Source organism: Eschrichtius robustus, chromosome 2, assembly GCF_028021215.1.
Source record: "Eschrichtius robustus isolate mEscRob2 chromosome 2, mEscRob2.pri, whole genome shotgun sequence".
In the NCBI taxonomy this organism is placed as follows: domain Eukaryota; kingdom Metazoa; phylum Chordata; class Mammalia; order Artiodactyla; family Eschrichtiidae; genus Eschrichtius; species Eschrichtius robustus.
This window is the reverse complement of record NC_090825.1, coordinates 161,506,664-161,635,847: the sequence shown is the minus strand read 5'-3', so window position 1 is coordinate 161,635,847 and position 129,184 is coordinate 161,506,664. Positions and strand designations below refer to the sequence as shown.

General features: G+C 40.6%; 2 protein-coding genes and 1 pseudogene across 2 annotated transcripts; 2 read left to right on the top strand and 1 right to left on the bottom strand.

Annotated features, from left to right (window-relative positions):
- Positions 1–19,843: 19,843 nt before the first annotated feature.
- Positions 19,844–68,413, bottom strand: GRM6 (glutamate metabotropic receptor 6). The gene is made up of 14 exons (XM_068534929.1): positions 68,311–68,413; positions 62,164–62,319; positions 43,937–44,294; positions 31,295–31,432; positions 30,521–31,097; positions 29,365–29,581; positions 29,005–29,140; positions 28,198–28,352; positions 26,537–26,677; positions 26,234–26,434; positions 24,297–24,442; positions 23,581–24,204; positions 20,795–21,106; positions 19,844–20,041 (listed from the first exon to the last, which is right to left on the bottom strand). The coding sequence occupies exons 1-14, from the start codon at positions 68,411–68,413 to the stop codon at positions 19,844–19,846; spliced, it is 3,462 nt and encodes a 1,153-aa protein (XP_068391030.1).
- LOC137758673 (transmembrane emp24 domain-containing protein 2 pseudogene) lies at positions 68,412–68,981 on the top strand (annotated as a pseudogene).
- An 8,503-nt stretch (positions 68,982–77,484) lies between these two features.
- ZNF879 (zinc finger protein 879) lies at positions 77,485–128,695 on the top strand. Its single transcript, XM_068536543.1, is given in 8 exon segments — positions 77,485–77,566; positions 78,645–78,711; positions 81,547–81,673; positions 82,128–82,223; positions 86,336–87,874; positions 88,217–88,224; positions 117,739–117,745; positions 127,507–128,695. Coding segments are annotated over 7 exon segments (2,856 nt in total). The 5' UTR covers positions 77,485–77,566; positions 78,645–78,678; the 3' UTR covers positions 128,553–128,695.
- Positions 128,696–129,184: the final 489 nt, after the last annotated feature.

Here is a 129,184-nt window from a genome sequence, read left to right as displayed (position 1 = left end):
TGGTGAATCTAGGACTTGACCCAGGCCTATGTAGCTCCAGGGCACACATGCTTGCTTACTGCACTGGGCCACCTCCTTGATGGCACGTTCTAGGCCACCCTAGAGAGCCACTTGGCTTGAGGTGTCAGGGTGGGACTGATGTGGCCGTAGGTGGGAGGCAGTGTGGCATAACAACGTGGCCTTGGGACACCTCATGAGGGCAGCCTGCGAAAACCATAGGAGGTCCTCCGCCCAGGCCAAATGAGAGTTATTACTAGGAATGCCCGTTCTAGAGGTGTTCCAAAAGGGGAATGCTGAGGTGGCCAAAAAAACAGAAGGGGGGCAATAATCATTCATTTAATAATTTCTGCCAAGCATAGTATACAATGTCTATACATGCATATTACCACTTTCATGAACCTTAAATGGTGAAGATGGGTATTATAAAAATAAATATAAGTATTTAGCAAGTAATTATAATATGTGGAATGAGTAAATAGCTTGGGATACTATGAAAAATAGTGTCAGGGGCCCAGCTTTAGATTGTGTGGTTGCAGCAGACCTCAGTGAAGAATTAATTTATGACAAGAGCCGCAAAGGATAGATGAGTAAGACAGGCAAAGGGGTTTGGGTGTTCTAGATAGAGTGAATGTATGAGCAAATGGGAAAGCTCAGAGGCAGAAACTATCATGGGCTGGTTAGGAGCCTTTAAAAGGGTGTGGGTAGGGACTTACCTGGTGGCGCAGTGGTTAAGAATCCACCTGCCAATGCAAGGGACACGGATTCGAGCCCTAGTCCAGGAAGATCCCACATGCCGTGGAGCAACTAAGCTCGTGTGCCACAACTACTGAGCCTGTGCTCTAGAGCCTGCGAGCCACAACTACTGAGCCCACGTGCCACAACTACTGAGTCCGCACGCCTAGAGCCCCTGCTCTGCAACAAGAGAAGCCACCGCAATGAGAAGCCCATGCACTGCAAGGAAGAGTAGACCCCGCTTGCCGCAACTAGAGAAAGCCCGCGCAGCAACGAAGACCCAACGCAGCCAAAAATAAATAAATTTTTTTTAAAAAGGGGTGGTGTGGGTAGAGAGAGTTGGGAACCATGTGAGCAAGATGAGGTTGGATGGGAAGAGGTGAGACCACACAGCGGGACCAGCCTGTGCAATGAGCTTTGGTAGTTTAACACAAAGGAAGCTACTGCTAGGTTTTAGCTTTTGCATTTCAAACTTCTAAGCTACAGAGAGTTGCCACTGATATATAAATTTTACTAGAGCATAAAAGATTGTAAATTTTTCTGATTTTTTTCTTTCCCAATTATTTTTCCTTGTAATGAATAAGAAATTCCAAAGTTGGAAAAACTATTTAACCACCTAAAGTTCAATTGCGAATTTATTTCAGCAATATACCTTAACCAACGTACAGGGTTGCTCTCTGACACAACCCTGATTATTACCTGATGTTATTTTATAACTTCTAGCTCTTGGATACAACAAAATAAAGGAATTATAAATATATTTTCAGGCAGGCATATGCCAGATTCCCCCTGATAAGTTGCCCCAGGCTCCTGACCAATCTTTCTGGTGCGCTCCAGTCCATCTTCCACTCCAGCAACCAGTGACGTGTCCACCCTACAGATGGTGAGGTCTCACCTGCTCAAAAGCAAGGCCTTCAAGACCCTTCACAACCAGATCCATGTAGGCTCTCCAGCCTCATCTCCCCAACTTACCCTGCAAAAATGGAACTGCCAGTAGCTCCTGGCATGCCAGATTGGGTTATCATCATCTCTTTGTCTAGTTCCCCAAGAAGGCTGTGAGCTAATGTTAAGAACTTGGCCCAGCACCCAACTCAAGTTGAGCACATAGTGGTGTCAACAGATGTGTATTAAATTAGTAAACAGGTGATCCTATTTCCAACAAATAATTTGCTGAGGTCTGTAGGGTTTATGACACATCTCTTTAAAGTAAAATGCCTTTAGTTGGCTTATGGGTTATAAAATGCACTTCTATTCCCAGGGCTACATTATAAGGGAAAATTCTGTACTCAGCCAGTTACCCTGTGTATAAATGTTGGGGAGGAGAAAGGAAGTGGGAGGAGTGGCTGCGTTATCCTCTGAATGTTATTCAGTAGATACATCACTGTTTTTTAAGTGATTTAATGTGGTTTCTTTTTTCCTTTTTGATAGCACGTGGTACAAATTCAGAACTTGTACAGTGAAAAGCAACTGCCTCTCTCCCATTCCTCTACTTCCCAGTTTCCTTCCCCAGAGGCAACAGCAGTTACCAGATTCTACGTGTCCTTCCAGAGATAGTCTATACATATACAACCCCCAACTTTTTTATAACACAGATACTAGATATGTTGTCCTGCGTTTTGCTTTTATTTAACAACATATCTCAAAGATCTTTTCGTTGCAGTACATATAGAACTTCCTCACTCTTTCCGGTGGCTGCAAAATATTCCATTTCTTGTGATAAAGGAAATATTCACATATTGAAGTATGGGGAAGTCATTCTGGCTTATACATGTGTTAACTTGAATTTGATGCTAACTAAAACAGCCTGTTTGTGGCCTATCAAACATACATTGTACACCTGCTTTAATTATTAAAGAAAAGGACACATTGGCCAACAGTAATGTCCATATTAAAAATAAAGATTAGGGGCTTCCCTGGTGGCGCAGTTGTTGAGAGTCTGCCTGCCAATGCAGGGGACACGGGTTCGAGCCCTGGTCTGGGAGGATCCCACATGCCGCGGAGCAACTAAGCCCGTGAGCCACAGCTACTGAGCCTGCGCGTCTAGAGCCCGTGCTCCACAACGGGAGAGGCCGCGACAGTGAGAGGCCCGCGCACGGCGATGAAGAGTGGCCCCCGCTCGCCGCAACTGGAGAAAGCCCTAGCACAGAAACGAAGACCCAAACGCAGCCAAAAATAAATAAATAAATAAATTTTAAAAAATAAATAAAAAATAAAGATTAAATGCCTCCCTTCCTGGGACAGCAATGCTGGTACTCCTTCTATCATAAGCCTGCTTCCCAGGTGCCAAGGCCATACTGACTTACTGCGTATGTGCTGATATGTTTTTTGAAAACTTGAAGGAATGTATCCCTGACTTGTTTAATGTTCTTTGTTCTAACAAGATATAAAACTGTGCTGAAATCCATGCTTCTCCGGAGCATTTCCTCAGAGTTATCTGAGAGGCTGTCTTCTAGGCTATGGTCCTCAGTTTGGCTCAAATAAAACTGTTTTCTATTCCTATTATAGATTATTTATTGGTTGACCTCATCGACACATGGATGCACCATAATACACTTAAATCAGTGCTCAGAACTGAGGTGCAGTGAGGTTGTTTTCAATCTTTCATTATTGCAAACAATGCTGCAATTAATGTTCTTAGATATGTGCCATTTCATGCCTAGGCAAATATTTCTGGTGGAAAAACTCCCTGAAGTGGGCTGCTAGGTTCAAAGGGTGTGTGCATTTTTAAATTTAGCAAAACAGTGCCATCTAGCCCCCCTTAGAGGCTGTACTGTGTGTATTCCACTGGCCATGGGAGGTGGGGGTCATGCCCCACAACTTGCCAGCACAGAACATTAGCTAACTCTTTGATCTTTGCCAATCTGATAAAAAGGTGTCTCAAGGTGGGTTTTTGTTCCAGCTTGATTGAGATATAATCAATATACAGCATTGTGTAAGTTTATGATGTACAATGTGATGATTTTTTTGTTGGTGGTGTATAATTGCTTTACAATGTTGTGTTAGTTTCTGCTGTACAGTGAAGTGAATCAGCTATGCGTATACCTATATCTCCTCCCTCTTGGACCTCCCTCCTACCCCGCCCCCAATCCCACCCATATAGGTCATCACAGAGCACTGAGCTGAGCTTCCTGTGCTTTATAGCATGTTCCCACTAGCTATTTTATGCATGGTAGTGTATATATGTCAGTCTTAATCTCCCAATTCACCCCACCCTCCCCTTCCCCCCCTGTGTCCACATGTCCATTCTCTACGTCTACATCTTTATTCCTGCCCTGCAAATAGGTTCATCTGTACCATTTTTCTAGATTCCACATATATATGCATTAACATGCAATATTTTTTTTCTCTTTCTGGCTTACTTCACTCTGTATGACAGACACTAGGTCCATCCACATCTCTACAAATGACCCAATTTCCTTCCTTTATATGGCTGAGTAATATTCCATTGTATATATGTACCACATCTTCTTTATCCATTCATCTGTCGTTGGACATTTAGGTTGTTTCCATGTCATGGCTATTGTAAATAGTGCTGCAATGAACATTGGGGTACATATGTCCTTTTGAATTATGGTTTTCTCAGGGTATATGCCCAGTAGTGGGATTGCTGAGTCATATGGTAGCTCTATTTTTAGTTTTTTAAGGAACCTCCATACTGTTCTCCATAGTGGCTGTATCAATTTACATTCCCATCAACAGTGCAAAAGGGTTCCTTTTTCTCCACACCCTCTCCAACATTTATTGTTTGTAGATTTTTTGATGATGGTCATTCTTACCGGTGTGAGGTGATACCTCATTGTAGTTTTGATTTGCATTTCTCTAATAATTAGTGATGTTGAGCATCTTTTTATGTGCCTCTTGGCCATCTGTACCAATGGCATTCTTCAGAGAATTAGAACAAAAATTTTTGTTCTAATTTTCTAATTCCATACAATTTGTATGGAAACACAAAAGATCCTGAGTAGCCAAAGCAATCTTGAGAAAGAAAAACGAAGCTGGAGGAATCAGGCTCCCTGACTTCAAACTATATTACAAAGCTACAGTAATCAAGACAGTATGGTACTGGCACAAAAACAGAAATATAGATCAATGGAACAGGACAGAAAGCCCAGAGATATACCCACACACATATGGTCACCTAATTTATGACAAAGGAAGCAAGAATATACAATAGCGAAAAGACAGCCTCTTCAATAAGTGGTGCTGGGAAAACTGGACAGCTACATGTTAAAGAATGAAATTAGAACACTCCCTAACACCATACACAAAAATAAGCTCAGAATGGATTAAAGATCTAATGTGCTTTTGGCACATTTAAGTGTGTCCATGTGTCTTTGTTTCTATGTGGTTTTAGCCCTTTATCTTTTCTTGCTTTATTTTTAACTTGAGTCATTGGACAAAAAGTCAGTATGATACAAAAAATCATGGTTAACAAACTTGACCTTATGGGACTATATACAGAATGCATCATTGATCCCTGCAGAAAACTGATGGTAATGAAATGTTACATATCAAAATTAATGTAGATATTTTATTCTACTCAAAATGCTAGATTGTGTGTGATCCCCTTCATGGATGATATTTTCAAGCTTGTCTTCATAGTAAGCAGGTTATTTTATTATTTTTTCTTGAAAATGCAGTCTTTTTTTTTCATGTGAATACTTCAAGGGAAGTCATCACTAGCTTTTGTTTAGTATAAAAAAGGAAAAAAGAAAGCTACAAAAAATAACCTTGGACTTAAAGGAAACCTAAGTCTGTCACTAGGAGCCTGGTTGAAGAATTCATATTTTTATAAAGGAAATAGAGTTCAGATTTCTCTACATAGCAGTTTTGAAAGAAGCAATGCTAGTGGAGGGGTTGAGGGGCTTATTTCCCAGGCTCAAAGTGATTTTGGGAAGGTGTAGCAGGTTATTTTTTAATTTGTGTCTGATAATTTCAATATCTGGAGTCTTTGCTCCAGATAGTTTTCTGCTCATTGCTTATCATGGTGCTTTATTTCCCTCTTTGATTGATTACTTTTTGAAGCTATGCTATTCCTTGTCTTTGAATAACTATATTGGAGGAATTCTGAAGCCTAGCTGAAGGTGCATTCTTCCAGAGAAGATTTGCATTTGCCTATGTGAAGCACCTCATGATATGGGATATTTTAGAACACTCAAGGGAGGTAATGGCTCTCTTCACTAATTTCTTGGATTGGATCCATTGTTTCTTGGATCCCATGTATCCTTCTCTCTTGGTTTACCCCGTAGGTTTTGTTTGTTTGTTTGTTTTTTATACATTTATTTATTTATTTTTGGCCACGTTGGGTCTTTGTTGCCATGTGCGGACTTTCTCTAGTTGGGGTGAGCCCAACTCTACTCTTTGTTGCAGTGCACAGGCTTCTCATTGCAGTGGCTTCTCTTGTTGCAGAGCATGGGCTCTAGGTGCTAAGGCTTCAGTAGTTGTGGCATGTGGTCTCAGTAGTTGTGTCTCACGGGCTCTAGAGTGCAGGCTCAGTAGTTGTGGCGCACGGGCTTAGTTGATCTGTGGCATGTAGGATCTTCCCGGACCAGGGCTCGAACCCGTGTCCCCTGCATTGGCAGGTGGATTCTTAACCACTGCGCCACCAGGGAAGTCCCTACTGTGTAGTTTTTGTTGGAGGATATCCTCCAAAAGCATTATAAGGAAGCATGAGAGATGAACTTCATGTCCTTGCATGTCTGAATATGTCTTCATTCTGCCTTTGTTTCAGATTGGTAGTTGATTGATTATCAAATTCTAAGGGTGGGTGAGGGGCAGATGAATTTTTCTGTAATTAGGTTTGTAAATAATACCCTTGTTTCTAGTCCCATGCCTCACCCCTGTACCCTGCCCTGCCCTGCCCCTGTATCTAAGACCTCAGTCTTTCCCAGTCAATGTGTCTAAGAAAAAAACTATCTTCTCCTCTCATCCCTGGTGGGTAGGTGTCTGTTGATGGCTCTCTGCATCTGGTGTGAGTGTAGAGGTGTATTGTGTCATAGATGGACTTTCAAAATAACTTCCTGTTTTCTCTGCCCCTGCCCAGGCACACCCCCCCTCTTTTCTTTACCTACTACTTCTAAGCATTCAGTCTTTATGGGAGACTCTTGTGCAAATTAGCCCTCTCTGCTTTCCATTTTCCATAGTACTGTTGCCTACTTTGTCCCTTTTTATACTCTCTTTGTTCATCTGAATTTATATGATTTTTATATTTGTCATTTGAGTGGGGCCTTAAGTAGGTGAGAAGATAGGTGTGTGTTTAATTGGCCACTTAAACCAAAAGGCTATATATCAGTTTATTGAGGTGAAGACAAAGGAAAAGTAGGCCTTCGGCATAGCTTGGTGTTATGCTATTTAGAACTGAAATTTGTTCTGTATGCACATGTCCACCCTCATTCTTTTCATGACATTATATTAAAAGTTGAAATGGGCATTAATATCCAGGGATCAACATTGAAACCTAACAGTATAGCAAATCAGAAGCTTTCCATAGGTCAATTCATTACATGGAAATTATCTTTTGGCAAAGAATGTCTAAAGTTGGAGTAGAATAGTTGTAAGTAGAGTCTGGCTTTCATGTAAACAAGGATATTCAATAACCTGTTTCTGGAAAATATGTGTTTCCAGAAAACTAAGGTACATCATTTGGGAGAAATTGTGTAATAAGTTTTGAACATAAGGTGAAGTTAAATTTCGATCAATTCTAACGGGGCCAACCTTGATTAGTTAATCATATTGCCTCTGATGTTACTGTATTATTATGAAGCGTTTGTATGAAAAAAATTCTGAGACGAATAAATACTGAATGAAAATTACTGGGCCTTAGTGTCAACAGAAGTAAGTCCTCCACCTTAATGTTATTGTTCACACAGTTCTGTTATTTGTCCTAATACTAAGTTTTACACACTTTGTTTTTTAGAGATGAGAATTGTTAAAAAAATTAAGGGTTTAAATTTAATATATTTGCAAGTATTTTTCCCCTGAGATTTGATTATGAATGTTCAGAATCACGGGAGTTAAAAAAGATGAATGAGCCATGAACTATTAGAAGTCATTTGGTTTGATGGTCACAAGCAGCCACAATGCATGAGGTGCCATGAGGAGATAAGAACAAATTGTAGTTGGAATTCACAGAAATGACAGAAGTCTTGGCAAAGCCTTCATGAAACTTGGTTACATATAGTAAGATCTTTAAAACTGAAATCAAGTGGTAAGCAATGTGGAAGAAGCTATGCGTGGGTACTTTTGAAAGAGTCATGCTGTTTTTGTAGGGGTGATGCACTCAGAGACACAGACTTGCCTTTCATTTCTGGCATTTCCTAGGTGTGTTACTTGGGGCAAATCTTATATCTTCTAGTATTTAGTTTCTTTACTGATTAAAAAAAAGGAGCAGACCAGAGAATTTTAAATATCCTATCCACTTATATTATTTCTGCCATTCTTTGTCAATGAGGATGTAGTCTGAGAATGGATCTTAAAGGGTTTTTGTTACCAACGTTATGTGTTTGATCTTATTAAGTAGGCAGTGGGGATGGACTGGGATGATAAGAAAAGAGAAGGTCATGATTACACATTTTCATTAGGAAAGTGATTTGTTAGCAAGGATGGTTATCAGGATTACCTGTGGAGGTGTTAAAAAATGCAGCTATTTATATCTTTGGCCCTACTCCAACAGATTCTGTGGTAGGAAAATATTGTGGATACCTGAAGTTAGGGGGAGACTGGATCTTGAGAGTCCAGTTATGCAGCTGTTACAATAATTTGTGTGAGTTAAATGATAATATCAGTAAAGAAAGTGTCTATGGCTATTCTTTGAGAAGTAAGTTGTGATCCTCATCTTCATCCTCATCTTTTAGGTTTTCTTTAAGCATCAACTTTTCTTACCCTTTCTAGTTGATTTTATTCATACCATCATAGAGTCATAGATATGTTCACATCATAGGTAATATTCACTAAGCACGTACTATCAGTCAGGCTCTGTACACTTTACCTACATTATGCCAAGAAATTTATACAAAACCCCCAGGTTTGTGGGGGCAGATGATTATCTATCAGCTAGATATGATTATCGTACTCACTTTATAGATGAGGCATCTGTGAGTTGTCCAAAGTCACAGTGTTAGAGTAACAGAAGTGTTTAAACGTGAAGTCTTTTTGAGTCTAGAAACCAAACCCTTAAACACTAAGCTGAACTGCCATGAATTGGAGACTTTGTCACTCTTGCTGCCAGAGTCCTCCACTCACCTCTTCTCTCTCTTCCTTTTTATACCCTTCCCAAAATATAAGGCGACATCAAAAGGTGTTTCTAAGAATGCTAGTGCGTACATGATTGAGAACAGTGTTATTTCAATGAAGGAATGTGTCCACCACACTAGTCTGCATGTAATATACTCTGAAAAGACACATGCACAGAAGATGTTTCTCTCTCTCTTTTTTTAAAAAATATCTTTATTGGAGTATAATTGCTTTACAATTGTGTGTTAGTTTCTGTTTTATAACAAAGTGAATCAGCTGTACATATACATATATCCCCATATCTCTTCCCTCTTGCATCTCCCTCCCTCTCATCCTCCCTATCCCGCCCCTCTAGGTGGTCAAAAAGCACCGAGATGATCTCCCTGTGCTTTGCGGCTGCTTCCCACTGGCTATCGGTTTTACCTTTGGTAGTGTATACATGTCCATGCCACTCTCTCACTTTGTCCCAGCTTACCATCTCCCTCCCCGTGTCTTCAAGTCCATTCTCTAGTAGGTCTGGGTCTTTATTCCCTTCCTGCCCCTACATCTTCATGACCTTTTTTTTTTTTTTTTTTGAGATTCCATATATATGTGTTAGCATACAGTGTTTGTTTTTCTCTTTCTGACTTACTTCACTCTGTATGACAGTCTCTAGGTCCATCCACGTCTCAACAAACGACCCAATTTCGTTCCTTTTTATGGCTGAGTAATATTCCATTGTATATATGTACCACATCTTCTTTATCCATTCATCTGTCGATGGGCATTTAGGTTGCTTCCATGACCTGGCTATTGTAAATAGTGCTCAAATGACATTGGGGTGCATGTGTCTTTTTTATTATGGTTTTCTCTGGGTATATGCCCAGTAGTGGGATTGCTGGATCAAATGGTAATTCTATTTTTCGTTTTTTAAGGAACCTCCATACTGTTCTCCATAGTGGCTGTATCAGTTTACATTCCCACCAACAGTGCAAGAGGGTTCCCTTTTCTCCACACCCTCCCCAGCATTTATTGTTTGTAGATTTTTTGATGATGGCCATTCTGATTGGTGTGAGATGATATCTCATTGTAGTTTTGATTTGCATTTCTCTAATGTTTAATGATGTTGAGCATTCTTTCATGTGTTTGTTGGCAATCTGTATATCTTCTTTGGAGAAATGTCTCTTTAGGTCTTCTGCCCATTTTTGGATTGGGTTGTTTGTTTTTTTGATATTGAGCTGCATGAGCTGCATGACCTGCCTGTAAATTTTGGAGATTAGTCCTTTGTCAGTTGCTTCATTGGCAAATATTTTCTCCCATTCTTAGGGTTGTGTTTTCATCTTGTTTATGGTTTCCTTTGCTGTGCAAAAGCTTTGAAGTTTCATTAGGTCCCATTTGTTTATTTTTGATATTATTTCCATTTCTCTAGGAGGTGGGTCAAAAAGGATCTTGCTGTGATTTATGTCATAGAACGTTCTGCCTATGTTTACCTCTAAGAGTCTTATAGTGCCTTGCCTTACATTTAGGTCTTTAATCCATTTTGCGTTTATTTTTGTGTATGGTGTTAGGGAGTGTTCTAATTTCATTCTTTTACATGTAGCTGTCCAGTTTTCCCAGCACCACTTATTGAACAGGCTGTCTTTTCTCCATTGTATATTCCTGCCTCCTTTATCAAAAATAAGGTGACCATATGTGCATGGGTTTATCTCTGGACTTTCTACCCTGTTCCATTGATCTATATTTCTGCTTTTCTGCCAGTACCATACTGTCTTGATTTCCGTAGCTTTGTAGTATAGTCTGAAGTCAGGGAGTCTGATTCCCCCAGCTCCGGTTTTTTCCCTCAAGACTGCTTTGGTTATTCGGGGTCTTTTGTGTCTCCATACAAATTTTAAGAATTTTTTTGTTCTAGTTGCATAAAAAATGCCATTGGTAATTTGATAGGGATTGCATTGAATCTGTAGATTGCTTTGGGTAATATAGTCATTTTCACAATATTGTTTCTTCCAATCCAAGAACGTGGTATATCTCTCCATCTGTTGGTAATCTTTAATTTCTTTCATCAGTGTCTTATAGTTTTCTGCATACAGGTCTTTTATCTCCCTAGGTAGGTTTATTCCTAGTTATTTTATTCTTTTTGTTGCAATGGTAAATGAGAGTGTTTCCATAATTTCTCTTTCAGATTTTTCATCATTAGTGTGTAGGAATGCAAGAGATTTCTGTGCATTAATTATATATCCTGAAACTTTACCAAATTCATTGATTAGCTCTAGTAGTTTTCTGGTGGCATCTTTAGGATTCTCTAGGTATAGTATCATGTCATCTGCAAACAGTGACAGCTTTACTTCTTCTCTTCCAATTTGTATTCCTTTTATTTCTTTTTCTTCTCTGATTGCCGTGGCTAGGACTTCCAGAACTATGTTGAATAATAGTGGTGAGAGTGGACATCCTTGTCTTGTTCCTGATCTTAGAGGAAATGTTTTCAGTTTTTCACCATTGAGAACAATATTTGCTGCGCATTTGTTGTATATGACCTTCATTATGTTGAGGTAGGTTCCCTCTATGCCCACTTTCTGGAGAGTTTTTATCATAAATGGGTGTTGAATTTTGTCAAAAGCTTTTCCTGCATCTATTAAGATGATCATATGGTTTTCTTCTTCAATTTGTTAATATGGTGTATCACACTGATTGATTTGCGTATATTGGAGGATCCATGCATCCCTGGGATAAATCTCACTTGACTATGGTGTATGATCCTTTTAATGTGTTGTTGGATTCTGTTTGCTAGTATTTCGTTGAGGATTTTTGCATCTATATTCATCAGTGATATTGGTCTGTAATTTTCTTTTTTTGTAGTATCTTAGTCTGGTTTTGGTATCAGGGTGATGGTGGCTTCATAGAATGAGTTTGGGAGTGTTCCTTCCTCTGCAATTTTTTGGAAGAGTTTGAGAAGGATGGGTGTTAGCTCTTCTCTAAATGTTTGATAGAATTCACCTGTGAAGCCATCTGGTCCTGGACTTTTGTTTGTTGGAAGATTTTTAATCACAGTTTCAATTTCATTACTTGTGATTGGTCTGTTCATATTTTCTGTTTCTTCCTTGTTCAGTCTGGGAAGGTTATACCTTTCTAAGAATTTGTCCATTTCTTCCAGGTTGTCCATTTTATTGGCATAGGGTTGCTTGTAGTAGTCTCTTAGGATGCTTTGTATTTCTGCGGTGTCTGTTGTAACTTCTCCTTTTTCATTTCTAATTTTATTGATTTGAGTCCTCTCCCTCTTTTTCTTGATGAGTCTGGCTAATGGTTTATCAATTTTGTTTATCTTCTCAACGAACCAGCTTTTAGTTTTATTGATCCTTGCTATTGTTTTCTTTGTTTCTATTTCATTTGTTTCTGTTCTGATCTTTATGATTTCTTTCCTTCTGCTATCTTTGGGTTTTGTTTGTTCTTCTTTCTCTAGTTGCTTTAGGTGTAAGATTAGATTGTTTATTTGAGATTTTTCTTGTTTCCTGAGGTAGGCTTGTATAGCTATAAACTTCCCTCTTAGAACTGCTTTTGCTGCATCCCATAGGTTATGGATCATGGTGTTTTCATTGTCATGTGTCTCTAGGTGTTTTTTGATTTCCTCTTTGATTGCATCAGTGATCTCTTGGTTATTTAGTAATGTATTGTTTAGCCTCCATATGTTTGTGTTTTTTACGGTTTATTCCCTGTAATTGATTTCTAATCTCATAGTGTTGTGGTCAGAAAAGATGCTTGATATGATTTCAATTTTCTTAAATTTACTGAAGCTTGATTTGTGACCCAAGATGTGATCAATCCTGGAGAATGTTCCATGTGCACTTGAGAAGAAAGTGTAATCTGCTGTTTTTGGACGGAATGTCCTATAAATATCAATTAAATCTATCTGGTCTATTGTGTAATTTAAAGCTTGTGTTTCCTTATTAATTTTCTGTTTGGATGATATGTCCATTGGTGTAAGTGAGGTGTTAATGTCCCCAACTATATTTGTGTTACTGTTGATTTCCTCTTTTATAGCTGTTAGCAGTTGCCTTATGTATTGAGGTGCTCCTATGTTGGGTGCATATATATTTGTAATTGTTATTATCTTTCTTGGATTGATCCCTTGATCATTATGTAGTGTCCTCCTTTGTCTCTTGTAACATTCTTTATTTTAAAGTCTATTTTTTCTGATATGAGTATAGCTACTCCAGCTTTCTTTTGATTTCCATTTGCATGGAATATCTTTTTCCATCCCCTCATTTTCAGTCTGTATGTGTCCCTAGGTCTGAAGTGGGTCTCTTATAGACAGCCTATATATGGGTCTTGTGTTTGTATCCATTCTGCAAGCCTGTGTCTTTTGGTTGGAGCATTTAATCCATTCACGTTTAAGGTAATTATCAATATGTATGTTCCTATTACCATTTTCTTAATTGTTATGGGTTTGTTTTTGTAGGTCCTTTTCTTCTCTTGTGTTTCCTGCTTAGAGAAGTTCCTTTAGCATTTGTTGTAGAGCTGGTTTGGTGGTGCTAAATTCTCTTAGCTTTTGCTTGTCTGTAAAGCTTTTGATTTCTCTGTCAAATCTGAATGAGATCCTTGCCAGGTAGAGTAATCTTGGTTGTAGGTTCTTCCCTTTCATCACTTTAAATATATCATACCACTCCCTTATGGCTTGCAGGGTTTCTGCTGAGAAATCAGCTGTTAACCTTATGGGAGTTCCCTTGTATGTTATTTGTCATTTTTCCCTTGTTGCTTTCAATAATTTTTCTTTGTGTTTATTTTTTGCCAGTTTGATTACTATGTGTCTCGGTGTGGTTCTACTTGGGTTTATCCTGACTGGAACTCTCTGTGCTTCCTGGATTTGGGTGGCTATTTTCTTTCCCATGTTAGGGACGTTTTTGACTATATTCTCTTCAAATATTTCCTCTGGTCCCATCTCTCTCTCTTCTCCTTCTGGGACCCCTATAATGTGAATGTTGTTGCGTTTAATGTTGTCCCAGAGGTCTCTTAGGCGGTCTTCATTTCTTTTCATTCTTTCTTCTTTATTCTGTTCCACAACAGTGAATTCCAGCATTCTGTCTTCCAGGTCACTTATCCGTTCTTCTGCCTCAGTTATTCTGCTATTGATTCCTTCTAGTGTAGTTTTCACTTCAGTTATTGTATTGCTCATCTCTGTTTGTTTGTTCTTTAATTCTTCTAGGTCTTTGTTAAACATTCCTTGCAGCTTCTCGATCTTTGCCTCCATTCTTTTTCTGAGGTCCTGGATCATCTTCACTATCATTATTTTGAATTCTTTTTCTGGAAGTTTGCCTATCTCCACTTCATTTAGTTGTTTTTCTGGGGTTTTATCTTGTTCCTTCATCTGGTACATAGCCCTCTGCCTTTTCATCTTGTCTATCTTTCTGTGAATGTGGTTTTTGTTCCACAGGCTGCAGGATTGTAGTTCTTCTTGATTCTGCTGTCTGCCCTCTGGTGGATGAGGTTATCTAAGAGGCTTGTGAAAGTTTCCTGATGGGAGGGACTGGTGGTGGGTAGAGCTGGGTGTTGCTTTGATGAGCAGAGCTCAGTAAAACTTTAATCTGCTTGTCTGCTGATGTGTGGGGCTGGGTTCCCTCCCTGTTAGTTGTTTGGCCTGAGGTGACCCAACATTGGAGCCTACCCAGCTCTTTGGTGGGGCTGATGGCGGACTCTGGGAGGGCTCATGCCAAGGAGCACTTCCCAGAACTTCTGCCAGTCTCCTTGTCCTCATGATGAGCCACAGCGCACCCCCCCCCCCGCCTCTGCAGGAGACCCTACAACAGTAGCAGTTAGGTCTGCTTCAGTCTCCTATGGGGTCACTGCTTCTTCCCCCTGGGTCCCAATGTGCACACTACTTTGTGTGTGCCCTCCACGTGTGGAGTCTCTGTTTCCCCCAGTCCTGTCAAAATCCTGCAATCAAATCCTGCTAGCCTTCAAAGTCTGATTCTCTAGGAATTCCTCCTCCCGTTGCTGGACCCCCAGGTTGGGAAGCCTGTCGTGGGGCTCAGAACCTTCACTCCAGTGGGTGGACTTCTGTGGTATAAGTGTTCTCCAGTCTGTGGGTCACCCACCCAGCAGTTATGGGAATTGATTTTATTGTGATTGTGCCCCTCCTACCATCTCATTGTGGATTCTCCTTTGTCTTTGGATGTGGGGTATCTTTTTTGGTGAGTTCCAGTGTTTTTCTGTCGATGATTGTTCTGCAGTCATTTGTGATTCCAGTGCTCTCACAAGAGGGAGTAAGCACACATCCTTCTACTCCGCCATCTTGAACCAATTTGGGAGCCATTTCTTAAAATATATGTCTTGACATTATGCATACACACACACACACACACACACACACACACACACCCATCCTATTGGGTATAAGTTAGACAGATAGATAGAAAGATGATAAGATAGATAGATAGATAGATCTATCCATCTATTTGTTAGCCTTTCTATATCTATACATACTATATATTCTCTATATCTCTATCTCTTTATCTAATCTACCTATGAGCGTTCTCCAGAGAAACAAATATGTTCTATTGGTTCTGCTTCTCTGGAGAACTCTGACTGATATACCTCACCTACCTTTCTCACATTGTTTCCTCCACTCGCCCTGCTGCAATCACACCAGCCTCTTGACTGGGTCTTCAGACACACATGCATGCCCTTGCCCTAGGGCTTCTGCACTGGCCGCTCCATCCACTAGACCCTTCTTACCCCAGATAATTCCATGGCTCACTCCCCACTTCCTTCAAGTTCCACCTTCTCAAGGAAGCTTACACTAACCACTTTATTTAAATTGCAGCCCATCCCCTCTAGTCTTTCCCTTTCTCCCTACCCTTCTATATTTCCTTTTTTCCACAGCACTTTACCACCTCCTAACATATTTCATAATTTATTTGTCTTATATATTGTTTATTGTTTGTCTCCACAACTAGGATGTAAGTTCCATGAAGGAGACAATCCTTGTCTATTTTATAGACTGATGTATCCCAGGTGCTTAGCACAGAGGAAACATCCAATGTTAATTGTTGGAGCAACAACGAATGAGCAGTCTGTCGAGATCAGTGAATCAGAGAGCCAGTGGGTCTGAGATGGGGTGTTGGGACTTGTCAGCTGAGGACTTCGCTTAATGAATGGGGTCTGCATGGACAGTGATTGGTAGGACTAGGAGGGTCAGTAGTAGGTAAATGGGGTCAATGATTTGGGCATCTCTGTGGAGATCATTAAGGAGACTGGCTTTGGGAGAGGCTAATTATCTTGCCCAAAGTCACCCATCTAGTAAGTGGCAGAGCTGGAATTGATCGCAAGATGTCTTAACTTCAGTGCTGTACAAGTCAAGATGTGAAAGCTGACTGAAGGAAGTATACAGTGGCAGGGGCAAGACAAGGTCTGTGGATTCTGGAAATTTTCCCTGTGTAGCAAATCAGAATGGGGAAAAAACTAGAAAGTTGATACTACAGGTAAATTCAGTACTCAAGAGCTCTGGTAGAATAACCTAATGATGCTTAATCTGTCAGATTATATCAGTGAACAGTGCATGAGGCCATGATTCTCTAGACTAATGCACCCTTCCTGCGATTTCTGCCTCTGAGTCTGCAGGTAAATATGAGAATGAATCACAGCCTGATGCAGGTGTTGGGAGAGGGAAGAACCCACAGCAATTGTTCCTATAAATGTGGGGAGCTGGTGCCCTGGCATGATGATTTTGATACTGGTGTGTAGGATGAAAAGGGGGAAAAAACAGAAAGCAGAAAGACTAGTTAAAGTCTTGCGATAGTAATCCATGAATGAAGTGATGAGGCTAAAAACGTCCAAACCCAGTCCCATCACCATTAGTGCCTCTCTACACCTTTCTTTGCCTTTTCCATCCAATCCTCCCACTCAGTCTTCCCCTTTCAGACCTGCAGCCCATCTTGATTCCAACTTTTTGCTCCACAGATTAAAATGCCATCTCTGAAACTCCCAACCTACTTGTCATAGCTTTCAGTACTCTGCTCTTTCCACACTTGAGCAGATTTCCCCCCTCAAAGCCCAAGAGGTGGGAAATGTTTACGCTTAGGAATTTTTCATATTTAGTGGCAAAGACGTCAATATAACAGAGTATTCCTGAAGAGGTTTCCTTCTATAAAATGATGGTGAAAAGATTCACTTGGAATTATCATTTTATTCCATTTTAGAGGGAGTCCTGCAAATCAATAACTATATACAAAAGGAACAGAAAACCCAAGTCAAACGTTTGGGAAAAGTTACATTTATTTACGGAGAGATTACTGAATAAAGTGAGAGACAATGAATGTAATGAATTTGGGAGAAATTTCCAAAGATCACAAAATGTAATAAATGTGACAAAGTTGTAATAAATGTTATAAATGTGTCCAAAAAAAACACACTAGTGAAAATGCATAAGAATATAAGTAATATAAAAAAATCCTTCCTGCACAAGTCTCAACACATTGAACATGGTGAATAAAAGCTTATAACAAAATGTAATCTTACTCTGCTTTAGAGAACTCATACTGGAGAGAAATACTGTGATTGTAATGTGGAAAAGCCTCCAACCAGAACCCGGTTTTCACTGGAATATATAATCCATACTGATGAGAAATCATTCAAGGACAATGAATGTGAGAAAGCCTATAGGTATAGCCTGGCTCTTATTCAACAGAAAATGAAACACACAGGCAGAATGCCTTATAAATTCCACAAATTTGGGGGAAAAACTTTTTTCAGGGGTTCAAATTGATTGATTGGACATTGGAGAAGGCAAACTATGCATGCAAAGAGCATGGAAAAACCTTCAAGGATTTGTCAACCCCCACTGAACATCAAAGAAATGATCCAAGGTAGAGATCTTATGTACACACTGAATGTGGAAAAGCCCTCTTCCAGGAGTCAGAACTTTGTACACATTAGAGAATTCAGAAAGGAGAGAAATCTCACAAATGTACTAAATATGACAATGCCTTTAGCAATAGAGGATGCCCCCACTGCACACAAAATGGTGCATGCATTTTCTACAAGTGACCTGAATGTGAGAAGACCCAGAAGAAGACGACAGAACTCACTGTGCATCAAAGAATCCACATCAGAGAGACCAGTCTGAATGAATGTGTGGGTGTATGAAAGTCTTCAGCAGGAAGCCAGGGCTCTAAGTCTGAAACTTCACATGGGGAGAAAACCTCTAAATGTGGAAAAGCTTTTACTAAGAAATCATCCAAAATCTAAGTCACAGAGTTCAGAGTGGGGAAAACCACAAAATGTAAAAACTGTGGAAAAGTTTTCAACTAGAAGTCAAGACTCACCGTACATCAGAGAATTCATACTGAGAGAAACACCAAGAAAATAATAAATACAGGAAAACCTTCATTTGGAGATCAGAGCTCATTGCTCTCTAAGAGTTAATATAGGAGAAAAACCCTATCAAAGCACTAATGTGGAAAAGCCATCAGCAAGAAAACATACCTCATTGTACATCAGGAAACCCACACAGGAGAGAAGCTGTATGAAATAATGAATTTTGGTAAGCATCCAGCAATATATGAAATGTCATAATTCACACTGTGGAGATTTCCTAGGAATGCAACAAATGTGAGGAAGGAGAATCTGTACACCAAAAATGTTATTCTGAGGAGAAGCCCTATTAAAGAATGCAGAAACACCTAGTCCCAAGGTCAAAATTCTTATGCAGAGACTCTGTCTAGGGAAGAGTCTCCATGTTGTATGAAGTGTGGTTGATCTTCAAAATCAGTTCCAGACATTAGATACTGCAGAATTCATACTGATAAATAAAAAGAGTCAATTTAACAAATTTAAATTCTACCTTAGGGAAATAAAATTCCATTAACTTAAACTGAACTTTTTGTTAAAAAAAGATTATTGAAAAATGCATTTGAAGTCCAAGCATCTTCCTTCCCATGCCTCATGCTTGACTTTCAAAGGGGACCTCCCCAGGAAATATTGGAAGAGAACAGTTTTGATGTTCATCCTAAGTTATCCACTTGGAATTAATCTTTGCCATGGACACAACTCTCTCTGTCACTGGTCCCAACCTACAACTTGTGAACACCATCCCTTACAGGCATCAGAGGAGGGCAAACGCCACCCTTGCTAGTTTATTCTCACACCCCTACCACCACACAAGTTTATCTGATTTTCTTAAAGTTCAGGGTTCATTTAAGGGAATACACATGGGAAAGGAAAAAAAAAGCAGTTCTCTAAGAGTGACATCCCCCAGATCCCAGGAGAAAAGATCTCGAGGAAAAGACCCTGCCACAAATAATCTCACGGGAGCATCCCAGTTCCCTCTGCTCATCCCCCTGTCCTGTGCAGGCCCATCTTCTCTCACAGGGCTCTCACCCAAGGCTCAATCCCTCTGTACCAGCAAAATATTTACCCAAGCCCAAGTGCTCAGTCCAAAATACAGACCCACAGAGCTCTTGTGGAAACTGCTCCTCCCTGACTCCAACCCTGAATTTCATTCTGGGGTCTACATATTCTCACATGCTGCCCAATCTCCAAATTCTGGTGGTTGATCAAGGGGTGGAAATCCACTCACACTGGACCAAGCCCAGGGCTTCATCATGATCTCTGAACTTCAAACCAGTGAGTGTAAGTTTAGTCCCTCTCCAGAGTAGGATTCTCTCGGTGGCTGTTCCCACCAGGAGTAGAAATTCTGGTCTGCAGCGAGGAAGTATGAAGCCATCATGCACAGAAAAACAGAAAAATGTGTCATGTGGGTCCAGGCCAGCTCCATCCTGCTGGGCGTAGCCTTTGTGGACTCCCCACCCTGATTGCTCACTGCAGATCTGGACTCTTCACAGCTTCCACCATGAAGCGAGGGAAAGAAAAGAACAGAGGACGGGGAGCAATTGTCCCATTCATCCCCTATTTGCTACTTGGGGGCCTCTGTGTCCTCGCCCTTGGGTGGGGCTGCCACTGTGGAGGTTGTCTTGAGGCTCCGTTTCCGCTTCTGCACGTTCTGCTCCGGGTGGAAAAGGATGACGTAGGTTTTGGGTACATAGAGCATGCCGAGGGACACCGATGCACTCAGGCTTAAGGACACAGTCAGTGTGGTGGTTTGGATGTAGATCTAAGCCACGGAGGAAGGGACCAGGTGGGACTCAGCCCAGGTCTCTCCCGCCCTCCACCCCCACACAGCCTGGAGGTGAGTCTATTTCAGTCAAGTGACTGGGAATGAGCACTTAATAAAGGAGACCAGTGTAAGCAAAGGCCTCGTGGCATGAAGAATTGGTAGTCACAGTGTGGCTCTGGTATAGGCAGGAAGAAGGGTATACGACACAGCACTGAGTGGACAAGTGACCAAGGGAAGTGAGAGGTTCATTCACAGAGAGCGACACCTGGGGAAATGGTCCATATGCCTAAAAAGTGCTAGAGCATGTTAATGAATGAATGAATGAACATGTTTTCAAATGTACAAATGAATGCATGAACCAAACCTGAATAAAGGAGCAAGTAGGCAAACAAAGGGAGGACAGAGGTGAATAAACAAATGCTCCACTGTACACATGAATAAATGACTGTCAAACAAATACACCGACAGATGAATGGATTGGCAGATATAAAGTATATGAAAAGATAATTGAATAAAAGAAAGTTAATTGATGGTTGGAAGAAGCATGGATGAAAAAATGAATGAATGAACAATGGAAAGGGGACTGAGAGAACAACCGGAGGGAGACTGGAAAGACAAATGAGTACACGAATGAATCAGCCAACCAAGCAATCATTCATATGGGTGGCCCAGCTCTTGGAATAATCGAGCCCTTCAGTGGACAGGCAGGAAACAAACGAGGTCATGAAACCGACGGGGGACCCGGATTACCTTTTCAGCTGACTGGGCAGTGCCAAAGAAGATAGGCACAAAAGCCAGCCAGATGATGCAGGTGGTGTACATGGTGAAGCCAATGGGCTTGGCCTCATTGAAGGTCTCAGGCACGCCACGGGCCTTGATGGCGTACACCGTGCATGTGACCATGAGCAAGAGGCTGTAGCCCAGGCAGCCGACGAGGGACAGATCCGACATGTCGCACTTGAGCACCCCTTTGGCCTGCTCTGGTTCTACCGTCCGCTGCTCTTCGTAGTCAATCACACTGTGTGGGGGCTGGGCCCCCAGCCAGGCCATCACTCCCACCACCTGCAGGAGCCAACATGGTATCAAGGACACACCCAGCCTCACCCTAGACTGAGATCTCTGGCAGGTGAGGGTCGCTTTTAGGCTCCTGGCCTATTGAGTGGGATGCTCAGGCCTGAGAGCCACTGTGGAGAGGGGAGGGTTGTCCAGGAGGGGACTGCCTGGGCAAACGCCTGTGACACAGGCAGGTGGAGAGAAGGGGCTGCAGTGGAAGTATGTGCTGGGGACATCTGGGCTGATTGGGGAAGGGGCCCTGGATGTCCTCTTCCTGTATTTCAGCCATTACCAGCACCATTCACTGAGGCCAGCAAGGTGCAGTGACTGCAGGCAGAGGCTCTGGAACGGTGACCCTAATCACATCTCCTCTATCTACTGAATGGGAACCCTCATAATCTGTTGTGAGGACATGATGCCAGCTTGGGGGGAAGAGTCAGTGCATGTCCCACTGATTAGGAACCAGGCCCAGTAGAGATGTTCCTCTTCACAACCCTCCAGGGAGGCAGTATCATGTATTCTGTAGGTGGGAAAACACTAGCTTGATCCAATCTAGCAATATGGCAAACCACGTTCCTGAGGACCCCCTTCCTTCTCCAGATCCAGAGAACTGTTGAACAAGATATAATGAAATTGCGTGTGAATGCATAGTGTGGCTCAAAATATAGAGGCACTGGATGGAGAGCAGTAAGAATGTGAACTGATGCCGGGTGGCCAGGGAGGCCAGAGTCAGACACAGGCCCTAACAAGGAGAAGATGGAGTATGAATTCCATCACACTGAGGGGAGACATGACCTCCAGCCAAGGGAAGCTGGGGAGTAGGAACTAAGACACCTGCATAAAGGTGGGACCCTGGAAGGGCCGTCCCCTACATTTGTGCAGGTCGTTCACTGCACAAGATGCTTGACTTGGGAGGAGCGGGGCTGAAACCTAGCCAACACTTCAGTGCCATACTGTGCACCTGGAGTAGGGCTATGTGATCCTAGAGGAAAGGATGCTTTTTAAATAATTCGTACACCCAGAAGGAGCACCTTTATGTGATTCTCCCAAAGGCAGCAGCTCCATGAACAAGGGACTAATAAAATAAAACTCCACCCACTGTCCAGGAAGGAAGCATGGAGGATCTTCTTAGAACTCCTCTAGATGGGGGGAAAAGTTGCCCAAGAGAAACTAAAACCCAAGGCCTATGATACACGGGAGTAGCAACCAAAATGTGCCCCACTGAATTTGCAACCCACGTACTTGGTAAAAGAACTAGCATCCAGTACAGGTAATAAACGCCTACAAAATAATAGAAAGTGAGCAAAGCACAGGAACAGGCACAGGCACATCACAGAAGAGGAAAGTACAAAGGCTAGCTGCACAAGTAAGTAGAGACAAATTAAAACAATGAGATACCATTTCACATCCATCATATTGCTGAATAACCTTGTAAAGTTGAAGGTGTGCATCTTTGAAAAGATTTGGGATTTCTAGAAAGGGAGGTATAATGTGGGGAGTCCATAGGTGAGCCGGAGGGGGGCACTGAATGCAGTCTAAACATCTCTATCCTGAGGCAAGAGGTGCCACGGGGGTTTCAGGCAGGAAGCAGTGAGGTGTTTTCTGAGGATGGGCTGCGCACTGAGATTCCGGCCCTGACAGAGGACGCTCAGACCCTGCTATGTACCAGAAAATGGCAGCACCTTCCAGTTGTGAAGAATTGGATGGACTGAGGCCTGTGGGTGGGAATGACCATGTTATATGCAGAGCTGGATAGGAAGAAGCGCTCTCCTGGGGTGGAGAGTGAGCCGTGTCCAAATGAGCTGAGCATGGGCCATCCACCTGGCCCTGAGAACTGGGCTGGCTCTGCAATGTCATACGATGTCACACACACTTGTCTCTTAGCACCCTTTACATAGAAAACATCCAGTGCTTTCCAGACCACAGGAGCCATTTCCAATGTTGTAATATTACCATCTCAGAGAAAACCCTAAAGGAACTCTGCTTTTGCTGCACATACAGCATGAAATTCTGGCCATCTATGGAATTGGATGCTTCACTCCACATAATATCATTAGACCCTGTGCCTCTTATCCAAGTTACCCAGTGACTGGGCAGTAGGAACTCCCTTTATGGAAACAGATTCTCTGCTTGGGGGAAATTCATCAGATTCTCTTTGCTCTGGGAGCCAAACTATGGAAGAGCATGTTCACTTTCTGAAAATAATTTCACTGTTTCACAGAAAAATAACTGGATGCTTGCACTCCCCACCTTACTGATCCATTTTCCTCCAAGGATGAAGCAGGAGGAAACAGCTGCTCCTAAATGAGTTCTTCTAGTTACAGAAACAGTAGCGCCCTAACTCCTGGGACTTTTTTTTTTTTTTTAACATAGAGGCCAAAATAGAAGAGGGACTCTGATTTTTAAGGTGGAGGTCAGTGCCCGTACCCCCAGCCCCGACCCCGTCTGCCCACCCCGTCACCCTGGGGGCCCCGAGGACCCACCTGCACTGAGGTGAAGCTGAAGGTGATGACGAGCTGCGAAGTGGGGCTGATGAAGGGCGGGGGCGTGACCGAGCGCTTCCCTTGCTCAAAGATGCGGTAGATGCGGTTGGTCTTGGTGAGCAAGGCAGAGTAGCTGAGGGTGGTTCCCAGGCCGAGGAAGAGCCTGCGGGCAGCGCAGACAGCCGCCCCGGGCTCAGCCACCATGAGGAAGGTGACCGTGTAGATGAGGAAGATGCCGGTGAGCAGGACGTAACTGAGCTCGCGGCCGGAGGCCCGGACGATGGGCGTGTTGTTGTGCCGCACGAAGGTGGCCACAACTGTGGTGGTGGCCATGATACCCAGCACGGCCAAGAGGAGGGGCGGGGCCGCCCAGGGCGAGGACCAGGACAGGCGGACCACTGGCGTGGGGCGGCAGCCCGTGTGGTTGCGCGTGGGCCTCATGTCCCGGGGGCAGGCCTCGCAAGTGAACTCGTCCACCTGGAAGCGGTACCCGTCGCAGGCCTCACAGTGCCAACAGCAGGGGACGCCCTTCACCATCTTTTTCCGCTCCCCCGGCCCACAGGGGAGGCTGCACTGAGACTCGGGCACCTCTCGGGGGTCTCCCGACCACTGCAGGGCTTCCACCTGGGACACAGGGAACACCGGGACCTGCGACTCCCGCCTCCAGGAAGGTGAGTCCGCCTCCCTGTGCCCAGAGCTCATCCTGTGCCACTCACATCCAGCCTGAGGGTCTCTGCCCACTGGCCCACAGCCTGGTAGCTGCCACTGCCCGCACTGCCATTGGTCACCTGGTACTGGAAGATGTCGTATCGCCCGGGTGCATCCCCGTTCTCATTGAACATCACAGGGGTTCCTGCGCTGCCTGGAAGGAGAGCCTGTCATCCTCAGCTGGTTCTCGAGCCCATCAGAGGCCCAGCCGGGACAAAGGAAGAGCTTAGCAAGCACGTGAAAAGGTGCTCAGCATCGCCTATCATCAGGGAAATTTGGATCAAAACCTCAGTGAGATACCACCTCACACCCATTTAGGATAGCCACTGTCAAAACAACAGAAAGTAAGTGTTGGCAAGTGTACGGAGACATTGAAACCCTATACTTCACTGGTGGGAATGCGAAATGATGCATTCACTGCGGAAAACAATATGGTGGTTCCTCAAGAAATTAAACATAGAATTACCACACAATCCAGCAATTCCTTTTCTAGCTATATACCCAAAATAATGGAAAGCAGGGACTCAAAGAGATATTTGTACACTTATGTTCACAGCAGCATTATTCACAGTAGCTAAAACGTGGAATAAACGCAAGTGTCCATCAACGGATGAACGGGTAAGCAAATTGTGGTCTATACATACAATGGAATGTTATTCAGCCTTAGAAAGGTTGGAAATTCTGACACATTCTACAACATGGATGAACCTTGAGAACATTATGATAAGTGAAATAAGCCAGTCACAAAAGGACAAATACTGTGTGATTCCACTCATATGAGGTACTTAGAGCAGTCAAATTCACAGACAAAATGTAGAATGCTGGGGGAGGGGGAAATGGGGAGTTAGTGTTTAATGGGTACAGAGTTTCAGTTCTGTACGATAAAAAGAGTTCTAGAGATTGACTGCACAACAATGTACACCACTAAACTGTACACTTAAAAATGGTTAAGATAGTAAATATTATGCTATGTGCATGTTACCACAATTTAAAAAGAATAAGAAAGACCTTAACTGTGCAGGCGAGAGGATGAGTTCAGACTTACAAAGGTACTGATTTGAACAATCAGCTTTATTTCTTTTAGAAGCTTGTTCTACCAGCTTGCAGAGCTGTTCTGGAGTGCTATTAAGTCATGCTCTTTATTTATTTATTTATAACTTTTTGGCCACTCGGCACGAGGGATCTTAGTTCCCTGACCAGGGATTGAACCTGTGTCCCCTGCGGTGGAAGCACAGAGTCTTAACCACTGGACCGCCAGGGAAATCCCTAAGTCATGCTCTTTAACAGAGAGCTTGGCAGAGAAAAGGTGCTCAACATTTGGTGGAAGAAGAGAGTTCTTAATTTACTAAAGGATTGTAATTGAACACAATGTGAAGCCCCCCCAGCAAACCATAAGCACGGCTGAGTCCATCTGGGCCTTTTCAGAAACCCTTATTCTGAGCCCTGACCATGTGCCAGGCCCTCCACTCGTATTGGGGGGACACAGACTCATGCCTTGTGCTCAGGCAGCACAGGGCCTGGCTGGGGAGGCATTCGGAGGCCTGAGACTCGGAGTGGGCTGCCTGTCCACTGTGCAAGCAGTGCCTTTGCACAGTCTGCACTGTGCCCCATGCGTGCCCTCAGAGACCAGATGACTCCAAACTCTGTGCAATGGAGAGGAGAGTTGTGTGTGACCCTCTGAGGGATCCAGGCAGAAGGGGTCACAGAGAAGTTCCCCAACACCTGGAATTTGCAGCCTGGGGCAGGAGGTACTGAAGGCTGGAGAAGGAGGAGTGTTAAAAACTGTTCCCCAGAACTTGGCTTGAGCCTCCAGCTCTCAGGCCCAGATGCTCCCACTATACCCTTCTGCTCTCCCATTCCTTCCATCCTGAGTCGTCCCAGGTCCTGAGAACTCCATCCCAGCAGGTTTCCCCTCATTCACGTAGGGGCTCTGGCTCCCACTCACCGTTGAAACGTACAGCTCGAATATACTGCAGCAGCGTCCGCCCGTCGGTGGGCTCCATTGCTGGGCACAGGCCTGTGTGCCCGGGGCAGAGAGCCTGGTGCATGCTGTGGAGGGCGTGGGCAATGGCGTACACAGCATCGATCACAAACTGCACCTTCCCTTCCTGCTCGTAGGCAGAGTCCCGGCCGATGCGTTCCTCACCTGTCCTAGGGATGCCCAGAGGAAGTGTGCCTGGCTCCCAGATGCCCAGCCGGGCCTCCCACCTTCTCCCTCACCACCCTCGCCACCCTGGGCAGCTCTCACCTGTGCATTTGCGGGTGGAATCGTCTGACTGGGTACCTGAGCTGGTCAGTTTGCAGTTAAAATTCTCTTCCCAGAACTCAGCAAACCAGATGTTCCGGCGGTTGTTCTCCAGGGAGCGAGTCATGAAGTACTGGTCAAATCCTGAGAGACAGGGAAGGAGGGAGGGGGCTGGCAACAGTCTGAGCCAGCCACAGCTCACTACTTGTGTCCCTTCACTGCTTGCTTACTTTGCAGCTGGGGATACCCATGTGACCAATTTCTGGCCTGGCCAATGAGTTCAAAGCCATCTAGGGACTCCATGGTAAATTTGCAACCTGATACAAGCTCAGAGCCTCACCACATGAGAGAATTTTTTGCTGCCTTTTCTTTCCTGGTTAGGATGCTGCTATGAAGATGTAATGGGTGGAGCTTCAGCAGCCACTTTGTGAATAAAACACCACAATCAAGAAGGCACATGGGACTTCCCTGGTGGTGCAGTGGTTAAGAATCTGCCTGCCAGTGCAGGGAACACGAGTTCGAGCCCTGGTCCAGGAAGATCCCACATGCCACGGGGCAACTAAGCCCGTGTGCCACAAATACTGAGCCTGAGCTCTACAGCCTGCAAGCCACAACTACTGAGCCCACGTGCCACAGCTACTGAAGCCCACACACCTAGAGCCTGTGCTCCGCAACAAGAGAAGCCACCGCAATGGGAGGCCCGTGCACCGCAACGAAGAGTAGCCCCCGCTCACCACAACTAGAGAAAGCCCGCACGCAGTAACAAAGACCAACCGCAGCCAAAAATAAATAAATAAATAAATTCATTAAAAAAAACAAAAACAAAAACAGGTTGACTTTAAAAAAAAAAGAAGGCATATGGCAACTACAGAGGATGGTGGAACAGAAGGGGAGACAGAGCTCAGGGCTCTGAGAACATCATTGACTCACTGCCCCAAACATGAAGTTGCCCCTACTTTGAAACCTCTTGTCTTGTAATGAAACGCCTTTATTGCTAAAACCACTCTCAGTCTAGTCTGTTGCTTGCAGCTGAATGCATTCTATGGGAAAGAAAGAGTGTAAGGGTGGGTGTACCCCTCGAAAAGGCTGGGAGCCCCTGGGAGTCAGGGCTCAGCATTTACAAGGGTCTGTGCTTCACAAAATAGCCCCGAAGTGCCTCATCAAAGCATCTTCAGTTTAGCCTTTGGGGAAATGAGCAATCCTAGTGTAAAATGGCCATCTTTCCTGCATTCTTCCAGATATTCACAGGCGGGATGGTGGAGGAGGGGTGGAGAGGAAGGCCTCATTAATTGATCAACGGGACAGTATGACCCACATCCTTGGTTTCTATCCCTCCCACAGTCACCCTCAAATTAGAGTGCCTTTGGCAGAACCAGGAATACAGGCATTGAATTAACACAAAACTAAACAAACAAACAAAACCTAACAATTCTTCACCCTGTAGAGTGGGATGTGCATTTCCTCATTTGCCAATTCATTCAAACACTGCTTGGAGGGATGTATTCACAGAATCTCAGAATTCTAGAATCTGGGAATCCTAGAAGGGACCCTGGATCACGGTACAATTTTATAGAAGGGGAAAATGAGCACCCCCCAAGAGGGGATCGTGGGGAAGGACAAATATGGGTGGGAGATGCAGTGGGGAAGGGCGTGCCCCCACTCACCATCAATAGAGGCCCTTTTGGGCAGGATGGTGATGGCTCCCACGGCCACGTCCTCCAGGTTCAGGATGGGTGAGATCTTGGCTCCCCAGCTGTCTGAGCCGACCCACAGGAAGTAGCTGGTCAGGTTGGCCTGGCGTGCAGCCTCCAGGACCCTCCTGGTAAGGATAGGGTAGGGGTGAGTGAGGGCCGGAGAGCCTCCCCCAACTTAACTCTGGTCACTTTCCATTCTTCTCTCTCCATCTATCCCATTCTGCATCACTCATCAGACCCTTTGTTTATCAGGAAAAGTAGGATGTAGGGAGTTTAGGACACTTGCCCTGGGTTTCTCAGGTAGTAAAGGGTCCAGCCAGGCTCTGACCCCAGGCCTGCCCTCTTGTTCTACGCACCATAGTCCACTGCATGCTGCCTTTAAGAAGGGCCTACCTTCTCTTGCTGGGGCTCAGGCCGGGGTCCATGGCCTTCTGCTGATACCCTCCTACCCCTGGGAGTCCTTCCCTGACAGCTCATTTTCTGCACTTACATGTGCCCACCAGTCTCTCCCCCACTGTTAATTATAGAAACAGACATATATTCTTGTGTTTCCCTGGCAAGGTTTCGAGCATGTTCACCCAGACCAGGCCTGGTTCATTTCTGGGGGCACCAGACAGAGAGGCGGCAGTAGAAAAGGTATGTGGGGGCAGGAAGGTAAGGGAAGGCGAGAAAGAGGGAAAGGAGGATGTACGTGGCTGGGATATGTGAGAAGAGGTGGCAGCGTCTTCAAGGAGAGCCTTTGAAGAACACAGTGATTGAACATGCCATCTGTCCCACCTGATGTCATCCTCGTTGGCAAAGATAATGATGCCCCGGGCATTTGGTGTCTCCATGAGTCTCCTGATCACCTTATTGAATTCTCCTGGCTTTGGTTCCCTGGGAATCTTGATGGACTGGGCAATACAGACGCCCCCTGGGTGTCGGAGATGCCAAAGTCAGCTGCGGTCCCACCCATTCACCCACCAGGGCCACCACCACTCATGACTGTGGCAGGGGCTGTCTTTCAAAGGACCCCCACAGGGGGCACCATCCAGGCTCCCCATCATGAACCCAGTGCCCTACCTCACTGCTTATGGCCTGTCCAACGTACCCTCTATAGGCTCCTTCATGCCTCAGACGCCCCTGCCCCAAGCTCACCAGCCTCTCGGGAGATCTGCACAAAGGCGTCAACCCCACTCTCGCCATAGTTGCCCTCGGAGGCCAGCGTGGACACGTAGTTCCATCCCAATGCCCGCACGATGTCCACCATGGCCTGGGCCTGGTAGGAGTCAGGTGGCACCACGCGGGAGAAGAAGTCATAGCGTGTGGAGTCGCTGAGCTCAGGGGCTGTGGAAGCGTAGCTTATCTGGGGGATCTGGAGTGGGGAAGGACACCTGGGCTGTGGATGGAGGGTCAGTGACCCTAGGGAGGGAGGGCAATGAGGACCCAGGACATGGACATTTGGGGTTAGAGTGCTGGGGGCAAGCTGGAACAGCCACATAGAGAGGCCAGGAGGGGCATAGCAGGCAGGAGAGCTGGGGAGGGGTTATTTGATTGAAGGCTGCGTCTGGCCTAATGGAGGGACCTGTTTGGAACTGGGTTTATCTGTGTGCATTAGAGTGATTAATAGCGGGGATTACAGCTGAGCTGATCCAGGAGAAGGAGTGGGGGCAGTAAGTGTGAAAGCAGAGTGGAGAATGGTGGCTGGGGAGGCTGGGAAGAGGGCGGCTAGCACAGAAGAGGGTGTATCCCTCATGTTAAAGAAAGACTCATGAGCAAAAAAAAAAAAAAGAAAGGAAAAGAAAACAAAAACACACATAAAAGGGAGCAGGTGGGAGCTGGTATGAAGGTCAGCAGAGAGGGGGAGGTTCTGGAAGAAGCGGGCTGGAGCTGGTCTAGGGAAGACAGAGATGTTTGAAGCTAAAACAGAAAGAAAGGGTGGAGTGTGAAGACGTTATGGAAAGGAGAGGAGAAGAGAGAGAAGGAAAGATGGAAGGAGGAAGGGGGAAGAGAGAGACAGGGAGATGGAAAGAGAAAATCAAGAAGAAAGACAAAGAAAGAGGGAAAATGAGAGAAAACGAGGCAGAGAAACACTCATGGGCTACGGTGCAATTAATGGACTCCGTAGTTACCTCGGGCACTCTAGACGCTTTAATGTTCCGAACAACCTTCCCAGACAGGCTTGCGTCTGGCCCAGGGGACAAGGTTTCTTTGCGAACTAGAGTGATTCTCGCAAGGAGACCAGACCTCAGCCACGCCCAGGGAAAGGACGAGGGAGAGACGCTGCAACCCGGGAGCTCCCCCGGGCCCTCACCGCAAACAGGCGCAGCACGTTGGCGACCATGATGGAGACGGAGCTGGCCGAGGCGCCCACGACAGCCACCACGCGCTCAGGGGGCGCGGCGCGCATCGGGGGGACGCCGCCTGGGCAGCGCACGGCCGCCTCGTCGCCGGCGCTGCGGCCGCGGATCAGCGCCTGCACGAAGCTCAGCGCCTGTTCCAGCGCGTACGTGTCCCGCGAGCAGGTGTCGAGCAGCCGCGCGCCCAGGCGCACCCCAGGCAGCAGCTCGGGGTCGGCGTTCACGCGGTCCAGCGCGTACAGCATGGCCTCGAGCCGGTGCACGCCCTGCTCCTTCTTCAGCGGCCCGCACGCTCTGCCCGCCGCGCCCCGCGCGTGCACCGGGAACAGGCCGCCCAGCGTGAGGCCGCCCGCCAGGCGCACCGAGCCCGCGGCGCCCGCCACGCCCGCCTGCGCCAGCGCCAGCGCCAGCAGCAGCGGCAGCAGCGCCAGGACCCCGGCCATCGGCTCGGGGGCTGCGGAAGGAAGACGGGGTGGGGACGGGAACAGAACGGGAGAACGCTCTGAGCGCCGGGCAGAGGAAGGACCCGGACTGGCGGAAGGGCGAGGGAGCCCCAAGCCTTGGGGAGAGGGGAGGCGCGCAATACATAAATATTGGCCGAGCCAGCTGGAGAAGATATGAAGCATCAACTCGGCCAGCTTTCCCGGGCCACCTGGCTCTCACACCCTCTGAACCTCATCACCTGGGTCCCCCCTGCCCGACCACTGTCTCCACCGCTCCAGTCCTACCCCTGCCCTCCCCGACAGCCCTGGGCCGCTCTTTCTGGGAGTCCATCCCCAGCGCACACCCAGGCCCCCTCTGTAGCCACACTCACCTGCGCCAGCCGCTGTCGGTTCAGGACGGGACAGTGACAGATGCCGAGGGCCCTGAGGAAGAGAGGATTTAAGGATTCTGGGGAAGGGATGAGAGGCCGCCCTGAGGGCGGAGACCCGTCCTGAGCAAGGCGTGTGCGCAGGACTGGCTCTCTCCACATCTCCTTTCCCTCCCTCTCCTACTCCCTGGGTCTGTTTCTTTCCGTCTTTGGATATGTGTCTGACACACACACTCTGTCCTTTTCTGTCTTCTGGTCTCTCTATTTCTCATCTCTGTCTCCGGCTTTCTCTACCCACCCCTCTCCCTTCTCTCTTTCTTCTCTTTCTGCCTCAGTCTCATTCTATCTCTCTCTGTCAGTGTCCCTTTCTCTCATTGTCTCTCTCTGTCTCTTACCCGTTTTCTGTTACTCTTCCTCTCTCTTCTGGCCACCAGTGTCTTGGCTCAGGCTGCTTAAGGCACTTCCCAGCTTTCTCCTTGCAAATCCCTGCAATAAACCCGTGAGTGGAGTGAGAAAGGAACACGGGCTGAGCAAACAGGCTTGCACCTGAACAGGAGGAGGGAGAACAGGGCTGAGTTGGAAGAAGGCAGGAGCAAGCAGACCTTTAATGGTAGCAAGGTCTCTGCTTATCACACACACACAACCCTACAAAGAAGAGACTTCTACCATCAGACCCATTTTGCAGTTGGGGAAGTAGAGACCTCAAGGAGTTAAGTGACTCGCCCAAGGTCACACAGTGGACATGTGTCAGCATCAGGATTTGTACTCAGGTTGGTGTGAAACGAGCAGCCCTCACTGCATTTGATGGAGGGAGGGGACAGGGCAGGCTTGCCCTGCAGTTCCCACCCCTGCCTCTTGCATCTGATGATGGAACCCTAAGGAGTTGCTCTTCTGGTGGTTCATAAAGCCTTCCTGGCTCTGGGGTCTGAAGCAGTGACACACTGTGTGAGGCTCTTGGTACCTGAGTTTCCTTATCTCAGGTTTTGGGCCAAGGTGATGGACACTTTTACCACCATCCCCATCTGAGGCCCTGGATTTGCCTTTCTGACACTGAGAGCAAAGTGCATCCTGGAGACAGGTGGTGAGCTCTGAGCCCCAGGGATTAGCAAGTTCGTGCTAAGGGGGGCTGAGCTGGCTTGGGCTCCATTAGAGAGGGTGGATTAGGGTGGTCACAGGGATTTGGGCAAAGCTGGCAGAGGGAGCAAGCAAAAGCTGTGTCACCCTTCTCCCTTCCCTCACCACATCCAAGGGCCCTGATTGTCTCTGTTTTCAGAGCTGTCCAGACACCTGTCCTTGGCAGAGTTGGGAGGTCCAGCTTGGCCTTCACCCATTTTACAGGTTGGGAAGGATGGGGCACTTAGCTGGTGCTAGGCCCCAAGCTTGACGTTGCAGAAGTCTGTACAAACTGGGCATTTGAGGTAGTAGGTTCCTGCCGCTGGGCTCACACAGCCCCCCGCAGCCCTCCCCTGCTCAGGACAGGTTAGACAGGGCCACAGCTGACTTCACAAAACAGGTTCCTGACTCACAGGATGAGAGCATCTCACTGGTTCCCTGAGTATAGGATGGACCACCAGGGAGCTGGGGCAATAGCCCTCACTGTGGTGCAGGAGGGAGGTGAGTGTCTGACCAGAGTGCGGAGGTGGAAGGGGAGAGAAGTAGGTGAGTTCCAGGCAAGGGGAAGAACCAGCTCTGAGGATGAAGAGGGAGGCATCATGGCTGGGGCACCTGGAGGAGGAAGTAGCCACCCGTGAGCATGTGAGGACCAGGACCAGGGCAGAGCAGGTCAGAGGAGGGCAGAAACCAAGACTTTGGTTTTGGACACAGGAAAGCCAAGAATTTCATTTGAGATTTGAGAGGATAGGTCAAGCTCCTGGTTAGATTCAGTAAAGGGGGAAATTTAATACAGCAGATTCCACAGTTTAAAAATTTCAGTTCAATGTTTTGAGTACCAATGTCTAGACTCCATAATGTTCTCTTCTGGGGCTTATAGGAAGTGTTGAGAGTAGTAATTAAATAATTACAATGGGTGTTAAAAGCTTACACTTACTGTGTGAAATATATATATATAAATCTCCTTCATTCTCACAACACTCTCTGTGAAGTCGGTGTCAGTATCATCCCCATATTACAGATGAGAAAACTGAGGTACTGAGGAGCACAGAGAGGTTAGGAACTAATTTACCCAGGATTGCACAAACATTAAGTAACAGAGTTGGGATAGTGAAGCCAAGTCAGGCTGACTCTGAACTAGGCTATTACTCACTGGGCTATACAGATGACATCAGTGCATATACATCTTTCTAACTATACATTTCTCTTTGCACCTCCCACCACGCCCCTGCCTGTTGTAGATGTAATCTTGACAGAAAGGGAAGAGAGTGTTACAGAAATTACAATTTGTTTATTTTGAACGTGTGGTTTTTTGATTCCTGGGGAATTCCAACTCTGGAATTCCTTTGGAAGCAAGAGTCTCTCACCACATATATTAAGTTGATAGAGCTGCCATAACAGAGTACCACACACACAACAGATGTTTATTGTCTTATGGTTCTGGAACCTGGAAATCTGAAGTCAAGGTGTCAGCAGGGTTGGTTCCTTCTGGAGGCTGTGAGGGAAGAATCTGTTCCAGGCCTCTCTTCTTGGCTTGTCTTCTCCCTGTGTCTCCACATTGTTTCCCTCTGTACATCCAAATCCACTTCTTATAAAGACACCAATCATATGGGAACAAGGCCCACCCTAAAGACCTCATTTCACCTTGGTTACCTCTGTAACAACTCTATCTCCAAATAAGGTCACATTCTGAGGTACCGGAGGTTAGGACTTCAACATACGAATTTGGGTGCGGAGGGGCAGGGGGTGACACACACAGATCAGCCCATAACACCTCGAAAAACTTTGCAAATGAGCTTTCTTCGTAGTCTGCCAGTCCTTTGCTTTGGGACAATAATAACTGATAACATGAGTTGTGAGGTGAGTAGGGGCAGCTTGAGTCAAGGATTTGACACTGTGGACTCAGTGATATTACTCAGGTGTGAAATATACTTGAGAAACTGTTCATTTTAAGGGAACTATTTGCTAAATAGCAGGGTATTCATTGGGAGATACTGCCTAATTGTTGTTGTTGTTGTTTATGATGGCAAACCTTTAACCAGAGTATACATTTTCTTCAAAATTAGAGAAATCAAAGTGAGGAAAGCCATAGAATGAATCTCAGAGAAGTTATCCCTGATATAGTGTAGAACAGCAGTCAGAAAAAAATTTTTTTAATTAATGGAACTTAGATTTAATGGAATTTTCTCCATAATACACAGTGTCAAGGTATGATGATCACAGCAAAACACTTTTTTTAAAAGAGCCATATGGTAGGCCGAATAATGCATCCCCCCCACCTCAATCTGTCCAAGTCCTAATCCCCAGGACCTGTGAATGTTACCTTATATGGCAAAGGGGATTTTGCAGATGTGATTTAATTAAGGATTTGTGATGGAGAGATGATCCTCGATTATCCTGGTGGGCCCCATGTATTCGTAAGGGTCCTTATAAGAGAGAAGGTGATGTGAAGATAGAAGCAGAGGGAGATTTGAAGATGCTAAATGCTGGCTTTGAAGATGCAGAAAGGAGCCACAAGCTGAGGAATACAGCCCTAAAACCTGGAACAGACGAAGAAATGGTTTGTCCCCTAGAATCTCCTGAGGGAGCACAGTTCTGCTGGCACCTTGATTTTGACCCAGTGATATTGATTTTACAGCTTTGTAGGAGGATAAATTTGTGTTGTTTTAAATAACTAAGTTTGTGGCAATTTGTTACAGCAGCAATAGAAAACTAGTGCAGGCCAGGTAGTAAATATTTTAGGCTTTGCAGACCATACAGTTTCTGTTATAAGTATTCAACTCTGCTGATGTGGTGTGAAAACAGTCACAGACAGTTCCCAGAGTCAGCCTCAGGGTCATGGCCAGGAATGCAAACAAGGCACTTGCTGGTTGTGTGAATGGGATTCCCCTTCTCTGTATCAACTTGGGTCAGGAACCCCAACTAGTAGGCCCGATTTGGGTTCTGGAGGGCCAGCTGGAGGCTGAGAGAAAGAGGGAGAAAGAGAGACAGAGAGTGAGGAAAGTGGCACTGCAGAGATTTGGATAAAAGACAATCTTTTCAGTAAATAATGTGGAAAAATCATGTGTCCATATGAAAATAAATGGAACCTGAACCGTACCTCATTCCAGATGCCAAAATCAATTCCAGATGCATTATTGACCTAAATAGGAAATGGAAACTGATAAAGCAGGTAAAAGATTATATATGAGCGTGTTTCATGACCTTAGGGAAAGATATCATAAAATGAACATGAAAAGTACTAACCATAATAACTATAACTATAACTCGACAACTTTAAAATTAAGAACTCTATCAAAAGATATAAGGATAAAATGTTGATAATTATAGAAGATAAGTGATAGGTTTATGAGAGTTTATTACACTATTTTCTCTATAAAACAAAACAAGAGAAAAAGACAACAAAACAAGAGTGAAAAGGAAAGCCACAGAGTGGGAGAATATATTTAAAACTCATATAACCAACAAATAACTGTATCCAGAAGGTAATAAAAAGACAAATTACACATGAGAAAGATGGGCAAAAGATTTGAGCAGTCACTTCACAAAAGAAGATATCAAAATATGAAAAACCAAATGAAAAGATATTCAACCTCATTAAAAATTAGGAAAATTTAACTTAAAATTACAATAAGCAGGGCAGGCCAACTAGCAACTGAAAACTCCATGTGTTAATGCAGATGGGGAGTAATAGGAATTCTTAGACACTGCTAGTAGGAGGATAAATTGATATAATCCTAAGGAACACAGTTTTGCATTATAACTAAAGTTGAAGATATACATGCCCTATTTCTTAGCAATTTTACTGCTAGGTACATTCCCTGGAGAAATGAATACATAGATGCATACAAAAGAATATTCAAAGTATTATTAGCCATTAGAGAAAAAAATAAAAATAAATCAAAATTGCATTAACAGTAAAGTGAATAAATATCTTGTGGTATATTCGTGCAATGGACTGGAATATTACATAGAAAAATGAGTGAGCCAAAACTATGCATAACAACACATCTTACATATTGTTGAATACATACACTGTGATTCCATTTTACATAGTATACATAAGTAGACAAAGTAAATCATAGTGTTTAGAGATACATACTTCAGTGGTAAAACCACAAATAAATGCAAGGAAGGATTGTAATAGGGAATGCAACTTTAAAATTGCATTTTAAAAATTTATGTGTTATTTTTCACAATTAAAAGATATTAAAACATGGAAAATGTAGGACAATTAGATAAGAAAAGTAAGATGTGAGAACTAAATTGAAATATATCAGTAATTAGAATAAGTGTAATTGGACTAAGTGCTTCCTTTAAAAGAAAAAATTTTGAGGTTGGGTAAAACAAAATCCAGTTTGGGTTGCTTTTAAGGGACATACCTAAAACATAAGAGTACAAAGTTGTGTTCCCAAAGTTGTGTACCTGTCTGACCTATCTGATGGTTCCCTGGAAGACCCTACTTGAAAGACTTGTCTTTATTTTACCTGATTTGGTGCTCAACCAGTGCTAAAAGTCTTTCCCTAGGGAACACTTGTGGAAAAAATTTGCAAGCAAATGTCATAATATTGTGGCTAAGGTGATGGATAGCAGTTGGAGCAAAAATAGACAAGCCAAATAAGGATTTTTCTAAAAACTGACAAATGAGATGACTACTGGAGCTTTGAAAGGCTCTGACATATTCCTGGGTATCTAGAAGTCCACACACATGTGTAGCCTGTGCACATAACTGAGGAAAGACATGAGAAAGCCCTAAGCCCTCAACTCTGGCTGACCTTGAGGCTCTGCAGAAGCAGGAAGCAAAGGTAAGGCAGAGTAGTCAACTGCCTGAGTGATGAAGGCGTGTGCCAACATGTACCCAGAGCCTCTTGGCAAGGACTGGGAGATTATTTGTTCCAGGTGTTTGAAGAAATCTCCATCCAGTCATTAACTGATCACTAAGCTCGCCAACAGGCAACAAAGAATACAGACTTTACAGAACTAGTTCAAAATAGTCACTAAACAAGAACAACAAACAAATGAAAACAACAAATCCTGGGGAAGGGGAAACTCTGATTCTAAGAGCTATCACATTTTAATATTTTAATATCCAGTTTTCAACAAAAAAAAAAAATAGGCATGCAAAGACAAGAAAGTATGGCCCATTCATGGGGGAAAGAAAAATAAATCAACTGAAACTGTTTCTGAGGAAGAACAGATATTGAAATTTCTAGACAAAGCCTTTAAATCATCTATTTTAAAAATGTTCAAAGAGCTAAAACAAACCACATCTAAAGAACTAAAAGAAAGCATGAGAACAATGCCTCACCAAATAGAAGATATCAATATTGAGATAGAAATTATAAAAAGGAAACAAATAGAAAATCTAAAGCTGAAAAGTATAATACCTAAAATGAAAAAGTCACTAGAAAAGCTCAGTAACAGATTTGAGAGAGCAGAAGAAAGAATCAGTGAACTTGCAGATAGGACAATTGAGATTATCCAGTGTAAGGAAGAAGGGGCAGAAAAGGAATGAAGAATAATGAACAGAGCCCCAGAGGTCTGTGGGATACCACCAAGGATACCAACATGAGAGAGAAATGAAAATGAAAACACAACATAACCAAACTTATGGAATGCAGCATAAACAGAGCTCAGGGGGAGATTTATCATTGTAAATGCCTACATTAAAAAAGAAGACAATCTCAAATTAATAACCTAATTTTACACACTAAAGAACTAGAAAAAGAATAGCAAACTAAATTGAAAGAAGAAAGAAAATAATAAAGATTAGAGCAGGCATCATTGAAATGGAAAATAGGGGAAAAATGATAAAAATCAGTAAAACCACAAGTTGGTTCTTGGAAAAGATCAATAAAATTCAAAAACCTTTAGCTAGACTAAGAAAAAAAGGGAGAAGATGCAAACAATTAAGATGAAATAGGTGTGTGCACACATGCATGCACGTGTCCTGTTTGTTCCGTTTCTCTGGAAAACCTTGATTAATACAAGCGGTATTGGAGGAAGTTTTTGGGGAAATGCAACATCTGAAAAATTTATGAGACATGAGCAGGATTTATATGCAAGGGGAAATATTAGGTTAAAAACTGTTCCCCCGAAGTATGGGGAGATTCAAGATGGTGGAGGAGTAGGTGGACGTGGAGTTCATCTCTCTCCATGGATGCATAAGGAATACATCTATAGATGCAACAATTCTCACAGAACACTGGCTGAAAACTAGCAGAAGACCTTGGACACTGGAAAGGACTATAAAGATCCCTGCATAACTGGGTAGGATGGAAAAAAAGAAGGGAGAAAGAGGAGGAGAGGAAGCGGGATGGGACCTGCACCCCCGGACAGGGTTGCTGAAGCAGAGGAGAGATTCTCGAATTCGCGGAAACCCCCTCTCTGACAGGGAAACCTCCTCTCCGATGGGGAAATGGATTGGGACAGAAGGGAAGCATTTGAGGCTGTCGTAAGTGGGTGAATCGGCTGATCTGTAGCAGACGGGACAGATTGAGAAATACACAGACGGTCCGTACCTCAGCCCTATGTGCCACGGACTGGGACATGTGTTCACAAGTGTTCAAGGGGGCTGGGAGCTGATGTGTGGGGATTGGAGAACAGGCGCCGAGCGAGAACTGCTGTTGGCTGTGGCGAGACGGACTGATGGGATGGGAGGGAGGAAATCTGCAGCAGGGAATGCCTATGGAGGAAGACTGGACTGCCATGGAAGCAGGGCACTACTGCTGAGTCACACGCAGGGGTAGGAACCACTATTGTAACCTCTCTCTCCCCACATGTCGTTGCCTGCCGATGATAATAAAAGAAGCCTGCTCAGGGCTGGCTCTTGTGCGCCGGCTGCTGAGCAATAAAAATAGCCCCCTCAGAGCTGGCCCTCACGTGCCAGCTGCAGGGCAATTAAAAAAAAAAAAAAAAAAGAGCCCTCTCAGGACTGGCCTTTGCATGTCTGCTGCTGGGTGCCAGAAAAACCCCGGCTTGGGTTGGCCCTCATGTGCCTTACGCTGGGCACCAGAAAAGTCTCTCACTAGGGCCATATCTCTTGTGCCTGTGGCTGCTGGCTTCCCTGTGCATTTGGTGCCACTGGGGCTCCTGCGATCCAAGCAGTCATACCACCTCTGTGTCTGGTCCTCACAGGGGCAGACCCAAGAGCTACAAGGCAGCCTCAGGACCAGACTCCTGTGGGTGGACCACATGCAAAGGTGGGGATAAAACCAAAGCTGAACCCCAGGGACAGGGTGACTAAGGAAGGAGATTGAAAATCTTTCCATCAGCTGTACAAGCTGCAGATTAACCTGCTGTGATCAGCTAGGTAGACCCTGTGTCTATGGAATATCTGAGTAGACAATGAGTGTTCCCACAAGTGAAAACGGTCTAGCTCTGGCAGCTGTGGACTTTGGGGTCAAGCACACACAGGAATTGGGCCCGATCAGAGTCTGAATGGTGCCCACAGGGCCCACAGCAGGTCCAGAGACCAGCCCAGAGGCAGAGGAGAGCCTCTAGGGGAGATGGAGGTGGGCTGTGGCTCGTGGTGTGTGCAAGGACACTTACAGCAGAGACCCCAGGGAAGCATAATTATTACTATTAATTTTTGTATGTTTTGATTCATTCTCTTGTTTGTTCTAGCTTTTTTTGTTTGTTTGTTTCTTTTTCTTTCTTTTTTTGTTTGTTGTTGTTTAGTGGTTTTTTTTTTTTTTTTTTACTCTTTTCGGATCTCTGTGTTTTATAACATATTTTAATTTTTTTCAAACATTTCTATTTTTACTTTCCTCTTCTGTTGTTCTGTGTTTTTTCCTTTATTGTTTTCTTCCTCTTTTTCTTTCATATATATATATATATATATATATATATATATATATGTTTATATTTCTACTTTGCTTTTCTGTTGTCCTGTGTTTTTCCCTTTTTATTTTATTATTATTTTTTTAAATCATTTTTATCTGTTTGTTCTGTTTCCTTGCTTTATTCTTCAGTTGGCACACTGCTTTGGTTTTGTTCTTAAGTTATGTGTTTTTGTTAGTTTTAGTTCAGTAAATTCAGTAAAGTTTCAGGATACAAAATTAATACACAGAAATCTGTTGTATTTCTATACACTAACAACAAAAGAACAGAAAGAGAAATTAAGGAAACAATCTCATTTACCATCACATCAAAAAGAATAAAATACCTAGGAATAAACCTACCTAAGGAGGCAAAAGACCTATACTCCAAGAACTACAAGACACTGATGAAAGAAACCAGATAACACAAACAGATGGAAAGATATACCATGTTCTTGGACTGGAAGAATCAATATTGTCAAAATGATTATACTACCCAAGGTAATCTACAGATTCAATGCAATCCCTATCAAATTACCATGGCATTTTTCACAGAACTAGTACAAAAAAATTTTAAATTTGTATGGAAACACAAAAGACCCCAAATAGCCAAAGCAATCCTAAGAAAGAAAAACGGAGCTGGAAGAATCTGTCATCTGGTGACTTTGAGTTGAAGCCAGAGCTTATTTACTATTCCCAAAATCCTAGGGCCCTTAAAAATTACACTAAATCTACTCTTCTTATGCTCTATAAATGGGACAACAAAGCCTGGATGGCAACACATCTATTTACCCCACGGTTTACTGAATATTTTAAGCCCATGTTTGAAACCTACCACTCAGAAAGAAAAGATTCTTCTCAAAATATTATTGCTCATTGACAATGCATCTGGTCACCCCTGAGCTCTGATGGAGATGTACAATGAGATTAATGTTGTTTTCATCCCTTTAACACAACATCCATTCTGCAGCCCATGGAACAAGGAGTAATTTCAACTTTCAAGTCTTATTATTTAATAAGTACGCCTTGCAAGTCTATAGTTGCCATAAATAGTGATTCCTCTGATGGATTTGGGCAAAGTAAGTTGAAAACCTTCTGAAAAGTATTCACCATTCTAGATGCTATTAAGAATATTTGTGATTCATGGGAAGATGTCAAAATATCAACATTAACAATAGTTTGGAAGAAGTTGATTCCAACCCTATGGATGACTTGGAGAGGTTCAAGACTTTAGTGGAGGAAGTCACTGCAGATGTGGCAGAAATAGGAAGAGAACTAAAATTAGAAGTGGAGGCTGAATATGTGATTGAATCGCTGCAATCTCATGGTAAAACTTTAATGGAGGAAGAGTTGTTTCATATAGATGAGCAAGGAAAGTGGTTTCTTGAGATGGAATCTATTCCTGGTAAAGATGCTGTGAAGATTGTTGAAATGACAACAGAGGATTAAGAATATTACATATTACATAAACTTAGTTGATAAGGCAGTGTCAGGGTTTGAGAGGATTGACTCCAATTTTTAAAGAATTTCTACTCCAAGTAAAATGCTATCATTGCATTATCATTGCATGTTACAGATAAATCATTTATGAAAGGAAGTCAATGAATATGGCAAACTTCATCATTGCCTTATTTTAAGAAATTACCACAGCCATCCCCAACCTTCGGCAAACACCACCCTGATTGGTCAGCAGCCATCAACATCAAGACAAGAGCCTCCACCAGCAAAACGATTATGACTTGCTGAAGGCTGATGATGTTTAGCATTTTTTAGCAATAAGGTCTTTTTTAATGAAGGTATGTACATTGTCTTGACATAATGCTATTGCACACAATAGATTACAGTATGGTGTGAACAAAATTTTATATGTACTGGGAAACCAAAAAACTTGTGTGACTTGCTTTCCTGCAATATTCACTTTACTGAAGTGGTCTGGAACCAAACCTGTGATATCTCTGAGGTATGCCTCAGAGGTGTGGCAGAGGTCCAACTTCAGTTTTTTGCAAGTGGATATCCAGTTTGATATGTAGATGTCTATGGCAGGTGATACTTGGGCAGAGACTGAATGAAAAGTGTGAGAAAGCAATGTTGATATCTACCAGGCAGAGGAGACAGCAATTGGAGACTCCAGGTACAGACAGGTGGCACAAATTAATCAAGGAATGACTATAGGTGCTTCTGCTGGAGTACAGTATATATATCTCTGAAAAATCTTCTGTTGAGTAAAAATGCAGACAAAAAAATAACTGGAGTTATGGGAAGAATAGGATTTGAACAGAACACTCAAACCTTAGCAGGTTTGGAACAATCCTAATAAAAAATAACAGCATAATTTAAAAGACATGATTAGTTATTAGATACCTATATATGCACACGCATGAGAAAGAGAGAGAAAGTGAGAGAGAGAGAGAGAGAGAGAACTTCTCCTATTAAGAAAGGTGAAAGTGGGAGTTCCCTGGTGGTCTAGTGGTTAGGATTCAGCACTTTCACTGCTGTGGCTGGGGTTCAATTCCTGGTCAGGGAACTGAGATCCTGCAAGCCACGTGGTGCGACCAAAAAAAAAAAAAAAAAAAAGGGTGAAAGTACGTTGGATAAAGAGAAATTGATGAAGGGTTGATGCCACTGAGTCATGAAGACTCAGAAGTGTTTCTGAGAGAGAAAGCAGGTGGCCACACTGAGTTAGGAGAGAGATTGTGAGAGTTAAAGGCGTATCAGGAACAGTCCTATTTTCTCCAGTTGTACTGCTCTCTGCTGTGCTGGTTTACCTGCACTCAGAATCCTCTTAGTTGAATACTAACATATTAATGTGCTAGAGGAAAAAATCTCCTATGAACCAAGAAACCTTCCACATCACACTAAACTGATCCATAATACAGAAGCACCTGTTGCAGCAGAACATATTCTTCACAAAAAATTCATAATAGACAAAAGAAAACATCTTACAATATATTTTATGTGACTAATACTTAACTAGGACAAGAAATAAAATTTACAGCCAAACCAAGGAGCACAAATACAAAAATCCTTGTCAAACATTTACAAGCTGAAGAACATAAAAACATCATAATCAAGTCTGGTTTGTCCCAGAAATGCACTTTAGCAGATTAACGACTTAGGAAATTATTAATGTAATTCACGGCATCAACAGATTAAAGGAAAAAACATTATCTAAATGGATGTGAAAAAACATTTGAGATCATCCAATATTCACTCATAATTTTAAAAACTTAGTAATCTAGGGATCTTCTTTAACCTGATAAAATTATCTACCAACATCCTCCAGAAAATATTGTATTCAGTGATGAGTCATTTCAAGTATTTATTTCCTTTAAAACCAGAAGAAGACAATACAGTTGATCCTTAACAATACAGGGTTTAGGGATGCTGACCCCCTTCACATGTATAAGTTTATATTTAACCACTGATCTGCATCCACAGATAGAACCAACCACAGACTGTGTAGTTCTGTAGTATGAATTCACTGAAAAAAAAAAATCTGTGTATAAGTGGACCCATGATTTCAAACCTGTGTTGTTCAAGGGTCAACTGTAATTCCAATTATCACCCCCTCTAGAGGGCACTAGTCAGTGCAAGAAAAATAAGCATAATAATCGGATTAAAAAATATACAACTCTTGGGGAGCATCCGGGCACTTCCGCAGCCGAGTGGTGATCCTGGTGGTGGCAGCAGTTGTGGCGGCAGCAGTCAAGGAGCTCCCATGTCTGGGACCAGGCCGGGGGAAGGCAAAACGGGGGCGAGGCCTTAAGCCCGAGCCACAGCGGGGTGGGTCCTGAGGGAGGCAGAGCGGGAAGCACCCTTGTGGGCAGAACCCACAAGCGGGGCTCGCTGAGTCTCTAGTGCATTCGCCTGGCCGGCCGGGACTCCAGAGATGCATCTGCATCAGGTCCTCACTGGAGGTGTCATCCCTGGAGACAACTGCTATTCCATGGGCAGTGTCGAGGATGTCCCCTTCACGGAGAGAGGAGCCTGAACCAAGATGGTGGAGTAGAAGCACGTGCTCTCACTCCCTCTTGTGAGAACACCAGAATCACAAATAGCTGCTGGACAATCATAGACAAGAAGACACTGGAACTCACCAAAAAAGATACCCCACATTCAAAGACAAAGGAGAAGCCACAATGAGACGGTAGGAGGGGCGCAATCACAGTAAAATCAAATCCCATAACTGCTGGGTGGGTGACTCACAGACTGGAGAACACTTATACCACAGAAGTCCACCCACTGGAGTGAAGGTTCTGAGCCCCACGTCAGGCTGCCCAACCTGGGGGTCCGGCAACGGGAGGAGGAATTCCTAGAGAATCAGACATTGAAGGCTACTGGGATTTGATTGCAGGACTCTGACAGGACTGGGGGAAACAGAGACTCCACTCTTGCCGGGCACACACAAAGCAGTGTGTGCATCGGGACCCAGGAGAAGGAGCAGTGACCCCAGGGGAGACTGAACCAGACCTACCTGCTAGTGTTGGAGGGTCTCCTGCAGAGGCGGGGAGTGGCTGTGGCTCACCGTGGGGACAAGGACACTGGCAGCAGAAGTTCTGGGAAGTACTGCTTGGCATGAGCCCTCCCAGAGTCTACCATTAGCCCCACCAAAGAGCCCAGGTAGTCTCCAGTGTTGGGTTGCCTCAGGCCAGACAACCAACAGGGAGGGAATCCAGCCCCATCCATCAGCAGTCAAGCAGATTAAACTTTTACTGAGCTCTGCCCACCAGAGCAACAGTCAGCTCTGCCCACCAGAGCAACAGTCAGCTCTACCCACCGCCAGTCCCTCCAATCAGGAAACTTGCACAAGCCTCTTAGATAGCCTCATCCACCAGAGGGCAGACAGCAGGATCAAGAAGAACTACAATCCTGCAGCCTGTGGAACAAAAACCACATTCACAGAAAGATAGACAAGATGAAAAGGCAGAGGGCTATGTACCAGATGAAGGAACAAGATGAAACCCCAGAAAAACAACTAAATGAAGTGGAGATAGGCAACCTTCCAGAAAAAGAAGTCAGAATAATGATAGTGAAGATGATCCAGGATTTTGGAAAAAGAATGGAGGCAAAGATGGAGAAGCTGCAAGAAATGGTTAACAAAGACCTAGAAGCATTAAAGAACAAACAAACAGAGATGACCAATACAATAACTGAAATGAAAACTACACTAGAAGGAATCAATAGCAGAATAACTGAGGCAGAAGAATGGATAAGTGACCTGGAAGACAGAATGCTGGAATTCACTGTTGTGGAATAGAATAAAGAAAAAAGAATGAAAAGAAAGGAAGACCGCCTAAGAGACCTCTGGGACAATATTAAATGCAACAACATTCACATTATAGGGGTCCCAGACGGAGAAGAGAGAGAGAAAGGACCAGAGAAAATACTTGAAGAGAATATAGTCGAAAACTTCCCTAAATGGGAAAGGAAATAGCCACCCAAGTCCAGGAAATGCAGCAAGTCCCATACAAGATAAACCCAAGGAGAAACACGCCGAGACACATAGTAATCAAATTGGCAAAAATTAAAGACAAAGAAAAATTATTGAAAGCAACAAGGGAAAAATGACAAATAACATACAAGGGAACTCCCATAAGGTTAACAGCTGATTTCTCAGCAGAAACTCTACAAGCCATAAGGGAGTGGCATGATATACTTAAAGTGATGAAGGGGAAGAACCTACAACCAAGATTACTCTACCCAGCAAGAGTCTCATTCAGGTTCGATGGAGAAATCAAAAGCTTTACAGACAAGCAAAAGCTAAGATAATTCAGTACCACCAAACCAGCTCTACAACAAATGCTAAAGGAACTTCTCTAAGCAGGAAACACAAGAGAAGACAAGGACCTACAAAAACAAACCCAAAACAATTAAGAAAATGGTCATAGGAACATACATGTCGATAATTACCTTAAACGTGAGTGGATTAAATGCTCCAACCAAAAGACACAGGCTTGCTGAATGGATACAAAAACAAGACCCATATATATGCTGTCTACAAGAGACCCACTTTAGACCTAGGGACACATACAGACTGAAAGTGAGGGGATGGAAAAAGATATTCCATGCAAATGGAAATCAAAAGAAAGCTGGAGTAGCTATACTCATATCAGATAAAATAGACTTTAAAATAAAGAATGTTACAAGAGACAAGGAAGGACACTACATAATGATCAAGGGATCCATGCAAGAAGAAGATATAACAATTATAAATATATATGCACCCAACATAGGAGCACCTCAATACATAAGACAACTGCTAACAGCTATAAAAGAGGAAATCAACAGTAACACAATAATAGTGGGGGACATTAACACCTCACTTACACCAATGGACAGATCATCCAAAGTGAAAATAAATAAGGAAACAGAAGCTTTAAATGACACAATAGACCAGACAGATTTAATTGATATTTATAGGACATTCCATCAAAAAACACCAGATTACACTTTCTTCTGAAGTGCACACAGAACATTCTCCAGGATAGATCATATCGTGGGTCACAAATCAAGCCTCAGTAAATTTGAGAAAATTGAAATCATAGCAAGCATCTTTTCTGACCACAACGCTATGAGATTAGAAATGAATTACAGGGAAAAAAATGTAAAAAACACAAACGCATGGAGGCTAAACAATACGTTACAAAATGACCAAGAGATCACTGAAGAAATCAAAGAGGAAATCCAAAAATACCTAGAGACACATGACAATGAAAACACCATGATCCATAACCTAAGGGATGCAGCAAAAGCAGTTCTAAGAGGGAAGTTTATAGCTATACAAGCCTACCTCAAGAAACAAGAAAAATCGCAAATACACAATCTAACCTCACACCTAAAGGAAGTAGAGAAAGAGGAACAAACAAAACCCAAAGTTAGTAGAAGGAAAGAAATCATAAAGATCAGGGCAAAAATAAATGAAATAGAAGCAAAGAAAACAATAGCAAAGACCAATAAAACTAAAAGCTGCTTCGTTGAGAAGATAAGCAAAATTGAGAAACCATTAGACAGACTCATCAACAAAAAGAGGGAGAGGACTCAAATCAATAAAATTAGAAATGAAAAAGGAGAAGTTCCAACAGACACCGCAGAAATACAAAGCATCCTAAGAGACTACTACAAGCAACCCTATGCCAATAAAATGGACAACCTGGAAGAAATGGACAAATTCTTAGAAAGGTATAACCTTCCCAGACTGAACAAGGAAGAAACAGAAAATATGAACAGACCAATCACAAGTAATGAAATTGAAACTGTGATTAAAAATCTCCCAACAAACAAAAGTCCAGGACCAGATGGCCTCACAGGTGAATTCTATCAAACATTTAGAGAAGAGCTAACACCCATCCTTCTCAAACTCTTCCAAAAAATTACAGAGGAAAGAACACTCCCAAACTCATTCTATGAGGCCACCATCACCCTGATACCAAAACCAGACAAAGATACTACAAGAAAAGAAACTTACAGACCAATATCACTGATGAATATAGATGCAAAAATCCTCAACAAAATACTAGCAAACAGAATCCAACAACACATTGAAAGGATCATACACCATGATCAAGTGGGATTTATCCCAGGGATGCAAGGATTCTTCAATATATGCAAATCAATCAGTGTGATACACCATATTAATAAACAGAAGAAGAAAAACCCATATGATCATCTCAATAGATTCAGGAAAAGCTTTTGATCAAAGTCAACACCCATTTATGATAAAAACTCTCCAGAAGGTGGGCAGAGAGGGAACCTACCTCAACATAATAAAGGCCATATACGACAAACCCACAGCAAACATCATTCTCAATGGTGAAAAACTGAAAGCATTTCCTCTAAGATCAGGAATAAGACAAGGATGTCCACTCTCACCACTATTATTCCACACAGTTTTGGAAGTCCTAGCCACGGCAGTCAGAGAAGAAAAAGAAATAAAAGGAATACAAATTGGAAAAGAAGAACTAAAACTGTCACTGTTTGCAGATGACATGATACTATACCTAGAGAATCCTAAAGATGCCACCAGAAAACTACTAGAGCTAATCAATGAATTTGGTAAAGTTGCAGGATACAAAATTAATGCACAGAAATCTCTTGCATTCCTATACACTAATGATGAACAATCTGAAAGAGAAATTAAGGAAACACTCCCATTTACCATTGCAACAAAAAGAATAAAATACCTAGGAATAAACCTACCTAGGGAGACAAAAGACCTGTATGCAGAAAACTATAAGACACTGATGAAAGAAATTAAAGATGATACCAACAGATGGAGAGACATACCATGTTCTTGGATTGGAAGAATCAATACTGTGAAAATGACTATACTACCCAAAGCAATCTACAGATTCAATGCAATCCCTATCAAATTACCAATGGCATTTTTTACAGAACTAGAACAAAAAATCTTAAAATTTGTATGGAGACACAAAAGACCCTGAATAGCCAAAGCAGTCTTGAGGAAAAAAAACATAGCTGGAGGAATCAGACTCCCTGACTTAAGACTATACTGCAAAGCTACAGTAATCAAGAGAATATGGTACTGGCACAAAAACAGAAACATAGATCAATGGAACAAGATAGAAAGCCCAGAGATAAACCCACGCACCTATGGTCAACTAATCTATGACAAAGGAGGCAAGGATAGACAATGGAGAAAAGATAGTCTCTTCAATAAGTAGTGCTGGGAAAACTGGACAGCTACATGCAAAAGAATGAAATTAGAACACTCCCTAACACCATACACAAAAATAAACTCAAAATGGATTCGAGACCTAAATGTAAGACTGGACACTATGAAACTCTTAGAGGAAAACATAGGAAGAACACTCTTTGACATAAATCACAGCAAGATCTTTTTTGATCCACCTCCTAGAGTAATGGAAATAAACACAAAAATAAACAAATGGGACCTAATGAAACTTCAAAGCTTTTGCACAGCAAAGGAAACCACAAACAAGACGAAAAGACAACCCTCAGAATGGGAGAAAATATTTGCAAACGAATCAACGGACAAAGGATTAATCTCCAAAATATATAAACAGCTCATGCAGCTCAATATTAAGAAAACAAACAACCCAATCCAAAAATGGGCAGAAGACCTACATAGTCATTTCTCCAAAGACATACAGATGGCCAAGAAACACATGAAAACCTGCTCAACATCACTAATTATTAGAGAAATGCAAATCAAAACTACAATGAGGTATCACCTCACACCAGTTAGAATGGGCATCATCAGATACCCTAGAAACAACAAATGTTGGGGAGGGTGTGGAGAAAAGGGAACACTCTTCTTGCACTGTTGGTGGGAATGTAAATTGATACAGCCACTATGGAGAACAGTATGGTGGTTCCTTAAAAAACTAAAAATAGAATTACCATATGATCCAGCAATCCCACTACTGGGCATATACCCAGAGAAAACCATAATTCAAAAAGACACATGAAAAAAAAAAAAAAGTCACATGCACTCCAATGTTCATTGCAGCACTATTTACAATAGCCAGGTCATGGAAGCAACCTATATGCCCATCGACAGATGAATGGATAAAGAAGATGTGGTACATATATACAATGGAATATTACTCAGCCATAAAAAGGAACAAAATTGGGTCAATTGTTGAGACGTGGATGGATCTAGAGACTGTCATACAGTGTGAAGTAAGTCAGAAAGAGAAAAACAAATATCGTATATTAATGCATGTATGTGGAACCTAGAAAAATGGTAAGGTGAACCGGTTTGCAGGGCAGAAATTGAGACACAGATGTAGAGAACAAACGTATGGACACCAAGGGGGGAAAGCCATGGTGGGGTGGGGGTGGGGGGGTGCTGAATTGGGCGATTGGGATTGACATGTATACACTGATGTTTATAAAACTGATGACTAATAAGAACCTGCTATACAAAAAAATTAATTAAATAAAACTTAAAAATTAAAAAAAAATACAACTCTCATCATTTATAGATATGATTGTCTACTGTATTATTCGGGGTACTCCAGAGAAACAGAACATGACTATATTAGGAGGAATTGGCTCATGTGATTATGGAGGCTGAGAAGTCTCAAGCTCTACAATTGACAAGCTGGAGGACCGGGAGAGATGATGGTGTAGTTTCAGTTCGATTCCAAAGGTTTGAGAACTAGGAGAGCCCATGGTAAAAATTCCAGAACAAAAACCAGGGGCCTCGAGATCCAAAAAGAGCCAATGTTTCAGTCTGAATCTGACGGCAGGGAAAGACCAATGTTCCATCTTAAGATAGTCAGGCAGAAGTTCCTTGTTCATCATGGGAGAATCAGCCTTTTTCTTCTATTCTGGCCTTCAATTGATTGGATGAGGCCCACTTACATAATGCAGGGTAATCTGCTTTGCTCAGTCTACCAATTCAAATGTTCATCTCATCTAGAAACACCTTCACAGACACACCCAGAATAATGTTTGACCAAATATCAGGGCGCTCTATGGCCTATTCAAACTGAAACAATAAATTAACCACACTTTGTCAACTGGGCCTCCATATGCATCTCTTTAAACCATACTCAATCTCTAAATAAAGATAGTAACAAGGTCATACTTCTACCCAAAATGATACAAGTATCCTGTCTACAGTCAAAAACTCACTAAGCCCTTCCACAAAAGAGTAGGTAATGTCCTTGAGGAATGTTTACTCTTCCTGATATCTTGTAACTTAAATACTATGATATAAAATCAATACATCTTATGTTACATGATAAGAGCATAAGATAAGGAAGAAAACATATTCAAAACCAAAAAATGAACTCATAATATTACAGTCCTCATTTCTGTAACTCTTCACTTGGTCATAGTTGGTATTTATAACAATCTTCTACTACCCATTTTGTATTCCCTTTGCTTTCAACAAGCACCTCAGCTGGTATCAGTTTCTGACGTGGTTGGGTGACCTAAACCTTCATTCCTAAAGGGCCTGGGCCATTAGTAATCCCGCCCGGATTTGCTTGTTGTAGTTTTCCACCGACCTTAATTGCAGGACATGGTAATACTAAAGACATCCTAAGGGATCTCCTGTATTCCAGACATACTCTTCTTTATGTCTATTGGGAGTAACTGTTTAAATTCCCCTTGGTAGTCAGGATCAATCACCCAGCCAACATCATAACTCTTCTTTGCCTGATGATACAGAGGCATGAGGAGCTCAAAGTGGCCATCTTAACTTCCAGTTCAATGGAATCATTGTTGTGTCTCCCGGTGGAAGTTTTCCCCCTCTGGAACAAAGACCTCTAGTCCAGTAGAATGTAAGTTTGCAGGAACAGGAAGCAAAAATTTTGCTAGTGGGTTACTAGGGGTAATAGTGGGGGGGTGTCACTATTTCCCATTTCCTCCCCTTGATTCCTGGACCTGTGAATTTTGGCTATGGGAAAAACTGAACTGTATATTGGATGCTGATTCAGAGCATATACAGCCTTAGGGAGAAACTTGCCTCAGCCCTGCTAGGTATTCACCTAGTTGGCAATGTAAGTAGATCTTCAAAAGGCCATTCTATCAATCTGGCTACTTCAGGATTGTGAGAAATATGGTAAGACCAACAAATTCCATGAGCATGGGCCCATAGCCACACTTCATTTGCTGTGAAGTGAGTTCTTTGATCACTAACAATGCTGTGTGGAATACTATAATGGTGGATAAGGCATCAAACTGCCTGATCACCATGGGAATGGTGCTATATCAAGGACTCAGTGTTGGCCTATACTGCTGACAGATTGGGCGTTCAACAATGGCCATAGCCAGGTCGGCCTTGGTGAGTGGAAGTCCATGCTGCTGAGCCCACATGTAACCCCCATCTTTGCTACCATGACAACTTTGTTCATGAGCCCATTGGTTGATGACAGAGGTGGCTAGAGAAAGATACTGACTGGTTTCCACAGAACAGGTTATCTTATCCACTTGATTAGTGAAATTCTCCTCTGCTGAGGTCACCCTTTGGTGAGCATTCACATGGACACAAATGTGAACTCCCTATGAAGCCATGGGTGCAGGCTGTGAGAGAAAAGGCAGTGTAGTAGGAGTGGGGACCATAGGACAACTGACAGAATAATGGATAAATAAATTGTAGTAAAGTCACACAATGGCATCCCAAAGAACAATGAAAATTAAGAACTTCAGTCACATGTATTAAGATAGATGAAGCTTCCAAACAAGGTGATGAGTAAAACATCTAACTATGGGAGACTAGGCAGATATTTTAGGGATATGTATTTGTAATATTTGTTTTTAAAAAGCAATGGAATAATAAAAATGAATCCAGGAGAATGGTATCACTGGTGTGGGGGAAGGGGAGGAGGAGTGTTGAGGGTTGGATTGAGAATGGAGATAAAAAAAATAATGACAATAAGAGTATAATAATGTCTAATACTTGTATACTGTTTACAGTTTGCCAGTGTTCTAAGTGCTTTTTATTCTTTAGCTCTTTTAATCCTCACAAGTCCATAGGTAGTTACTAGTTCTTTCTGCATTCTTCAAAGAAGGAGACCAAGTTATGCCTCCTAACCATTGTACCAAATATTTCCTAAATTAAAAACAAATAAACAAATGAAACCTTGGATGAAACATTGTCAATATCTAATATCTTAAAGTAGAAAAATAGCAGCATAAATTTGCTTTTGCTTTTGTTTCATTTAATTTGGAAATGTAAAGGTAAATTCCAGGAGAAACAAGGGAACTTGAAAGAGGGTTCCTCTAGATGTGGTACTCCATTTTAGGGAGGAGTTGTATAGGGCCCTGCCTTTTGATGATAAAACTTGCCCCTCCCATTTGGCATATATACTATATGCATGCATTTTTTTTATAGAAAGAATTTACTGAAAAATATAATTAGAATAAAAATATGTGAGATCTAGCTGGTCTCTGAATGGTAAAGGTTTTTTAATGTTTTCCGCAATGGCATAAATGACACAGAAAATATTGTGATACTTGAGTTACAAAAGTATTTTAAATTTCTGAATATCATGAAAAATTATAAGAAAAATTAAAAGCCTAATAAAATATTTGAATGATTCAAAAAATGAAAGAAACACAAAGGCCTTGTTAAGGAATAAAGAAAACAGGTAAGACCATGGCTCTCATAGAAATATAAAATGAATGCATGCCAAGGATTTTATTTAACTTATTAACTAATGAGGGAACAAGTAAGATTTTAAAATCAACTCACAGGAAAATTCAAAGAACCACACATATATAAGCAAATCCAGAATGCGGAAATCTGGATCTACAAATAGATGCACAAAGTTTCTATTCATAGGAATGCAGAATCAATTGCATTCCCCAGATGCAATTTATTTGCATTTCTGTAAATAAGAACAGCTTGCATTATTAACAATTTTTTACAACTTTCAGAACTGTGAAATGGCTGAAAGACAATGAAAGGCTTAAATAACCCAGAAGGACGTTCAGTAAACTTTTTGGTCCATTTCAAAGTCTGTCTCATTTTTTTCCTATAGCTTACAGAGATAAGCAGGAAAAGAAAGGAGTAATTTTTTTTTTTTTTTTTTACAAAAAGGAAATATAAATGAAAATAAGAATATGAGAAAATGTTTTATAAATCAAAGAAATCCTAATTGTTCTATGAAAATATTTAAACACATATAATGCTCTTCTGCCTAAAATTAAAGCTAACTCCTTATATTGGGCCAAGCCTCATTTTTAAAATAAACTTTTATTTTAGCATAGTTTAGATTTATAGAAAAGTTGCAAAAATAGTACAGTTGCCATACAACTCAACTCAATAGTATGAACATCTTGCATTTCACACAATTAATGAACCAATATTGATAAATTATTTTTAACTAAAGTTCATACTTTATTCAGAATAATTTCTTAAGTTTTTGCTTTTTTCCATTCCAGGATCCCATCGATGACACATTACACTTAGTTGTCATGTCCTCCTTAGGCTCCTTTTGGCTGTGACACTCTCAGACTTTCCATATTTTTGATGACCTTGATAGTTTTGAGGAATACTGGTCAGGCATTTTGTAGAATCTCCCTTTATTGTAAATTTTTTGATGTTTTTCTCATTACTAGGCTGGGGTTATGGGGTTTTGGGAGGAAGACCACAGAGGTAAAGTGCTGTTTTCATCACATTGTTTCAAGGGTACATACTATCAACATAATTTACAACTATTGATGTTGACCTGAATCACCTGGCTGACGTGTGTTGCCATGTTTCTCCACTGTCAAGTTATTCTTTTTTTTTTTCAAACCTTCCTGTACTGTCCTCTTTGGAAGGAAGTTATGTTCCACTTCCTTGAAGACAGAGTTTCTATATTAACTGCATGAGTGATTTATCTATTCTCACCCATTTACTTATTTATTCAAACATTTTTTTTGTGTCTCTGGGGGTGAGGCCAAGAAATGTGTTTCAATTAGTCCTCCAGATGATTCCTATGTGAGCTAAAGTTTGAGAACAACTGAGACATTGGGGTTGTTAACTATAGCATAACTTTATCTAAACAGACTGATGCAGGATCCAGTTTCATTTTTTTCTTTTCCATATGGTATCCAACTATCCAAATTCCATTCATTGACTAGTTCATGCTTTCCTCAGTGATCTGCCATGCTAAAAGTGTCATATATTAAGTGGCCAATTACACATAGGTGTGTGTTTGGGCTCTTCAATTCATTTCACTCATCTGTTTATCTAATCTTGCAACAACACATGTCATAACTATTCTATCTTTATCATAAGGCTTGGTATCTTAGAGAGCAATTCCTCTCATATACTTCTATTTCATTATTGTCCTCGCTATTCTTGACCCTGCGCACGCTGATACAAATTTTAGTTATCAACCTGTTAACTTCAGCAAACAACCTGTTGGGATTGCACTGAATTGGTAAATCTTTTGGGGGTAATTGAACATACTTACAATTTTTAGGTTTCTAATTTGTGAACATGGTCTCTCTCTCCATTTGTTTAAATTTTTTGAACATCTGCCGATAAAGTTTTATAATTTTCTTCATCGAGGCCTTGAACATCTTTGTTAGATTTATTCTTAAGGACTGCATATTTCTGATGCTATTGTAAATGGTGTCTCTTTAATTTCACTTTTTGATAGTTTGTGGCTGATATATAGGAAAACAAATTATTTTATATCAGTTTTATAGCTATCAATTTCACTAACTCATTAATTCTAATAATTATCAGTAGAATATGCTGGATTGTGTATCTACAGAAGCATATCACCTACAAATAATGTGATTCCTTTCATTAAATCCTTATGCCTTTAAATTATTTTTTAACCACTCTTGATTGTTTATGATCTCTTAAAAAACTCAAATAGAAGGGATGATACCAGAACCATTGTCCTATTCATGATCTCAAAAGGAAAATTTTTTTCACTATTTCATCATTTGGAATGGTGGTAAGTTGGAGGTATTTGATAGAACTCCAGTATCAGATTGAGTTCCCTTCTATCCTAATTTGCTGCAAATTTTTATTATGAATGGATGTTGAATTTCATGAAACTTCTGCATCTGTTTAGATGACCATGTGATTTTTCTCCTTTCATTTTTTTAAAAGTGTGGGGCCCCTTAGGTAAGACTGGGCCCCCCTTAATTTTTTAAAAAAATACTTATTAATTTATTTGGCTGCACTGGGTCCTAGTCGTGGCACGTGGGATCCCCGTTGCAGCATGCAGGATCTTTTAGTTGTGGCATGTGAGATCTAGTTCCCTGACCAGGGATCAAACCCGGGCCCCCTGCACTGGGAGCGCAGAGTTTTAACCACTGGACCACCAGGGAAGTCCCTTTCTCCTTTCATTTTTTAATATGAGTGATTATATTAATTGCTTTTTTTCAAGGATGTACTCATTTTTAAAATTCAGGTTTATTGAAGCATAATTTACTTACAGTAGAATACACCCATTTTCAATGTAGTTTGTTGAATCTTGGCCTACAGTCATGTAACTGCCAGAAAAATCGAGATGGAGAACATATACATCACCACAAAAAGTTCCTTTGTGCCCCTTGGCAGTCAATCCCTTCTTCCTCCTTCTACTCCCTGCACCAGGGAACCACTGATTTGATTTCTGTCCATATAGTTTTGCATTTTCTTGTTTGTTGTATAAAGGGAATTATATACTATGTATCCTTTTTCTGTCTTGCTTATTTCACTTAGCATAATGCTTTTGAGATTCATCTACATTATTGCATGTAACGGTAGTGGTTTTTTTTAAGAAAAATGTGTACCAAAGTTTGTTTATTCATTTATCAGTGGCTGGACATTTGTGTTTCCAATTACGGGTTATTATGAATAAAGCTGCTGTAAAATTTTCATACAGATTTTTGTATGGACATATATTTTCATTTCTATTGAGTAACCTAGAAGTGAGATTTCTGAGTCATATGATAACTGTATGTTCAACTTTATGAGAAACTGACAAACTGCTTTCCAAAGTATGAGAGTTCTAGTTGCCTCACATTTCACCAGCATTTTGTATTATCTTTTTAAAAATTATTTAAATAATTGTAATAGGTGTATTGCTGTTGAAATTCAGTGGCTTAAAAAAAATAAATTTGTTCTCCTATAGTTGTGGAGGCCAGAAGTCCAAAAAATTTGTTTCACTGAGCCGAACTCACGCTGACTCTAGATTAGAATCCATTTCCTTGCCTTTTCCGAATTATAGTGGCTGACTGCAACCTAGTGGTATACTGCAATCTTGCTAAGCTTACTTTCTAGTTCTAGTAACCTTTTTGTAGATTCCATCAGATTTTCCTATAAAGAATATGTGCTGGTTGCAAATAAAGGTAGTTTTACTTTTTCCTTACCAATCTTGATGCCTTTTCTCTCTTTTTCTTGCCCTATTGCACTGACTAGAACCTCCACTAAAATGACGAATAGAAGTGATGAGAGTGACATCCCTGTGTTGTTCCTGATTGTAGAGCATTTTGTCTTTTATCATCAAGCATGATGTTAGCTGTAAAACCTACTGTTAACATTGCAGATGAGGAAGCTCCTTTCTATTTCTAGTTTGGTGAGTGTTTTTAATCAGAAATGGATGTTGGGTTTTGCAAATGCTTTTATTGTGCCTTGACCTGAAAACTCTGTCAAAGAAGTAAGCTTGGACAGTTTTGTAGGGCTCTTCTCCTTTGTTTCTTGTCTCTCAGGAACCAATGTCCTTTGTCACCTGATGTCTTGTGTCTAGAAAATATTATTTCATATATTTCATCTGTGTTTGTTGCTATTGCTGTTGTTTAAGGTGGGAAGATAACTCTAGTTCCTTTTACTCTGTCTTAGCCAGAAGCACAAGTAAACAGATTTTTCTGGCATCAGATGCATTTCAATCCATTGCAGTTAATATTCTTTTTTGATGCCCAAATTGTTCCATCTTTGTCCAACAGAAACTCTTCAAGTTGGTTCCTATGTCCTTTTTTTTTTTTTTAAGATTTATTTATTTTATTTATTTATTGATTGATTGATTGCTATGTTGGGTCTTCGTTTCTGTGCTAGGGCTTTCTCTAGTTGCGGCAAGCGGGGGCCACTCTTCATCGCGGTGCGCGGGCCTCTCACTAACGTGGCCTCTCTTGTTGCGGAGCACAGGCTCCAGACGCGCAAGCTCAGTAGTTGTGGCTAACGGGCTTAGTCGCTCCGCGGCATGTGGGATCCTCCCAGACCAAGGCTCGAACCCTTGTTCCCTGCATTAGCAGGCAGATTCTCAACCACTGCACCACCAGGGAAGCCCCCTATGTCCTTTTGACATGACCCAGTAGTCATGGATAGCTTTCCAGCTTTCAAGCATCGGACTTATTTTGTGAACTCCCTATCTTGGATTTGTAATCAGCCATTTCTCTATGGAAACTTTTTTTTATTAAATGCTACTTAGAGACCATAATTTGTTATTGCTATTGGATTGTCATTCTTTCTAGGCCTTTACAGTAGATAGAGACAGGAAAAACCTTTTTTTTTGAGAACCAAACTTTGATTTCTGATATTTCCCAGTTCACATGTTAGACAAAAGCCTTTTCCACTTAAGTTCTTTGAAGTAACATTTTAAAAAATCTCAATAAGATAATTGAGAGCCGGCCCTGGAGGTCTCCACCTTCCCCACAAGTCTTGCCTGGGCCCTGAGCCTCTGCACAGGATCCAGGTGGGGGTGTGGCACCAGGGCTGCCTAGCTGCTCCAGGTGGGGAGAAGAGCTGGGCTTTAGGGAGCCCCAGTTCTGAGTGCCCACCCACTGCCCTGGGACATCCCAGCCCACCCAGGGTTTCTGCGTTTGGAGGCATGGACCTGAGATCTTGGGAGGTAATGCTGACTAGGCTTTGAGTGGGCTTGGGGAGAGTGAAGCAACACCCTAAAGGAGAACTTTTCTACCAGGACCCAAGGCACCAGTGGCTTGGACCACAGGCCTCTGCCGAGAAACCTCAGCCAAGGAACAAATTAACACTTTAGTGGTTGGCAGCTTAACATCCTTATTGATTCTAGCTCATCAGTGCTTTTGTTTCCCCTCAACTACCTCCAAAATCCTGGAATGTATTTTTTGCTGTCTGCATCTCGTGGAGTAGTATTACTGATACCAGCCTGGGTTGTTGAACTCTTTAATCAATAGAAATTTATGAGACCAGATGAGAAATTCAGGCAAGGCTTTATTGGGACTGGTGGGACATGAGGGAGCAAAAACAAGTAACAGATTCCCTTGCTCACCCCCCAAGGGGTAGCAGGAGCAAGCTGGTTCCTTAAATGGAGTGAGGGTGGGGCAGACCAGTGGGTCCAGCCAGAGGGATGACTTAGGTGGTCTGCCCACCCATTTGGTGGTGCTGTGTGCGGGGATCATGCACAGTATCCTGCTTTTGCTCAGGGAACCTCAGAAGTGGCTGTTAGTTTGTGCCCTTTTTATGGTTTATTGTTCATAATTGCCCCAATTGCACATGAGTGTTGTTATTTTTAGTCCCATTTAGTTTCTTTGTATTTTGTTGCTGGAGGAGACCTTTGTCCAGGTGCAAGTGCAAGCACTCTGGTAAAGGGTCCCAGGTCCAAGTCTATCTTATTATGGCCTGCATACGTACATACTAGTATCAAGAAGGAGACTTAGAACTGAAATTTAGAGCGCTAACTTAGTGTATTCTATTTTCTATCACCATGTGTACGTGGGAACCTGTACTTCCATATGTGGGAAAGTGAGGTTGGCAAGGTACGTACCAGGTATAGGACTATGAATATGCTGGATAATGGATAAGGTATGCTGAAGAATCTCCCACTGAAGTCTGATACAAGATTTTCATGTTAATTGTAAATCTAAATACTCTCTTGCAGGGGAGACATAGATCACTTTTCTTTTTCTTTAAGGACCTGATGTTGTACTTAACATTCCAACCCTTAAAGCTCAAACAGCACAAGTAATTGTCACTTTGAAATTGAACTTTTTTGTACTGTAATTGCAAGGCCAAAGGCTATGTAACAAACAATCTTGCATTTTCAGACACGAATTCTTTTATTTCTGTTAAACTGAATATACAATTATTGTTTCCTAGGCAACCAAATTTGCTTATAACTACCATTTAATTTCATGTTAACAGAACATAGTGATAAAACAACTTTGATTGTAAAGATATAATTACTATAATAAATAAAGTAATTTATATTAAAAAAGAATGTTGAATATAGTTTAAGATTACTCAGAGGAGTCAAGATGGTGGAGGAGTAGGAGGATGGGGAGTTCACCTCTCCTCACATATGCATCAGGAATACATCCACAGGGACTTCTCTGGTGGCTCAGTGGATAAGAATCTACCTGCCAATGCAAGGGACACAGGTTCAATCCCTGGTCTGGGAAGATCCCACATGCCACAGAACAACTAAGCCCGTGCGCCACAACTACTGAGCCTGAGCTCTAGAGCCTGTGTGCCACAACTAATGAGCCCTCGTGCTGCAACTACTGAAGCCTGCACGCCTAGAGCCCATGCTTCGCAACAAGAGAAGCCATCGTAATGAGAAGCCTGCGCACCGCAACGAAGCGTAGCCCCCACTTGCCATACTAGAGAAAGTCTGCACGCAGCAACAAAGACCCAACGCAGCCAAAAAAATAAAAATTAAATTAAATCTTTAAAAAAAAAAAGACTACAAGTGGAAAAATACAGAGCACCTGCTGAATACTAGCAGAGGAACTTAAACACCTAAAAGGACAAGAAAGATCCCCGTGTAACTGGGTAGGATGAAAAAAAGAAGAAGGGAAAAGGACGAGGAGATGAAGCAGGACGGAACCTCAACCCCTGGGAAGGAGCTGAAGGAGAGGAGAGGTTCCTGCATCTGGGGAAGCCCCCTCAGCAGCAGGGAGATCAGCTAGAACAGAAGAGGGGTTCCCGGGGCTCAGAGGAGAGCGCAGCAACCAATCTGTGGCAGGCAGGACAGAGTGAGACCTACACAGATGGTCTGTGCCACAGCCATGTGTGCCCCAGCCTGAGACATGTGTCTGCTGGTGTGGACGGGGTCTGGGTGATGGAACACAGGGATTGGAGAGCAGACCCGGGGAGAGGGCTGCTGTTGGCTGTACAGAGATAGATTGAGGGGACAGGAGTGAGGAGCTCTGCAACCAGGAATGCTCGTGGAGGAAGTCCAGACTGCCATAGAAGCGAAGTGCCATTGCTGAATGATGTGCAAAGGGCAGAGCTGCCATTGTAGCCTCTATCTCCATGCACTGGCCCCTGCCTCCCTGGGCACTAGAAAGGGCTCCCGCCAGGGCAGGCTCTCATGGCCCTGGCTGTCGCCTCCTCCTCCTCACCCCATCCCCCCTAGGGTGGGCTTTTGTGCTCCAGGTAATCCTTGGGAGTAGATGCCTGTGGGTGGCCGACATGCAGAGGTGGGGCTGAAACCACAGCTGAACCTCAGGGGCCATGCAACTAAGGAAGAAGAGCTGAAATCTCTCACGGCTGTGCAAATTGCAGATTTACACCCCTGCTACCGACTTTGTAAACTCAGCGCCTGCAGAACATCTGAACAGACAATGAGTGCTCCCACAGCCAAGACAGGTCTAGCTTTAGCAGCTATGGACTTTGTGGGCACGTACATGCAGGGGTTGGGCCAGGCTAGAGTCTGAGTTGCCCCCACTCACCCAGAGCAGGTCTAGATCCATGATTACTGCAATCCAGGGACCTGACTTCAGTGGGTCTCTACTGGTGGTCTGCTGAAAACAACACCTGAGAGACACCAGGACCAATTGCTGGCATACTCACAGCTAAGATGGGGCCGAGAGCAGTGCTAACAGTGTAATCAGAGTTCACACAACAGGTGAAAGGTGACACAACAGAGCACACCCACAGGTGAACATTTCCAGAGGAGGAATACTCAGTATCTTCTCTCCCAGTGGGAGTGCTTCAATCCCACCTACCTCACACTGCTGATCAGAAACACAGCTATGAAACAGATCTGGGGGCCTCTACTCCAACAACTAGGGAGCAGACACCGCCCCTGACAGGGCAGTGACAACCACAGAGCAAAAGGGAGGCCCTGCTCAATATCCAGTGCAGGCTCTGGTCACCACAACATCAGTCACACCTTCTATCAAGGGGATAATGGCAGCATAAACTGAGGAAAGAAGTAGCAGACTTCTATACTAAAAACAGTCCTTGCACGAAAAAATATTAAACCCACACAGGCTACACAGGGACATTCTCACATAAAAATAGCCCTCCAAGAGTGTCTGATGGCCTGGCATTGGGGGTAAGAGCCCCCAGAGCATTTAGCCTTGATGGTCAGTGGGGCTTTAGTGTAGGAGCCCCACAGGGCTGGGGGAAACAAAGACTCCACTCTTGGAGGGCACACACAAGGTCTCATGTGCACTGGGACCCAGCACAAAGCTGTACCTCTATAAGAACCTGGGCTAGACCTACCTAGGGGTTTTGGAGGGTCGCCCAGGGAGGCAAGGGTCAGCTGTAGCTCACTGTGGGGGCACGTACACTGGTAGTAGAGGCCCCCAGGAATATTGATCAGCCTGAGCTCTCCTGGAGTCCCCAGTTCAGCACCAAGACCTGGCCCCACCCTACAACCTGCAGACTCCAAGTGCTGGAAAGCCTCAGGCCATACAACCAATAAGATAGGAACACAGCCCCACCCAGCAACAGGCAGGCTGCCTAAAGTCGTGCTGAGCTCATAGCCACCTCAAAACACACTCCTTGACATGGTCCCACTCACCAGAGGGGAAAGACCCAGCTCCACCCACCAGAGGGCAGGCACCAGTACCTCCCACCAGGATGCCTAAACAAGCCTCTGGACCAACCTCACCCACCAGGGGGCAGACACAAGAAGCAAGAAGAACTACAATCCTGCAGCCTGTGGAAAGGAAACCACAAACACAGAAAGTTAGACAAAATGAGACAACGGAGAAGTATGTTGCAGACAGTGGAACAAGAAAAAAACCACAAGAACAACTAAATGAAGAGGAGATAGGCAATCTATCTGAAAAAGAATTCAGAGTAATGATAGTAAAGACAATTCAAAATCTCAGATAAAGAATGGAGGCACAGACCAAGAAGATACAAGAAATGCTTAACAAATACATAGAAGATTTAAAGAAAAAACAAACAGAGATGAACAACACAATAACTGAAATGAAGAATGCACTAGAAGGAATCAATAGCAGAATAACTGAGACAGAACATATAAGTGACATGGAAGAAAGAACGGTGGAAACCACTGCCACAGAACAGAATAAAGAGAAAAGAATGAAAAGAAATGAGGACAGTCTCAGGGACTTCTGGGACAACATTAAACACACCAACATGAATCCAGGAGAATGGTTACCACTGGTGGTGGGTGGGGTGGGGTGGAGGGAGTGTTGAGGATTGGATTGAGAACGGAGATAAAAAAATAATGACAATAACGGTATAATAATGTCTAATACTTGTATAGTGGTTATATTTGTCACTGCTCTAAGTGCTTTTTGTACTTTAGCTCATTTAATCCTCACAAATCAATAGGTAGTTACTAGTACTTTCTGCATTCTACAAAGAAGGAGACCAAGTTATACTTCCTAACCATTGTACCAAATATTTCCTAAATTAAAAAAAAAAATAAACAAATGAAACCATGGATAAAACATTGTCAATATTTAATATCTTAAAGTAGAAAAATAGCAACATGTTTGCTTTTGCTTTTGTTTTATTTAATTTGGAAATTTGGAGGTAAATTCCAGGAGAAACAAGGGAACTTGAACTTATAGGGGTCCCAGGAGAAGAAGAGAAAGGAAAAGAGCCTGAGAAAATATTTGAAGAGATTATAGCCAAAAAATTCCCTAACATGGGAGAGGAAATTGTCACCCAAGTCCAGGAAGCACAGAGAGTCTCACACAGGATAAACCCAAGGAGGAACACACTGAGACACATATTAATCAAACTCACAAAAATTAAATACAAAGAAAAATTATTAAAAGCAACAAAGGAAAAGCAACATACAAGGGAATCCCCATAAAGTTATTGGCTGATTTTTCAGCAGAAACTACAGGCCGGAAGGGAGTGGCATGATATATCTAAAGTGATGAAAGGGAAAAACCTACAACCAAGAATACTCTACCCAGCAAGGTTCTCATTCAGATTTGAAGGAGAAATCGAAAGCTTTACAAACAAGCAAAAGCTAAGAGAATTCAGCACCACCAAACCAGCCTTACAACAAATGCTAAAGGAACTTCTCTAAGCAAGAGGGAAAAAAAGGAGGCCACAACTAGAAACAAGAAAATCACAAATGGGAAAGCTCATGAGTAAAGGCAAACATAAAGTAATAGTAGGGGATTATCATATACATATATGATATCAAAACAAGCAACCATGTAAAGAGGAGAGTACAAATGCAGGAAATGGGAAATGCATTTGAAATTAAGAGACCAGCAACTCAAAACAGCCTTGTACATATACAGACTGCTATATCAAAACTTCATGGGAACTGCAAACCATAAAACAACAATAGATACCCACACAAAAAGAAAAAGCAACCCAAACACAACACTAAAGATGGTCATCAAATCACAAGAGAAGAGAACAAAAGAAGACCAACAAAACAAAAATCCAAAACAATTGAGAAAATGGCAATAGGAACATACATACTGATAATTACCTTAAATATAAATGGATTAAATGCTCTAACCAAAAGACATAGATTGGCTGAGTGGATACAAAAACAAGACCCATATATATGCTATCTACAAGAGACCCACTTCAGACCTAGGAACACATACAGACTGAAAGTGAGGGGATAGAAAAAGATATTCGTTGCAAATGAAAATCAAAAGAAAGCTGGAGTAGCAATACTCATATCAGAAAAAATAGACTTTAAAATAGAGACTGTTACAAGAGACAAGGAAGGACACTACATAAAGATCACTGGATCAAAAAAAAAAAAAAAAGATCATTGGATCAATCCAAGAAGAAAATATAACAATTGTAAATATATTTGCACCCAACATAGGAGTACCTCAATATATAAGGCAAATGCTAACAGCCATAAACGGGGAAATGGACAGCGACACAATAATAGCAGGGAAATTTAACACCCCACTTACACCAATGGACAGATCATCCAGACAGAAAATCAGTAAGGAAACACAAGCCTTAAATAACACATTAGACCAGATGGACTTAATTGCTATTTATAGAGCATTCCATCTGAAAGCAGCAGAATACACATTCTTCTCAAGTGCACATGGAATATTCTCCAGGATAGTTCACATCTTGGGCCACAAAGCAAGCCTCAGTAAATTTAAGAAAATTGAAATCATATAGGCATCTTTTCCAACCAAAATGCTATGAGATGAGAAATAAATTATAAGAAAAATCTGTAAAAAACACAAACACATGGAGGCTAAACAGTATGCTACTAAACAATCAATGGATCACTGAAGAAATCAAAGAGGAAACCAAAAAATACCTAGAGGCAATTGAAAATGAAAACACGACAATCCAAAACCTGTGGGGCACAGCAAAAGCAGTTCTAAGATGGGCGTTTATAGAAATGCAATCTTACCTCAGGAAACAAGAAAAATCCCAAATAAACAGTCTAACCTTATACCTAACGTAACTAGAGAAAGAAGAACAAACAAAACCTAAAGTTAGTAGAAGGAAAGAAATCATAAAGGTCAAAGCATAAATAGATTAAATAGAGATGGAGAAAACAATAGAAAAGATCAATGAAACTACAAGCTGGTTCTTTGAAACGATAAACAAAATTGATAAACCTTTAGCTAGACTCATAAGGAAATAAAGGGAGAGAGCTCAAATCAATAAAATTAGAAATGAAAAAGGAGAAGTTACAACTGATACCATAGAAATACAAGGATTATAAGAGACTACTACAAGCAGCTATACACCAATAAAATGGACAACCTAGAAGAAATGGACAAATTCTTAGAAAGGTACAAGCTTCCAAGATTGAACCAAAAAGAAATAGAAAATATGAACTGACAAATCACATGTACTAAAATCAAAACTGTGACTTTAAAATTTCCAACAAACAAAAGTCCAGGACCAGATTGCTTCACAGGCGAATTCCCTCAAACATTTAGAGAAGAATTAATACCTATCCTCCTGATACTCCAAAAAATTTCAGAGGAAGGAACACTCCCAAGCTCATTCTATGAGCTTCAGAAACCACCCAGATACCAAAACCAGACAAAGATACCACAAAAGAAGAAAATTACAGGCCAACATCACTGATGAACATAAATGCAAAAATCCTCAAAAAAATACAGGCAACCTGAATCCAACAACAAATTAAAAGGATCATGTACCATGATCAAGTGGGATTTATCTCAGGGATGCAAGTATTCTTCAATATAGGCAAATCAAACAATTAGATACACCACATTAACAAAGAATAAAAACCATATGATCATCTCAATAGGTGCAGAAAATCTTTTGACAAAATTCAAAACCCATTTATGATAAAAACTATCCAGAAAGCTGGCACAGAGGGAATGTACCTCAACATAATAAAGGCCACATACAACAAACTCACAGCTCACATCATTCTCAGTGGTGAAAACTAAAACCATTTCCTCTAAGATCAGGAATAAGACAAAGATGTCCACTCTCACCACTTTTATTCAACATAGTTTTGGAGGTTCTAGCCACAGCAATCAGAAAAGAAAAAGAAATAAAAGGAGTCCAAACTGGAAAAGAAGAAGTAAAACTATCACTGTTTGCAGATGACATGACACTATACATAGAAAATCCTACAGACACTACCAGAAAACTACTAGAGCTCATCAATGAATTTGGTAAAGTTGCAGGATACAAAGTTAATACACAGAAATCTGCTGCATTTCTATACACTAACAACAAAAGATCAGAAATAGAAATTAAGGAAACAATCCCATTTACCATCGCATCAAAAAGAATAAAATAGCTAGGAATAAACCTACCTAAGGAGGCAAAAAACCTGTACTCTGAAAGCTCTGAGACACTGATAAAACAAATGAAAGATGACACAAATAGATGAAGAGATACACCATGTTCTTGGATGGGAAGAATCAATATTGTCAAAATAACTATCTTATCCAAAGCACTCTACAGATTCAATGCAATCTCTATCAAATTACCAATGACTTTTTTCACAGAATTAGAACAAAAATTTTACAATTTGTATGGAAACACAAAAGACCCCGAATAGCCCATGCAAACTTGAGAAAGAAAAACGGAGCTGAAGGAATCAGGCTCCCTGACTTCAGACTATACTACAAATCTACAGTAATCAAAACAGTTTGTTACTGGCACAGAAACAGAAATATGGATTAATGGAACACTATAGAAACTCCAGAGATAAACCCATGCACCTATGGTCAACTAATCTATGACAAAGGAGGCAAGAATATACAATGGAGAAAAGACAGCCTCTTTAATAAGTAGTGCTGGGAAAACTGAACAGCTACATGTAAAAGAATGAAATTAGAACACTCCCTAACACCATAAACAAAAATAAGCTCAAAATGTATTAAAGACCTAAATGTAAGGCCAGATACTATAAAACTCTTAGGGGAAAACATAGGCAGAACATTCTCTGACATAAATTGCAGGAATATCTTTTTTGATCCACCTCCTACAGTACGGAAAATAAAAACAAAAATAAACAAATGGGACCTAATGAAACTTCAAAGCTTTTGCACAGCAAAGGAAACCGTAAACAAGGCGAAAAGACAACCCTCAGAATGGGAGAAAATATTTGCAAATGAAGCAACCGACAAGGGATTAATCTCCCAAATATACAAACAGCTCATGCAGTTCAATATCAAAAAAACCAAACAACCCAATCAAAAGATGTGTGGAAGACCTAAATAGACATTTCTCCAAAGAAGACATACAGATGGCCAAGAGGCACATGAAAAGATGCTCAACATCACTAATCATTCGAGAAATTCAAATCAAAACTACAAAGAGGTATCACCTCACACCGGTGAGAATAGCCATCATCAAAAAATCTACAAACAGTAAGTGCTGAAGAGGGTGTGGAGAAAAGGGAACCCTCCTACACTGTTGGTTGTAATGTAAATTGGTACAAACATTATGGAGAACAGTATGGAGGTTCCTTAATAACTAAAGATAGAGCTACCATATGATCCAGCAATCCCACTCCTGGGCATATATCTGGAGAATATACTTGAAAAGTACACATGCTACTTTGAAAAGATACATGCTAAAGCAACTATACTCCAACAAAAATTAATTTTAAAAATATAAAATAAGATACATGCACCCCAATGTTCATTGCAGTACTATTTATGATAGCCAAGACATGGAAGCAACCTAAATGTCCATCGACAGATGAATGGATAAAGAAAATGCGATATATAACTAAGCCATAAAAAAATAAAAAGAATGAAATAATGCCATTTGCTGCAACATGGATGGACCTAGAGATTGTCATATTGAGTGAAGTAAGTCAGACAGACAAAGACAAATATCATATGATATTGCCTATATGTGGAATCTAAAAAAAAATGGTACAAATGAACTTATTTACAAACAGAAATAGAGTCACAGATGTAGAAAACAAACTTATGGGCTGAGGTGGCGGCGGCTGAGATGACCCCGGTGGCGGTGGCGACGGTGGCTCTGGAGGTCGCAGTCCCGGTCCTGGTTTCGGCCCCAGCCCCAGCATGGTGACGCTCGCTGAGCTGCTGGTGCCCCTGGCCGCCATCCTGGCCATGGCCTCGGACTACTTCGTCAGCACTGACGCGCATGCGGAGGAGTGCTTCTTCGAGTGGGTCACCTCGGGCACCAAGATGGGCCTCATCTTCGAGGTGGCTGAGGGCGTCTTCCTGGACATCGACGTGGAGAGTACAGGGCCTGATAATAAAGGAATTTATAAAGGAGACTGGGAGTCCAGTGGGAAATACACATTTGCTGCTCACATGGATGGAACATGTAAGTTTTGTTTTAGCAAAAGGATGTCCAACATGACTCCAAAAATAGTGATGTTCACCATTGATATTGAGGAGGCCCCCAAAGGACAAGACATGGAAACAGAAGCTCACCAGAACAAGCTAGAAGAAATGATTAATGAGCTCACAGTGGCGATGACAGCTGTAAAGCATGAACAGGAATACATGGAAGTTCGGGAGAGAATACACAGAGCAGTCAATGACAGCACAAACAGCAGAGTGGTCCTTTGATCCTTCTTTGAAGCTCTTGTTCTAGTTGCCATGACATTGGGACAGATCTACTACCTGAAGAGATTGTGTGTGTGTGTGTGTGTGTGTTTTCTTCTTTAATCTGTTAATGTGGTGAATCACATTATTTTTAGAGTTAAAATAATCTGTATTCTGGAAAAGGCCAACATGGTTATCATATATTATTACCATTTTTATGTATTGCTAGTTTGTGTGTCCTAATATATTTTTTTAATTTTTGAATTTAATTTATTTTTTTATACAGCAGGTTCTTATTAGTCATCAATTTTATACACATCAGTGTATACATGCCAATCCCAATCGCCTAATTCAGCACACCACCATCCCCACCCCACCGCGGCTTTCCCCCTTTAGTGTCCATACGTTTGTTCTCTACATCTGTGTCTCAATTTCTGCCCTGCAAACCAGTTCATCTGTACCATTTTTCTAGGTTCCACATACATGTGTTTATATACGATATTTGTTTTTCTCTTTCTGACTTACTTCACTCTGTATGACAGTCTCTAGATCCATCCACATCTCAACAAATGACCCAATTTTGTTCCTTTTTATGGCTGAGTAATATTCCATTGTATATATGTACCACATCTTCTTTATCCATTCGTCTGTCAATGGGCATTTAGGTTGTTTCCATGACCTGGCTATTGTAAATAGTGCTGCAATGAACATTGGGGTGCATGTGTCTTTTTGAATTATGGTTTTCTCTGGGTATATGCCCAGTAGTGGGATTGCTGGATCATACAGTCATTCTATTTTTAGTTTTTTAAGGAACTTCCATATTGTTCTCCATAGTGGTTGTATCAATTTACATTCCCACCAACAGTGCAAGAGGGTTCCCTTTTCTCCACCCTCTCCAACATTTGTTGTTTGTAGATTTTCTGATGATGCCCATTCTAACTGGTGTGAGGTGATACCTCATTGTAGTTTCGATTTACATTTCTCTAATAATTAGTGATGTTGAGCAGCTTTTCATGTGCTTCTTGGCTATCTGTATGTCTTCTTTGGAGAAATGTCTATTTAGGTCTTCTGCCCATTTTTGGATTGGGGTGTTTGTTTCTTTAATATTGAGCTGCATGAGCGGTTTATATATTTTGGAGATTAATCCTTGTCCATTGATTTGTTTGCAAATATTTTCTCCCATTCTGAGGGTTGTCTTTTCGTCTTGTTTGTGGTTTCCTTTGCTGTGCAAAAGCTTTGAAGTTTCATTAGGTCCCATTTGTTTATTTTTGTGTTTATTTCCATTACTCTAGGAGGTGGATCAAAAAAGATGTTGCTGTGATTTATGTCAAAGAGTGTTCTTCCTATGTTTTCCTCTAAGAGTTTTATAGTGTCCGGTCTTACATTTAGGTCTCGAATCCATTTTGACTTTATTTCTGTGTATGGTGTTAGGGAGTGTTCTAATTTCATTCTTTTACATGTAGCTGTCCAGTTTTCCCAGCACTACTTATTGAAGAGACTGTCTTTTCTCCATTGTCTATCCTTGCCTCCTTTGTCATAGATTAGTTGACCATAGGTGCGTGGGTTTATCTCTGGGCTTTCTATCTTGTTCCATTGATCTATGTTTCTGTTTTTGTGCCAGTACCATATTCTCTTGATTACTGTAGCTTTGTAGCATAGTCTGAAGTCAGGGAGTCTGATTCTTCCAGCTCCGTTTATTTCCCTCAAGACTGCTTTTGCTATTCGGGGTCTTTTGTGTCTCCATACAAATTTTAAGATTTTTTGTTCTAGTTCTGTAAAAAATGCCATTGGTAATTTGATAGGGATTGCATTGAATCTGTAGATTACTTTGGGTAGTATACTCATTTTCACAATACTGATTCTTCCAATCCAAGAACGTGGTATATCTCTCCATCTGTTGGTATCATCTTTAATTTCTTTCATCAGTGTCTTATAGTTTTCTGCATACAGGTCTTTTGTCTCCCTAGGTAGGTTTATTCCTAGGTATTTTATTCTTTTTGTTGCAATGGTAAATGGGAGTGTTTCCTTAATTTCTCTTTCAGATTGTTCATCATTAGTGTATAGGAATGCAAGAGATTTCTGTGCATTAATTTTGTATCCTGCAACTTTACCAAATTCATTGATTAGCTCTAGTAGTTTTCTGGTGGCATCTTTAGGATTCTCTAGGTATAGTATCATGTCATTTGCAAACAGTGACAGTTTTAGTTCTTCTTTTCCAATTTGTAATCCTTCTATTTCTTTTTCTTCTCTGACTGCCATGGCTAGGACTTCCAAAACTATGTGGAATAATAGTGGTGAGAGTGGACATCCTTGTCTTGTTCCTGATCTTAGAGGAAATTCTTTCAGTTTTTCACCAATGAGAATGATGTTTGCTGTGGGTTTGTCGTATATGGCCTTTATTATGTTGAGGTAGGTTCCCTCTCTGCCCACTTTCTGGAGAGTTTTTATCATAAATGGGTGTTGACTTTGATCAAAAGCTTTTCCTGAATCTATTGAGATGATCATATGGTTTTTCTTCTTCTGTTTATTAATATGGTGTATCACATTGATTGATTTGCATATATTGAAGAATCCTTGCATCCCTGGGATAAATCCCACTTGACCATGGTATATGATCCTTTTAATGTGTTGTTGGATTCTGTTTGCTAGTATTTTGTTGAGGATTTTTGCATCTATATTCATCAGTGATATTGGTCTCTAATTTTCTTTTCTTGTAGTATCTTTGTCTGGTTTTGGTATCAGGGTGATGTTGGCCTCATAGAATGAGTTTGGGAGTGTTCCTTCCTCTGTAATTTTTTGGAAGAGTTTGAGAAGAATGGGTGTTAGCTCTTCTCTAAATGTTTGATAGAATTCACCTGTGAGGCCATCTGGTCCTGGACTTTTGTTTGTTGGGAGATTTTTAATCACAGTTTCAATTTCATTACTTGTGATTGGTCTGTTTATATCTTCTATTTCTTCCTGGTTCAGTGTGGGAAGGTTATACCTTTCTAAGAATTTGTCCATTTCTTCCAGGTTGTCCATTTTATTGGCATAGAGTTGCTTGTAGTAGTCTCTTAGGATGCTTTGTATTTCTGTGGTGTCTGTTGTAACTTCTCCGTTTTCATTTCTAATTTTATTGATTTGAGTCCTCACCCTCTTTTTGTTGATGAGTCTGGCTAATGGTTTATCAATTTTGTTTATCTTCTCAACGAACCAGCTTTTAGTTTTATTGATCTTTGCTGTTGTTTTCTTTGTTTCTATTTCATTTATTTCTGCTCAGATCTTTATGATTTCTTTCCTTCTACTAACTTTGGGTTTTGTTTGTTCCTCTTTCTCTACTTCCTTTAGGTGTAAGGTTAGATTGTTTATTTGCGATTTTTCTTGTTTCTTGAGGTAGGCTTGTATAGCTATAAACTTCCCTCTTAGAACTGCTTTTGCTGCATCCTATAGGTTTTGGATCATTGTGTTTTCATTGTCATTTGTCTCTAGGTATTTTTTGATTTCCTCTTTGATTTCTTCAGTGATCTCTTGGTCATTTAGTAACGTATAGTTTAGCCTCCATGTGTTGGTGTTTTTTACGTTTTTTTCCCTGTAATTCATTTCTAGTCTCATAGCGTTGTGGAGTCCCTGCCTCCCCCAGTCCCGTCAAAGTCCTGCAATCAAATCCCAGCAGCCTTCAAAGTCTGATTCTCTAGGAATTCCTCCTCCCATTGCTGGACCCCCAGGTTGGGAAGCCTGATGTGGCACTCAGAACCTTCACTCCAGTGGGTGGACTTCTGTGGTACAGGTGTTCTCCAGTCTGTGAGTCACCCACCCAGCAGTTATGGGACTCGACCCTACTGTGATTGCGCTCCTCCCACCATCCCACTGCAGCCTCTCCTCTGTCTTTGGATGTGGGGCATCTTCCCTGGTGAGCTCCAGTGTCCGCCTGTCGATGATCGTCCAACAGCCAGTTGTGATTCTGGTGCTCTCACAAGAGGGAGTGAGAGCAAGTCCTTCCACTCCTGAAGAGATTTTTTTGAAGTCAGGAGGGTTGTTTAAAAAGGCTTTTCCTGATGATCCCAAACTCATAATTCACTGTTTACCAAACATCTTGGTCGTAATAATGTCATTAGTTTCTGTGTTTTTATTTTCTAAACTGTACATTCACAGCTTATGTTTCTTTGTGATTAATAGATATTGGGGAGAAACATTTTTTAGGAAAGTTACAGTGAAATTTGACATGTGATTAGCATGATTTCATATTTGAATTCTTCCTCCATTATACAGGTCCTTCCAGAACTCAAGCACTGTTTAAGTGGAATATAGGTGCATAGTCCTTATTATATCTTCTTTCCTTTGTTTTTATAATCAAATGCAGTTTTTTCAGGATTGTACTTTACTGATAGTACTTTACTAAAAATGACTGCATTCTTGGGATCCCTTATCCTGCAGTTCAAGTCATTAAAGATTCATTTTGTTGAGTCCTTATCAGAAACAACAATCTGAATCTTGACATTTTCTATCCAGCCTAATGGCAGAGCTCTGTGACTAGAGTATGCTACCAGGTTGGTACTTTTATACTTTGTCTATCTTGCTTTTGCTTTAAAGATAAGACTTAAACCAACAACCTTTTTCCCCTTTAAAGTTTTACTTTGAACCTTAGAACTCAATCACCTCCACTTAAAATTGCTGACACAAGCAGCTAATAACCAGTTTTGGGTTTCTGCCTAACCTTGTAAGAAGTCCCTATTAAACCCAGTTCTCTGGGTGTTGCAGTGAATGGTAGTTCTTTTTCTTTCTGTGTGGCACATCCACTTTCTCTACTCTTAGCACGGAGGAGGTATGCGTTCACATAATTGGAAAAATCTGGATTTCTGATGCCAAAGGGTTAAAAGCCTCTTGGATTTCTTTGCAGTGATATACAGCCACTATTTTATTTTTGATCAGTGGCATTTTGGCCACTGTTTAATTAGCGTACTGAACATTACTGTCAGTACTAGGGTGTTTGTTTTTGTTTTTCTTGGGTCTTTCTTTTGTGGCACATGTGAATTTTGTTTCGTATAAAACAAAATGATTTTCTCTTGGCCTCTGATGATGGGTTAAAATTAAAGGAGCATCTAGTTTTAGTGTGGGGATGATCCAGGATTATGTTGTGACTGATGTATATTAGTTACTTGTACATTTTCTTTGGATCTTTGCAAGGGGGAAACTACAGGTAATGAGTTTAATATAATTAATTTAAATTTGTTACAGGTTTTCATGTTCAGGATAAACAATTTTTCAACCTTGGGTGAAAATACTTGCAACAGTTTGAGGTGACTGCGTTTTACCTTAGGACAACTGTTGCATGCCAATTTGTGTGTGTGTGTGTGAAAACACTTCAAAATTGAGTTAAAAGATGTAAATTTAAAATTGGTTGTGTATCTAATGTGTCCCAGGTCCAGTAAATAAACAATTCTTTTGAAAAACAAAACAAAAACTTATGGTTACCGGGGGGAAGGGGAGGATGGATAAATTGGGAGATTGGGATTGACATATACACACTACTATTTATAAAATAGATAACTAATAAAGACCTATTGTATAGCACAGGTAACACTAATCAGTACTCTGTAATGACCTATATGGGAAAAGAATCTAAAAAAGAGTGGATATATGTATGTGTATAGCTGATTCACTTTGTTGTACACCTGAAACAACACAACATTGTAAATCAACTATACTCCAATAAAAATTATAAAAATAAATAAATAAGTAAGATTTGAACCTCCAAAAAAAAAAAGATTACGCAGTGGTTGGTTAGATATTCATATATTGATTTGCCTAGTGGGTTCTATTGAATATTTGACATACACATTTAAAGATTTTAAAAACTTATTTCTGAAATTATGTCATTCTCCTGAATAATCAAGAACACTAACCTGCTACCATATTCTCTTTGCCACTCTCTTTTGTAATCATTTTGGTTTTTAATCTCATGATTAATTACCCTCACAATATGCCTCAACACTAATTTTGACTCAGATGTTTTACTGATTAATTTACTTACTTCATTTTCTTGTAATCCATACAAATTTTACTTTCTTTGATTTTGTAATGAATTATAGTCATAATTAATTCCATCAGAGCTATTCTAGGAACTATAATCTGTGTAAATACTTTCGTTACCCAACACAAGTTTGTGTGCCAAACAAACGGAAAAGTCGGAGTTTGGAGCAGAAAAAGGTTTATTGCAGGGTCATGCAAGGAGACATATGGCTCTGTTAGATGGCCTTTGGCTCTCAGGGCACATATCTGCTGCATGCCTTCCAAGATTATCAATTTCTGGTGTTCTGGTGGTATTTTTCTAGAGTTGTATGGTTTTTATTACTTTTCAAATTATACATGTGTTTTTGTTATTTTAAAGAATATGAAGAGGAAAAAAGGAGGTAATTATGTGTATTCAGTCTGCCACCTTGTTTTTACTTTGTAAATCTCAATGCTGTCTTGCCAATAATGGTTCATAATTATTATTTTATTTTATATTATTATTTTATTGTGGTAAAATACATATAACATAAAATTTACCATTTTAATCATTTTTAAGTCTATAGCTTAATAGCATTAAGCATATTTACATTGTTGTGCAATCATCACCACTAGTCACCTCCAGAAAATTTTCATTATCCCAAGATGAAACTCTGTACCCATTAAACAATAAATCCTCATTTCCCTCTTCCTTCAACCGTTGGTAACCACTATTCTACTTTCCTTCTATGAATCTGACTCTTCTAGACACCTCATATAGGTGGAATCATACAATTTTTGTCCTTTTGTGTCTTATTTTACTTTGCATGTCTTCAAGATTCATCCATGTTGTAGCATGTATTGGATTTTCCTTCATTTTATGGCTGAATAATACTTCATTGTATGGATAGACCACGTTTTGTTTATCCATTCATCCATTCATTGACGCCTCAGTTGTTTCTACCTTCTGACTATTGTGAATAATGTTGCCGTGAACATTAGTGTACAAATACCTGCTTGAGTCCTTGCTTTCAATTCTTTGGGGAATATACCTAGAAGTGGAATTGCTGGATTATATGGTAATTCTATTTTTAATTTTTTGAGGAACCACCTGTCAACTACAAATTGGCACTTGCCATTGGCACTTGCCATCTACCTCTACAAGGTAGATGTGCTGCTGCAGCTGCTGACTTTCAACACCCCCTGAAAGGAATTCAGGGTGGAGAGCAGAAATGAGGCACTCTGTGCTCTGGGAAAAACTGGCAGAACAGGTCTTCAGATAGTCAGATATTTTCAGGAGACAATTTTATGAGTCCAATTCTTGCATCTCCTCATATCTAGAAAAGCACTAAGCACCTTCATGGTGATGACTGCTCCTCCTGACTAGCAGAAACCTTCTGCAAAAAAATATGTGCTTGATTGCATGTACTCCCCCTTCACCAAAATCACAAATATACTGACCTCCCCCACTACCTCTTTGGAGCAGTTTCTCGGAGCGATCTGAAATGCTGTCTCCCAGGCTATAGTCCTCATTTCGCCCCAAATAAAACTTGATTCACAACTTGCACGTTGTGCATTTTTTTTAAGTCGACACGCCATACTATTTTCCACAGCAGCTGCACCATTTTACATTGTCACCAGCAATTCACAAGGATTCAATTTCAACAAGTCCTCACCAACACTTGTTTTCTGTATTATTTTGTTTTTGTCTTTTGATAGCAGCTATCCTAATGGGTGTAAAGTGGTAACTCATTGTGGTTTTGATTTGCATTTCCCTAATGGTTAGTAATGTGTATTGTTATCTTTTATCAATACATAACAACCCACTTTGTCCAACTTAACTATTTTTACTTTGAAATATCTTTGTCTTTGTAACATTGTGATCCCAGTTTTCTTTTTCATATTGTTTTTCCAGGTATATCTTAATTCATCTCTTTATTTTCTACCTTAAGGTGCCCTTTGATTTTAGGTCTGTTTTTGTAAACCGTAATGGTGGATATTTAAAAAAGCATTCATTCAACACTTATTGAATACGTATTATTTGGTATGTACAGTGCCAGACAATGAGGATGCAGTTGTAAAGAAGGGAAGTACAGTCAATACTGGAAGACAAGCTTTACAATTTTAAGGAACCCTTTTAAAAGAAGTAATGAGTGTCATGAAAAGGGCAATACTAGGTCTATGTTTTTGTTTTTACCCAGTGTGTCAGTTAAAAAATATATCTTTTATCATAGGCTACAAAATTTAGACAATTTTTTTTAATTCAAAAATTTGTTAAATAGATTCTAACAGTTTTCTCAATAACCAATAAGGAGCAGCAAACGGCTAGTCTTCCACATTTTCTATTACATATTCACTTTTCCCTCTTACTATCATTGTCATCATAATTATGAATAAAAAGGGTGCACGAGAGGACACGTGGTTACAGCAGAGGCTTCAACTTCCTCTGCCTTCTAGCAAGACTGCTTTCTCTAACCCTCCCGCCGTTGGCCCTTCTCGGACCCCGTAGAGGGCCGTACAGTGCAGACGTCTGGGAAGTATAGTTCGAAAGGAAAAGCGCTGCGGTTCTCCTGTGCGCACGCGCATTTTTGTCCGGCGGCTTGGCGGCGGCGGCGACAACAAATATCTCTGCGCTAGGTGTTCCCCTTGCCTGCAGTAAGGGCCGCCGCTTCGAGTCCCCGTCCCGGCGAGCCCAGGTACAGACTGCCGGTGAGAGTGGGCCCGGGGTGTGCGCCTCCTACGGCGGGGCCAGGACAGAAGGCCAACCGCGGCGCGAGTCCCAGCTCTGGGCGTGCCAGCGCAGGCGGCCTTGGCAGGTGAACGCGGCCCGAGGAGGGGGCGTTGCCCGGGGAGGTCTCACCGCCCGACAGCGGGGCCTATGCCTGGGGCAAGGCTCCTGGAGAAACGGCCCTCGAAAAGAGATTGCAGCAAGCTGTGCCTTGTTTCAGGGTTCGTGAACCCTGGGGCGGTTTTCGGCTTTTTCCGTTGGTTGGTTTTTTTCCCCACTAGAGTTTAAACTTTATGTTTATCCGTTTTTGCCAACCTTATTTTTTGACATTGTTCTCCTAGAGTGAATCCGAAGTGATATAACTGTTTCCTTTTTTGTTTAGAGTAATTTTGTCCGCTTGCAAAGTTACTTCCCTTTTCTCTAAATTTTAAATTCATTTCTAGCCAACGAAGCTATTTCTTCTTAGTCTTGTATTTTTGGGGGTGTGGGAGTAGGGAAGGTGGAAAGGTAATGTTTCCTTTTACGTTTAAGGCGCTTTGATAACTCTTCGAAAGGAAACACAATTTCCAAAAACACAACTAATTTTTGGTTGACTATTTCTGAAAAGGACACCAATTCTTAAAATGATTTTTGAAGAATTATTATATCATAATTACTATAGCTCAGAGTACCTAAATGCAGGTGTGTGGAATATTTATGTCATTTCTCAATGATTTAACATTTCTGTGAGCCCGGTGTGACTGCCCTTTACACTGTTAATGCATATCAGATGGTTCTAAGCCCTTAGTTTGATTCTTCTTTATTCATAAACCACTGGCTGAAAGGTAGCAGGCCCAGTGACTGGCAGTCTTCTTACTGCCCACTCCTGGTTTTGGTGGTCAAGCACAGGGCCCCTCCCACTCAGGAATGCCTGGGCTTCCAGGTTCCTTCTGGTTTCCTTCGGCAGGGTGCTCAGTGTGTGGAGACTTCTTAACCTAGTCTAACCGTGATGAGGACGGGAGTGCAGGCAGGATGGAGAGATCTCACAGTTTCTTTCTCCGTTTCAGGTGCCTTCTCCAGGAGGAGCAGCAGGAGGGAGACATGGCCACAAGATTGCTGCCAGCCCAGGCTCTGGTATGTGAAGGCTTCTTTCTTGAACTGCCTTCTGGGTTCAGAAGTGGGGAACGTGCTTCATCCATTGTTGAGCTTTTCTAGGTAATGAAGCCCATTGAGGGACCAGAAGGCCTGGTAGTTGAGGAACTTCAGAAAGAAGGTGTTTCCCTTGCTGCAGGGCCAGTCTCATTGTGAATTTTCTACGTAACAGTTGGTGCTTGTTGACTAGGCAATGAATGGGCTCACAGGTCCCATGCCAGTGCCACACCCAGAGCTTTGTGTGGGATCCAGGTCTGTTTTGCCTTGGGGAGGGCAGAGACATGGGGGAGTCAGATCTTTCCATAACGCTAGGAAATCGAAGAGGAAGGTCTCTATCCTCAAGGTACTGAGAACCAGTCTACTCCAGTAATACCTGGTAAGGGTCCAGGTGAGTTTCTAAGAAGATCCTAGAAAGAAGATCTCTGAGTCAGCAGGTGTGGTCAGGGATACTCCCTCCTATTGTGCGATTTTGCACATGCAAGCAGGATTAGGCTTGTACAGATGGTGAAAGGAAAAGAAGTCGCAATTTGGGCAGTGGTTTGCGGGGACAGATTCGGGAAGTGAGCCTTCCCTGAGGTGGGAAGCATCTGGTTCACAGTGATTTTTTTCCCTTCTTTGCCCTTTCACTTGGGGAACTATAATTAAAAACATAATGTCTTCCCAACCCAGGAAACCTTTCCACAAAGGTAGAAGAGAAAGAAAACACTTTTATTATTGAATAAACATTAAGCCAGAATGTAATGTGCATCACAGGCAATCCACTAAAGAGAGTGCAAAGACAGAAAACTCACTCTTGCATAGCTAAGTGCTATAACCCAATTTTGCAATTTGGAAATTTGTCAGGTGACAAGTTAGGCCCATTTCCTCCCAGGAACTGGGAATGTTGGCGCATTCAAAGAAATGGTTACCAGGTCCTTGAGGAAACAGTCCTGAGTTGTGAGACTGACAGATGGTTTATTTAGCTATTAAAAAGATTTACATACATTTGGTAAGGACGAAGAAAGAAATTCAGAAAGAAAATGGAGATTGCGGTGGGAGTCTTCTCACTTATTTCCAGCAGCCTCTTAGTTTTAATTTGTTTTTGCCCTTATCAGTCAGAGAACATCCCTGGCCTTGTGATCTCCTTTCTGGGTTTTGGGGATAAAGAGAAAGTGTGGAAGTATTTCTGCCTCTAGAAATGTGTCCTAAGGAAATAGGCTTTGCACGCTTTTTTGTGATGTGCAGGGATGCTCAATCCAGAATATTTAGGGTTACAAAAATGGAAACAACCTAAATGCCCACCAGTAGATTAGTTACCTAAATGCCCACCAGTAGATTAGTTAAGTAAACCATCTAATAATCTATAAGTAATCTATACAGTGAGATGCTGGGCAGCAAATAAAAAATGTTGCTGGATAAAGTTACCTGTGTAACATTTTATTTTTGTTTAAATTTAGAGCCATATTATCATGTAAAAGTCTGAAAGGACATACAGCAAGAAGTTAATAAACCTTGTTTCTGGTGGTAGAAAGTTAGATTAACATTCCTTTTTCTTTTGCTTATTCCTAATTTGCTTTAAAAAAAAAAGATTCTTAATAATAAAAGAAAGGGGCCACTACTTTAAAAGAGGTGACTTGTGATGCAGTGAAGTGGGAGATGTTACTGAAGGCAAGTTCGTGTCCTTGATGCACAGTGAGGCATAACTAACCAAAGCGTCAGAGTTTGGAGTGGAAAAGGTTTATTGCAGGGCCAAGCACGGAGAACGGATGGCTTGTGTTAAAAAAAACTTGAACTCCCTGACTGTTTTCAGGGATAAGTTTTTTTAGGGAAAATTTGGGGTGAGGGCTGCAGAGTGTGTGACTTTCTTCTGATTGGTTGGTGGTGAGGTAACAGGGCAGTGTTCCAGGACTCTTGCGCTCAGCCTTAAGTAACATTCTCTACGTGGATGGGGGCCTTAGTTCCTGCAGAAGAACTCAAAGATATATTGTTATGTATGTCCCTTGAGCAGGAACCAGGACCCTGCTTTTTGGCTGCACTGTTGTTTCTTGACAACAGAAACAGTTTCCTTTGTTTGTCTGTTCCTTTGTTTTTGCATTCCCTCACTTCCCTGATTAGCAACTGTTTGAATATGCTCTTTGGTGTTCAGGAAGGTCTAGGAAGCTGAAGCCCTTTTCCAACAAACAAGAAAGGGGGACATGGAAAGGCTCTTTGTATACAGGAGGGCCCCACAGGGTCCTGCTTGGTATCAGAGAGAGGTAGAACAAAGACTTATGGGGTGGGGAGAGAGAGTCCCAACTGCAGCCTTCTCACTTGGCTCTTCAAAGATTGTGCAGCCCACCACGCTGGGCCCGCTCCTGGGAAAGCCATGCCTGGGGCATTCTCCGAGCCTACCTTACTGTGGCTGTCAGTGTCCTCTCTCCCGGGACACAGATGGCCCACGGTGACGACAGAATCCAAGCACACCTATTCCTCCTTGAGTGAGTGTACTGGAGGCTCTAAAACCTTCTAAAACCCAATTCTCATGTCTCACCTGTAAAATGATTTTGGTCTAGGTGATTGTACACGTCCATGTCTAGAGTTCAGTGTTTCCGTCATTCTGATTTTATTTAATTATTTCAAGTGCTTTACCTTGTTTGGCTGCTGTGTTTCATTTTTCTGGGAACACAGTGCGTCACTGACAGTAGGTAGGTGACAAATATATATGTGATCAGTAATTGAGGGGTGGTCAGGAAGCATTCAGCCTGAAATGCTCAGAGCCTAGAGTGGTGACAGTGTTGCTGCCCAGTCATCCCACAGAGGGCATGGTCCTGGGTGAGCAAGAGTGGGTTTCTGTTCCAGGAGTCTGTGACATTCAGGGATGTGGCTGTGTTCTTCAGCCGGGATGAGTGGTTGCATCTGGACTCTGCGCAGAGAACCTTGTACCAGGAGGTGATGCTGGAGAACTACAGCACTCTGTTCTCGCTGGGTAAGGACCTTTCCTTGTGATGTAGAATCTGCTGGGGGAGCACCTTGGTGCCCTCTCCAAGGAGGACATTTGGAGGGCATGGCCAGGTTCAGCCCACAGGTGGACTCAGAAAGTAGCGGTTGCTATTGCCCTTGGCCGCCAGGACAAGTCTCGGCTTGGTAGAGTTGGTGATGGGCATCCTCTCTGTGCTTTTCCTGTCTTCTGCCCCCTGAACTCTGTCCCTCTGGGCCTCACAGGAGGTTCCAGCTTAGAGGAGTGCACAGCCAGAGCCCTAACTTTCTTCCTGAGACCACCTCCTGGCCATCCTCTGGGAGCCCAATTTTAAGCCCTTCTCAGAACAAATCTCTTTCCTCTCAACTGTCCCTCTGTCCCAGACTCTGGGGCTGGATCTGAGTGTCAGACTGGCCACTCATGTCTGCACCATGGATTCATTCTCTTTCTTGCTCATGAACAGGGATTCTGTTTTCCAAACCAAAAGTTATCCTCCAGTTAGAGCAAGGGGAAGACCCCTGGATGGTGGAAAATGGAGTTTCTCAAAGCACATGTCTAGGTGAGTGACAGTAATTGGGAAATGGGTATAGCATCTTCTGACTGCTTGGGCTTTGCTGATCAGTGAGGAGGCTGCACTCAGGAGATACTGACCAAGGCCCTCCTTGATGTGCCAGGCCAGGTGAGAAATGCTGGGAAGGGCATATCCTTACTTGACCTTTTTGAGTACTTGGTACAGCAGGCTCAGAGGGAGAGTTGAATTCTTCCAGTATGGGTTGCACTTTTGTCATATGTCCTTTGTAATTTGAATGCAGAATATGTAATGCAGTATGTAATGTGTAAAGGTTTGTGATTCATATCTTCCCCCTTTTTTCTTGCTTTTACTGGATTGATTATTTTCTTAAATTATTTTCTTTTTATGGTCTGAACAAACCTTTTGTCACTACAATGCATTCCTCATTGTCCCATCTTGGGTTTTTGCTTTGACTTATCTGCAACTTTTTACACGTTTCAGCTAAAAAAAATACAAAAAAAGAAAAAACTAAACAAAGAAAAGATGCATGTATATTTATGTACTATGCAAGAGAGAGAAAGCAAGGTTAGCAAAATGGTAACAATTACTGAATTCGGGCAGAAGGTTTGCAGATGTTCAACATGCCTTTTTCCTAATTCTTTTGTGGGAAAAATTTTAAACTATTATGTTCCAGACCCTTGCTGCTAAGACATATCTCTCAGTCTCTAAAATCCCTGTGGGTTGCTGAATCATAAGCTCTTGCTTTCTGTTCTACTTTGAATTTTGTCTTTGTTTCTGACACCAGAGGATGGCTTGCTTTTTGAGTTTTGCTGCTTGTCCAGAATTTATTTCTCTTGATAGCAAGAGATAGCCTTTCTATGTCAGTTCAGTCTTGTGTTTCTATTCATGAACTCTGTCTTCAGATTTTTTGCTTTGGTTTGACTAGAATATTTACTGAGTAATGTTTTCAGAAAGGTTCATGTGTGCTGTATTTGTGCATGTCTAATACCAATTCTTTTACCTCTCCTGTGGGAATTATGTTTGGGATCTAGAATTCTAGCATCAGTTTTTATTCCCAAGAATTGTTCAGACTTTGCTCCACTGTGTTGGGGCACTGTATTGTTGATTAAAAGTCCTCTGGAGTTTTTTTCCCCTCTATTTCCTGTATAGAAAAACTTTTCCCCCTTTTTTGTCTTCTGTCTAGAATATTATAAGATATTCTCTTTGTCTTTGGAATTCAGAAGTTTCATTAAGTTATATCAAGGAGGTTTGGCTTTTTTGTTTTTGTTCTTAATATTATTCGGCATTCACGGGGCCCTTTGCTTTGAAGACCCAAGTGTTTTTTCAGTTCAGGGATCTTTTTTCTACCACATACTGAAATATATTCTGCCATATTCCATGGACAATTGGAGAAGCCTGACTATAAGAATAACAATATAATAAAATAAAAATTCAATCAAAACTGTAGAAAATAAATGTATCTGTTGTAAGAACCAGGATGGTAGCCAAGGATGAGTTTCAAATTTGGCTGTGAGCTTTCTAGTTGGCAAAGGAATCATTAGTTTCAAATTGACTGTGTTCTTCTTTTGCAAGCATTAAAAAAAATTAATTATTTTAAATTTGTTTAAGGTGTGCATGGTATTGTAAAAAAAAGACAGAGGAGCAAAAAAAGGAGATTCACTTGACATTTTACCAACTGTGCTGAGCCATTGTTAATATTTTACTATTTATCTTTTCAAACTGTGAATATTTGTTTGAGTGTGTTTGTACATGAGAGAGAAAGACACAAGCACGCAGAGAAACAGATTGATTATACATATTGTTCTTGAGTCTGTTTTTAATTATGAATGTCATTCAGTTATTTAGCCATCATTGAATAGAGGTCTACTTCATTGAAAGAACTCTAGTGTATTGTTAAGCCATATTTTATTAAACGATCTTCCTTTTGGAAATTTTAGTTTCCCATTTTTCCCTATTAATATTGCTGTCATGGCTATGGAATACGAAAGTAAATATAAGGGGGAGAAGGTCTGAATAATTATAGCACAAAGGCATGAGCATTATGATTAAAAAGATTTATTGAAAAACTACTCAACTTTATTATACATCAGTGAAATTCAAACTAAAGCAATGAGATACCATTTTTCTCTTTAATAGGGAATATTACCAAAGGTTAAGAAATACACATCCAGTGTTTTGCTACTGTTCTGAGCAATAAGCAGTATCTTTAGTGGGATTTTGATTGGAAGTCTTTCTGGCTTTATTAAAATCAATCCCAGGCTTAGAAATTTATCTTAAGAAAATAATTCCATAATTGTGCAAAGTTGCAAAGATAGTGTAAAAGAATGTTTGTTATAACATGAGGCATTACTAGGAGTAACTAAAGCTAAATGACTCCAGAGGGGATTTATTAAATATGATATATTCATGTAGTGGAATATTATGCAGCCATCAAAATGATGATGTCAGCCTACATTTATGGACATGGAGAGAGTTCATGATTTTTTTTTTAAGTGAAGTGGGGGAGGGGGAAGTTTTAACCACTTTAATTTTTTAAGTAAAAATGTTTTCTTTATATACAGAAAAATTTTGGTGAGCTGAATTCCACATATAGCAGTGATTATTTTGTATGATGTGTTTATGGGTGAATTGTATTTTCATTTTTAGTTTTCTGTATTTTCTTAATTTTTCTTACAATGATTATATATTTCCTTTTTAGTTAAGAAAGTGAAAGCTCTTCCATAAGGTACATTCATTTCTTTTGAATCAGTGATCCCATTTCTTGCACTGTATCCTAAGTGATCAAAAAGGTAGACAGAAAATCATTTTCAAAAATGTAGTCTTCTCCCAGTATTTCCTATATGGCACCCATCTCCATTGGGTTCCCCAAGCCAAAAGCTAGGTGTCCTCATTCTTGAGTCTTCTCACTTATTCTGTACCCCCTATTCATAGGTGAACATACCTGTCATCTCTGCCTTTAAAATATGCCAGTGTGCCTGATTCTACGACCGTGCCAGTGCAGACTGCCATCACCTTCCTCCAGGAAGACTGCGGCAGCCTCCTAATTGGCTGCTCTATACCTGTCTTTGTTCTGTTTTCCTCTGCCCCCAATTACAGCCCATTTGTCACACAACCATCCCCCAGTGATCCTTAGAAGAAATTCCAAACACATTCCTATATCTTACAAGATGCCACATGATGTGGCCCCTGCCCACCTCATTTCCTCCCCTTGTAGCACTCTCCCCCAGTTCCTTCTTGCCTAGGCCACACTGGTTCTTTATCTGCAAACACACGAAGCTTACTCCTGCCTTAGTGCCTTTGTAATGGCTCTTCTTTCTGGGTGGAATCATCTTTATACCCACATTTTTTCATGGCCAGCTCTTGTGTGTTATTTAGATCTCATGCTTAATTTTATTTCCTCATCACCCAGTTTAAAATATCAGGTTGTTCACTCATACTACACATTGCCTTGTTTTTGTTTATTTTCTTACAGTTCTCATTACTCCCAATACTTTATTTGGTTACTTGGTTATTGTCAGTGTTGGCTACTAGAATGTAAACCTTGTGAAAATTGGACTCTTATCTGGCATGTTCCCCGTTAACCCTGAGTCTTGACCTTTGCATGGTAATACATAGTGGATACTCAGTAGATACTGTCTGATTGAGTCAGTGAAGTTCATTACAACATTATGCACAGCACTCCAATGAGTCCCAGAAGTTCAGTAGCTGAGGTCTGGTGTTTCAAAGAGCTTTTTAAGGGCAGTGCTTCTTCCACTTTTTGTTTGTAGCCCCTCTGCAGTTTTCTCTTGGATTTGGCTTGAGTACACTGGTGGCTGACCTGGGAGATGAAGCTGAATAACAGTACAACCTGCTGTACACAGAAATGCTGTATACCGTGCTGACCTCTGCTTTGTTACTAGATCAGGCCTGGCTCTACTGGAAGAGCTGCCCTCTCAGTTCCTTAGCCTGCCCACACATAGGTTTCTTAAGACCCTTTCCCACCCAGGCACATGTTCCATCCTGCTTCTTTCTCTTGCTCTTCTTTTTTCATCCTTTTCTAAGGACTCCCAGGATACATTTGTTAGCCATCCTTGTATATGTTGATGTCATTTTTCTTTATTCTCAGTGCACGAGAGACTTACATGTTTCATTTATTTTAGGATGGGAGAGCTTGTTTGAAACCACAGTTTCTGAAGAAGAAAATCAGGAAGTAATGAATCAACTCATAGGTGATGGTCCTTTTGACTTCAAGTTGGGAGAAATCTACATAAATGAGGAAAAACTAGAGAATCAGCAAGGCAAAAAGAACAGACCTTTGAGGGAAGTCTTAGTTACCATCAAGAAAACCTGTATGAAGGAGAAGAACTTTACAGGTATTGACCTTGGGAAAAATTTTGATCTAAAATTATCACTTATTAGAAAACCCAGAATTGTTTCCAGAGGAAGGAAACCCTGTTCACAGCAGTATTCAGTTCTATTTAAACAGCTGGGAATCAACACAGTGCGTAAGTGTTACAAGTGTAGTATCTGCGGGAAAATCTTCCTCCACAGTTCTTCTCTGAGTAAACATCAGAGAATCCATACTGGAGAGAAGCTCTATAAATGTAAGGAATGTAGGAAAGCTTTTAGCCAAAGCTCATCTCTAACTCAGCACCTGAGAGTTCATACTGGAGAGAAGCCTTATATATGTAGTGAATGTGGAAAAGCCTTCAGTTTCACTACATCTCTCATTGGACATCAGAGAATGCATACTGGAGAGAGACCCTATAAATGTAATGAATGTGGAAAAACATTTAAAGGTAGTTCATCCCTTAATAATCACCAGCGAATTCATACTGGAGAAAAGCCCTATAAGTGTAATGAATGTGGGAGAGCCTTTAGCCAGTGCTCATCTCTTATTCAGCATCATAGAATTCATACTGGAGAGAAACCGTATGAATGTAGTCAGTGTGGGAAAGCCTTTACTTCAATATCGCGGCTAAGTAGACACCATAGAATTCATACTGGAGAGAAACCCTTTAATTGTAATGAGTGTGGAAAAGTATTTAGTTACCACTCAGCTCTTATTATACATCAGAGAATTCACACTGGTGAGAAACCTTATGCCTGTAAAGAATGTGGGAAAGCCTTCAGCCAAAGCTCAGCTCTTATACAACATCAAAGAATTCATACTGGAGAAAAACCTTACAAATGTAATGAATGTGGGAAAGCTTTCTCCTGGATTTCACGGCTTAATATACACAACAGAATCCATACTGGAGAGAAACCATATAACTGTAAGGAATGTGGAAAAGCCTTCAGTTCCCACTCAGCAGTTAATACTCATCGAAAAATTCATACTGGAGAGAAACCTTATAAATGTAATGACTGTGAAAAAGCCTTCAACCAAAGCTCAGCTCTCATTCAGCACCAGAGAATTCATACTGGAGAGAAACCATATAACTGTAAAGTATGTGGGAAAGCCTTTAGACAGAGTTCATCCCTTATGACACATATGAGAATTCATACAGGAGAAAAGCCTTATAAATGTAAAGAATGTGGGAAAGCTTTCAGTCAGAGCTCGTCCCTTACAAATCATCAGAGGACTCATACTGGAGAAAAACTATAAGTTAAATGCATGGGGGAAAAACCTTCCAACTGAAGTTAATTCCACATGAAATATCAAAGAATTCATCTTGGGGAGAAAATCATGAAGATTAGTTAATTGTACATTAAACTTCAGAATTTAGACCTCATCAAACATCAGAGACTTTATGATGCAAGATAACCTTAGGAATATTAGGAAAGCTTCTATAAGAAGTTTTTTTCATATATTCTTAAGTTATTACTGACTATAAAATAGAAAATTTGTCAGATCAAAGGGTTAGTATTTTATTTTCTTTCTAGTGATGTATGAAAACAGCCACCAGCTTTCACAGGCATCACTGGGAAGCATGTTGATTTATGGAAAAGTGCAGCCATAAAATCCAAACTTCAGATTAATCTAGGATTCTATTTTTTTGAAACTGCAATTGAGTGTTACTCAAGCCAGTTGTACTAAGAAGAATGTGTTGGAAAGGAAATGTAAGCAGGTGACCTGGAGCTACCTCACTGTCACTAAAATTTGTTTTTGTAAGAGTTTAAAAGCAACTTCTGTACTTGGTGGTTGTTAAAACTTTTGAGTTATTTCTCCCCTGCTTCCTAAGCCATTCACCTGAAAATAGAATCACTCTGTAAACCACAGGTGCAAGTCCTGTGAGTTTTCTCCCCAACTATTCCAAACTCTGAATCAGATCTAAAGTCACATGATTTCAAATCACACAAGGCATGGTATTTCACTTGTTTTTCTCATAAGGTGATTACCTTTGCTGTATTAAGTTGAGAATTAGAGGTTGTTTAGATAACTACTGCTTTTGCAAGTTAATTTACTGATAAATGTTGTTAAAAATCATCTTGCAATGTAGCCATAGGGAGTATGACTCTTGGCCCCCAGGTTGTGCCTGCTTCCTTGAGTGCTCTGGTTACCAGCCACGAGTAAGGCCCAGGAACAACATGGAACTTGGGTTGTCCTCCTAGGAGGTCAAGTGAACAGGATAACTTTCACTCTTACATTCTACCTTCACCTCCATCAGATGATCCTCTCTCCCTCCCACAGTCTCAGGGCCACTAGACAAAAATTCAGGCTCTTAAGTTCAGATGCTTTTTCCTCCAAGAAATGGGCTATGTCCCTTAACAAGTTATTTATCCCAGTAAAGCATTTCTAAAATGTGAACAATAATTTGAGCAAGCTAAAAACAAGTCATACTAAAATTGTTGAGCTTCACAGAAGTTCAGAGGTTAACATCCAGTTTTGCCAATTTTATCAGGAGTAGACAAGCAGTTAAGGACAGGAATACTCATTTCATTTTAAAAACTGTTAGTTTTTTTCTATTTGCCAAGGTGCTAAAACAAAACAAAACAAAAATTCCAAAATGTTATTATTTGGAGTGGGGATTAAGCAAAGCAAAAATCGGTGAATTCAGCTTTGCCTCCTGGGACTGATCAGTCTCACTGTTTCAGACTTGTGAGGAACAAACTCTTCTGGGTCATTTAGTACTCTACCCGCAATGTCTCTTTCCCAACAACCATTCTTTTAAATTCTCTACCTAAGGAAAATTCCTAGGAAACACATAACTTCCCTATCTTAGTTTGGAGTGCTATACCAAAATACCAGAGACTGGGTAGCTTATAAACAACAGAAATTTATTTCTTGTGATTATGGCTGGGAAGTCCAAGATCAAGGAACCAGCATGGCTGTATTGTCGTTAACCCTCTTCCTGGTTCATTTCTGGTGACTTCTCACTGTGTGCTCACATGGTGAGGGAGCTGTCAGGGGCCTCTTTTATAAGGTCATTGATCTATTCATGAGAGAGGTACCCTCATGATCATCATCACCCAATGACCCACTTCCTAATACCATCATCACCTTTGGGGTTGAATTTCAACATAAATTTTGAGGGGACACAAACATTCAGACCACAGCATTCCCTAAGTATCAATAGTCCTAAAATCATCAAAAAATTAAATCTAAATAAAATCACACAAAATATTAAGCCTAGTTATTTTTAAGGCGAGGTCTATCAAACTTGACTGTAACAGATTAAGTCTTTTGCAGGATCTTTCAGAGGAGATAATATATAAGCATGATGATTCTAATATAACCCAGCACCAAAATCAGACAAGGAAAATACAAGACAGAAAAATTGCAGGCCAATATCATCTATCAGCAGAAATGTAAAAATCCTAAACAAAGCGTTAGCAAATGTAAACCAAAGTACCTAAACATAGTTAACACATGATAAATACAGATTTTTCATGGGAATGCATGGGTTATTTTAACATTAGGAAACTTACAGATGCTGTGCACTACCTTAATATTAACAGAAGTCCATATGTTCATCTCAATACATGTAGGAAAAAACCCAAAATACTCAGTACCTACTCATGATAAAAACTTTTAGCCAAGCAGCAGTAGAAAGGAACTTTCTAACCGGATAAAAAGGTATTTACCAAAAAACCTGCTGAAAAAAATGATAAAAGGTTAGAAGTATTCATGACATGACGAGTATGGGGAAAGAATGAACTACCCAATAATGGTTCTAAGAAGCAGAAATGGTTCATGCACATAGAAAAAAAAAATGGATGCCTACCCTCACCATATCAAGAGTTATATGATTTTGGAAAAATATGTAAGGAATAACTTTATGACCACAAGATGGGGAAGAATTTTTTAAATAGGATACAAATAAGCTATATAAAATGTTTATATTATTTGCTCACATTGAAATAAGGAACTTATACTTATCAAAATATACCAAAAAGGAAAAATCAAGACACAAAACAGAAGGAAATCTTTCCACAGCATGCCCAATATGTTTTCTGGAAATTCTGAATAATTTGTATGGATCAATTAAAAAGAAAAACTTAATAGAAAAAAGTGATCTGAATACATGACTACATATTTCACAGAAGAGGAAATACAAATTTCCAAAAACATGAAAAGATACTTAACTTCATTAGTTTAAAAATGTAAATTAGGACCACAGGCATGATCTTAAAGTACACATGAGCAAATATAAGATGTATGACAATACTGAGTTTTGGAATGTATGTGGAATAACTGGCATTCATACTCTACTAGTGGGAGTATAAATTGATACAGGTCATGACATCTTGCAAAGTTGAACACCTGCTTGTTGTAATACACAGGCACCTATACATGCTAGATAAATGTTTGCAGATGAGCACCAAGAATTATGTGTAAAGACATTTATACTGATCATAATAGCAAATATTTGGAAGTAGTCTGAATGTCCATTAGTAGGAGAATGGATACATTTTAGAGTATTAACACAGTAAACAGCAATGAAAATTGATGAACCAAAGCTATATACAAAACTTTGATGAATTGTAAAACATGCTGAATTCTAAAGTCATAGGAAACTACATGTGGTATATCATTTTTTGCAAAATTAAGTTTATACTAAGTGATATGTACATGTGGTGAAGATCATAAAAAACAGCAAGTGATTGGATGAGATGGTATTTTAGTTATTGTCAACCCCCAATGCAGAAGACTGCAAATAAGAAAAAAGAGTTTGTTTGAGGTCCTAAGAATTGCAACTCGAGAGGCACAGATTCTAGCAGCAACTCAAATATGTTCCGAGGGAAATAAAAAATGGCTAGGGTTTATAAAAGCAACAGACAAAAACATCCCAGTAGCATTATATACACGTTATTTTTACAGAACTACGATTGGTGGCATTCAGTCACTTGGGAACAGCAGATTGCTTGCTAAGCTGTGGTCTCTAGGGAGAAAAGAAAACAAGTTCCATTTAAAAAAAAAGTTCCAGATGGTCTCAGGATGGCTGTGTCAAAAGTTTATATTGCATCTGGGGGTGGATGTGTGTAAGTTCTACTTCCTTAATGGCCTCCTGGCTCCATTTTAGATCCCTTTGACATACGTAACTCCATTTCGTTGTTCATGGTCCACATTATCCGCTACTGTGTAACAACTCTCCCCAAAATTTACTGGTTTAAAAAACAAGTTATTAATATCTGTCTTGGTTCCACGTTTGGGCTCAGCTGGGCAATTCTTACTTAGAGTGTCTAATGTGTTTGCGTTCAAGTGGCAGCTGGGGCTAAAGGCACAACTGGGCTTGATACCCAAGATGGCGGGCCGTTGTTGATGACTGCCAGGTGGGAGCATGGTTGGGCTTCTGTGTGGCTTGGGCTTCTCACAGAAAGGTGGCTTGTTTCTGAGAGGGAGTGTCCCTAGAGCAAGCATTCTGAGAGACCTAGGTAGAAGTGGCAAATATTATAACTCAGTTTTGGAAGTCACAACATTAATTCTGCTGAATATTATTGATCAAAAATGATTCACAGATTTGGCCCAGATTCAAGGGGAGAAGATTATAGAAGGGCATTAATACCAGGGGGCATAGTTCATTGGGTGACCATATTTTGTGACTAGCTACCACATAAACACAAAATTCTGGATGGTAATTACCTCAGGGTGTGAGGCAAGGAAATGACTTGGGAAGGAGCAGAGAGTTCCTCCGCTTGCTTGATGCCTGAAAGAGGCTCCCTTGTCAAGAAGAGGCTGCCCAGGCCAGCTAGAATGATGGCCAGTGTGTATGTCCGTAAAAATTAAGTATAAATTTTTGGTCCAACACTGTACTGGGTGATTTGAGAGAGAATAAAGCAGACATCTTCATGCCTGATCACCCTGGATAAAGTGAGCATGTAGTTTAAGATAAAGTTTAAGGAACAAATAGTTTAAGGATAAAGTTTAGGATAAAGTTTAAGATGTAATGACCTCAGATGTTGTACCAAGGGCTATCCCAAAGTGATTAACATTCTTCAGGCCACTGTTAAATTTAAATGTGTCTCATTAACAGAACCATCAACATCTCCCTCCTGTCTGCATCTTCCCCTTCTCATTCATCTCCCTAGATCACCAGAGGAAAAGAATATTGGTTCCTATCACAAGTAAGGAAATGTAGTAAACCAAAACATGTGCATCATAAGAGAACAAGGCAAAGGAGTAACAATCATCATTAAGCTGTCGATAGGTTTTTCTTTGCCTAATTTCTCTTACTCTCAGAGACTTGTTCAGAATCTAGGCAGAAAAGGAAAATGTCCATTTTCATAGCTTCTTAATAGAACATTTTCAAAGCAGCCTGAAAAAGCAAAATATACTTTAATTTTTGTGATAATTGACATGCCTGATATATTTACAGTGTTCAAAGTGATTAAATTATTTAAAATATTCATTCATCTTTTCAAGCGCTTTGGGTTCCATTATCAAACAGATGTTTTCTCATGAAGAAATCTGTGAAATGAATAGATCATTTTATTTCTCAGCTGTCGCTCCATTGAATTTGTCAAATGTTTCCTCATGATTAGATTTTGCTTTTTGGTAAGAAAGTCACCAAAGTAATATTGTATTCGTCTCAGTACATTATATTATCACATTAGGAGTCTTGTGATGTTGAGTTAACCTATTCCTGGGAAATTTAACATTGCTCTGTTGGTTAAGGTGGTATCTGCCTAATTTCCCACTGTAAAGTTACCGTTTTTCTCATCGTAATCTTTAGTATCTTGAGAGGAAATCCTAGAGTGTATGCATATATATTTTTACTGGTCAGACTCCCCTTCACTAGTTTTAGCATCTATTGATGGCACTTGCTGTAATCAATTGTTATTATAATGGTTTCCAAATGGAAATTTTCTGATTCCATCATTCCTTCTACACTTATTAATTGGCTTTCTACTTTAGGGAAGAGTTTTATCTTCTATTTGTTTCTATGACTCTGGAAGCACAGTTTCTTATTTTATTCAATGGACTGTAATCTGCTAATATCATTATTTATTTTGAGGCTGAAATTGTCGCAGACTTGGCCTCTGAGATTCCCTGCAAGCTGGTATCTGTGTCCTTTCTGTCACAACAAGCTTGGAATTGTGTACAAGATTTGTAATTCAAGTACACCTACTTCTTTCTGTGTAGCAAAGTATGATTTATTAACTAGATGACTTGAGGGTTGGGGAGAAGAATTGTGGGGTCAAAAATAAGTGGGGGGATTTTCTCTTTTTCTTCTGCAGTATCTTATATTTCCTCCTCTTGCTACTTTCCCCCTTGAAGCAAGGTTTCCACACCTCTATTTTCTGTTAACAATCTTCCCCCGAAGCATTACCTTCCCACTAATGCCTCCTTGCATCCTGCATGTACTTAAAAAATTTTTTGTAAAATATTTATAGCTTAAAATGTATCATTTAACCATTTTAAAGTGTACAGTAGCATTGAGTGCGTTCACAATGTGGGTGTAACCATCACCAAAATCTATTTCTAGAACTTTTTCATCATCTCAAACAGAAACTCTGTACTCATTAAGGAGTAACTCTCCATTTTCCCCTTCCCCCAGCCCTTGGTAACCTCTATTCAACGTTCTGTCTCCAAGAATTTGCCTTTTCTAGCTAGTTCATATAAGTGGAATCATACAATATATTTCTTTTTGTGTTTGGCTTATTTCACTTAGGGTAATGTCTTAAAGTTTCATCCACGTTGTAGCATGTTATCAGAATTTCCTTCCTTTTTTAAAGGCTGAATAAAATTCCACTGTATGTATAGACCACATTTTGTTTATCCATTCATCTGTCAATGGACATTTGAGTTGCTTCCACCTTTTGGCTATTGTAAATAATGCTGCCATGAACGCTGGCATACAAGTATCTGTTTGACTCTGTTTGCTTTCAATTACTTTCCCTACAGTTTTGCCTTTATAGAGTATCGTATGTCTGGCTGCTTTTTCTTAGGCTAGTACATTTGAGATTCCCCCATGTTGTTGTATCAGTATTTTGCACCTTTTAATTGCTGGGTGGTATTCCATTATATGAATGTACCACAGTTTGTTTATCCATTCTCCACTTGAGGAACATTTGGGTTATTTCCGATTTTTGGAAGTTATGAATAAAGCTGCTACAAACAATTGCATACAGGTTTTTGTGTGAACATTAAGTTTCTCCTCAGGTAAATACCTAAGAGTGTGGGATTGCATCGTCATTTGAGAAGTGGATATTAACCTTTATAAGACACCGTCAAACTGTTTTCCACAGCGGCTGCAGCATTTTACATTCTCATCAGCAATGTACAAGGGTTCTAGTTTGAATGTGGATTCTTCTACATCTTCACCAACACTTGTTAACACTTGCTATTTTTTTTTTTATATAATAGCCATTCTAACAGGTGTGAAGTGGTATCTCATTGTGGTTATGATTTGTGTTCCTCTAATGACTAGGGATATTGAGCATCTTTTAATATGCTTATTGGCCATTTGTATATCTTATGTGGAGAGCTGTCTATTTAAAACCTTAGCCCATTTTTGTTTTTTGGTTTTTTTAACCATTTAATTATTTTAATTAATTAATTAATTATGACTGCGCTGGGTCTTAGTTGCGGCACACAGGATCTTCGTTGCAGCATGCAGGATATTTTTTAGTTGCAGCATGTGGTCTTCTTAGTTGCGGCATGCGAACTCTTAGTTGCAGCATGCATGTGGGATCTAGTTCCCTGACCAGGGATGGAACCCAGGCCCCCTGCATTAGGAGCGCAGAGTCTTACCCACTGGACCACCAGGGAAGTCCCCGGCCCATTTTTGAATTGCATTGTTTTGTTGTTGTTGTTATTGAGCTATGGAAGTTGTTTATATATCCTGCATGTACTTTTAAGCACTTACTTATATGTAGTTCTCTTATATACCGTAAACTTTTGCATATTTTCACACATAGCCTGTACTTTCTCTTTCTGGTAGTGGTTTTATATCAATTTTAGGAACACCACTACCTCTTCTCTTTTCTGTTGCATATCCTTTATTGTTTTTTTAAAGGATATGATGGGAGTTTTAGATTATGCCACCATTGCTACCTCACCTCCAAGAATTACCTGAAGAAACATTTTTGTTATCCAATTTCCACAGAATTTCTACCTGATTTTTATTTCTCTTTATTCCAACAATATTCTTTAAGTGCTTATGTGCCATATCCAAAAAAGTTTGTTGTTTCTGTAACAGAGCAAACCCTTGTCATGCCTGTGGCAAGAAGTCTAAAAGCTGCCAGTGCTCCAACATTTGCTTTGTGATCTCTGCTTCAGTAGCAAGATATGGGCAAAGGAAAACAAGCTAGCAAAGCTTCAGTTTCTTTCAAGCAAATAGATTATACACAATAAAAAATTGTAGGTTTTCATGACTCACCCCATAAAAGTTGTGATGGAAAGACCAGGATAGAATTACACCTTGGATTCCTGTTTTTCAATACAATCCAGCCTGCACATTTCTTCACTTAGGTCAGTGGGATTATTTTTTCTAAATAAATATTTGCAATCATTCTTAAATGTGTTTGTACAAAAATCGTTTAAACTTCTAAGAGTTCATACAGGACAGGAAGATATAAATAACTTATTGCATGTTTCTATCACTCAGGTTTGCAGTAGTATCTGGATGGCATTTTAAACAATATACACCCTTGTGTCCCCCCAATCTAGCCAGTCCATCAGCCTCAATTCCACATGTACACAGGGATTGATGTTGTTAAGATCATCAGCTGATTAAGAGAATAAGATGGAAGAGGAGCTGTAATTTAATTTTAAACACTATGCATATACTTCAATTTAGCCTTTCAAATTTTGAATAGTTGGGAACAATTCCCATTTTTCCTTTTCTAAAATTATTCTTTTTATTTCCCCATTGTACAGAAAAGGAAGGGAAGAAGGGAGGAAGGGAGGGAGGAAGGAAGGGAAAAAATAGTCCACCTTCAGTTACACCACAATGGACCCAAGGAACCTGCTAGGTCAGGATATTGGGTTTCTTACTATTTCATGGATATCGTATGCAGTGCAGACATTTTTTCAAACAAAGTAGATGGTCATTTCTTTTAAAAGAATAAAGTACATTAGAAAGAGAAAGTGGAAGGATAGTCACTTTATAAATTGGATTCTGTAAGCTTGGAAGATAAATTTGAAGATTCCTCCCAGAAAATGGAGGAAAGGACAAAGAATTAAATGTGATGTTTGCACACTGTCATGAAAGCCAGACATCAAGAATAACAGTTTAATATGTTGCCAATGAAGAAAGCAGAAAAAAATAGGACAGAATCTTATCCTTTCTTTGTGTCCCAGACAATAATAATGGAAAAAACCAATTGCTAGATACAGGGGGAAAAAATAGAAATACTTAAAGATACAGGAAATAAAGGGGGGGGGGATTTATAAAAGTCAATGTAGAGAAATAAATAAACAGAAGAAGATTACCTACAAGAGAAGAAAAATCAAATTGGCCTCAGATATCTCCAGAAAACTAAGTAAAAGAGGCCCATGGAATAACTGAGAGGACGCAGATAAAAACTAGGCTGTGGGCTTCCCTGGTGGCGCAGTGGTTGAGAATCTGCCTGCCAATGCAGGGGACACGGGTTCGAGCCCTGGTCTGGGAAGATCCCACATGCCACGGAGCAACTAGGCCCGTGAGCCACAATTACTGAGCATGCGCGTCTGGAGCCTGTGCTCCGCAACAAGAGAGGCCGCGATAATGACAGGCCTGCGCACCACGATGAAGAGTGGCCCCCACTTGCCGCAACTAGAGAAAGCCCTCGCACAGAAACGAAGACCCAACACAGCCATAAATAAATAAATAAATAAATAAAACCCAAAAAGTTTAAAAAAAAATCATTAAAATAAAAAAAAAAAGTTCTTAGTTCTTCAGCCAGTTGAATAGGATTTTTCTGATACCTGCAGCAGAAATCTTTAAAAAACAAACAAACAAACAAAAAAAAAACTAGGCTGTGACAATGTGAAAAAAACCCAGAAATGTCAAGACCAAAAGAGAAAATTAAGGAAGTGATGGTATAGACATGGTCAACAGAGAAACAGATTAAATATAAATTTAATTACAAATAAATATAAATTATAAAACTCAAGGAAATTGCCAAAATTCATAGTTGAGAGAGAAAATGGAATATGGAAGTACTAAAATTAGATAGGCCTATTAGCTCATAGTTTTAAAAATTTTAAATGGGACAGAAAATAAAATTGCATTTGGTTTAAAGTATAAAGTGTAAGAAATTAATAAACAGAAACCTCAATTAAATAGAAATGGGAGACTAGAAGGGGGTGCTCTCACCCCTACAACAGGAAGAGCCCAACAGGAAAAGGAAAGACTTCCCCTTCTTTCCTGGAAGGAACCCAGCCAATGAGAGTCTGTCAGGACTCAGCCAATGAAAAAGCCATGGACTCTTTCTTTATAGCCCTCTCAACTTCGTTTTCCCATCTATAAAAAAGTTCTCCTCTCCATTTTTGCTGAGGACTTGCACAACCATGTTTACAGATCCCAAATTGCAATTCTTTGCTAATCCTGAATAAACACATTTTTTCTGGAGAAAAAACTGGCAGTCTATTTGTTTTAGGTCAACAAAAGGAAGTCAAGAGATAAGCTAATTCTTAATTTTTATAACCAGAAAAACAGAACATAAAGAATATTTTTTTAAAGTGTAATATTACCAGGACTATTTAAAAGGAATATATATAATTCATAGTTGAAAAACATTATATTCCAATGTTCTTAACATCCTCATCTTTTCCATATTTTGAATTTTTACTTTTTCCAACCACTTCTCATAACTTCTACTCAGTCCAAACTGCTGTTTTCTCTCACAGATTTACCACAATAGCCTTCTAACTAGTCCTAGTCTCTCTACTTCTTCCTTTGAACTTTTAGTTTATTCTCAGCACAGCAGTCAGCATGATCACTAAAAAAAATGGACATAAGAGTATGTCTCTCCAGTGCCCAGGGCATTCTCTTGAGAGTAAAATCCAGTGACATAATGACAAATAAGAGCCTATAAATTCTAGTCCTCTTGCCGCTGATCCCCTATTTCTCTTTCCCTCCTTATTTCTGTTTTCCTTATTGTTCCTTGAACAGGCCAGGCATGCTCCCACCTCAGGGCATCTGCTTGTTAGTCTATCAGAAAGCCTTACCCCAGATATTTAGCTTGGCTCACTTCTCATCTTCTGCAGGTCCTTCTTCAAATGTCACCTTGCTGGTCAAATGTTTCGTAATCACTTTGTGTAAAATTGTAAAATTCCTCTCCCACCAAGGTTCCTATTCCCCTTTCTTGTTCTTGTTAGTACTCATCACTTTCCAAACACATACTATTTATTTATTTATTTATTTATTTATTTATTTACTTTATTGACGTATAGTTGATTTACAATGTTGTGTTAGTTTCTGGTGTACAACAAAGTGATTCAGCTATGCAGCTATACATATTCTTTTTCAGATTATTTTCCCTTATAGTTTATTACACAATATTGAATATAGTTCCCTGTGTTATACAGTAGGACCTTGTTGTTTATTTTATATATAGTAGTTTGTATCTGCTAATCCCAAACTTCTAATTTATCCCTCCTCCACCCCTTTTCCCTTTGGTAACCATAAATTTGTTTTCTGTGTCTGTGAATCTGTTTCTGTTTTGTAAATAAATTCATTTGTATCATTTTTTAGATTCCACATATAAATGATATCATATGGTATTTGTTTTTCTCTGCCTGACTTACTTCACTTAGTATAATAATCTCTAGGTCTATCCATGTTGCTGCAAATGGCATTATTTCATTCTTTTTTGTGGCTGAGTTATTTTTGTTATTATTTTTCTTCTTTCTCTGCCATGAGAATTTAAGCTGCATGAATGCAGAGGTTTTGCCAGGTTTATTTACTGGTCTATTTCTAGCACCTACAACAATGCCAGGCGCAAGACAGGTGTTAAATATACTTTTCTTTGTTCAATGAATGAATAATGGAATCATACAACAGTGAAAATGAAGTTTTCATACATCAAGATAGGTGAACCTAATAAGTGTTCATGTTGAGCATGTAAGTCACAGAGGAACATATAGCAGATTCTGTTTATATAAATATCAAACACCTTGCAAAAGTAAACACTAACTGTTTTAGGGACACATACGTATTGAGACAGACTGGGACTGGGACCTTTTGCTGTAGCGCTGCAATGCTTGCACCTGGACACACCTCTCCTCCAGCAACAAAATACAAAGAAACTATATGGGACTAAAAATAACTGCTTGCATTGGAACAAATTCTGGACAGAAGATATAACGAGACCAAAAAACCCAACTGCCACTTTTGAAGAGCCCAGAGCAAAAGCAGGGTACTGCCCATGTCCCCTGCACACAACACCAACTAAGGGGTGGGCAAACCACCTAAGCCACCCCTCCCGCTGGACCTCTGGACACACCCCTACCCTCACCCCATATAACGAACAAGCTACCCCTCCCCCCACCCAGGAAGTGAGCAAGGAAACCTGTTACTTGTTCTTGCTCCCCCCTGCTGCAGCAGGGGCCCCAATAAAGCCTTGCCTGAATTTCTTGTCTGGCCTTTTGTCAATTTCTATTGGTTGGGGAAGGCCAAGAACCCTGGTTTGTATCAATATGACCTACTACTCATCAGGCTAATGAAGGGAATGTTTAACAAAATTTAGAAAAATGGGGAGCATCATGGACAAGTCTTCCAAAATTCTGATCAAGTTCTCTTTTGTAAGCAGAGTGTTGGGTATGTGGGTGTTAATTTTATTATTCTTAAACGTACCTATACATACACTATCCGCTGGGTACACATTAAAATAATTTAAAATAATCAAAACTAGCTGGTGGGCGCTACGACGCACTGATCTTAAAGGCGTCAAAATTCAGGGTTTTTATTCAAATAATTTTTGCCTGCCTAACAAAACAAGTCAGCATGCTGATTTAGGCAACGAGCTCTTGGAGGAGACCACCCCCCTCAGTCGTCCCGTGAACGCTCCCTCGCAAAGCGGCCCCTGCGGACAGCGTGGGACCAAGAGTTCCCCAGAGCCGAGAACTTTCACCTCTCGGAAGTGGCCGGCGCCAGCGGCGCCCCCTGGGAAGTGTAGTCGGCGCGGGGCCAGAGGCATGCCGGGAGTCGTAGTTCTCCTGGGTTCGCGGGGCGGTGGGGACGGCTCGCGGCTTTTCTGGGGCTTTTGGCGCGGGTGATCCCGGCACTGCTAGGGCACCGTGCGTGGGACTGAGAATCTCCCGGTTGCCTCTTTCGGGTGGCGGTCGGAGCCAGCGCCTGTGACCGTCTGGGCTGGCAAGTGTGCGGGCCGGGCGGGGACGCGCGCGGGGGCACCAGGGAGACGCCACGGGCGGGTGGGTCTGGAGGCTGTCTATAAGGCCCGAGCCACGGTGCTTCGAGGGCGTCGCTCCCTCCCTCCCCACCCCACTACCCCACAGACTCGCGGGGAGGGAGCGCCCCTTCCAGGTGAGCTGGGGCGGGCCCGGGACTGCTGTCAGTGGGGGTCTTTTGTGGCTGGCTTTTCTGAGACTTCTAAATGACACAGACAATGAAAACAATAGCTAATGCCTATGGAGACTTTATGTGTGCCAGGCACTAGTCTGGCGCCTTGGATGAATTAACTCATTTCATCCTCAGATAACAGGTAGGTCCCCGTTTTACAGATGAAGAAAATGAGGCACAGAGTGAACAGATAATTTGCTACATTTAATTGGGGCCTTGGACTCATACCATGATCACTTTTTGCCTCTACTACTTACCAGTTTTGTTTCTTTGGACAAGTCACTAGACTCCCTGGTTCTCAGTCTTCCTCACATCCGTAATACGGAGTAGCAATACTTTTTAGAGTCGTTGTGAGGATTAAATAATACATGTAAAGCATGCAAGATTCCTGGTGGGCAGAAGATGTGCATCATAGAGTAACTATGATACTTGTACAGCAGCTTCCATCCCCTGGCTGAGTTTACACAGCATACTCAGCTTGTTGAGCTTTCATGCCAGGTGCTATACCTGTAGAACCCGCTGCAAACTTAGGCGGCCAATGTAGGCAGCTGTGGCCACGGCTCTTCTCTGACAGTTGTCTGGCTGCTCCTCTTACCTTGCTTTCCCTGTTGGGGTTTGTATATGAAGAGCAAAGGACTATTTGGAGCTGTGGATGCTGCAAGAGGTGGCACCTGTGGAATTTGTGTTTAGGAGTGGCAACCAATATGGCGTGCATTGTGTGAGAGTTCCCTAGGAAGAACACAGCACTCCAGGAAGGAGCCACTCAGGAGCGCCTGCGTTGGTCATTCCGCAGAGAAAGAGAGGGCACATGTGGGCAAGTTCCTTTATTGTGGTTTCTTCAGGAAGGAAAGGGTGAGGCAGGGCAAATGGGCTTAGGATTGGCCAGCTATGTTTGAAAGTGGGAGCCCAGGAATCTCACGCTCGCTGTGACTGTCTGTGTAGTTTAAAGCTATCTTAAGGACTCCAGAAATCTGTGGTGAGTCACAATTTGCTCAGATGTAGCTAATAGATCCCAGATGGATGTTAAAGCATCAGTTTATGGAAATTAGAAGTATGGTTAATACAAGGAGGAGGTGGAGGTCGGCAAATTGTCTTAGAACTTCATTGGCTTAGTAGGCACACACTTGGTTTGCATCATTTATGTGGGGTGGCTTTGTAGGGACCTGATGGACATTATGGGTGGTTGTAACTTCCTTTCTCCAAGCCATCCCTTGACACCAGAGTTCTTCACAGTACCTTTTTCTCTCTGCAGACCTACCTTGTCAAGCACTCTGCTCTCCCTTGACAGGAAAACTAAGAAGGAAAGAATGGCTGTGGATTTGCTGCCTGCTCAGATGACAGTAAGTAAATTTTGTCTTTTTAATGAATTGCCTTCTGTGTTCAGAGATGGTGGACATATTTCCATTCTTTGTCCAGGTACTTTGCTTTCCAGTGAAAACTATTGAGAATCCAGAGCCTGATAGGTCTTTCCCATGGTCCTGGCCTTATCAAGGGGTTGCTGAGGAATGCGCATCCTCTGTCCCCCGACAGAGGTCACTCTTAATTCACCCCAAAGTCACTTCATGACCAAAGATTGAGTCAGCTCTGAACATAGGCTTCCAGATAGGATAAGTGCTTGGTGAGGAGTGTGGAGTATTAGGGAGTCTTTATCTTCACAGATGATATAGTGTCCCTTGGAGCAAAGCCATGGAAGGGCCAAAAGAGACACCCTCAACAGATATTTGTTGAGCATGACAACGTACAGGATACTGTGTAGGGCACTGGGGGTACAAAGAGGAAAGTTGTTATTTCTGTCTTCAGGGAGTTTTTGGTCCTGATCTTAGGAATGAATGTCCAAGAAGATTCAGGGAAGAGATTCAAGAAGTGGAGTTATTTTGAGCTAATACTAAAGGTCAGGACTGATACCTGATGGGCATCACAGAAGGAGTTCAACGTGGCCTGGGCTCTGAGACTGGCACTGGGGAGGACAGAGGGCTCCCTCTTTCTTGGGAGTTCCTCTGTCTAGTGCAACTGTGATGTTAAACCATCCAAATGTCCCTCTCGTCTATCTGACTGATGCCTCTATCTCCTTCTATGATTGTTTTTTCCCTGCTATTTCAGACTCGCCTCCTGAGCTCTTGTTTTTTTGGTCGTCCCCTTTTGAGATCTGTTTTCATTACTTAACCCTCACTTTTCTGAGGATCTTTCTCAAATCTCTCTCCCCAGGCCTGAACTTTTTCCTAAAGATCCAGTCTGTCATTCCCAAACTCTTATGCAATATTTCCACATGGAAGTCCCATCTTGCCCCCAATACCAGCTTCCTTTCCTTCTGTTTGTCGCTGGCTGCTTTTCTAAAACGTAGTGGTAGCCCACAGGTTAAAAATGTGGACTCTGGAAGTTGATTTTATGAGTTCACATGCAGGCTAGAGATGTGACTGGGCAAATTATTTTCTCCCCCTGTGCCTCATTTCCTCATTTGTAAGTGTGGTTAGTAATACACATGCCTCATTTAATCCTTACAAGAGGACAGCTAATATCTGCATTTTACACATGAGGAAACTGAGGCACAGAGAAGCAAGTAACTTAATCAAGGTAGTACAGCTGACTTTTGAACCCTGACAAAACAGTCTATACAGTTAACATGCTCTAAGAAAGTATATGTAAGGTGCTAAGAACAGCTCACAGTACATATTAAATCTCAGTAAATGCTGGCTGTCACTACCATTAGTAACAGCAGCAGCAGCATTATTTTAGGACCTGCCAAATTTGGTACATATCTCCTCACTAGGCTAGACTTTACTTTGATTCTTTAATTACAAGAAGATGGGTGTTTCAGGAAACCAAAATATAAAACCAGCAAAATGCAGTGCAAAGCAAAACCCAGCTTTCACTGTCTGAGCTTTCCCATACTCCCAAGCTGGAGAGACTGACTTGATTTTAGCTAAAGGAAGATGTAGAGAAGTATGTTTGCAACTCAGAGCCGGTTTTTGTGGACCACTAATTCAGTATCTAACCCTTTTGATTAAGTCTCTTAGAGACCCCGAGGTGACCCAATCACAGGTCTCATTACCCCATTTGAATCAGTTCAGTGGTAATATTCAATATCAACTTCTTTCCTCATTAACAGTCCTCAGAGGTGAATTTCTCTCTGCTGTCCATTAGAAAAATCAAATAGCAAATAAACAATTTTTGGAAAAAACAGGATATTTGCAGATTTTATAAATATTCCTTATACTCTTCTATTTCCATGCAGCATATAATTTATCTTGTGGGGAAAAGATACATAGGACTTGGTGTTTATTGATTTATAGTCATAGTTTGTCAATTAACTTTTTTTTTGCAGTAAATCAGTATTTGTTTTTGTGATTGTCACTATTTTTTTTTAAATTAGTTTTTTAGGATAGTTTTAGATTTAGAGAAAAATTGCAAAGATAGTACCATAATTACCGTATACCCTGCACCCAGTTTTCCCTATTACTAACATCTTCCATTATTATGAAACATTTGTTGTAATTAATGAGCCAGTATTGATATACTATCATTAACTAAAGTCCATACTTTATTCAGATTTCTTTAGTTTTTATCTAGTCCTTTTTCTGTTGCAGGATCCCATCCAGGATACCATATTATGTTTAGCTGTCATGTTTCCTTAGGCTCCTCCTGGCTCTCAGTTTCTCAGCCTTTCCTCATTTTTGATGACCATAACAGTTTTGAGGAGTATTGGTTAGATGTTCTGTAGAATGTTCCTCTATTGTGATTTGTCTGATGTTTTTCTAAATGTTAGGCTGAAGTTATAGGTTTTGGGGAGGAAGACCGCAGAGGTAAAGTGTAATTCTCATCACATCATCAAAGCTACATATTAAATAACATGACTCATCACTGTTGATATTGACCTGATCACCTGACTGAAGTGTGTTTGCCAGGTTTCTCCACGGTAAACTTCCTCTCTTTTTCCATCTTCCCACACTGTCCTCTTTGGAAAGAAGTCACTATGTGCAGCCCACAGGTAGGGAGTAGAGAGTTACGCTCCATCTCCTTGAGGGCAGAGAATCTACGTAAATTATTTGGAATTCTAAATGGAGGATTGTTGCTTCTCCCCCATTTATATCAGTATAAACTCACAGATGCTTATTTTATATTTTGGGTTATAATCTAGTACTGCTTTATTTTGTTGCTCAAATTGTTCCGTCTTTGGCCAGTGGGAGCTCTTTCAGTTTGTTCCTCTGTCCCTTGGACATACCCCTATCACTGTGTAGTTTTTTGTTTTGGTTTTGGAGTACTTCCTTACTTTTGGTACTGTAAGGTGCTCTAGGCTTATTTTGTGTATTCCCTGGCCCAGTACCAGAATCATCTATTTCTCTAGTAGCCTTGGTTTCTTGGAGAATCGTATTAGAAAGCAAGATCTGGGCCTTAGGTTTACTCATTGCTACTGGGGTGTCTTTGCTTTTAGATCCTCTCAGCTGACAGAGCAAGGGAATATATGTATATACTAACCTCTGTGTGTGTGTATAAATATTTCTATATGTAACCGTGTGTGTGTATGTGTGTGTGTATATTTCTATATGTAACCACTTGTGTCTGTGTTAAGCTACATATTAGTTCATACTAATGTTTCCAACTCTAATTTATTACCACACGGATCTTTCTAGCCTGCTCCCCTTCCTTACCTATAACCTGCCATTCCAACGACAGTGAGAAACCTAGCTCCCACCATCTGCCATCCTTTGACTTTAACCATTCAGTTCCAGTCTGCATGTGTAGTAGTATCTGAATTGTTAATCCATACTGCCCAGAAAACTACTTTATTAACCAGAGTACAGTACTTAATGTGCAGTTCCTTTTGTCTTACAGACTCCACTCATTTCCAAAGTTATTAAGGTCAGCACCTTTTCCACCATCTCCTTCATTGGTTTTTGTCATACATTTGTATTATATTTAGATCATTGTGTCAGATTCTGTGTTCCATTCTGGGACCCCCCAACATCCTAAATGATTTTTTAAAATTTGCATACATTAAGTTTAACTCTTTGTGTTGTAAACTTCTATGAGTTTTCAAAAATGCCTTGTGTCATGTGTCCATCATTACAATATCATACAGAATAGTTTCACTAAAAATTTCCCTTTGCTTCACTTATTCAACCATCTTCCCCTGCCCCACTCCAAACTTCTGGCAACCGCAAATCTTCGTACTGTCTCTACATATCAGTAATACTTCTTTTTTATTTTAAATTAATGGTTGTCCTGCAGTTTGCAATATAAATTACCACTAATCTAAGTCTACCTTTGAATAATACTATATTACTTCCTAGGTATTACAAATACCTTGTAATAGAGTAATCCCAGTTCCTCCCACCCATCCCTTATGGCATTACTATCAGTCATTTTACTCATCATATGCTATAATCACCCAATTCATTGTTATTATTACTTTAAGCAAACAGTTATCTTTTAGATCAACTAAGAATAAGAAAATACCTTGACTTATTTCTTCTTTGTCACTCTTCCTTAATGTAGATTCACATTTCTGACCTGCATTATTTTCTTTTCTCCCTGAAGAACTTGGTTCTTCATTTTCTTGCATGGCAGGTCTGCTGGTAATGAAGTTTTTGCTTGTTTGAGAAAGTTTATTTCTCATCCCTTTTGAATTCCTTGAATATGGAATTGTAGATTGGCATTTTCTTTAAATATTTTAAATATTTCTCTTCTTATTTGTGTGGTTTCTAATGAGAAAATCCACTGTAATTCTTATCCTTGTTCCTGTATGGGTAAACATGTGTTTTCTCCTTATCTTTGGTTTTTGGCATTTGAATATGATATGCTTAGGTGTGCATTTTTGGTATTTATCCTTTTTGGCATTCTCTGGACTTCCTGGATCTGTGGTTTGGTGTCTGTCACTAATTTTGGAAAATTCTCAGCCATTATTATTTCAAATATTCCTTTTATTTTATTCTCTTTTTCTTCTCCTCCTGGTATTCTAATTATCAAGTAATTTTAAATGATCAAATTTAAATGTATTTTTAACATGGGAGGATATATATGATATATCAATAAGGAACTTAAGGGCATGAAACAATAATCATTTATTATTTTTCACAGTTTCTCTGGGTCAGGAATGCAGACAGGCAGCAGAGACAACTTATCTCTCCTGTACAAAGCCTGGGGTCTCAGCTGAAAGACTCAAAGGTTAGAGGCTAGAATCATCTGAAGTGTCTTTCACTCACATGTATAGTAGTTGATGCCAGCTCCTGGCTGAGACCTTAGCTAGGGCTGTTGGATTAAACATCCACTTGTAGTCCCTTTGTGTGTCTTGGGCTTACAATATGGTGGCCAGATTCCAAAGGTGAACATCAAGTGAGCCAGGTGGAAAGCATATTCTTTCCTCGGAAGTCACATAACATTACTTCCACTGATTCTCCTGGTCACGGCACCTAGAATCCCCTGCACAGATTGAAAGGAAGGAAACATAGACCTCATTTCTTGGTGGGAGAAGTGTCAGTGTCACATTATAGAAGAGCATGTGATATGGGAGGTATATTGGTGTGGTCATCTTGGGAAAGTACAATCTGCCACATCTGTCAGAATTAAAAATGCACATATACTTTGAGCCAATAGTTCAACCTCTACCAGTTTATCTTATAAATATAGATGTACACATACCCAGAGATATCTGCATGAGAATGGTCATTGTGCATTGTATGTGACAGCAAAAAACAGAAACCATCTAAATACACATCAATTAAGGAAATGGTAAATAAGTTTTGGTATCTGTACAATGGCATATATCATGTAGTTGTTAAAAACAATAAGGTTTGTATATGCAGATGTGGCAAGATCTGTAAGATACAAGTTAAACGTTCAGAATTTTTCCATTAATAATAAGAATACATATGTGTATTTGCACAAAACGTTTCTGGAAAGAAAGGAGAAAAACTTGATACCAGTTACCTATAAGATGGAGCTGCTAACATATCACTGTGTGCTCTTTTGTGCTCTTCATATTCTTTAGCATGTGCCTGTTTTCCTCTTTAAATAAATGGCCAAAAGAACACATGGATGTGCAATTGGATGTGAATTTTGTAATATGTTCTTAAAACATGAATAAAACCTGTCTGTAATAGGATTTAGTGTGATATATATTTTGTTCTTTTTGTTTTCAGTTTTTTTTCAGATTTTTCTGAAGTGTTTATGTTTAATCTGTGTACTTTTTTAAAAGCTAATGAAATTTAAAAAGAAAAAGAATGTCATTTTGGTGGGAATGTTCTAAGGCCCAGGGAAATGGGACTGGAAGTAAAGATAGAATATGGGGTTGCCATGAGTATTTTGCTTACAGCAGCAAGAAGCCTGCTTAGGCTGCTGTAACAAAATGTCACAGGCTTAAGCAAAAGAAATTTATTTTCTCACAGTCCTAGAGGCTACAAGTCTAAGATCAAGATGTTGGCAGGTTTGGTTTCTTCTGAGGCGTGTCTGCTTGGCTTGTAGAAGGCCGCATTCTCACTGTGTCCTCACGTGGTCTTACGTCTGTGCATGTGCCTGTCTGTGTCCTAATCTCCTCTTATAAGGACACCAGACATACTGAATTAGGGCCCAATCTAAAGACCATCTTTTAACTTAATTACCTCTTTAAAGACCTTAACTCCATATTCTGAGGGTACTAGCGGTTAGGACTTAAACATATGAATTGGGTGGGAGGGACATAATTCAGCTCATAATTAAGCCCTTTCATTTGGTCCTATAGAAAGATTGCTTTTCCTACCATCCCATTCATTCTTTCAATTCAAACATATTTGACATAGTTCTCTGGCCTCTCTCTGTAAGGCCTTTCCTGTGATCTCTGGATTATAGAGTGCGTGGTCCGTAAGCCTAATAAAGGCTAGGCTGAGGCAGAATCTCTGAGCCCATGGCTGACCCTGGTTCCAAACACCCAGGTCACCTGTTCTAGTCCCAGCAGAGCTAAGCAGCTCTTCTCAAGGAGGCCATGACCCAGAACTAGAAATTTAAGTAAATAGAGAGTTAGCATACAGCAGATATATATATTTTTTTTAATTAATTAATTAATTAATTAATTTTATTTTTGGCCATGTTGAGTCTTTGTTTCTGTGCGAGGTCCTTCTCTAGTTGCGGCAAGCGGGGGCCACTCTTCATCGCGGTGCGCGGTCCTCTCACTATCGCTCACGGCCTCTCTTATTGCGGAGCACAGGCTCCAGACACGCAGGCTCAGTAGTTGTGGCTCATGGGCTTAGTTGCTCCTTGGCATGTGGGATCTTCCCAGACCAGGGCTCGAACCCATGTCCCCTGCATTGGCAGGCAGATTCTCAACCACTGCGCCACCAGGGAAGCCCTAGCAGATATTTTTTGACTGCATAACATCTAAACCATATTCCTGTGTTTGGGGAATTCTTCTCTTTTTCCTTCTTCGTAGGAAAGAGAGACCACTTCACATTCGAGAGGTTAAAATGACCATATACTTGATTTTCCAGCTTCCCTTATACATCAAGTACAGGTGTGTGATCCAAGTTTGGTCATTTAGTTGTACTCACCCTGGACTTTGAGTCAGAAGCTAGGAATGTAAAGGAATAGGAACAATGTAGAGTGCACTCTGGTGGTTGTGGTGGCAGCAGTAACATTGAGTTTGTAGAGGAAGGAGGAGGAGGAGCTCGGCAAAAGTAGAGTCTGTCTACTGGGTGTGGGAGTGGTGGTAAGGCTGTACCATCCACTTTTCAAAAGCAATAGTGTTCTCACAAGTCTGGTTTTCTAGTGTGATCCTGACTGTAGTCCAGAATGTTGCCTGGCCTCCGTGGTTTATGCTCATTTTCCAAGCCTAGTTCTGTAACTATCAATGCTTTGGTAGCTCCCCTGTCCATTTTCTTTGTACATGAGCCGAAGTCCATTTCTGTTGCTTGAAACCAAAGAAACTTGACAGATATACTTCTTATGAAGCTACCTGCTGAAACCCAGAGTTTTATTTTACATCTTTAAAATACAGCTTAGATTACCAGTGTTTCTTTTTTTTTAAATTACTTACTTACTTACTTAATTAATTAATTTTTGGCTGCGTTGAGTCTTCATTGCTGCACGCAGGCTTTTCTCTAGTTACGGTGAGTGGGGGCTACTCTTCATTGCGGTGCGCGGGCTTCTCGTTGAAGGGGCTTCTCTTGTTGTGGAGCATGGGCTCTAGGCGCAAGGGCTTCAGTAGTTGTGGCACTTGGGCTCAGTAGTTGTGGCGCACGGGCTTAGTTGCTCCACAGCATGTGGGATCTTCCCAGACCAGGGCTCGAACCCTTGTCCCCTGCATTGGCAGGCAGATTCTTAACCACTGCGCCACCAGGGAAGTCCCACCAGTGTTTCTAAATGGGCTCATTTTAGCATTTTGGATGGAGCCATCTTTCATTGTGCAGGACTGTCTTGAGCATATTTAAATGATTAGCAACCCTGATCCCTTCCCTTAAATGCCACTAGCACCTCCCTTAGTCATTGTGAGAAACAAAAAGGCTCTCACACATCTCCAAACTTAACCTGGGGAAGGGGGAGGATACCATACACTCATGAGAACAACAAGTCTAGGTGATTGATATCTTTCAGGTCTGCATTTCTAGGATTCCATCATTTTGTTATTTCTTAATATCTCATGAACTTGCCTAGACTCACTGAATATTTGTTTTATACTTAAAAAGTAATACATGGGCTTCCAGCTTCTGACAATAGAAGAATAGCGCCTATCAGACCAATTCATCTGTGGATGAGAACCAAACTCTGGACAAAATATGAGAAACAACCACCTGAAGGCATTGAAGAGAAACCAAAAGCAGACAAATACTGGACAACTGTCTACATTTGGCTGAAGAGACTGTCACAGGGTAAATATTCTAGCTTTTACAGCTTTTGCCTAGGGGCAGGCCACAGTCAGTGCCAACAGAATGGTTAAAACTTGATTAGAAACCTGTAGTCTTACTATCATGAAGAATCACAAGGTAGAGTTTGGGGCAACCTTAGCATATGGAAAGTGGAGGGGCCTTAAAAAGGATAGAGCCAGAGATGGGGAGCCCTGTATTCTGTGCATAAACTCTGCCCAAATCTCTGGCTGACCTCTGAACCACACCATGCACAGAACAGACTCACAGTAACCCAAGAAAGAACTGAAGAGAGATTTTTGCTGCTGCCTGTTACTGAGATGACAGAGTTTAAAATTTGAGCACTGCTAAATTAACTACCTGCTTAAAAAAAAAATCAGTACTTCTTAAAGAAACATAACAAAATCCAGAGTCTACATTATAAACTATACAATGTCCAGGATAAGGTAGACATATGAAGAAATGGGAAAATGTGACCAATATTCAAGAGAAAGGCAATCAGCAGAGACCAAACCCAAGATGACTCAGATGCTGGAATTAGTGGGCAGATTTTATTTTATTTTTATTTTTTAAAATTTTTATTGGAGTGTAGTTGATTTACAATGTTTTGTTAGTTTCAGTTGTACAGCAAAGTGAATCAGTTATACATATACATATATACACTCTTTTTTAGATTCTTTTCCCATATAGGCCATTACAGAGTATTGAGTAGAGTTCCCTGTGCTATACAGTAGGTCCTTATTAGTTACCTATTTTATATATAGTAGTGTGTATATGTCAATCCCAATCTTCAAATTTATCCCTCCCCCACCCCTTGCCCCCTGGTAACCATAAGTTTTTTTTCTACGTCTGTAACTCTATTTCTGTTTTGTAGATAAGTTCACTTTGTACCCTTTTTTTAGACTCCACATATAAGCAATATCATATGATATTTGTCTTTCTCTGCAGCCAGCAGATTTTAAAACCACTGTTATAACTATGTGCAGGGATTTAAAGGAAAATATGCGTGCAATAAATAAGTCAATAGGGAATCCAAGCAGAGAAATAGAGACTATGAAAAAGTAATAGAAATTTTGTAACTGAAGAATAAAATATCTGAAACATAAAAAGAATCACTGAATAGGCTTAACCTTTGGAAGCGAACATAAGAAAATGTTAGTAAATTTGTAGGTATATCAACAGAAAATGTCCTAACTGAAGAATAGGGATAAAAAGCTTCAGTTACCAGTAAAACAATGTTACAGGTCTAAGATACATGTAGTTGGAATTCAAGAAGAAGAGGATAGAGAGAGAATGGGACAGAAAATATATTGAAATGAAATAATGGCCAAAATTTTCCCAAATTTGTTTAAAAAAAACAAAAACATATATTTACAGATTGACTACACTCACTGAACCTCAAGCAGAATAAATACAAAGGAAACTACAGCTAGGCACATCATTGACCAATGCTGTGCAATAGCAATATAATGTGAACCATGAATGCAAGCCACATATGTAATTTAAAGCTTTTTGGGGAGCGGATCCAGATGGCAGAGGAGTAGGATGTGGACCTCACCTTCTCTGCACAGATATATCAAAAATACATCTGCATGTGGAACGACTCTCACAGAACATCTACTGAATGCAGGCAGAAGACCTCAGACCTCCAAAAGGGCAAGAAAATCTCCACATAACTGGATAGGACGAAAAAAAAAAAAGAAAGAGAGAAGCAAATTGGTACAGGACCTGCACCACTGGGAGAGAGCTGTAAAAGAGGAACGGTTTCCACAAATGGAGAAGTCCCCTTACTGGTGGGGAGGTCACCCAGGACACAGGGGGAGCTTTGGAGCCTCAGAGGAGAGCACAGCAGTAGGTTTGCAGAGGGCAAAGCAGAGAGACAGACCTGCACAGACAATTGGTGTTGACAAGCACTCCCCAGCCTGAGAAGCTCATCTGTTGGGGTGGGCAGGGGCTGTGTGCTGACACTCGGGCTTTGGAGGTCAGACCCTGGGGAGAAGACTAGGGTTAGCTGAGCAAAGATAGCCTGAGGGGGCTAGGGTGTGGTGCACCACAACCAAGGGAGTCCGGGAAGAAGCCTGGGCCCACCAGAGAGGCAAGACACCATTGTTGGGGGGCATATGAGGAGAGGGGGAGGCCCACCATAGGAGCTTCTTTCTCCTAGTGCTCTCAGGCAGCAGGGCACCGCCTACACAAGCTACAGGGGCAGGCACAAGCCACTGCTGCCATCTCAGACTCCAGAGGTGGGCGTGGACCACTGCCACCACCAAGGGTCCTATGCAGGTGCAGGTCACTGTCCCTACCTTCCTGGGAGTATGTGCAGCCCACCAATGCCAGGGGTCCTGTGACCTGGTGCCAACCACTGCCCCCACCTCCCCAGGGGTGCATGCAACCTCCCGCAGCTGCCAAGAGTCCCACAGCCAAGTGCCATCCACTGCCCCTGCCGCCCCAGGAGTATGTGCAGCCAGCTGCCTCTGCTGAGGGACCCGCGACCGGGAGCCAACCGCTGCCCCTGCCTTCCTGGGATCGTGTGCGCAGGCCATGCACCTGCACACCCCCTATCAAGGGGATAATGGCCAGCACATGCTGAGGAAAGAGATGGCAAGCATCCAAACCAAAAACAGCCCTCACACTGAAAAAATATTAAACCCACACAAGCTATGCAGGGAAGTTCCCACATATAAATAGCCCTGCAAGACTACAGTAGATATTTGTTTCTCCTAAACTCACAGAGTAAGAGAAATATAAGCAAAAGGAAGAAGTAGAGGAACCACTCTCAGTTAAAGACCAAGAGAATTCCCCTGAAGGAACAAACCATGAAACAGACCTCTTCAGTCTAACAAAGAGTTCAAAAAGGAGGCAATGAAAATACTCAAGTAATTAAGAAAGGCTATTGACAGAAATGCAGATTACTGTGAAAAGGAACTAGAAACTATAAAGAGGAGCCAAGAAAAATTAGGAAATTCATTTGCTGAGATGAAAGCTGAGCTCAAGGCAAAGAAGAAGAATGATTAATGCAGAAGAAAGAATAAGTGACCTGGAAGATAGAATAATGGAAATTACCCAATCAAACAGCAGACAAAAGCCAAATGAAAAAAAATGAAAACCATATGAGACATATGGGATAATATAAAGTAGGCCAATCTACGCAGAGTAGGGATTCCAGAAGGAGAAGAAAGAGAAAAGGGGATTGAAAATGTATTTGAAGCTATTATGGCTGAAAACCTCCCAAACATAAAGAAGGAAACAGATATCCAGATCCAGGAAGCACAGAGTGTCCCAAATAAGATGAACCCAAACAGACCTACACCAAGACATATTATAATAAAATTGGCAAAAGTTAAAGAAAGGATTCTAAAGGCAGGAAGAGGAAAAACAAAGAGTTAATTACAAGGGAACCCCCATAAGGCTGTCAGCTGATTTCTCTACAGAAGAAATGCAGGCCAGCAGGAAGTGACAAAATGTATTCAAAGGCTTGAAAGAGAAAAAATTCAAGCCTAGAATACTCTGCCCAGCAAGATTATCATTTACAATATGAGGAGAAATAAAGAAGTTCTCAGACAAGCAAAAACTAAAAGAATACAGCAATACTAAACCTATCCTAAAAGAAATACTGAAAGGTCATCTCTAGAAAAGAAGCAAGAAGCTATAGGAAGGAGGAAATCGCAATTGGAAAGTAAGTCACTTAAATTAGCTAGTATACAGATCAAAAAGGAAAAAAAAAAGCTATTTGTGAAAGCAATGATTAAACACAAGGAACAGCAAAAGGATAAACATGAAGATGTAAAAAGGGACATCAAAATCATAAAACGTGGGGAAGGAGAGTAAGAAAATGCAGATTCTTTTCTTTCTTTTTCTTTTTTTGAATATGTTTGAGACTGTATGACTATCAGTCTAAAGCAAGCAGATATAGGAAGGGGTTAACATACTTGAAAAATGGGACAACCCACAAATCAAAAACATACAATAGACTCACAAAAACTGAAAAGAAGAGAACACAAACATAAAATAAAAGGAAATCATCAAATCACAAAAAGAAAAACAGAAAGGAAGAAGAAACAAAGGATCTACTGGAAAACAAGGTTTGAAATGGCAATAAATACATATGTGTCAATAATTACCTTAAATGTCAATGGACTGAATACTCCAATCAAAAGACACAGAGTGTTAGACTGAATAAAAAACACCAAGAGCCTACAGTGTGCTGCCTACAGGAGACCCACTTTAGGGCAAAAGACACACATAGTTGTTTTTTTTTAATTTGGTTGTTCTGGGTCTTAGTTTCGGCAGGTGAGCTCCTTAGTTGCAGCAGGTGGGCTCCTTAGTTGTGGCTCGAGGGCTCCTTAGTTGCGGCTCACTGGCTACTTAGTTGTGACACATAGGCTCCTTAGTTGCAGCACACGGGCTCCTTAGTTGTGGCATGCAAACTCTTAGTTGTGGCATGCATGTGGGATCTAGTTCCCTGACCAGGGATTGAACCCAGTCCCCCTGCATTGGGAGTGTGGAGTCTTAACCACTGCGCCACCAGGGAAGTCCCAGGACACATGTAGATTGAAAGTGAAGGGGTGGAAAAAGATATTTCAGGCAAACGGAAATGACAAGAAAGCAGGAGTTGCAATACTCATATCAGACAAAGTAGACTTTAAAATAAAGACTATAGGGGCTTCCCTGGTGGCGCAGTGGTTGAGAATCTGCCTGCTAATGCAGGGGACACGGGTTCGAGCCCTGGTCTGGGAAGATCCCACATGCCGCGGAGCGACTGGGCCCGTGAGCCACAACTACTGAGCCTGCGCGTCTGGAGCCTGTGCTCCGCAACAAGAGAGGCCACGATAGTGACAGGCCCCCACACCACGATGAAGAGTGGCCCCACTTGCCGCAACTAGAGAAAGCCCTCGCACAGAAACGAAGACCCAACATAGCAATCAATCAATCAATCAATCAATAAAATAAATCTTTAAAAAAAAAAAAAACAGAACTTCCATTAATTAAAAAAAAAAACAACTAAACTTTAAAGTAAAGACTATAAAGAAAGATAAAGAAGGACACTATATAATGATAAAAGGATCAATACAAGTAGAGGATATTACCTCATCAACTTATATGCACTTAATATAGCAGCACCCAAATACATAAAACAAATACCTACAGGCATAAAGGGAGAAATCAGTGGGAATACAATAATAGTACGAGACTTTTAACACCCCACTCACATCAATGGACAGATCTTCCAGACAGAAAATCAGTAAGGCAACAGAGATCCTAAATGATACAATAGAACAGTTAGACTTAATTGATATTTTCAGGACGTTACATCCAAAACAAAACAAAACAAAACGGAGTACACATTCTTTTCAAGCGCACACAGAACATTCTCTACGATTGACCACATACTAGGGCACAAAACTAACCTCAGCAAATTTAAGAGTATAGAAATTATTTCAAGCATCTTCTCTGATCACAATGGCATGAAACTAGAAATCAACCACAAGAAAAGAAATGAGAAAAAAACGACTACATAGAGACTAAACAACATGCTACTAAAAATCCAGTGGGTCAACTAGGAAATCAAAAGGAAAATTTTAAAAAATACCTTGAGACAAATGCAAATGAAAACACAACCATACAAAACCTAAGGGATGCAGCAAAAGCAGTTCTTAGCTGGAAATTCACAGTGATACAGGCCATCATCAAAAAAACAAGAAAAATCTCTAGTAAACAACCAAACCTACCACCTAAAAGAATTAGAAAAAGAAGAACAAACAAAACCTAAAGTCAGCAGAAGGAAGGAAATAATAAAGATCAGGGAGGAAATAAATAAAATAGAGATTTTTTTAAAAGTAGAAAAAAATCAATAAAACCAAGAGCTGGTTCTTTGAAAGGGTAAACAAAATTGAAAAACCTCTGGCCAGGCTCACCAAGAAGAAAAGAGAGAGAACCCAAATAAACAAAATAAGAAATGAAAAAAGAGAAATCTCAACTGATACCGCAGAAATATAAAAAACCATAAGAGAATACTATGAACAATTATATGCCAACAAATTTGACAACCTAGAAGAAATGGACAACTTTCTAGAAACATACAGCCCACTGAAATTGAATCGAGAAGAAATAGATGGTTTGAACAGACCAATCACTAGACGTGAAATAGAATCTGTAATTTAAAAAACTCCCTACACACAAAAGTCCAGGACCAGATGGCTTCACAGGCGAATTCTACCAAACATACAAAGAAGAACTTAAACTGATTCTTCTCAAACTCTTCCAAAAGATTGAAGAGGAGGGAATACTCCCAAAGACATTCTATGAAGCCATCATCACCCTGATACCAAAACCAGACAAAGACACCACCAAAAAAGAAAATTACAGGGCAATATCTTTGATGAATATAGATGCAAAAAACTCAACAAAATATTAGCAAACCAAATCCAACAACACATAAAAAAGATCATACACCACGACCAAGTGGGATTCATCCCAGCTTCACAAGGATGGTTCTACATTCGCAAATCAATCAATGTAATACACCACATTAACAAAAGAAAAGTAAAAAACCACATGACCATCTCAATAGATGCAGAAAAAGCGTTTGACAAAATTCAACATCCATTCATGATAAAAACTCTTACAAAAGTGGGAATAGAGGGAACATATTGAACTTAAAGCCATTTATGACAAACCCACCGCCAATATAATACTCAATGGTGAAGAGCTAAAAGCCTTCCCGCTAAAATCTGGAACAAGACAAGGATGCCCACTCTCACCACTTCTATTCAACATAGTATTGGAAGTCCTAGCCACAGCAATCGGACAAGAAAAAGAAATAAAAGATATCCAAATTGGAAGGGAAAAGGTAAAATTGTCATATGCAGATGACATGATACTATATATAGAAAACCCTAAGGACCCAACACAGAAACTACTAGATCTAATAAATGAATTCAGCAAAGTAGCAGAATACAAGATTAACATTCAAAAATCAGTTGCATTGCATTCTTTTTTCTTTTTTTTTTGGCTGTGTCGGGTCTTCATTGTGGCATGTGGGATCTTTTGTTGTGTGTGGGCTCTTCATTGCGGCGTATGGGCTTCTTGCTAGTTGTGGCATGCAGGTTTTGTCTCTCTGGTTGTGGCATGTGGGCTCCAGGGCACATGGGCTCTGTAGTTGTGGTGTGTGGACTCCAGAGTGTGTGGGCTCTGTAGTTTGGGACATGCAGGCTCTCTAGTTGAGGAGCAGGCTCAGTAGTTGTGGTGCACGGACTTAGTTGCCCCACAGCATGTGGGATCTTAGTTCCCTGACCATGGATCAAACCTGCGTCCCCTGCATTGGAAGGCAGATTCTTTACCACTGGACCACCAGGGAAGTCCCTTGGTTGCATTTCTGTACACTAAAAATGAAATATCAGAAAGGGAATGTAAAAAAAAAAAAACTTTTAAAGTAGCACCCCCTAAAAATAAAATACCTGGGAATAAACCTGGCCAAGGAGGTGAAATACTTGTACGCTAAAAACAATAAGACGTTAATAAAGGAAATTAAAGAGGATTCAAAAAAATGGAAAGATATTCCATGCTCTTGGATCGGAAGAATTAATATTGTTAAAATGGCATACTACCAAAAGCAATCTACAGATTTAATGCAATCCCTATCAAAATACCCATGACATTTTTCACAGAACTAGAACAAATAATCCAAAAATTTATATGGAACCATAAAACCCAGAATTGCGAAAGCAATCCTGAGGGGAAAAAAAGCAGGGGACATAACTCTCCCAGACTTCAGACAATACTACAGAGCTACAGTAATCAAAACAGTGTGGCATTGGTACAAAAACAGACATATGGATCAATGGAACAGAATAGAGAACCTAGAAATAAACTCACACAGTCAATTAATCTTCAACAAAGCAAGAATACAAAATGGGAAAAAAGACGGTCTCTTCAGCAAGTGGTGCTGGGAAAGTTAGACAGCTGCATGTAAATCAATGAAGTTAGAACACACTCTCACACCATGCACAAAAATAAACTTAAAATGGCTTAAAGACATAAACATAAGATGTGACACCATAAAACTCCTAGGAGAAAGCATAGGCAAAACATTCTCTGACATAAATTGTACCAGTGTTTTCTTAGGTCAGTCTCCAAGGCAATAGAAATAAAAACAAAAATAAACAAACAACCCACTTGAAAAATGAGCAGAAGACCTTAATAGACATTTCTCCAAAGGAGACATACAGATGGCCAGTAGGCACATGAAAAGATGCTCAACGTCACTAGTTATTAGAGAAATGCAAATCAAAACTACAATGAGGTACCACCTCACACCAGTCAGAATAGCCAACATTAAAAAGTCTACAAATAACAAATGCTGGAGAGGGTGAGGAGAAAAAGGAACCCTCCTACACTGCTGGTGGGGATGTCAGTTGGTACAGCCACTGTGAAAAACAGTGTGGAGGTTCCTCAGAAAACTAAAAATAGAATTACCATATGATCCAGCAGTCCCACTCCTGGGCATATACCCAAACAAAACTATAATTCAAAAAGATACATGCACCCCTATGTTCATAGCAGCACTCTTCACAATAGCCTAAACATGGAAACATGTCAATTGACGGATGAATGGATAAAGGAGATGTGGTATGTATATACAATGGAATACTACTCAGCCTTAAAAAAGAACGAAATAATGCCATTTGCAGCAACATGGGTGCAACTAGAGATTATCATACTAAGTGAAGTAAGTCAGAAAGAGAAAGACAAATATCACATGATATCACTTACATGTGGAATCTAAAATATGGCACAAATGAACCTATCTACAAAACAAACAGATTCACAGACATAGAGAACAGATTTGTCATTGCCAAGGGGGAGGAGGGTATGGGAGGGAAGGACTGAGAGTTTGGGATTAGCAGATGTAAACTATTATATATAGGATGGAGAAACAACAAGGTCCTACTGTATAGTGCAGGGAACTATATTGAATATCCTGTGATATTCCACAGTGGAAAAGAATATAAAAAAAGAATGTCTATATGTGTATAATATAAAAAAGAATGTCTATATGTGTATAACTGAGTCACTTTGCTGTACAGCACAGAGTGGCACAACACTATAACTCAACTATACTTCAATTAAAACATTTTTAAAAAACTTTCTAGTAGTCACATTAAAAAATAAACAGAAGCAGATAAATTAACTTTAATGTTTTACTTAACCCAGTATACCCAAAATATTATTATTTCAACATGTAATGAGTACAAAATTATTATTGAAATATCATATGTATATATATGTACTTGTGTATATATAAATATTTTCTAGTAAATATTCTGGTGTGTCTTTTATATATAACAGCACATCACAATTCAGACTAGCCACATTTTAAGCACTTAATATCCATATGTGGCTAGTGCCTATGATATTAGGCAGAGAAGTCATAGACAAATCACTGAAAACCGAAGATTTTAAAGCAGACAGAAAAAAAAATCACATTACATACGGAGAATCAATATTTGAATGTCCATTGGCTCCTCATGAGAAACAACAGTGGCCAGAAAACAATAATGACCTTTTATATGCTGAAAGAAAAAAACTGTCAACCCAGAATTCTATAACCAATGAAAATATTCTTCAAGAATGAAGATGAAATAAAGGCATTTTCAGGTAAAAGAAAACAAAGCTGATTCATTGTCAGCAGGCCTGCACTACAAGATATTCTAAAAGAAGTTCTTCAAGTTAAAAGGAAATAATACCAGATGTAATCTTAAGAAGGAAATGAAGAGTATTAGAAATAGATAAATATAAATATATATATATATTTATATTTGTCTGGATAAATATAAATATATTTATATTATAGAAATGTATAACTAATTTTTCTTAGTTTTTTTAAGATGATACGATTGTTTAAAGCAAAAGTATAATACTGTGTTATGGAGTTTATCATGTAAGTGCATATAACTACCGTGGATATAGAATTCATTTATGTCTGGACTGGAAAAGCTCTATCTTTATCTTTGGAAAAGCTCTATCTTTGTCTCCAGGGATGCCTGGATGGCTGTTTTTGATTCCTGGCCAAGATAAGGGAAGTGGATGTGGTCTTCAAATGCCACTGACCACCCCCGGGGTCATTTTCTTCACTGCTGGTTTGCAGCTGGCCTATATGGTTTGACAAGCCTTGCTTGATACACACAAGGCCCCTGCCGAGCGTTTCTCCTTTGAGCTCCCCCAAACCAAAATTTCTTATATAGCTCCAGAGACACAGCATAGTCTGTGCGTGCAGATAAGGGGAGATTGCACATGGAATATCTCTGACTTCCATAAAGACTTTCTTGCACAGTCTTTATTTTGCTGCATTGTACCCTTTGCCTTCCATGAGTAGTCTCAGAGCTGTCTGATGAGTCCTGAACTGAGAAAATCTTTGTAATATCTGTAGCATGAAGAAGAACCATATATTTGCAAGGTTCTTGCATTCTATGAGAAATCATATATTAGCTCTAAATACACTATAAAGAACTAAGAATGTATATTATAATTCTCAGCAACCACTAAAAATGCAAAGAGGTATAGCTAAAGGTGAACATGTAAATTAAAGTGGAATCTAAAAAAATTTCAAAACAAACATACACCCTGTAAAAAAATGTAAGCCTAATTGAACGGTATAAAATAATAAGTGAAAGGTTGCCTTTCTGTCCCTTTCTAAATCATCAAAGAATAATCTGGGTGGACAGCTTGTTGTATTCTTCCAGATATTTTTGTATGCACATATGCATATATAGATAAAGAATGTTTCAACACATATAGACTGGCAGCTTGCTTTTTCATATGAATCAGTAATATATCACTGTCAAATTCCAAGGTCAGGCATACAAATCTACCTCATTCTATTTAATGGCTATATAACATTTCATGGACTAGATGCAGTATAAATTGCTTATCTATTCCCTTATTGATAGATAACGTAGGTTGTCTTCAAATTTTCACCATTGTATTAGTTTCCCATTGTTGCTGTAACAAATTACCACAAACTCTATGGCTTAAAACAACATAAATTTATTCTCCTACAGTTGTGGAAGTCAGAAGTGTGAAATCAGTTTCACTGGCTTAAGGTCCAGTTCTCAGCAGGGCTGGTTCTTTCTGGAGGCTCTGGGGTGAAAATCTGTTTCCTGGCCTTGTTTTCACCTTCTGGTGGCCCCCTATGTTCCTTGGTTTATGGCCCTTTCAACCATCTTCAAAGCATATCACTTCAGTCTCTGCTTCCATCATCATATAGCCTTCTCTTCTTCTGACTCTGATTCCTTTTGTGTTCTTCTTATAAGGACCGTTATAGATCCCCCTGGATAATAATCCAGAATAATCGCCCCCTCTCAAAACCCTTCAGCAGATCCTCAGAGTCCCTTTGTCATATGTATAATGTTTACAGGTTTATTATTCAGCCTGCCATAACCATTAACTTAAAAGTAATGTTTTAGTTAACATCCTTGAACAAATATCCCTATACAGTTGTGTGATTATTCCTTGTAGTAGAATCCTAGAAGTATTTAGAAATGCAAGGTCAAAGTAATATACCTTTTACATTTTGATAGATTCTCAACAAAATACCCACTAAGCATGGTACTGTTACTCCCTTAGACTCTTTCATACAAGAATTGGTGGCTGTCCAACCTCTGCTTTCTTACATTTTGGGGTTTAACTGGGATTCTCTTGGAAGAACGTACCTTCTCAGCAGTTCCCTTTTGCACCTCTATAGTCTTGCAGGTACTTTGGTTCTTTTAATTTTCATAGTCAATGGAAACCCATCTGACTATATCTTAGAGATCTGTCTATCTGAATTCAGTTAGGAACTCCATCACTCTAACAGTATTACCTTGGGAAGATTTTGTAACCTTTCTGAACTGTTTCTTTATCTGCAAAATGGTTTAATTATAGTATCTTCCTAATAGAATGTCTGTGAAACTTAAATGGGTTACTGTATACAAAGTTTCTATCATAGTCCCTAACATGTAAGTATTCAATAAACATTAACTAATATTATTTTTATTATTTGCTTTATGTCTCAGAAATTCCTTTTTATTTCTGTTCTACTAATGATATTTTCCCTAGTTTTCCAGCACTGCTCTAAATGTTCTCTGATTTTTTTCCTTTCATTTAATTTGGATTTTGAGTGGGAGGGAGGTAAATGGATGTGTTCAGTTACTCTGACAGATCCCAGGGTGGGATATAAATTCCCTCTTGGCAGGAAATTTGTCCTTTTTTCCATATCACAGCACATGCCATGTGTCTTTGCTCCAAGTGGGTACTCAATAAATATTTGTTTAATCGTTGATAGGTGGTTCCAAAAATAACATAAATAGTTGCTTTGAAATATTTAGAATCCTGAGACATTTTCAGAATGGTTGCTACACATCCCAGTGTCACCTTCTTACCAAGTCTTCCAGAGGAGAAGATGTTCCTGGGTAAACAAGAATGGGTTTGCCATTACAGGAGTCAGTGACGTTTAGGGATATAGCTGTGCTCTTCAGCCGGAACGAGTGGTTGCACATGGACTCTGCCCAGAGAACCTTGTACCGGGAGGTGATGCTGGAGAACTACAGCACCCTGGTCTCGCTGGGTAAGGAGCCTTGCCTGTCATGGAGAGTCTGCCGTGGGAGCACTTTAGAGCTCCCTCTGGGGTTCAGAGTCTGCAGGTTTCTATCCTGTGTGCCCTTGGGAAAGGACAAATCTCTGTAGAATTGAAAGTGTACCTGTTTGTTGTGATGCCCTTCATGCTACTGTTCACCCTCTGCCTTCCTCCCATCCCACCTCCTGATCAGTTCCCTCCTACTCCAATGACTAGAGCCCAGTTTAGATTCTGAAAAACATATAGGACTCCCATCTTAGAGGGATTTATAGCCAGGGCCCTATATTGTTTCCTCCATCCCCCTGAAGGCCTCAGTCCCCCTCAGGAGTGCTTATGCTGCCTTCTCTGCCCTGTAGGCTCCAGTTAGTGAGTTCTGGGGTTGCTTTTCATGCCATTTGTTCAAACTCCATTTCCTTGCTCATGAGCAGGGATTCCATTTTCAATGCCAAAGTTGATCTGCCAGCTGCAACATGGAGAAGATCCCTGTATGGTGGAAAGAGAAATCCCCCAAGATACCTGCCTAGGTGAGTAAGTGACTGGGGGGTGGGCACGAGTGTCTTTATACATGAGCAGGTCATGAGGAGTGCTCTGAAAACTTTCCTGGAAATTCTGAGCCTTATTGAAATGCTCAGGACCCCTTGACAAGGCTCCTTGGTTGTAATGGTTTTCTTTGCATCAAGAAGGTCCTTGTCTTGACATCTTCCTTCTCATACCACTCCCTGCATTCTCTTTCCTTTTCCCTTTTTTTGCAGCCTCACTCACTTTCTTCTACCATCTTTGGCCTCTTGGTCTTCATGGTTTTCTTTCCATCTGCATTAACACATGTTCATGTCTGATAGATATTAAATACTTTACACCTTCTGCCATATTTTGAATTTTTTATAATTTTTTTCATTTCTTTTACCACCCACATATTTCAAAGTATTGTCAACATTCCTTTGTCTCTGATTTCTTAACATTTCCCTTTTACTTTCTTGGAGACTGGGTTGTCATCTCCCACTATTATATTCAATCAGCTGTCATTAACGTAACCACTGTAGCCTTTCTAGTCCAGGGGTCAGCAAACTTTTCCTATAAAGGGCCAGATAGTAAATATTTTGGCTTTGGGGGCCATAAGGTCTCTGTTGCAACCATTTAACTCTGTGGTTGTAGTGCAAAAGCAGCCAGAGACAGTACTTAGACGAATAGGTGTGGCTGTATTCTAATAGGACTTTACAAAAACAGGTGGCAGCTGAATTTGGTCCAGAGATCCATAGTCTGCTGACCAGTCTTCTAGCCTAGTCTAATTTAGTTGGTCTTTATCATAAAACTGTAGGTTGTCAGGATTGGAGGATCACTTAAAGATGATCAAATTTATATACTTCTTTTTATATCTGAAGAAACAGAGTATCAGAGATCTTAAAGTACTTTGGTCACAGAGCTAGAAAGCTGAAATCTGATGAAAGAAACCTAAGTAGATCACCAATGTCATTTCTATTCACCATATGACATAGATTTGCCAATATTTTGCTTCCGTCTTTGTGGTTTAACCTTTAGTCTGTGATTCTTTATGGTCTCATCAATGGCCACCTCCACTTCAGCTCAGTGTTCTGGCCATATCTGCGTACTCATTATCATTTGTGTGTTACTCCTTCAGCTTGAGTCACCTCTTCCATCTTATCCACTGGAAGACTACTTATCCTTCAAGATCCATCTGTCTACCTAAAATGACTCTCTTATCTGTAGGTTTTCCTTATCTTTCCTACTTCCCAGTCAGCATTAATTTTTCCATCATTTGTGTTCATATATCACTTTCTACATACTTTGAGCACATTCATTATGGTATCTATCATGATGAATTATAGTTGTTGTGTTTATATTTATTAGTATTAGTTATTTTTCTAATAAGGTTGTGCATATTTAAGGGAGAGGCCAGGTCTTTGAATTTTGTACCTCTAGCATCTAATATATTGGCTTTAGTAATATTTTTAAAATTTTTCAAATTCAATTTTAATTGAATTGAGTTGCCTCTGTGATTAACTCAGTGCCAGTGAGGCTCAAAGTACTCAGTCCAGCCAGATCATTGCAGCTACATTATTTTTCAGATTCAATTCTGTCCTTCCTCTGATCCAAGCTGCTCAGTTTACCAAATATGACCACTTTTGTCTTATTATTATCTGTCTAAGAACTTATAACACCTTCTGTTATCTAGATTTTTCTAAATTCTTCTACTAGTTATTCAGTAACTCTATATTTGGCCTCACTGTGCTTAACCAAAATTTTAACTAATTCCAACCTGGATTTCCTTCTTTCGTCAATAAGCCTCCCCTAAATAGGTTTACTTTCCCCACAGATGACTTTGACAGGCCTTCTTTCTGACTCACAGGGTCCTCTTTTCTTTTTCTATTGAAATCCAACCCATCTCTATTGTCCATCTTCCTTCATACAACCATTCTTTACTAATATTGTTGATATTTGTATCCTCATTCTCTGAACCTCAAACCTGAATTATGCAGTTGAGTCTTCTCACATCATGGAGAAATGAACTATTACTGTTTGGTCATTTATTATTTCATATTATCATTGCTGATTATTCAGTATTTGTTCAATATATGACTGATTGAGTCTCAGGAGTCCAGTAAGAGAAGAGAGAATCTCTTCATTTTCAAGGTCACCTGCCCTTCAGAATAACTTTTGCACCTCACTCCCTGTGCTCGTTCATTTTTGTTTTTTATCTAAGACATTCTAATTGTGTACTTGTCTTGTACACAATAAGGAATTAACAGATCATCATAAGACATATCCACTGCTCTCCTTGAACAAATACTTGAATTATTTTCACAGACTGTATATATATAAGTTAAGTAATTAAATATTTTGAAAATGTGTTTTGAAATTCTAAGAAAGAGGTGGATTATTTAGGCTTAAATAATTGAGTTTCTGTAAGTAAATGAGATTAGAGTAGTAGGGTAAGTTTCTAGATGGGCAGGGAAGGTCATATTGTGGGAAAGGATAAAAAGAGAAAGTACCTTGGTTGATCCTTGAAAATCCAAACTGTTAGGTTTCCCATGGATCATTAAGAAAAATCTATATTTGTATACAGATTTATAGCCTATATTTCTTGTTCCTATTTAATTTCAATAAAATATATTTTAATACTAAAGCTGGATGGATTTTATTAACATAAATAACCTATATTTTACTTAAGTTGTATAGTTTATTTAAGTACATACATTTACCTAATTACAGTGATCTAATTTTAATCTATTTTCAATCATGGATTGATTAAAGTAAGTTAAGTGTTAACTCAGAGTTTCTTAGAATCAGCTCAAGCTAAATCTTTTCACTTAGAATCAGATCTGAGCTTGGGGCTTGGGCATACTTCAGAACTTCACATCTCTTGTAGACTTTCATTAGTCTCAAAAGATTCCTACCTTTACTTCTCTCAAGTGGCAGTGTCTTCACTGTCACTGTTAATTTGTCCACTATATTCTCCCACATTATTCCTTAACCTATTTACTTCTCCTTCCATTCCATTTTGTTTTTCTCCAGATTCAAGTTTATATTTGAGATCAGATGGTATCAAACCTCTTTTATATGTATCATTGCCAATTTTTTTGTCCCACTGATGCATGTTTATCTCTTCCAACAGAGGAGCCATTGATTCTTCTGATTTATTACAGGTTTCAAGACATGGCCTGAAATAGAAGCACTGCCTCCCAAAGAGGAAATTTCTATAGAAGAAACATCTCAGGGAATAATAAAGAAAAAATCCATTAAGTTTGGTCACTTGGATGTCACGTTTGGAGAAGCTTTGGAATTTGAGGGCAGGAGACAGCAAGAGCAACAGAAGAAACCTCTCAGGCAAATGATGGCCTCACACAAAAAAACCATCAGTGAAGCTGGAAACCAGACAAGTCTTGAATTAGGGAAAGGCTTATTTATAAATACAGTTCTTGTTAGACAACAAAGTGCTCCTATAGAAAGGATACCCAACATATATTATACTTTTGGGGAAGATTTTAAACAGAATTTTGATCTAATGAGATGTTTCCAGATTTACCCAGGAGAAAAAGCTCATATTTACAATGAATGTGGAAAAAGCTTCAACCAGAGTCTACATCTTATTGAACACCAGAGAATTCATACTGGTGAGAAACCTTACAAATGTAATGAGTGTGGGAAAACCTTCAGCCACAGATCATCCCTTCTTGCCCATCAGAGAATTCATACTGGAGAGAAACCTTACAAATGTAATGAATGTGAGAAAGCATTTAGCAGTAGTTCAACCCTTATCAAACATCTGAGAGTGCATACTGGAGAGAAACCCTATCAATGCAAGGAATGTGGTAAAGCCTTTAGCCAGTGTTCAACCCTCACTGTACATCAGAGAATTCATACTGGAGAGAAACTCTATAAATGTGGAGAATGTGAGAAGGCCTTCAATTGTAGAGCAAAACTTCATAGACATCAAAGAATCCATACCGGTGAGAAACCCTATAAATGTAGTGAATGTGGGAAAAGTTACAGCCAGTTTACATCCCTGGCTGAACATCAGAGGCTTCATACTGGAGAACAACTGTGTAAATGCTTGGAATGTGGGAGAAACTTCACTCGCATCTCAACCCTGATTGAACATCAGCGGATTCATACTGGACAAAAACCATATCAATGTAATGAATGTGGGAAAGCCTTCAACCAGTATTCATCCTTTAATGAACATCAGAAAATTCATACTGGGGAAAAACTTTACACATGTGGAGAATGTGGGAAAGCCCTTGGTTGCAAATCTAACCTTTATAGGCATCAGAGAATTCATACTGGAGAGAAACCCTATCAGTGTAATCAGTGTGGAAAAGCTTTCAGCCAGTATTCATTCCTAACTGAACATGAGAGAATCCATACTGGAGAGAAACTCTATAAATGTATGGAATGTGGGAAAGCCTACAGTTACAGATCAAACCTTTGTAGACACAAAAAAGTTCACAATAAAGAAAAACTCTATAAATGGAAGGAATATGGGATCAGAGAATTTCTTAGAGGAGATAAGCCTTGTGAGGTTTAATTCATCTCTCAAATACTTTAAGATTTCTCGTTGGAGAATAATCAGGAGAATAATAAATAGGGCACAGACTTCTGATAGATCAAGTCTTTTTTTATCTTCTTCTAGAGAAAATAGTTACCATTAAGTAATGGTAAAATTAATCAACGAATATTAAGAGCACTGACTTGTCAAATTTTATAAGAACCAGTAAATTCTAAGGTTTCTAAAAACATAAAAATTTTAAATTCATAGAAAAATGTAAAAGGACTAAGTTCAAAAAAAATGAAAATAATGGAATATAAGTTTTATTTCCTTCATTAGACTTTATTCCCTTTCTAACAATAAGCTTCAATATGAATTTTCTTTTAAAAGCAATCATTGAGTTATTAATAACGTGAATAAGTATGGAGCCTTATTTTCTAAAATGGCAGACAGATGTAGGACATGCTTTCTTTCATAAAGAGAAGCTAAAGATAGAAAGGAATTCTTTAGATTTTCACATGGAAATAATCAAGCTCACTTTTTATGAACTGCCTCACCAGCAATTTATACTTATACATATATACACATAAATGTGTATGTATGCATGTGTATATATACACACATACACAGAATTTTGGATTATATGTATATTTTTCCCAAAAGTCTTTGAC

Bases quoted from the DNA above. Each gene is read 5' to 3' on its own strand.
- GRM6 (XM_068534929.1), bottom strand. From the start codon at position 68,413: ATGCTGGGGCTGGGGCCGAAACCAGGACCGGGACTGCGACCTCCAGAG. The intron at 31,098-31,294 runs GTAGGACTGGAG...CCCTTCCGCCAG, and splicing joins GGCTGTCGGGGAGGGCAGGG to TCCGGGTCCTTCCTCTGCCC. The intron at 29,582-30,520 runs GTGAGGGCCCGG...TCCCCACTCCAG, and splicing joins ACGTGCTGCGCCTGTTTGCG to ATCCCCCAGATAAGCTACGC.